Here is a 142,507-nt window from a genome sequence, read left to right as displayed (position 1 = left end):
GATGGTGATGGAGATGAAAAATTGCTCATGAATTTGAGATTTATTTTAGAGTTACTAACGCTGTTGTTTATTAGTAAGCTGTTTCAGTGGATAATACACAGTAGGCGAAAAGTCGTGACAATGTTTTCATTTTTACAGGATGGGTTCTTTTTTTCAAAAAAAATATTGTTTTATTTTTATTTGAAAGGCAGGATTGCCTAGATAAGAGAGATCTTCTAACTACTGGTTCACTCTCCAGATGCCCACACTGGCTGCAGCTGGGCTGAGCTAGCCAGGAGTAAGGAGTCTCTTTTGGGTCTCTCACATGCATACAGGGTCCCAAGGACGTAGGCCATGCAATGCTGCTTTCCCAGGGCAGGTCGTTGGGAGCTGATTTGGAAACGGAGCAGCTGGGATATGAACTGGGGCCCGTATGAAATGCCAGCACCACAGGCCGAGGACTAGCCTACCATGCCTTGGTGCCTGCTCATAGGATGAGCTCTTTCAACTGGCTGTCAATTATTTCAGGAGTAGGCTTTTCTTTCCTTAAAAATTTTTGTTTTAAATTTTTCTTTTAATATTGTTTTTAGAGTTGAGAGGGCTGATGCCCATGCGGGCCTCTGATTAGGGTGGGGAGGGTCAGATATAGAGAAAGGCGGCTGGAACAAACGTTACAATTCTTGTTTTTCTCCTGTGTCGGCACAGGGAGGGCTGGGGGCTGCTCTTGCTGTCAGACTACGTCAGCACCCGGGATGGGGGTGGTCCTTTGATGACGCCTTAGAGACCCTGACATGGGGAAGAGTGTTCTGAGGATGTTACTGGAGTGGTTTTGATAATTGTGAGAAGTTGTCAATTTCATTGCTCCAGGGTTGACAACGTCCACCTTAGTGCATCCACAGACCCAGGAACATACTGCAAAGCTTGTTCAGGAGAACCGTTCAACCTGCTCTGCTTCCCAGGGTCTGATGAGGCCTTCAGCCTCCTCTGCTGGCCTAGATGAGCTGGCTGGCTTGTCCCCCGTGTGCATCCGGGCCTGCAGTCCACTGCAAGTGGGAGGCCCCGTCCTGACACATGCACTCCAAGGTCGGACAGCACATGCTGTGATCCTCCCTGTGTTCAGGGTCTGAGTCCAACTGTCCAGTTGAGGAGGCCCTCAAGAGACTTTGGTCCTTAATTTACAGGAATTTAGCAAAGTCAATAATCAGTCAAATGTACATAAACATATGCAAGATACCCACAAAGATATTTACATTATTTTAAAACATTATTATAATATTAAAATTGGAAAACCTACAGTCCAATGATAAAATGTTGATAAATTGTAGCGGGGTGGGCATTGTGGCGCACTGGTTAAACTGCTACTCGAGGTCCTGTACTTTATATCAAAGTGCCTGGTTCAAGTCACAGCTGCTCCACCTCCGATCCAGCTCCGTGCTAACGTGCCTGGGAAAGCAGAGGATGATGGCTGAAGACCACGGGCCCCACCCCCAGTGTGAAAGGCCCGGATTTGCTCTTGTGGACATTCCAATGGCGTGGCAGCAGATGGAAGAGCTCTCTCTACCACTTTGTCTCTGTCATTCTGGGTTACAAATAAGTAAATAAATAAATCTCCTCTTCTTTAAATGATTTTTTAATTTGAAAGTCAGAGAGAGATTCCATCTCCTGATTCACTGCCCAAATCTATATTTCCTCCTGACTCTAGGATCCTGGCCCCTGACCCCTGGCCCTGACCCCTGGCTCCTGACCCTGACCCCTGGCTCCTGGTTCCCAGCCCCTGGCCCTGACCCCCTGGCCCATGGCCCCTGGCTCCTGGTTTCCAGACCCTGGCCCATGGCCCATGGCTTCTGGCTCCCAGGCCCTGGCCCTGACCCTGGTCCCTGGCTCCTGGCTCCTGGTCCATGGCTCCTGGCTCCCGGCCCCTGGCCCCTGGATTTGGCCAGGTCCAGCCCCAGCTGTTGCAGCTATTTGAGGAGCAAACAAGCAGATGGGAAATCTCTTTTTTTCTCTCGCTCACCGTGCTTCTCCCTCTTTCTCTGCAACTCTGCCTTTCCAATGATTAAATAGATCTTCTTTAAAAAATAAAAATATTTTTCCAGAAAAACAGAAGAATCAATAGAGATATGTCTCAAGGAATAATCATAAAATTTTTGTAATCACTGTGTAGTCTGACATTCACTCAACAGATATTTGCCCTTAGGGCAAAATACTATGCTGGGAAATTCCATTTTATAGACATAATGGCAGCATTCAAAAAGCTTGTCCCTAGTAAAACGATAAGTAAGCAATTATGTATAATTCAAGACAGGTATGATCAGTGTATTTTGAGTAGTATGAACCATATTGTAAATAATTACAAAGGTGGGAAGGGTTGTTTCTAGGCAGGTCGGTTGAACCCAGCTATAGATAATGGCAAAAATTCCACAAAGAAAAGAAAGAGTACATTATGCACTCTGCCAAGAGTAGAAGAATAAAACCACAGCATGATCTGCTGATGTCACAACACAGGGATTTTGAATTCCAGGTAGACTGCCAAGAACACACACCCTCACTTCTTCTCCCCTGTTCAGCTCCAAGGCTAACGGCAGCCAGACAGGGGAGCTGAGTGGCTTTGGGATGCCTTTCAGGACTTGCTCATAACGGGGAAAAACCCAACTGCTTCCTCCTCTTCTCCAAAAGCAAAGACCCAAAGACACCACAGTTTGTGCTTCTGTAACAGCATTCAAAGCAGCTCCCATCCCAGGGAACCTCACAGTTGACAAGCCTTGCTCACGCACTCAGAGCTCCCACTCAGCTTTTTAGTGATTTAGCAGAGAGATCACAGTAATCTGAGAAAAACTTCTACAAATATGTAAAACTTAGTTGGAGGAAATCAAATCTAAAGAGCAAAGAATATTCCAAAAAAAAAATCCTCACTAATGTCTCAAAGAAATAAGAAAAAAACATTACATCCACAAAACAAGAACGTGACTCAACATAAAAGGAACACTCAGACTACAAATAGAGCAAAACAAGGAAACTCATCTCTTGTAAATCAGCACATTAAAAAAAATTCACAACCCAAACAGCCACAATAGGCGGAGTTGGACCATACTGAAACCAGGAACCAAGAGTTTCTCTGGATTTCCCACACGGGGACAGGAACCCAAGTACTGGGGCCATCCTCTGCTGTCCTCCCAGGCCACTAGCAGGGAGTTGGGTTGGAATTGAAGCAACCAGAGCTCAAACCAGCACCCTGAGGCATACGGGTGCCAAGGTTTAACTTGCTGTACCAAAGCATGACCCCATAACTTAACACGTTTAGAACCCAAATGAAAAACTGTATCTGGAAAATGATGTTGAAAACTAACATGTGGAACCAAAAGCAGGGTTGGAAAAAGGTAGGGAGAAATTAGAGAACTAATTCAGTAAACAAATATTTAAATAACTGCAGTCAGGAAGTAAAACTAAATAAATAACAAGAAGGGAATAATACGAATCCTCAAATCGAATTAAAGGATGTGAATCTGCCTATTGAAATGGCTTACATAGTATGCCACACAATCAATAACAACAGATTCGTACAAAATCATATTAATATGTTTCAGGAACCTGGGGACAATGGAAAATTTTACAAATTTCCATAGGTAAAAATATTGGTCACAAGTTAAAATCACTTAAGACACTATGGTGGGCAGAATTCAAAGACTACCTGCAAGAATTCCCAATCCCCTGCCTCCATTCCCTGGATCACCTCTGGCACCATGAATGGGATGTAATTCACTACCATAATTAGGCGTGTTCAAGCACAGTTGAATTTAAGATGAAAGCTTTGGGAAGAGCCCTTGGAAGTGAGGGTGCTCTTCCTGGCAAAGGAAAATCTCCAAGATTGGCTCTGAAGATGAGAGGCGCGTGGGGTCGGGAATACAGGATCCTGGAGAAATTGGACTGCTCCCTGGCTCACAGCAGCAAGGAGAGGGTGGATCTTAGTACAGCAACCACAGAGAACTGCATTCTACCAACATCCTAAATGAACCTGGAAATTAATTTTTCCCCAGGGTGTCTAGACAAGAACTGAGTGCAGAGAACATCTTGCTTTCAGAATGACATCCTGAACGAAGAACTGATTCGCACCACTCAGATTTCTACAAGCTAATAAATGGGGATTGTTTGAAGCAGGTAAGTCAATGGTGATTCAAGAAAGCAAGAATAAACTAACACAGCATCTCAGCATCGACAAAGAATGAAAGGTAGACAGGAAGGAAACCGCCAAAACGCCACACAGGAGTTATTTCTTCTCTAGAATTACATTCCTAACCAAACTGCCAGAGAGTTGTGAGAATAAATAAGCACATTTTCAGACACAGTAAAATTCAAAACATTGCCTCCCACGTACAGTTTCTTAGGAAAGGACTGGCATCTACTGTACCGAAAGTAAGGAGGACAATAGAGGGAATTGAGATGGCAGAATAGGGTGAAGACATGCTTAAACCGATGGAGAAACATCAGCCAGTGTGAAGCAAAAGGGCACATTCCAGGAAATAGGAGAGGACGGAATGACAGCAGAGGGACACCTGGAGACTGATGGACACAGGAAAGCAGTGGACACGGTGGTGTGGTGTTGCTGTGACTGATACCCCAGCAGCATTCAGTGAGAGGTGAGCCGATTCACACTACAGCCAGAACTACATCAGCAAGCAGGTGGGAAGGAGAATTTTTTTTTTCATAAGAAAGGACATAGGATCTGGGACACAGGGTAATGCCATACGAAAGAAGTAGGACTAGAAAGCAATGAACACAGACTCCAACGGGATAGCAACTTGCACAAATGCACACATCTCCAGGACTGATGCATGAGTTCCGGAACACTCGCAGCAGGTGTATTGCCGTTTTAGTGATGTGCTATGGTCCACACGTGTTTCCTAAAACTCAGGCTGCAACTTCACCTCCAAGCTATAGTGTTCAATGTGTTCCTAGAGCAGGAGGCTTCCTCCCTTGTGAGTTGGAGTAAGACCTTTGTAAAGGAGCCTGAACCCCATTGCCCTTCCACCTGCAGTATGAAGACATTGCAAGAAATCCCTTATCGGGTGCCGAATTCCACTGCCCTGTTCTTAAATGACCCAGTCTGATATTTTGTCACCGTAGTATTATGGGCTAGGATCTAACTTTTAAATGTATTTTTCTGGGGCCAGTGTTATGGTATAGAGAGCAAGGTGTACCAATGATGCCAGCATCCCACAAGGATACCAGTTCCTGTCCTGGCTACTCTACTTCCTATCCTGCTCCCAGCTAATTCTTGGGAAGCGCAGCGAAGAGCAAGGTGCAAGCACTTGGGAGACCTGAATCTTCCACAAGGGAGATCTGGATGAAGTTCCTAGTTTCATGAACCAACTAATAAATCTCTCTCTGTGGAATTATGACTTTCAAGATAAATGTATCTTTAAAAAAGAGCAAGATACAGTAATTTTGTTAAATGTATCCAGGAGTTGTAGGAAGAAGACATGATCATAACACAGCCTAGAGCACTCGGTGGACAATGTTTATATAGACATAGCATAAACACTGATGTTCTTCCCACTTGAAATCATGATACAGCCATGCATCACTGACCAACAGGAAGTCCTCCTGACAAATGCATCCCTTGGTGTTTCTGTCATCCTGTGGACATCAGCAACGTACTCACATAAACCTGGGTCGCACAGCCTAGAATACACCTGGGCTAGATGCTATGCAAGGTGTAGCTCACTGCTCCTAGGGTGCATAAGAGTAAATCAAGCACAAGAGAAAATGATGCATTCAAGAGCGACAGCAGACACGAGCTGTCTGGGGCTGCGGGTGACGTAACACGCTTGCTGTGTTACAGCAACTTTTTTTTTTAAGAATAGTGTGGGGTTTTTTTAATTTATTTTGTTACAAAGTCAGATATACAGAGAGGAGGAGAGACAGAGAGGAAGATCTTCCATCTGATGATTCACTCCCCAAGTGAGCCGTAAAGGCCGGTGCGCCGATCCGATGCCGGGAACCAGGAACCTCTTCCTATGCCTATCGGTAACACCACATCGTGCTGACTTTAAGGCAACAGGGGCAACTTCAGCAAGCAATTGGAAATGTTCAGCTCCTTTATCAACTGACAGGATCACTCTTTTTTTTTTTTTTAAAGATTTTATTATTATTGGAAAGCCGGATATACAGAGAGGAGGAGAGACAGAGAGGAAGATCTAACTCCAATAGTCCATTGAGCGTCTGTTGGCTGTTTTGGCTGTGTCTCAGATGTTTTGATGTTTTTATGTCGGTTTGTTTGCTTCCAAATAATTTCTTTTCTCTAGTGGAGTTCATCAAGTGCCCATGGAGTATGCGATGGCAACATAGTTCCTAAGAGACGTCTGTGTTTCCTTTTAGTTAAGCATGTGCTGCCTACTCAGTGGCACATTACTTAATCAAGGTGCTACAATTTGTTGTTGACGTTGTTGCTGTTGTTATTCATGCTGTGATTGATGTGGCTGTTATGAAAGGATGTCAATCCGAAAAATAGTTAAAAAAAAATGTTCTAGATATGAGAAAAAAAATGTCTTTGGTATTTTGAGATTGCAATAAGCTTGTAAATTGCTTTAAGTACGATGGGTATTTTGATATTAATACTTTCAATATATAGGAATTTGATTTTAACAGATAATTTTGTACTATGAATGTTTACTGTTAGTACCAGGTGTGAAATATGGCTTTTTGTTATTGTTATACTTTTGCTTTCAAAAGATTAATTTTTCTGGCCGCAAGTCTTAATTATTTTAGCGGTAATCTGTGACTACTTTGCCATGTGTGTGTTTTTCCTTTCTTCCTGCGTGTTCCATGAGGAAGATATTCTGACTTTGTAGATGAAACATGCTTATGCTTTATTATACAAGAAGTCTTATGTTTTTAAAGCAAATAAAGGTGTTTTTTTTTAAAAAAAAAAAAAGATCTTCCATCCGATGTTTCACTCCCCAAGTGAGCCACAACGGGCCGGTGCACGCCAATCCGATGCCGGGAACCAGGAACTTCCTCCGGGTCTCCCACACGGGTGCAGGGTCCCAATGCATTGGGCCGTCCTCGACTGCTTTCCCAGGCCACAAGCAGGGACCTGGATGGGAAGTGGAGTTGCCGGGGTTAGAACCGGCGCCCATATGGGATCCTGGGGCTTTCAAGGGGAGGACTTTAGCCGCTAGGCCACGCCGCCGGGCCCAGACAGGATCACTCTTACACATACAGCCCATCATTGCCTGAAGTGTTGTTACGTGCTGCATTTCTATACACTCACACTGGTCATGCAAGGGAGGGTTTAACCCACTTCATTGTGAGCTCGAAAGAAACCAAAAACCAAGCAAAGGATAGACGTTGGAATCAATAATGCTAGCCGCAAATTCTGTTTCTTGTCAGCTTTAGTAGTGACACCTAGTTACTTCTCCAAGCATCAATCTCCTCGTGTTTAAAGCAGGAATATGAGTGCAAGGAATTCAGTCTAGCAATAAAGACACCAGTTAGGTCACCCAGGTCCCCTATTCTGGCGTGTCTGCAGTCAGCTTCTGGCTCCGGCTCAGGTTCCTCGTTCCAGCTTCCCACCAACACAGACTCTGGGAGGCAGTAGAGATAACTCAGCAGTTGGATTTTGCCACCAATACGAAGCATCAGGAGTGAGTTTTAATTCCCATCTTCAGCTCCCCGTAGCAGGCAGTTGGGGAATGAATCAATGGATGGGCACTCTCTCTTTGGGTCTCCTTTCTTTCCAACTCTCTCAAATAAGCATATAATTTATTCTTTTTTTTTTTCTTTTTAAAAAATTCTTTTCTTGGGCCAGGCGGCGTGGCCTAGCGGCTAAAGTCCTCGCCTTGAGAGCCCCGGGATCCCATATGGGCACCGGTTCTAGTCCCGGCAGCTCCACTTCCCATCCAGCTCCCTGCTTGTGGCCTGGGAAAGCAGTCGAGGACGGCCCAAAGCTTTGGGACCCTGCACCCGCGTGGGAGACCCCGAGGAGGTTCCTGGTTCCCGGCATCGGATTGGCGCGCATCGCCCCGTTGCGGCTCACTTGGGGAGTGAATCATCGGACGGAAGATCTTCCTCTCTGTCTCTCCTCCTCTGTGTATATCTGGCTGTAATAAAATGAATAAATCTTTAAAAAAAAAAAAAAAAAGAAAGATGAGCTCCCAAAGCAGAAGGTGCTAAGTCAGTTTCACTGAGCAAAGCATTTGTGAGTATATATATCTATCCTTGATTATTTGGTGAGTCAATTTGAAACAGCATATTCTTTTTTTTTTATAATCTTGACATAATTAGGGTTAAAAAAGTTCAAGCACTACAGGAAGATGGGCAAGACAATTAGTTCCGTATTGTTTCCTTAATATATCTGAGGTAAAAGGGGATTTTAAGGGAGAAGCCCCACCCAGTCTCCCACCCACCCCAGGTCCCTGATGTGGGGCATGCTCTGAGGGTCTTGCTCAAGTGGTTTTGATAGTTTAGCAGTTCTGAATTGCTGCCACTCTCACCACTCCAAGCACGATGAGGTCGTTGGAGAATCCACTGAATGAGATAGTCCATCATAGAGTCTCCATTTGCCCAGTATTTTTTATTGCTAACATATAGTTGAGGTGGTTGATTGACTTGTTCTGTCCTCTGTCTTTTGATGGTTAGGGTTCTGAGTCCGGAAGCTCGATTGGGGGGAATCCCCAAAGAAACTTTGCGTGAGGTATTCCCAGACCAGATTCTTGTATGTATTAGCAAGCACAGGGCCCTGCACAGTCCATTGCCCCAATCAGCTGGAGGTTGTGATCGCTGGGTTGGTTCTGTTTCCATCCCCGTCTTTCTCTGGAACCAATGGGGGTTTGCAGTCCAGCCTGGTTCTGCCCAGCAAATACTCGGCCCTCACATAAATCAGTGGGAGCTGCAGCCTAGTCAGAGCGACCCACAATAACCCCCACCAGGCCCACCCCCTACCCTGGTTTGCCAGTATGTGTGGCAAACTAGTCCAGTCTGTCCCACATCCCCTTCTGCTCTCGTACATGTCAGTGGGTGTTAAAACCTTGTTCCATCCAAGCAGCTCAACTATCCAGTCCCCACGGATGTTGTTCGGTGCCTCTCTGTCTAGCCACCCCAGCCCCTGCCCTAGTTTTCGTGCCCTCCCGTGGGGGGTGGTAACCCAAGAGGGAGGAGCCCACTATTTCCCTCCCAGGTCACTCCTACTCCCGGATTATGCACTCTCCAGGTGGTTCTGTGGTTTAACTTAACAGAACTACCCCTCAGTGCCAGCTTCTGCCAGCTGATGCTGAACCAGCATATTCTTATATTTTCTTTCATGAATTCTGACTTTGCTTTTATTAAGGAGAGCAGCCTAAAACACAATAATAAAGATTCACTGTTCTCTTGGAATTCAAAAGGCCTTGACCTGCCACACAGGGGAAGTCTGAGTGGTGAGCAGTGTTGAGATGTCAGCTTGTGGCACACGCTCCCTGCATGGATACTGAATCAAACCTTCTGCTAATAACTAGGTTTGCTTTGTTGCTGAAGCTGTCATCTTGGGAGTGACAATAAGATTGAAGGTGTAGCTATTAACAGACTTCAACACTCCTTTTTCTGGTGGTGCTTGTTGCTAAAACCCAAATGTTGCTTGTAGAAACCTAAATAAACCATTATTTGGATACTTATCTTCTTACTGAAACTCTGCAGCTGGTGTTAGCCAAATTGCTTATTTTCTGCCATAAACTTATTTGACTCCGTTGTTGATGCTTTGAATTGTTTCAAGACTCGTCTTCCTACAAAGGCTGTGTTTTGCTGATCATCCAGGCGACTCATGCACTGTATACACATAAAAATTATAGCTCACGCGGTTGTTGCAAGAATTAATGAATGCTTGCTGGGCACTGGATGATGCTCAGATGAAAGGCACGGGAGGTACAGCAGCAGCAGTGCGCACCGCAGAGGGTGTGGGGACCTTTGGGCATGAAAGGTGGATGTCAACTGCAAGTTATCGCTCCCATCGTCAAACAGCATTCGGAGGAAACACAAGAGATTTTCAGGTGAGTGTGTAACTGACAAAAGAAGTAATTGTGGATCCAAATAAACAGAGCCTTTTTTTCTTTGGGATACCTAAACATCAAAAAGGAAAAGGAAGCGAAAGGGGGACAGAGCGTATGTTCAGTGTTCAGAGGAAGCAGTCCTCTTGGGCTTGAGATTCCCGTCCCCTAGGAGAGAAACACACTGCACTGAGCCAGAAAGAGCTGATTAGAAACACCTGAACTAATTCCACTTTGTTTTACATGTGGGTGGAGCATGATGGCTCAGCAGAAGCGAGGGAGAGGAGGAGGAGAGACGTTTGCATAAACACTAGCGTGGTGAGCACAGGAGACAAGCTGGAGAGGTCTCTTGCTCGCTTCCAAGTATTGCCTGCCACATATAGGTGCCTGTACACTCCCTGTGCCCAGTCGGGTCCCTCACACGTGAACTGCCACAGGAGGGCCCCCGGCTGCCCTCCCTGACCTGACCGTGGCTCTGTATACTGCACATGTCTGAGTCTCACCACCCTGACTCTGAAAGTTTGCAGTTACCAGGCACCACTCGAACTTTCTGCAGCTGCTCTCTTGTTGTTCGGGTGTGTCCCTCTCTGTGGAAGCATGCCCTCTTTCGTCAGTTTTTAAGGCTTATTTCACGGGACTGTAGCAGTGGCTCAAAAGGCTAACCCCCCCTGTCTATAGCACCGAATCCCATATAGACGCCAGTTCTAGTCCCAGCTGCTCTGCTTCCCATCCAGTTTCCTGCTTGTGGCCTGAGAAAGCAGCAGATGATGGCCCAAAGCCTTAGACCCCTGCAGTCACATGGGAGATCCAGAGGAAGCTCCTGGATCCTGGCTTCAGATCACCCCAGCTCCAGCTGTTGCAGCCATTTGGGGAAGAAACCAGTGAACAAAAGATCTCTGTCTCTACTTCTCTCTGTAAATCTTTCAAATAAATTATTTTCTTAAATGTATTTTCATTTGAGAGTGACAGAGAAAGCTTCCATCTGGTGGTTCATTCCCCAAATAGCTGCAAGGGCTGCAGCTGGTCCATGCCAAAGCCAGGAGACAAGAATTCCATCCAGTGTCGCCGCCGCCCAGCAGCAGCAACACTAAAAACGCCTAGTCATACTCTTGGAGGTCTGGGAAAAGCTGGCAACTGGACCCTTCACTGCCAAAAGTGGCTGCATTTATAAGCTTCCCTCCGCTGCTCCTGTCCCCATTGGTCTAAGCTTTCTTACCCACTTCTTCTACCACCCTTCCTCCCGTTTCTGTATTCTCCCCGTACGGCCACCAGAATGTCACCGCCACCCAGCAGCAGCAACACTAAAAACGCCGACTCATACTCTTGGAGGTCTGGGAAAAGCTGGCAACTGCACCCTTCACTGCCAAAAGCGGCTGCGTTTAAAATCCTCTCTCCGCTGCTCCTGTCCCCATCTGTCTAAGCTTTCCTACCCGCTTCTTCTACCTCCCTTTCTCCCGTTTTTCTTCCCATTTCTGCATTCTCCCAGTACGGGCCACCAGAATGTCCAGAAAATTCCCCGTACGGGCCACCAGAATGTCGCTGCCGCCCAGCAGTGGCAACACTAAAAACGCTGAGTCATACTCTTGGGGGTCCAGAAAAAGCTGGCAACCGGACCCTTCACTGCCAAAAGCGGCTGTGTTTAAAACCCTCTCTCCGCTGCTCCTGTCCCCATTTGTCTAAGCTTTCCTACCCGCTTCTCCCGCCACCCTTCTTCCCGTTTCTGTATTCTCCCAGTACGGGCCACCAGAATGTCGCCGCCCTGCAGTGACACTAAAATGATGAGGAATTTCTAGGGCCTGGTGAAAACAGGAACCGCCACTGCAAACGGCACACACACACCGAACGAACGAGAAAAGGGAAGGCAAACCAAAAGGACTTTACTGCTGAAAGCGGGCTGTTTATATACTGTTCTCCAGCAATCACTTCTGCACGTGGTCCACGAGGCGCTATCTGATAGGCCAGCAATCGCAGCGAGGGAGAATTAGCCTATCCTTGTGACTTCCTGCCTGCCTACTGGCGGGACAAATCCCGCCTCCTGGCACTCGGCCAGCCGCCATCTTGCGGCCCCTCATCCGTGTGGGGTCTGGGGTCGGCCGCTCACCACAATCCAGGCCTCCCACACGGGCCTTAGCGAATCAAATGCTTTTCCAGCCACATTTGCAGGGAGTCAGAGCGGGAATAGTTGGAACTGGAACTGGCTGCTGTGCCGGGATGCCCTATCCATTCCCTCTATCACAGTGAATCGAACCCGCTAGGGGAGGGCATTGTGACGAAGCTGCATCACAGATCGAACTGCTTGTCTGAGCCTCAGCCACTCTGCTTCTGATCCAATCTCCTGCTGGCGCGTCCTGGGAGGCGCCGATGATGCTGTAGTGTTTGCATGAGGACCTAGAGGGAGTTAAAGGCCCCTGGCTTCAGTAGGACACATTTTTGCAGTCATATAGAGGGTAAGGCAGCAGATGGGGGATACAAGTAAATATCTTTGGAGTAAATCAGCCTGAAAGTCTCTGATGAATTTTAAAATCTTCTGTGATAATGCCAGCTCTCTGTAATCTTTCTTTCTCCAGAGCTACTTGACTTTTGTCCTCTTGGAATCTGTACTAATGACTTTTATGTTCGTTGTTTTTCCTACACAATGAGGCTGTTAGCAGCCGAGAGCAAGGACTATTGTTTATACACATTTGCTGTCCTGGAGTGGTTACTTCCAAGTTGCACGTGCGTGGGTCAGGTTTTGTATTGTTTTGACATGCAGAGAGTTACAAAGCCAAATAGTGAACATTTTCACTTAGTCACTTACCTGTGAGGAAAGACGTTCATCTGGATACAAGTCCGCCACGTTGTGACCTCTGATACAAAAGAAATATTTCATTAGCCGTGCCCAAAGCCTAAAGAACGTATAACTCTCTCAATAATCTCCTTCCTTTGCTAAAATGACACCTCTACTAATAAACTCCCTTGCTTTCCAGGTTCTCTGACAACAGGAGGAGAGAAGCAGAAAGAAGGCAACAATTTGCAGGCAATGGAAAAAAACACGCCCCGAACATGGTTGCCGTTCCGTGAGTGTTCCTCGAACCTGATTGAAGACACACACGGTCTGTGTGTAATTGAGAAAAGGAATTGCTAAAGCTGAAGAGAATTGAGAATTTTGTTAAGTTTGTGCCAATGACGGTCTGCCAGGGCAGAAAGCTCGTAAGCCATGCCTCCACTGAGTCCTGCCAACCTGGGGCGTGCCTAGGGCACACAGAGGCACTTGTGCTCCAGTAGGTAGAGTGGACGACCTCATGAGTCATGACTGTTTATCAAGTCACCCTGGGCAAGTTGCCAGCCCTGCTGTGCCTTTTCCTCATACGAAACGGCATGTTAACTGTGCTGATCTCACACGGATGTCATGAGGGGCTGAAAATGTGAAGTGATTCAAGCAGGACTCAGTCTCTAAGTGCTCCATAAGTAACTAATGATGCTAAAGCAAATTCCAGGTAGGACTCTGACAAAAATGAGTTTAGCCTCAATCTCCTGACTCATATTGGTAAAATATGAGGAATTACTGGTAGAACTTGTTGAAATTCAGTATTTGTTACTTCCCCATTTTTTTGTCAGTTCCTTTCGACTCTAGATTTACTTACCCACAGCCATCAACAGTAATTCTTTAAAAAGAGAAAGAGCCTCTGAGCTTTTCTCTCTCTCTCTCTCCCTCTCTCTCTCATTTTTTTTAAAGTCAGCAAGGATGTTTAGACAAGGCTGAAGAGTTTCTCAGACAACCTTGTAAGGAGGAAAATAAACAATATGGTAGCAGTTGTGAACACAATGGAATACGACACAAATTCAATTAATCCAAGGGAAGGAAGAAGCTTGCGGCCTTGCCCCTGGGCCCCAGGAGTGCTGGAAGACGACCCTCCAGCCTGTAGCAGGTGCAATCCTTTACAAGGAAGCCCTTAGATAGTCCACGCTGTGACGCCAGCATCACATACAACACCGGTTCAAGCCTCGGTTGCTCCACTTCTAATCCGGCTCCCTGCTCGTGAGCTTGGGGAAGCAGCGGAGGGTGGCCCAGGCTAGATTCATAGCCAAGAATGTGTGTTTTGTGAACATTTCTCCAGGGTCTTAAAACACATCATGTACAATACATTCTTTGATTGAGAAGAATATCGATGAATTTTTTTTAAATTCATTTCAACTAATGTTTGAATCTTCACTGTCTTTTAAAAGTTCAAAAGCAAATTATCTTTTGATTCTGAAAATCTGCACTAAATACACTTGAAAATACACTTTTATAGATGCAAACATGAGCGATGACTTTGCCTTGTACTTTTTGGAAGTGCTGCCGTTAAGTCCAGATCCTGGAGCCAGCCTGCAGGCTGCATCCCCCAGCTCCGACACTCCTTTCCTTGATCTCTGAACCTTCCTCTTCCCTCCATTTCCTACTTCGTAAATGGTGAAGATGATGACAATATCAATTTATAAGAATGTTGCAAGAATTTAAATGAGTTAGTACATTTACAATAAGGCCCAACACATACTAGACACCCAATATTAGTTGCAATTTCTGATTTTATTATTGCTGCCTATCAAATTTTCTTAAAGTGAATTTTAAAGATTTATGCATTTTCATTGGAAAGAAAGATTTATAGAGAAAAGGACAGAAAGATCTTCCACCTGCTTGTTCACTCCCCGAATAGCCACAACAGCCAGAGCTGAGCTGATCTGAAGCCAGGAACCAGGAGGAAGCAGGAGCTTCTTCCAAGTCTCCCACATGGGTGCAGTGTCCCATGCTTTGGGCTGTTCTCTTCTTTCCCAGGTCACAAGCAGGGAGCTGGGTGGGAAGTAGAGTGGCCAGGATACAATTTAGTATCCATATGATATCCCAGCACTTGCAAGATGAGAATTTAGACAACTGAGACATCACATTGGACCCTAAAAGTGAATTTCAATATATCTTTCTTATACGGCAACATGTGGTGACCATATGATATTGAAGAAACTATAGCATAAGAAAGTTAAGAGCCCCCTCCTTCCGATTCCTCGGGGTTTTGGTGAGCCACAGGGATGGGCACACAGCACAGGCTGGCCAATCCCCCCCGACCATGTGAATGGAAATGCGTATCCTCTCTTGCATTATGTGTGTTAGAAACATAAGCCTGGAGCTGCCAGCCATATGCTGTTAGAATGTAAGCTGGGGTTTGCCGGCCGTATCCTTCTTCTCCACCATGCTACAGATATTAAGAATACCAGCAAAGAATACAAGGTTGGAGCCATCATTGGGGCACACAGGGTTAGCCACTGCCTGAAACGCTGGCCACCTCCACCCAGCAGCTGAGCACCAACATTGGTTCCCAGCTGATCACTCCCAACCTGCCTCCTGTACCTGGGGATGCTCACACTCCTGACACCCTGTGGGAGACCAGGGGGAAGCTTCTGGATCTTGCTTCAGCCTCAGCCACATGGGGAGTAAATTGAAGGATGAAAAATGTCTTCCTCATGTCTCTCCATCTCTCTCTCTCTGTCACTCTACCTTTCAAATAAAATAAATCTTCAAAACAAACAAACAAAAAGAGTGGAAAATCATCTTAAGAGATTCAGGGTGAATAAATCTCTCCTTGCCTAAACAAACTTACATATTTAGAACAACTAATACATTCACTCTTTTACTAAAAACCAGTCTGAGTCGAGCTTCTATTTTTCAGTGTCTTCAAAAATCCTCGGCTTTCCAGTATAATTCCAATTTCAAATAGTTTATTTTATTGTCCCAAAAATAATACTCCTAAGGATAAGGAGTTATCACATAGACCCATTTGTATGTGACAAGCACTATTCTGCTGTTTTACATAGGGCAACAACACCCCTATAAAGGAGGTGTTATTATCCTTGCTTTAGAGGTGAGAAAAGAGAATGAGTGAAGATAGGATTCAGTGAGAAGTACTCTGGACCTGGAATGCACGCTTCCTGTGCCAGACTGACAAGTGGCCACTGAGTGTAGACATTGGTAGGAATGATAGCCTCCGTGATGTTCACCAAGCAGAGATGGGTAGTGGTCCACATAACGCACATGTGGCATTTGAGGATGGGAAAGAGGTAAGGACAAACAGACCAACTTCAGTCTTGTGTCTATCAAGCAGAAATCAAACTAAAAGTTGCAACAGTCAGTTTCTTCAATTACAGTTGGTTTGCTAGATATCCTTGTCCCAAATTCTGTTCACTCTCCGTGTTATTTTTATTTTTTGTATTTCTGCTCAGCACTTCCAAGCTTTTTTTTTTTTTTAAGATTTTATTATTTTTAGCCGGATATACAGAAAGGAGGAGAGACAGAGAGGAAGATCTTCCATCCGATGTTTCACTCCCCAAGTGAGCCGCAACGGGCTGATGCGCGCCAATCCGATGCCGGGAACCAGGAACCTCCTCCGGGTCTCCCACGCGGGTGCAGTGTCCCAAAGCTTTGGGCCGTCCTCGACTGCTTTCCCAGGCCACAAGCAGGGAGCTAGATGGGAAGTGGAGCTGCTGGGATTAGAACCGGCGCCCATATGGGATCCCGGGGCGTTCAAGGCGAGGACTTTAGCCGCTAGGCCACGCCGCCTGGCCCACTTCCAAGCTTTTTAAAAAGCATGTCTTGATTTACTTATTTGGAAGGCAGAGCCAGAGAAAAAGGATCGTGCATCCGTTGATTCACTCTCAGTATGCTTGAAGCCAGGAGCCAGGAACTTCACCTAGGTCTCCCATGTGGGTGACAGGAACCCACGTATGTGGGCATCTATCCACTGTCTCCCAGGAAGTTGGATAAGAACCAGTGTAGGGCCTGGCGGCGTGGCCTAGCGGCTAAAGTCCTCACCTTGAAAGCCCTGGGATCCCATATGAGCGCCTGTTCTAATCCCGGCAGCTCCACTTCCCATCCAGCTCTCTGCTTGTGGCCTGGGAAAGCAGTCGAGGACGGCCCAAAGCTTTGGGACCCTGCACCCGCGTGGGAGACCTGGAAGAGGTTCCTGGTTCCCGGCATCGGATCGGCGCGTACCGGCCCGTTGCGGCTCACTTGGGGAGTGAAACATCGGATGGAAGATCTTCCTCTCTGTCTCTCCTCCTCTCTGTATATCCGGCTTTCCGATGACAATAAAATCTTAAAAAAAAAAAAAAAAGAAAGAAAGAAAAAGAACCAGTGTAGATGGACTCACACCGATCACTTCGATATGGGCAGCAGTGTAACATGCTGTGTGACCACACCGCCCTGTTTTCCAACTTGAGGAAAGAATGCTGGTCTTAGTTTTATTCATCTCTGGGACTCTTGAAACATAGTCCACATTTAAGACCTCTTGTTCATCTTCCTTTATTCTGGATCCCATTACATTCCTGCTTAATTGCCACACCTTCCTCCTTTGAAATTGACCTGAAAAAGTTACCAGAAATCCCCTGCTTGTCAGATCCACTGAACAGGACTTGTAAGCATGTTGCTGTACTGGCCGTTCTGTTCTTTGATACTGTTCACCTAGCCTTCCCTGAAACCACGACCCATCATCCTGCTTGTTGTTTTCCACTATAATTTTCTTTCCAAAATCTCTATTGCAGTGTCCTTTCCCCTTTTCCACGTTAAGTTTTGACCTTCCTATTCAATTCTCTAATCTCATTAAGTGCTATTTTTTTTTCCAGAAAGTCATCCCTTTCACTCTCCGTTTGGAGGTCGTCCATACTTGCATTTCTCCATTTTTGAGCTGGAAATTCCTGAGGGGAAGGGATGATGGTTTGCCCAACTCTGTGTTCCCAATTTTTAGTAAATATTCACCACAAAGTTAGGTTCCAATAAATGTTTCTGGATGAACAAATGGACTTTTCTGGTTTGTAGCTGTGGAATATCCAATTTTTTATGATTCAGTTTCACCTTTCCTCCGCAAAACAGAAAAATAATGATCATAAAAAAGTTCCATAGTGTTAATTTTCCATATTAGGATATCCAGTAGTGAACATGTGATATCTGAATATTGGATCATCTATTTTCCTATTGAGTGACTCGCTGCTGGGCTACACGTTGTGGGGCAGCACGTTCAGCTGTCCCTTGGGACATCCAGCTGCCCTGTAGGAATCATGAGCTGCAATCCCAGTGGCCAGAGTTGGCTCCTGATGTGCCTCGGGCCCCAGATGACAACGTGTTGGGGTTCTTGCCACTCCCAGCTGAGATCCAGACGGAATCTCTCGCTCATGGCCTTGGCCTGGTCCAGCCCTGCTTTTGGGAGTGTTTGAGGATTGAGCCAGCAGGTGAAAGAGCTCTTTTCTCCTTTTCACTTTGTCTTTCAAAAACCTTGGTTTTTTCTAATCATTGGTAATACATGTGTGGTCATCTGTTGATTATGAATTAGAAATAAACTTGTGGATGTCTGACACAAAAATAACAAGACAGTAGCCCTAGCTCTGTTACTTAGCTCAGTGATATTGACAAATGTTTAGCTAATTTGAAGTTTGAATGTCTTTTCTTTTAAGATGATAATAATAACTTTTGTCCCACTTACTTCAGAGTTGCAGAATAGACAACAGAAAAAATACTTTTAAAACTGTTTTAGGTTCTATGTTGAGTATAACAAACACCACACCCTCAAAATATCAGCTAGTAAATGGCTTCTTAAAAGGTAATGAAGACAGAAATCTTAACCACAAATCTCAGACAACTAGAAAAACAGGAAATGGTAGGATCCCTGCCCTGCAGAGGGCTAAGGGGAAGCGGAGCACACCTGGCTGGGATGGACTGTAACCTAACTTTGGAGTCAGAAGTTCCTCAGGGGGTACAAATAATGTAGCCCCTTTCCTGCAAAACTGTGCAATCCTTTCCCAACTGCTCTGTTCCTGCCATCACATCTTCTCTGTCTGTATTTCTCTCAAGGTGGATTTCTGCTTTTGCTCCTGCTACCAACAATTGTCCCCCTAAATATATAGATCAATTAGTGGATGAAGTCTTGCCAGGAATCCGATTGCCAAGCTCTTGTTCCAGATTCCCTCACCATAGGAAGCCAGCCAGGCAGTGATTGACTCTTCTTGGGTCAGAGACGCTCCCCGGGCCCAGTCAGTGAGCCCAGGAGTCAAGTGGGACAGGCATCCGGTTGTTTCTATACACAAGCATATTGCTTTAACAAGGAGCATTTACAGTCTTAGAAAGAGCCTGTGAGTGTAACTGATCCTCCACTGAAATAGCCCATTCTGCTAAAGCGAGAGAAAAGGTTTGGTGGTGTTATTATCAATGACAAGTCAGGACTTGAACTGAGAGAGAGAACTTTAGGCTCTCACCAACAGGATAAGGGACAGTCATAACAGAAGCACAGATCCTTTCAGGCCTAACTTGGAATATCCTATCTATGACATTGGTCAAGGTGCTGTCTATGTCATGCACAGTCAAAATGACAGAATTTGATGTAAGGAATTGGTTACATAGGTGTTAAGAGGCAATCCAGAAGATCCAGCACGGTAGCCTCGTGGCTAAGGTTCTCGCCTTGCACGTGCTGGGATCCTATATAGGTGCTGGTTCTAATCCCAGCGGCCCCCGCTTCCCATCCAGCTCCTTCCCTGTAGCCTGGAAAAGCAGTAGAGGATGACCCAAAGCCTTGGGACCCTGCACCCACACGGGAGACCCGGAAGAGGCTCCTGGCTCCTGGCTTTGGATCAGTGCAGCTCCGGCTATTGCGGCCACTTGGGGAGTGAACCATCGGATGGAAGGTCTTCCTCTCTGTCTCTCCTCCTCTCTATATATCTGCTTTTCCAATAAAAATAAATAAATCTAAAAAAAAAAAAAAAGTCAATCCAGAGAGAAGCCACCAGCCACCAGGTCTAAGGGACAAAGGCGAGGAGTGGGTTAAAGAGCGCAGGGATTAAGGTTCCCAGAAGCCGGAGCCATAAAGGAGATGGCAGGTACACATGCTGTGCCCTGAAGCAGGAAGAAAGGAGTTTGACGGGAAATAATCTGGCTTGCTTTGTTGCTGCTCCTGCTCTCCAAATGCTCCCCTTAGCCAGACACGTTCGGAAACCAGCTGATACAGAGCGTCAGTCATCTTTGTGACACACGAAAGAGTCAGGGAAAGAAAGAACATGGATGTGAGAGTCTTATCATTGGCTGAGCCAAGTCTTCAGCAGGACAGCCAGCAATGTTATCACAGACAGGCCGAGTCCACTGGACTCTAGGAAGGCTTTGTGTCTTAGCTCTGTTATTCACTGTTTTATGTAGGGTGTGTTTTATCACCCTTCCAATCTCAGTTTCTATTTTATTTTTAATTTTTTTTATATTGTTTACATATCTGAGAGGGGTGAATACCTATGCGGGCCTTTGACTGGGGTGGAGAGGGTCAGGAATGGAGAAAAGTGGATGGCTGCCTTGTTGGGGTCAAACCACATCAGCACCCCAAGACCCCAACCTGGGAAGAGTGCTCTAAGGGTGTTGTTAACTTGAGTGGTTTTCATAGCCCTGAGATGATGTTGGTTTCATTGCTTCAGGGTTGAGAAAATCTTTCCAAGGTTTATTGGTTGACAAAGTCCACCTTAGTGCGTCCACTGACCCAGACACTGGCTGCAAACCTTGGCCAGGAGAGACCTGTCCAACCTGTTCTGCTCCCATCCTCTGGCGAGGCAGTCGACGTCCCCTGCTGGCCTCCGTGGGCAGACCATTATGTGCCCCGTGTGTATCTGGGCTTGCTGTCCACCCCACAGGCATCAGCAACCAAGGAAACCCTGTCCTGACACATGCGCTCCAAGGCTGGACAACACAACCTGTGATTTTCTCTGTGGCCAACGTTTGAGTCCAGTGGTCTAGTGGGGAAGTCCCCCAAGAACTGCCCCAACCAATGCACATACTGGTGAATGCATTTGCCTGGCCAGCTTTGCGCCAGCCCGTGTTTCACACAAACTAGTGGGTGCTGCAGCCCAGCTCAGTGCAGCCCACCCGTGGCCTGGTCATCATGCATACCAGCAGGTGCCACAGTCTAGTCAGAGTAACCCCCAAGAAGCCTCTCCAGACCTGTCCTCAGCCCTGCTCTTTGTGTGTGCCATCCTCTGCTGCAGCCTAACCAGGCCCAGCCCACATCTCATCAGGCTATCACAGCACCCATGGGTGCTCTGGCTTAGTTTAGCCTGCCACACCCCAGGCCTGGCCCTAATATATGCCAACAGGTGCCACTACCTTGTCCATACAGCCAACAGGGGAATGTCCACAGTTCTCCTGCCAGGCATGCTGCCAGTTTGCTCTGTCCCCAGGCCCAGCCCTGGCTCTTGCACTCACCAGTGACAGCTGCAGCTCAGCAGAGGCGTCCCTAGAGTTTCCCTACCAGATTCACTCCCAAACCCATGTCTTGCAAATGCTGGCAGGTACTTCATCCCAGCCTTGCATGGCCCACCCACAGTCTCAGCTCTCATTGGTGGGTGTTGTACCCTGACCCTGTCCTGGCTCTAGTGTATGCCAGTGGGTGCTGAGGCCTGGCCCAGCCTGGTCCCCAGACCCTGCCCACACAAATGCTGGAGAGTGTTGCAGCCCTGCCTAGCTAAGCCCACCTCTACCTGGCTTTTGTGCTCCCCAGAGGAAGCTGAGGTCGAGCAGGGAAGCTCCCCAAGCTCCTCTGCTAGGCCTGCTCCCAGGTCCAGATCCACACCTGCCAGCGGGTACAACAACCCTGCTTGGCATGGTCCACCCTCAGTTCCAGCCTTTGCATGTGCCGTGGATGCTGCGGCTTGGCCCAGCCTCCTCCCAGCCCCAGCTCCCACGAGTATCACATGGGCTTTTATTAGATGAATTTTGTGGTCCAGCCTAGGTCAGCCCATCATGATCCCCAGCTCTCTGCACAAACCAGGAGGTACTGCAGCGCCACAGAGGCGAGCTCCACACGTTTCCTGTAAGTCCATATCCTGGTAGGTGCTGCAGCCCAGTCTGACGTGGCACACAACACTGCTCTGACACTCATGGTGTGGGGGGTACTGTGGCTTACCCTAGCCAGGCATACTCCACTGCCCTAGCTTATGCATATGCCAGTAGGCAACAGGTAGTGCCATTTGGCCTAGTCCGGGTCTCCCATGTGGGTGGCTACCTTGGCTTGACCCAGACATGCCCTCTGGTTTCCCTCTAAATCCACCACATCTCAGCTCCCTCGTCTACCTGCAAGAGCAATGACCTGGCCCATGGAAGGCCCCAGAAGTCATCCTTCCCCTGTTAAACATGCCCTCAGCCACTCCCACCCCCTATGTCCCCAGACCACTTCTTGAACAATCTGCAATACCTGCTTGCCGGGGGAGGGTGGTCAAAGTGGCATGTCCCCACCTGGCATTCTCTGCCTTACCTACATATCCTTAAAAAAAAAAGCTGAAGAATAAGAAATTATGCTAAAATATAAATAATATAATAAAAAATGAAAAAAAGAAGAAATTATGCTGGCACACTGTTATAGTTTACACAAATTTGGCATTATCTAGGCCTAGGTTGCCTGCCGGTTACTGGCTGCTTTTTTCCCGCAGTGTAACCCTTGTCTAGGTACAAGGCAAGCCAGGCTGTTGTTCACAGCTGGGGTCTCACCTTGCCTTTTAATTAAGCTTGCTTTGCTGCTCACCTCTTAAAGAAACAAGCATGGCTCGATGCGGTGGCCTAGTGGCTAAGGTACTCATCTTACACGCACCAGGATCCCATATGGGTGTCAGTTCTGGTCCCGGCTGCTCCACTTCCCAGCAAGCTCCCTGCTTGTGGCCTGGGAAGGCAGTTGAGGATGGCCCAAAGCTTTGGGACCCTGCACCTGCATGGGAGACCCAGAAGAAGTTCCTGGTTCCTGGCTTTGGATTGGTACAGCTCCAGTCGTTGTGGCCACTTGGGGAGTGAACCATTGGATGGAAGGTCTTCCTCTCTGTCTCTCCTCCTCTGTGTATCTGACTTTGCAATTAAAATAAATAAATCTTAAAAACAAAAAAGAAACCAGTAAAAACACTACTGGCTTTGGGGTCATTCTGATTTGAAATCCCAATCTCAGATTATCATTCTGTGAAACAGTGATAATAGTAATACTTCAAAATGATAAAGATTCCACATAAAGAACATGAAAGTCTTAACACAGTATCTGGATATGGGCTTCCTGCATTGTTAAGATAAAGGTGGTGATTGCTTCCCAAATAGTGTGCTTCAGTTTTGCATCTCCAAGAGCTTACTGCAGCAGCTTCTCACAGCTAATTCAATATCCAGACTTCGCCTTGCTCATCGGCAACTGTTGCAAGCTGCAGCCGTGGCTTTGTACTGCCTTCTAGCCATGGGTCTCAACAAAAGTCACATGGTGGCTAACGTTGGACAAGCTGAGGCACAGCTGTCGCTGCTTCAGACACCTCAGCAGGCACACCAAGTCCCTGAAGGGCGTGAGCTGGGAGTCAGGCGGTCTTGCACCCTGTGCCTCCATGAAGCTGCTCAAGGGCTCCAAGGACAAGGCAGTCCTCAGGCTCTTCAAGGAAAGTGTGGGGCACACATCAGCACCATGAGGAGACAGAGGAGCTGAGCAAGGCCCTGGCTGCGGTCACAGGAAGGTAGCAGCTGAGAAGGACCGGGCCCCTCCCCTGGCTTAATAAACACTTCCCTCTCTCACAAGGATGAGGCCAAAGTACAGGCTGGATTGGGCCTTGGTGGAACTTCCTCAATATCAAGATTACCTGAGGTTCAAAAGTCTGAATTGTGCAACATCACGGGGAATGCATTACTGCTGCCTCCCTGGGTCTGCCGTAAGAGGAAGCCAGGACTGCAGCCACTGCTCTGCTCATAGACACAGTGTCTTCGCTGCTAGACTAAAAGAACATGCATGCTTTGACTTCTTAAACTTCTTATTTTATTTTTAATATTGCTTACAAAGTTGAGAGGAATGTACATCCAAGTGAGTCTCTGATTAGAATGGAGAAAGTGGAGGTATGGAGGAAGGTGGGTGTTTCAATTTTTTGCTCTCCTGTGTCCACAAAGAACAAAAGGGAGGGGCCACTCCTTGTTATCAAACTACATCAGCAAGAAGAGATAGGAGGTCGGTCATTTGCTGATGTACTAGAGACCCTAACTTGGGAAATTGTGTTCCGAGGGTGTTAACTGAGTGGTGTTAATAGTTCTGAGACGTCATTGGCTTCATTACACCAGAGTTGAGGAAATCTTTCCAAGGTCTATTGCCTGAGCAGATCCATCTCAGTGCAGCCACAGATCCAGTAACATGCTCAAATCTTCGCCAGGGGAATGATCCTACTGTTCCACTTTCCATCCTCTGGCTATGCAGTCGGTGTCCTCTGATGCCCAAAATGAGCCAGCTGCCATGTCTGCCGTGTGCATCAGCAACTGGAGAGGCACAGTCCCAGTAAGCACACTCCAATGGCAAACCACACACCCTGTGATTTTCCCTGTGGTAGAGGTCTGACTCCAGTGATCCAGTTGGGTAGTTTCCCTAGAAAACTCATGTGGGCTGACCTCAGACCTGACTCTTGTGTGCACCAGCTCGTGTAGGGTCAGGTTCAATACATCACCTGCACCTGCACCAGTGGTTGCAACGGCCTGGTCAGTTCTGCACCCAGTTCTGCACCTCATCTCTCATGCAAACTGATGGGTGCTACAGCCCAGCCCACCACAGGCTCAGTCTTCACATGCATCAGTGGGTACCACAGCCTAGTCAGAGCAACCTCCAATAACCCCACCAGGTCCACCCCAGCCCTGGTGTTTTCATGTGCTGGTCTGTGCTGAAGCCCAACCAGGTCTGCCCCACATGCCAACTTGTTCTCATGCACATCCGGGGGTGCTTCAGCTAGGCTCAGGCTGACCCACCCTGAGACCCAGTCCACACTCATGCTGATAGGTGTGGCTGTCTTACCTTGCCTAGCCCAGTCCTCTTTCAGCCCTGGCTCATGTGTCCACCAGTGGGTCCTGCAGCCTAGCCAAGGAGTGCCCACAGTTTCCCTGCCAGGCCCGTTCCCAGCCTTGGCTCTTTACGCACCCAATCCCAGCACTTCCCAATGGGTGCTGGGCCTAACCTGAGCCCATTGTGGCTCTCATATTTGACTAAGATGTCAAAGAGATGCCCGGATTTATGGCTTGGACATAAAAAGGTAGTGGCACAATTTACTGAAATGAGAAACACTAGAGCTACAGGTTTGGAGCAGGAAAAAGATAAATCTTTCTTCATTTCCCTGGAGTAAATATCTAGAAATAGAACTTCTCATAAAGATGTAAGGCTGCTCTTGTTTTCCTGTCGTAGTCTTTATTTGTGTACATAGTAACAACACGGCATGTACTATGCATCACCCTGATCCCCACGCTCACCTGTTACATTTACGTAAGTGCAACTTAACATTTTTATTTGTTTGTGGGACAGAGCTCCCATCTGCTGGTTTAATCCCCAGATGCCTGCAATAGCCAAGGCTGGGTCAGGCCAAAGCCAGGAGGTGGGACCTTCTTCCTTGTCTTCCATGTGGATGGCAAGGTCCCACCTACAGGAATCTGCTGCCTTAAGAGCACATTAGCAAGAAGCTGGGAACAGTGGCAGGGATGGGATTCAAACCAGGCACTCTAGGTAGGATACAGGAGTGCAAAGCAGCCCTTAAGTGTCAGGCCAAATGTCCATCTCTATATAGAACTCTTCAGTGATTATCAATGTCAGTACAGGCCCGTGTTGTAGTGCAGTGGGTTGTTTTTACCTGTAATGCCAGCATCCCACATGGCTACCAGTTTGAGCCCCTCGCTGCTCGACTTCCCATGCAACTCCCTGCTTGTAGCCTGGGAAAGCAGCGGATGACAGCCCAAAGCCTTGGGAACCTGCACCGGTGTGGGAGACCAGAAGAAGCTCCTGGCTCCCGGTTTCAATCAGCTCAGCTCTGGCAGTCACAGCCATTTGGGGAGTGAATCATTAGATGGAAGAACTCTGTGTCTCTCTTCTTCTGTAATTCTGTCTTTCAAATAAATTAAAAATAAATCTCTCCCCATCTCTGTATGTCTAACTTCCCAACAAAACTTAAAATAAATCTTTTTTAAAAGATCTTCCTCTCTGTTTCTTCTTCTCTCTGTATATGACTTTCCAATAAAAATAAAATAAATTGTAAAAAAAGATCTTTTTCTCTGTCTCTCCTCTCTGTATATCTGACTTTCCAAATCTTTTTAAAAATTTTTTATTTTATTTTATTTTTGGGGGGGAAGGCGGATATCCAGAGAGGAGGAGAGACAGAGAGGAAGATCTTCCGTCCAATGATTCACTCCCCCAAGTGAGAGCAACTGCCAGTGCTAAGCCAATCCAAAGCCAGGAGCTCTTCCGGAACCCCACATGGGTGCAGGGTCCCAAGGCTTTGGGCCATCCTCGACTGCTTTCCCAGGTCACAGGCAGGGAGCTGGATGGGAAGCAGGGCAGCCGGGATTAGAACCGGCACCCACATGGGATCCTGGCTTGTTCAAGGCAAGGACTTTAACCACTACACTACCGCACCGGGCCCCCACTAAATAAATCTTTAAAAAAACAGTTACCATCTTGACAGTGTTTTAGTATATAACAGTGTAAACTACATTTATATTTTTAAGTAGCAACTCTAAAATTTTTTCATGTTAGAAATCTCAATTTTTATTTATGTTAAAGTCAATGTTACAAAGAGAGAGAAGGGAAATCTTGCACCAATCGGGTTCATTGCCCAAGTGGCGACAACAGCCAGTGCTGGGAACTCCATGCAGATCTCCCACACACTTTTTCAGGTCATTAGCAGGAAGCTGGATGAGAAGTGGAGCCACTGGGATATGAACCAGCGCCCTATGGGATGCCAGCATTGCAGGGATCAGCTTCACTCATTGGGCAGAGTTAGCCTCTCAGATTTTCTTAGGATTTGCATATTTATGTGGCCGGTTAGCTCAGTTGGTTAGGATTTGCATATTTACCTGAGAGACAGAGTTGCAGAGCCTCCCTACTCCACCCCACCCACACACACACATAGAACTTTCATCTGCTGGCTCACTCCCCAAGCAACCACTATACCTAGGGGCTGGGCCAGGCCAGAGTTAAGAACCTTGAACTCAGCTGGTGTTATCAAACACTTGGGAACCAGGGAGGGAGTGGGCAAAGCCAGCAGGGAGAATGTGAGCTCCCCTGCTGGACAACCACTCCCACTGGAGAGCATGAGTTGAGATGGGGGCAGACCAGACCAGGCAGGGCTACAACACCTGTGGGCCTCATGTGAGCTAGATCAGGGAAAAGCCAGGCTAGGCTGACTGTTCTGACTGGTGCAAGCAAAAATTAGAGTGGGTGAGGGTTGGTTGGCCTTTGCTAGTTTGACATGACCTGTGCTCCATCCTGATTTCTGTTCTTCCTTGTGAGTTGAGGTTTGCTCAGTCCTGCCTGGTCCACCCCTTTCCAGTTGCAGCTCAGCCCATACCACACCCTATTTTAGGATGCACATTCAGGTGCTGCTGCCTTGACCTGCCCAGACTGTTGTCGGTTCCTTTACCTATCATAAGTGATGGCCGGTTCCATGGTCACAGCTAGCTCAGCCCATCGCCACCCCAGCTCGTGAGCTAACCTGTGGGACTTGTATTTTCACAAGGTTGGACCCACACTTCCCCCACAGAATCCACCCCCAGACCTGGTTCTCTCACATGTTGGTTAGTGTCTTGACCCTGCCAGGTGTGACCCGTCCACTGTTCCACCACGCAGTCAAGTACTGGTACCTAGCCCTGCCACATAGGCTCCCAGCCATGGCTGTCATGTGGACTGGTGTGGGGCAGTCAGTAATGCTCTCTATAAGAGCCCATCTCAGGATTCCCATGTGGGCTGGTGAATTAGCCTGACCCAAATAGATCTTATGGACCCTCTGCTCCAAACCACCAGGTCTGAGACCTCACACTTGCCAGAAAGTTCCAGGAAGCCGTTGCTGGAAGTCACCCATAATTCATTCCTCACCTACACTCACACTGGCCTTATCCATGGGTGTCCCTATGCAGCAAATAATATCCTAAAAACCACAGGGATGGCCTCCGGGCGGCCAGCAGGCAAAGCCTCGTGCCCAATAGCCTAGGAGTCGGTCACCACGTGGCAGCAGTGACCATGGCCTGAGTCTCCAGCCGTGAGTCTGGCCTGGCAGGAGTACCCCCCACAGCCACCAACCACACTGCAGGGAGCTGCTTTTGCCCCAACCCCAGTTAATCTCTCATTTAACCTTCATAAAGTAGATTATATCTATTTCAAATAAATAAATCATTACTAGGAATAATATACATATTATGTAAAAACTATGTGTTGATTGCAATTTTTTCTATAAAATAAATATTGTTAAATTCTATTTTATGCCAACTTTTTGAAATTCTCTCCTGCACAAAAAAACAAAGATTCACCCTCTTTCACTTTGTCTACAAGTGTCTTTTCAATTAATATTTTATTTACTTACTAAGGATTTATTCATTTATTTGAAAATCAGAATTAGGAACACACACGCCGTGCACACACACACACACGCACATTTTCCACCTGCTGGTTCAGTCCAGGAGCTTCATCCAGATCTCCTACGTGGGCCCAAGGCCCCAAACACTGAGACCACATTCTGCTGCCTTCCCAGACACGTTATTGGAGAGCTAGGCTGGACTTAATTAACACCCAGCTGTGAGTGGAAAGTGGTATACTGAGCCCATCTGCGCCACAACACCAGCTCTGGGTTGGGATGAAGTGAGAATTTCATCCACTTGCTTTCTAAGGAATTATTAATAGGTGAGCACTTACAAGTTGCCATTTTTGAACTTTTTACTGGTTGTTTTTGTAGCTCCTTTGTTCCTTTCTTTCCTTGTTTGTGGTCCGATGGTTTTCTGAAATAGGGCTTGAAGCTTTTCAGCTAACAGGGGACTGGACAATGAAGGTTAGGATTAGGTCAGACACTTAACTTCCTTATACTTTAATTGTTTGTTGTTTGAGACATTCTATGCCTTTGCTTCTTTATTTTCTATAGTTTTTATTTTTTTAAGATTTATTTGTTTATTTTTCAGATTTTTTTTTTTAAATTGGAAAGTCAGATATACAGAGAGGAGGAGAGACAGAGAGGAAGATCTTCCATCTGCTGATTCACTCCCCAGGAGGCCGCAACTGCCAGTGCTGAGCTGATCTGAAGCCAGGAGCCAGGAGCTTCTTCCGGTCTCCCATGCAGGTACAGGGTCCCAAGGCCATCCTCAAATGCTTTCCCAGGTTATAAGTAAGGAACTGGATGTGAAGTGGAGCAGTCGGGATTAGAGCCAGCACCCATGTGGATCCCAGAGATTGCAAGAGGAAGACTTTAGCCACTAGGCCACTGCACCAGGCCCAAGTTTGTGTGTGTGTGTTTAATTGGAAAGACAGATTCACAGAGAAGAGGAGAGACAGAGAGAAAGAACTTTCATCCTCTGGTTCACTCCCCAAATGGCTGCAACAGATAGAGCTGATCGGATCTGATCTGGAGCCAGGAGCCAGAGCGTCTTCTGGGTCTCCCACATGTGCGCAGGGTCTCAAGGCTTTGGGCCGTCCTTGACTCCTTTCTAAGGCCGTATGGATGCTGGTGCTTGGAGGCAGAGGGTTAAGCAGCTGAGCCATCGCAGTGGTCCCCATTTTCTTTACTTCTCATGAGCATTGCTAACAGGAGGGTGAAGTGTAGATGAAGGCAGGGAGTTGGAGGTCATGGAGAAGCTAGATATACAAGAAGGGTAGGGTGGGAGGAGGGGACTTACTTGGTTTCTCATGCTTCATCTAAAGCAGCTTGGACAGTCTCACTGTCTCAGCTCCACTACTCCTTTTTTGATCTATGTATTTATTTGAAGACGTCATTCCCTATTATCACATAATTTGCAATGGGAAAGTCTCACTTACCAGCTCTACTTTAATCACTTTTTTCTCGGTAATCCAAACTTAACTGTCACATCCCTCAATTTCTCACTCCTTACCCTCCTTTATCGTGTTGGTGCCTCAGACTGACTGCAGATGATCTTAGATAATCTATATCACCCTTATTTGATGGAGTGAGAGATTTAAAGATTACAATGACATATATAACATGTATTTTAAAAAAATCCATTAAGGACTTATTATGTGCCATGAACTAAGTGCTTTACATAAAATAACTCATGTAATTTTCATAGTATATGTAACAGTAGAGGCCACAGCCAAGTCCAGATTTCTACACATTCCATATCAGAATTAGATAACAAAAATGTTGATTATGCATCTAAATTGCTAAATTATCTTGGAGCTACAAAATAATAGTACGTAATGAAATCACTATAAACACTTAAGCTGTTGTCATAAGCAAAACATTCTTGCATTATCTTAGTTCAAACTAAATTTTTTCTAAGATTCATTTTTATTGAAAGGCAGATTTTACAGAGAGAAGGGGAGACAAAAAAAAAAAATCTTGTGTTTCCTGGTTCACTCCCAAGTGGCCATAAGAGCTGGAACTGAGCCAATCTGAAGCCAGGAGCCTGGAGCTTCTTCCGGGTCTCCCATGCAGGTGCAGGGACCCAAGGCTTTGGGCCATCCTCTGAGGAGGCTCTGCTCTGGCACTTGCACTCCAGTTGGTTCTGTAGTTTAACTTGACAGAATAGCCACCGGTGCCAGCATCTACTATCTGATGCTGCAACAAAGGCCAACCAACCCTCACCCACTCTAATTTTTGCTTGCACCGGTAGGGACAGTCAACCAAGCCTGGCTTTTCCCTGATATGGCTCACATGAGGCCCACAGGTGTTGTAGCCCTGCCTGGTCTGGTCTGCCCCCATCTCAATTCATGTTCTCCAGTGGGCAAGGTGTTTCAGCAAGGACCCACCCCCCACATTCCCCCTACCAACTTACCCCTTCCCTCCCTGGTTCCTACTAGCGCTGTGGCCCAGTCTGGCATGACCCACCTCACCTTGGCATTTGCTAGTGGGTGCTGTAGCTTGGCCCGGCCCACCCCCCAATTCCAGCTGGTGAGAGTTACAGTCTAGCCCAGCCCAGTGTGTACCCTATCCCAGCTGTAATGTGTACTGATACGTGTTGCAACCACACCTGGCTTGACCCAACCTGTTCTGGTGTTCGGATTTGCCAGCGGGTGATGTGAACTGGTTCAGCCTGGTCCGCCCCGACCCATGCCAAATCTATGCCAGTGGGTACCTTTCCCCTGGCCTGGTCTGGGCTGCTCCCTATCGTGCTTCTTGTACTCTCCTGCAGGACTGTGTCCTGCCAGAGGAGTTGCCCAGGCTCCTCCATCAGAACCTTTCTCAGTGCCAGATTTCGCTCATACCGGTGGGTCCATGAGCCAGCCCTACTCAGTTCACATCCTGTCCTAACAGGAACAGTGGCCTTTCCTGACTGGCCTTCAACCCATTCCAGTTCTTTTTTCTTTTTTTTTTTTTTTTTTAAGATTTATTTATTTTTATTACAAAGTCAGATATACAGAGAGGAGGAGAGACAGAGAGGAAGATCTTCTGTCCGATGATTCACTCCCCAAGTGACCGCAACGGCCGGTGCTGCACCGAACCAAAGCCGGGAACCAGGAACCTCTTCCAGATCTCCCACGCGGGTGCAGGGTCCCAAAACTTTGGGCCGTTCTCAACTGCTTTTCCAGGCCACAAGCACGGAGCTAGATGGGAAGTGGAGCTGCTGGGATTAGAACCGGCGCCCATCTGGGATCCTGGCGCGTTCAAGGTGAGGACTTTAGCCATTAGGCCATGCCACCGGGCCCCCATTCCAGTTCTTACTGTTTGATATTTCAGCCCAGCCAAGGCTCGTCCATACCCACATACAGCTCACACATGGCTCAGTAGGGGCAGAGTTAGCCTAGTCCATCCTACATCTACCCTGGTCCTCCAGAGCACTAGATAGTGCTGGAGTCTAGCCCAGCTAGGTGCACCCAGCCCCAGTCCACACTTGTGCCAAGGCAGACTGCAGCCATATCCAGATCAGAATGCAGCTGCCACTCCAGCCCCTGTGCTCCTCAGTGGGAACCTCAACCTAGGTAAGGTGTCTCCTTAGCTCCCCAACCGGGTCTGTTTCTAGCCATAGATTGCGCACGTGCCAGTGGTTGCTCTGACTCAGCTTGACACAGCCCCTCACCTGTCTTGACCATTGCCTTAGGCACTGTGGCTTAGCGTCTCTGGCTCATGCAGACCTGCAGGTGCAAGAACCTAGCTCGGCCTGACTTGTGCTCCGTCCTGATTTCTAACTTTGCTTGTGAGTTAAGGTTTGCTCAGTCCTGTCCCCTCCACTCCATTCCATTACCGACCCACACATTAGTCAGCCATTTGAGCTACTTTGCCCAGCCTGTCCGTCCCCCAGGCCTGGATCATCAGTGAGAGCTGTGACCCGCCAGGGGAATTTCCCAAGTTCCTCCACTTGACCCACTCCCAGACCCAGTTCTCACACATGCCACAGTGGGTGTTAGGCCAGCATCCAGCATAGTCTGGCCTTCCATTTTGCCTTGTATGAGTTGGTGAACATTGCAACGTGGCCCACCCACACCCTATTTAGGATGCACATTTGGGTGCTGCTGCCTTGACCAGTCCAGACTATTATTGATTGCTTTACCCGTGAGTGATGGCAGGCTCCTTGGTAACAACTAGCTTAACCCATCACCACCCCAACTCTTGAGCTAACTAGTGGGACTAGTATTTCCATAGGGTTTGGCCCACACATTCCCCACAGAATCTATGCCTGGAAATGGTTCTCTCATGTGCTGGTTAACGTCATAACCCTGCCTAATGTGACCCGTCCCCTGATCCATCATTCTGTCAGGTACTAGGATCTGGTCCTGCAAACAAGCCTCCAGCCTTAGCTTTTGTATGGACTTGCGTACGGTGGTCAGCATTGTTCGGTGATAACAAATTCTACACAGGACTCAAAGGAGGCCAGTATATCAGTCTGACCCATAAAGATCATCTGGTCCCTCTCCTCCAAACTACCAGGTCTCAGTATCCTCGCTTAGCTTCAAAGGAAAAGTTACTCTGTTGTTGGGAGTCTTCAGGATTGATTTGCAACCCAGAAGCACAGTGGACTCACCATGGAGGTACCTAGGCAGCAATACCGCACCCCCAAGACCCCAGAGCTCGCCACTGGGCAGCCAATTAGGGCTCCGAGCATGAAGACGGACCCGGCCTGGAACCTGCCAGCAGGCAACAGGCTGCTGGAAGTTTTAAGCCCTGACCCCAAGGTCGCCCCCTCCCCAATCCCATCCACTGAGCAATGTTGGCGGTGGGTGGGGCCTGGACCCCCCCCTCGTTCTCCAGACCTTCCCTCTCAGTGTAGTCACCAGGAAGGAAGCCAAGCTAGTTCTTAAACACTTCGTTTTATAGCGCACTAAAACAAATTTGACTTGACTAAATCACTTCTATAATTTCAAGAGGTTTGAGGTGTAACTATGTATGGCTTAAATATCGACATAGTGTCTTCATTTTATCTTATTTGTATTAACCCACACCAGATCTCAATACTCTGGTAATAGTAAAAAAAAAAAAAAGCTTACACAGCAAAATCAGGAGAAGAGTTTAATAGCTAAAAATTTTAAATCATTGCTAATTTGGGAATGAAACCCAGAATAGCTTCTTTTCCATTTGCTGAATAACCATATTCTCTTTGTTCTAAACAGACTCAGCGTCAGGAGACAACTGTCTTCTGTGTCTTCTACTGATACTGTGACTGGAGAATTCAAAAAACGAAAAAATGACTTGGTTTATTTCTGTAAACACTTAACTTTTTTTTCAAACCTCCCCTTTTCCCCTCTCCTGTCAAAGGTTTCTGTTTATATCATTAAAAGGAAGTTTGGAAAGTTCTTTTTCAAACTTATGGCTTATTTGAGATCTTGCTAAATTTAACTTAAAAATAATATTTTATAAGGGATCTTCGGAGGGGTTTTAGCAACCAAGGAAAAGAGATTACGTTATCTTAGTTGCTTCTGATGGGAACTGCATTGCTTGCTTTACCTAAACAGGGAAGTTGGCATGTCTGCCTAGCAACAGCCGCTGAAGCCTTCTGTTGTGGAAGGTTCCCTAGGAGGGAGAAGGGTTAGGGTAAGAGGAGGAGACGGCCAGGAGGGGCAGATTAATCTCTTCTTCTAGAGGGAGACAGGCCTGGTTGCTTGAGCAGCAAAGAGGCTGTCAAGCCTTGGGTCAGCACCTCCCGGTGAAAGCTGGAGGTTTGCTCTTTGCAGGGCTCGGGTGGTTCCTTCTTCTCTGCAGGGTGCATGCTTCAAGGTGTTAAAGACTTGCAAGGATGCCTGAACCCTTACAAACACACCACGCTTTTCCCTAAGCACACAAGCCTTTGATAAAGTTTAACTTGCAACCTTAGGCACTGTGAGACATTCACAACAGCGAGCAATTATAACATATTGTGCTAAAGTCTAACTTGTTAACGCTCTCTGGAATTTGCCATTTAATATTTGGGCTCCCCCTCCCCCCTCCCTGTTGGCTGGGTTACTGGGCTCACTGAAAGAGAAATCCCAAAGCAGGCCTATTCTCAAGATTGAACAGAAGGCTATAGATTGAGCTTATTTCAAGAGCAGGAGACGCCAAGCGATAGAAAGGTCTTCCAGGAGAAACTGGCATCAGCTGCGGGGGTTGGGGGAGGAGGGCGTTACCAACCCCCAGGGGGTTGCCCAGAGCTGAAGGTGTGCCATTTCTGTTCTACATGTACTATGAAAGCACTGTGAGATTCACTGGACTAAGTTCAAGGCGGGAGCTGTTCTCAACCTTGTACGTTTTTGGTAGTTGGTGTATGCCCAGGACCGATGCCAGGCAGAATTAAACTGGCTCTCTCCTTTGTTTGGGGTGACTTTGAAATTTACACTGCACGGCATTTAAGGAATTTCTGACCCTTCTCAAAAGCAGGAGTAATACCGCACACTGCATCGCCTTGAAGGGGTCTCCTAGTCTCCGGAGCCACAACAGCGTCCTCTCCTAGAAACGACAAAGTCACCCAGAGTCACAGGGGCAGCTTCTAGATCCAGGAACTGCTCAGGACTGCTCGCCCCCCTCCCCCGCCCTCAAACCCCCATAGTTGTGATTCTTCACTCGGGCCTTGAGGAGACCTTCGGGCAGTGAGTACTCAGCCACGTTTGGGGGGCTGGGAGAGGGGCGTCTTCCCCGCCGCCGCGGAGCTCAACTCTTTCGGGGCGACAGGGACAAGGCTGCTGAGCTCGAGCAGCTGGATTCAAGGAAAAGAAGAAAAACTAGGTCGGGGCGGGGGAGTAGAGCGGGACACAGAAAAACAGTGAGGCAGCCTGAAGGGCAGAGTCAAGTGCGAGCCTGGAAGGCGGCGAGCCTCCCTGCCCACGTCCCCCGGCGCCCGGCGCCCGCGCTCAGGGCCGCCCGCCGGGGCGTTGGTGGCCCGCGGTGACTCAGAGCTTTCCGGCCCGCCCCGCGGGAGGAGGGGCGTCGGCCTCCTCATCTCCGCCCCAGGCTCCGGGGCGGGCCGGCGTCTGAGGAAGAGGAAGGGGGACGAGGGCGACGAGGGACGGGGCGGCGGAGGACGCGGAGGAGGAGGAGGAGGAGGAGGAAGAGGAGGCCGAGCAACAAGATGGCCCCTGCTGCAGGAGCGGCCTCGGCAGCAGCAGGTGGGAGGCCGGAGGCGGCGCTGGCGCTGGCGGCGGCGGCCGCGGCCCGCAGGCCCGGGACGGAGTCCGAGGCGACGGTGGCGGCGCTGGCGGCGGTGGCGGTGGCTGCCGCGGCGGTGGCGACGGCCGCGGGGACTCGGAGCTGAGAGGAGCTGCTGCTCGGACCGGCGCGGTGAGCGGGCGGCGGCGCGGGGGAACAATAGGCCGGCCCGGCCTCGGCGGCGGCCGGCGTCCCTTAGGCCTCGGGCCTCGGCGTGCGGCCTGGCCGGGGGAAGGGAGGCCGGGGCCGGGGAGGCGCCTCTCGCTCCTGCCGGGGCGCGCAGGAAATGCTGTGGGGACCCCAGGTCTGCGCGGGTGGGGGCGGTTGAAGACGAAACAGCCTGCCGGCGGCTCTCTTCCCTCGGGCTGCGGCGTCCCTCCCTCCCTCTCTCTCTCTCCCTCTCTCCCTCTCCCTCTCTCCCTCTCTCCCTCCCCCCCCGGAACTCTAGTTAGGGGAAAGGTGTGCAGGTGTCTGCCGGTCGCGGAGGTCGGGTGGGTTCCTCTCTCGGCCTCCCCAACACAATAGTTGGCTCGGAACCGGAGCCCGGAAGGGAGTGAACCGACACAGGGGTTCTCTCGGAGCGGTGATACTCTAACTCTTGACGTCCCGGAATAATCCATGAAACTGGAAACAAAGCCACTGACTGGCCGCACGGAGACAGATTGTACTGTTTGAATAGAACTTTGCCCAGCCGCGCTGTTTTGCATGGTTAATGTGCAGCCTTAAACACCCGCAGCATCAGCTAGCGCAAAATGGACCCGTCGAGGCGCTCCCCGATGCCCCGAGCGCTGCTGGGTCCCTCCTGGCGCAGGACAGCGCCTTCTCTGTAATTTGTCCTCAAATCACTCAGCGACCCATCTTCTCTTGAAGCTTGGTTTCTAAGGCACATTTTCAGATTTCAAAAAACCTTAGCGCTTTTGGAAAAACTGGGAGCAACTGTAGCTGTGTTGTGGATGTTTGGACTTGCAGGCAGCGCTTCAGACTGAACGCCTGGCACTTCAGGGAGCTGATGTCGGTGCGCGCCCTCAATTTTTCAGGGCACCTACTGCGTTCAGTTTCGGTATACCCTTGTATGGAAAAAATTATATTCCAATTGCTTGGATGCATCCACACTGGCTTTCCCCTGTGGGCTTTCAGTTGCGTGGTCTATCCAAGCCTTTATTTTGAGTTTTTAAAAGGAAGATTGTGCAGAGAAGATGCCAATTAAACGTCACTTTTAGGGGAAATTTCTACTTAGAATTGGTCCATGTCTGTGGGAACTAAACGCATTTTTAGATTATATGAAGAGTAGCGAGCACCATTAGTTCCCAGTTTTCCCACGGAAGTTGGTAGTAAGAGACTAGCAGTAGGGTAAACATGGTCTCTTAGTTGGTTGTGAAGTATAGTGAGTGCTTTTTGATAGATATTCATTTTATGCCTTCGGTAAAGATGGAGATATTTTGAATTTTTGAACACTGCAGAAAGAATAACTTTATATGACTCCTGCAGATGTGACATCTTTGTAAAGAACTTTTTTTCAGGTGCTCAAATCTGTGTTGTTTTTATTTTAAATGCTGTGTTTTGTTAGGTCTGTGCAGAACACAAATCAAGCCTGTGTTGTAGTGATGTTTAAATTTACATGTAGTCCTCAGGCTGTTAGAACAGTTGTTGTCAGGAATCTGTGAATTTTAACTGGTTAATATACTTTGTTACAATGTTTTTGAAAGTCTGACCTTCCTAATACTTGTTATCATTCTGTTGGAAGCAAAGATTCTTAAATGGTAATTTTTTATCTTGAAATTCGATAGTGATCCAGCTGGGTTTTTTTTTGTTTTTTTTTTTGTTTTTTTTTTTTGGCTGAGTTTGGGTTTCCATTTCTGTTTAATATTGAAAAATCCCCTAGGGAATTGCTTTTGTATCAAAACCGTTAAGACGCGATTGCTCAGTTATATCCCCAATATGCATGTTTACCTGATGATTTCAGTTTGGATTTTCTCAAACAATATTTAAAACAGTTACATCTAAGAAGTTTGGGGACCATACCTTAAGAGTCAGATATGTGTTTTAGTGACAATTTTGAAAATCAAAGTACATGCTTAATTTTAAGAGGTAGAAAAGGGAATTTTGTATGTAAAAGATTACAGTTTTCAGATCACTTGAGTGAATAAAAAATCTTCTTCAATCTCAGTTGGAAATTTGTGAATTTACTTAGGAGGAATTTGAGGCCATGACGAGCTAGGTAATCCACCAGAAATTCACATCTGTTCAAGCCCAGGTTTGTCACACAGATTAGATGCTGTAGTACTGAGTATGTGTGCCACAGTTAAACTTGGAATTCCGGCAGCATCTTTGCTGATGAACCTGTTGTTGCCTGTGAATATGTTTTGCTATATTGTGTTTGCTTTAAGCCCTAATAATTTTTCTATTATTTGCACCCTAGCAAGTATGTTTTTATGGGGCCAAGAAAATATTTTTGTGAATCAAAAAGAAAACAGTTTGTTTTTAGTGAGTCTGAATGTCACCAAATACGAACACCCACAGCACTTAATTTAGATTCGCAATATTGCTTTAATTGTCCTTTGACTATTTGTATAAGAAATCAATAAGTTACATCTTTGATGTGATTTGTGAAAATTGTAAAACAATTTTAATATTCGGTGAAGCCAAAGTTGAGTTAGCTAATATTTGAAATTCTTAAGTTGCGGTTTTTCTCCTTTAATCCATGGACATTTAGAATTCGTCAGTTCATCTCTGGGTCTTAATGGTTGGAATGGAGTTTGCCGGGGTTCGAATCAATCAGCTCTTGAATTTCTCTTGAAAACGGTGGGCATGGAGCAGACTGACAGATGATCCCTGTGTGGCGGCGTCCAGGTCAGGATGTCCCTTGGCAATGTACTTCGGCCTGGCACAGCTTGGGCCCGTCTGTACTTAGGGGTCCGGACACTCTTTGGAGTTGCATTCAGAAGGACTCAGTGATTTCAAAATCAGACTGTTTCTTTGGATCTTCTTTTTATTTGTTTATTTCTCTGTTGAGGAGGCCAAGAGACAGGGAGAGAGTGTTCCCCAGAAAGGCCACGATGCTTGGGGCCAGCCTGGAGCTGAAGTGAGGAGCACTGGCTTAGGTCTGCCAGGCAGGAGCGCAGTGAGCTGGAGCCAGCAGCACCGCCTCCCAAGGCTTTGCTCCAGGAGGAAGTCGCAGGAGGGCATAACAGCCACACACTCAGGTATCAGGCCTGGCATCTTAATTGGCGTCAAGACTCAATGCCTGCCCCCAGATCCTCTTAAGGTCTCTCAGTTTTGTTTAATTCTGGAGTCTAGGTTGGATTTGGACTAATCTTGAAAGTTACGATACAAGTTTAATTTTGTCAGATGTTTATACAAAGAACATTTTCTTATTCCATAATTTCTTTACTATTTCTGTATTTGTGTTTTGAAGTGTGACTCTTACCATGCTGAAGTAACGTTGCTCTGTGTCTACAACAGTCGTAGTGGTTTTTTACTTGAATCCATTATTGTTGAGACTTGTGCCTTTTTATTTGCATGGTGTTCTTTTTGTATATTGCATTAATCACTTCCTAGTTCACCATGCTCTGTCTAGTTTCCATTGTGAGCGCCTGAAATCGTGTCAGTCCTAGAGGAAGAAGTGTTGCGCGGTTCTGTCTACTCTGGTGCTGTGACACTGTCACCCCCGCCAGGACAGAGGCCTGCCCTCGGTAAGGTACACCCCCGGCCTGCTCCCCCAGCCCGTGGCAGCCACTGGCTCTTTTCTCTGTGCGGATTTAAACGATGCTGTTTTGAGCCAAGATTAAGGAAGAGTGCTATTATAATTGAAATTGCAGGGGGAAAAAATAAAAAACTAGGGTCTCCTAGCAAGGAGTCAAACACGCTTCAGTCCTGGAACTTCTCTAAACGCTGTGGGCGTCCTGTCGGGCTGGGGCGCAGCTGGAAGGCACAGAAGCTTAGGAGTTTGAAGATTAGTCAGTCCCAAGAGTTGAACCAAAACCCTCAAGGAAGGCTCATTTTACTGCTTCGTGGGATTGTGAGAATTAACTAAATTTTAATGTTCTGTATGATTTTGAGGAGTTAACACTTTATTTCAAGCCTCACCTATAACTTTCGTCTTCTGGTTTTTCTTAATGTATAGAAGAAACTTGGGATAGTAACAGGATTTGAGGTTACATTGAAAAATGATTTTTTAAAAGATGTATTTATTTTAATTGGAAAGGCAGTCTTACAGAGAGGAGAGACAAGAGAAAGATCTTGAGTCACTGGTTTGCTCCCCAAGTGGTCGCAACAGTCAGAGCTGAGTTGATCCGAAGCCAGGAGTCCGGAGCCTCTTCCAGGACCCAAAGGTTTTCCTTTTGCTTCTTGTTGTTCTCTGCCCTCCCAGCCCTGAGCTTCAGGCAGCCTTTGATCTTTTCACTGTCTCAGGCTCTGCCTGTTCCGGAACAGCAGGTGGTTGGGCTCCTGCACCATCTAGCTGCGGTGTGTTGGCTGCTGTGTTGGCTGCGTCACTCAGCGACATGCATGCAAGACTCCTCCAGGTTGTCACGGTGTGATAGTTGATTTCTGCTTCGAAAGCTCCTCCATTGTATGTATACGTTTAAATTTTAACTAAATGCAATTTTTTAAAAGGCAGAATGACAGAGATATATTTATGTGCTGTTTCACTCTCTAAATGACTTCCAATGTTGGAACCCGGTCAGGTTAGATCTGGAACCTGGAATTCCCTCTGGGTCTTCCACATGGGTGGCAAGGCCCCAGTACTTGGGCCATCGTCCACTGCACCTTAGCTGGGAGCTGGAGCAGAGGTAGAGCAGTTGAGACTTGAACAGGCTCTGTGATACAGGCTGCAGCTTGTCCTGCTGCGTCAAAGTGCTGTCCCCTAAATACAACTGACAGTTTCATCCTGCTGCACTCTGGAAGGGCCGAATAGCTACCTGAGGCCAATGGATTGCTACATTGGAAAGAACTCTGTAAGCTGTTTTCCTGAGGTTCAGTTCTCCGTTTGTGTTTATTTCCCAGAGAACTTATTTATGTCAGTATGTCTTTAAACCTATATTTTCAGTGCTTCATTTTTTCTGTTGCCTCGTGCTATCAGGCATCCTAAACTGCATAATTTTAAAGTCTTTACTCTTGAACCCAGTGCAGTAGCCTAGCAGCTAAAGGCCTCATCTCCGTGCACCGGGATCCCATATGGGCGCTGGTTCTAATCCCAGCAGCTCCACTTCCCATCCAGCTCCCTGCTTGTGGCCTGGGAAAGCAGTCAAGGATGGCCCAGAGCCTTGGGACCCTGCACGTGGGAGATCCAAAAGAGGCTCCTGGCTTCGGATTGGCTCAGCTGTAGCTGTTGCAGCTGCTTGGGGAGTGAACCAGCAGACAGATCTTCCTCTCTGTCTCTCCTCCTCTTTATGTATTTGACTTTCCAACAAAAAGTGTATTAATCTTTTTTTTTTTTAAGTCTTTACTTGTACAGAGGCCCACCTTTCCCAGCCGTAATAGTGTGGTTCCTGCTGTGATGTCAGTTCTGTCTCCAGCCCTGCAGCCAAGATAGAGCGACTCCCAATAACTCCCACCAGGCCTGCCCCCTGCCCTGGTTCCTGTGCTTGCCAGTATGCACAGCAGACTGGTCCAGTCTACCCCACATCCCATTCAGCTCTCACATATGTCAATGAGCATTAAAGCCTAGTTCAACCCAACCAGTCCCACTATCCAGTCGACACTGGTGCCAGTGGATGCGATTCTCTGTCTAGCCATGCCTGCCCCTAGTCCTGGTTCTCATGCTCTCCAGTGGGAGTGGCAACCCAAGAGGCAGGTGCCCAGTTTCCCTGATGAGCCTATTCCCACTCCTAGATCTTGCACTGTCCTGGTGGTTCTGTAGTTTAGCTTGACAGTTTCCCCCATGCTCCCTCCCCCCCAGCTAGCATCTGCCAGCTGATGCTGCAGCAAAGCTCAACCAGCTCTACGCACTCTGGCTTATAAGTATACCAGTAGGTGCAGTGCAGGCCAGTAGTTGTGAACCCAATCCGTGCTCTCACGCTCACCAGTGGGAGTAGTGGCCCAGCAGGGGAGCCCCCCCAAAACCCCCCTACCAAGTTTGCCACTTCCCCACTGGGTCTCATGAGTGCTGGTGGGAGTTGCAGCCCAGTCTTGCAAAAGCCCGCCTCACCTCAGCCTTTGCCAGTGGGTATTATAGCCTGGCCCACCCCGAATTCCAGCTCATGCTGGTGGGAGTTACAGCCTAACCCAGCCTAACCCAGCCCCCAATCCTGGCCCTAATGTAAACAGGCTCTTGTTATGGCCCGAACCAGCATGACCCGCACTCTATTCTGGTTCTTGAATTTGCCAGCAGATGATCAGAAGGGGCGTAGCCTGGTCTACCCCCACCTGCACCAAATGTATCCTGGTGGCTACCATTACCTGGCCTGGTCTGGGTTACTGCCTGTCTTCGTTCTTGTGCTCAGCTGCAGGGAGTGTATCTCGGCAGAGGAGCCCCAGGTCCTGGCTCACCAGTCTCTACCTCCTGTGATGCCATGCTGAGGCTGCACTGTTGTCTGTACAGTCTTTCTCCCACTTCCAGTTCAAGCAGGTCCCAGGATTAGGGAGACCCCAGGTGTCCTATATAGCTAGATTGTTGCTAGTGCTGATCTTGCCAGACCCTGTTGGCTGTTAGGTCAGAGGGCCACACAGACCTGTTTTGACCTGTACAATGTCAAAGTTGGTACTGTTTCCCTGTGGAACCAGTGCAAAGCACTGAGCTCAGTGAGTTCACTTCTAGCTCAGCACATACACAGCTCACTGTTGTCCCTGCAGTCTTAAAAGTTTTTCCACATTATACAAAATGGTGACTGATGTGCCACTACTAGAGTTCTTGATCTGCTGGCCTTCAGGTGTGAGGGCTACCAGGACCTATCCTTGGTGGAACCTATAGGATGCTACATTGTTGCATTCACTTAGCCAGAAATGAGTTCACTCCCAGCCCATGTGCACTACTGTCCATAGCCCTTGCCTCCTTTAACAAGATGGCGCCTGATTCAGCTCTAGAGGGCAGACTGGGCTGTGAAATCCACCCTGTTCCCACACTGCCCGTCTGGGACCTGCTGTTCTGTCTCTGCTCCTGGTTAAATCAAATGGACCAGCAGGACGGGCAGTTCTTTCTCTGGGTTTACCTCCTGAGCTCCCGGTGAAAGTCCCTTCCCACCATGTTGCTGGTGGAGTTCCTGCTGCTGGTGCAGTTCAGATTGCCACTCACCGAAGGCCACTGGGGTATTGGTTACTGCAACACCACACTGTTGTATCTGCTGCTTTCCTGTGTCTGTCAGTCTCCATGTGGCCCTCTATTGTCATTCTGTCTTCTCCTATTTCCTGGAATATGCCCTCTCTGCTTCACCCTGGGTATTGTTTCTCTGTTTAAATGTGTCCTTACCCTCTTCCGCCATCTTGATTCTCAGGAGATTTATCTTACTTAGTTGATTTCTTCTATGATAATATTATGTGGAAAAAGTTTTCTCCATGTGTGAACCATTTTAGTTAACAAAAAATAATTTTCAGTGCTAATACTAACTGAATTTATTGACATCAGAACTCTTATTTGGTATCACGTGAACTTGTTTCTTTCCCCCAGGCTCATGCTGAGGGTGAAAGTGGAGGACCTGATCTCTCTCCTTTTGAGAGGCAGAGAAAGAGACAGACAAGGATGGCTCCCAGCCTCTGATTTCCTCCCCAGGTGCCTGCAGTGCTGAGTGCTGGGCTCAGCTGGGCTGAGCCTTGTGCTCCTGGCTTGGGTCTGATGTCGTTCTGTGTGTGTGCTGCTTCTGCTCAGCAATGAACTGTAAGGCAGTCTCCCTGGAACACGGAAATAGCAGCCAGTAACAGGAGCAAGAAGAAGTAATAGATGGAATGTCATACCTACACTGCTTTGTTTTCTTCCTTAAAGAGTGGGCTCTTGGGCTGGTGCCATGGTATGGCAGGCTGAGCCTCCAATTGGGGTGCCAGCACCTGGCTCATGTCCTAGTTCATGGTCATTTAGTTGAAATTGAAGATGTTTAATAAAGAAACATCAAGGAGGATTCCCCATTCTGTGAACAGCTAGTTGGTGTGTTGCTTAGTCATGATGACACAGAAGGCATGAGGCTTGAGGAGGGGGAGATGGCTTTGGACAGGCCAGGGTTGAGACCCTAGTTGGTTGGGGAAGATGAATGCTCAGGTTATGTGTCCCTGACACTGAGAAGATGTGTCTGAACTCAGTGTACAGTCTTGAAAAGTCAGCAAGATCTTGGTAGTGAAAGCATCAAAATATTTGAAGTCACTCAGGTAAATGTAGAGAAGGGAATTGAAAAATTCTGCAAAACAATTAACGTTCCAAGGATAGGGAGAAAGAAAAAGGTGCTTAGCATGGACAGGCAAGGAGTGGCCTGCCATTTAATGCAATGCCTTAACAACATGTTGTTGCTGAAGTGAGAAAATATGAAATTTGCAGAAGTAACTTACAGAATAACATTAAATGATATACAGAAATGTTAAAATTGAGACTTGATCATTGAATTTTGTAAGATTCCTTTCTGGATTTGGTTGATTTTTATTTGAAAAGCAGAGTTACAGAAAGGAATTGGCGGAAGAGATTCATTCCTAACTAGGTGTAATGGCTGGAGCGGGCTCGTCTGCAGGCAGCAGTAAGGAATTTTCTTCTGTTTTCCCCCGTGTGGTTGCAGCTACCCAAACACTTGGGCCATCCCCCGCTGCCTCCCAGGCCATTGCCAGGGAACTGCATTGGAGGTGGTGCCTATGTGGGACAGTGATGTTGCATGTGGTAGCTTTACCCACTACACCACAGCTTCATCCCTGGCCTCCTTTTCTTTAAAAAAAAAAAAAAAAAGGAGGGAAAATCTTTCGTTCTTCTGAACAAAGACTTAGGCATGCTGCTGGGGAAGAGAGTTGAAGAAAATGAATACTTACCCTTCAGTGTCTGGGGATGTTTGGTTAGGGACTGGTTCCAGGGATTTCCCTCATGTTTGCTCCAGTCTCTCTTATAAAGTAGTGTTTGTGTATAAGCAGTCTGTGACATTTCAGTTAAAATCTGTAGTTGACTAACAGTGCCTGTTGCAACTTCAGTGCGATGTTGGCCACAAGAGAAGTCCCGTGGTCAGTGTAAACACAGAGATACCAATATAACCTGGCATACTGTTCTATAGTTAGCTTTTTTAAAGCTTCATTTATTTTTATTGGAAAGTTAAAAAAAAAAAAAAGAAGAAGAAACAGAAAGGTATTCCATCCACTGGTTTGTTCCCCAAGTGACTTCAGTGGCCGGAGCTGAGCTGAGCTGATCCAAAGCCAGAAGCTTCTTCCAAGTCTTCCACACGGGTGCAGGGTTCCAAGGCTTTGGGCCGTCCTCGACTGCTTTCCCAGGCCACAAGCAGGGAGCTGGATGGGAGGTAGAGCTGCCAGGAAACAAACTGGTTCCCAAATGGGATCCCGGTGCTTGCAAGGTGAGGATTTAGCCATTGAGCCATCATACTGTGCCCTACAATTTGTTTTTCTATACCCTGCAGAATATGCTCTAAAATATTTATGAAATTATATAGCGGATACATAAACTGGTAATATAATTTACTGTTATCAGGATTGTATACTGTGCATAATTATATGTGTTGTATGTTGATACAACTGGCCGCAGGATAGATTGGTTCACAGCATCATCACGAGAAACAGGTAGTGATGCGTTGTGTTGTGGTGTTACAGGCACTGCAGTAGCACTAATCAGTGACATGAGAGCCCAGGTGCTTAGGTTCCTGTCACTCACTTGGGAGGTGAGGATGCAGTTCCTGGCTCCTGGTTTCAGCTTTGCCTTATCCTGGCTGTTTGCTGCCATTTAGGGAGTGAGCCAGTGGAGTGAATGAACAGTACATAAATAAATCCTTTTTAAAAAATAGTGTTTTGGGGCCTGGTGTGGTAGCCTATTGGCTAAAGTCCTCACCTTGCACGTGCCAGGATCCCATATGAGCTCCAGTTCTAATCCTGGCAGCTCCACTTCCCATCCAGCTCCCTGCTTGTGGCCTGGGAAGGCAGTCGAGGACAGTCCAAAGCCTTGGGACCCTGCACCGCGTGGGAGACCTGGAAGAAGTGCCTGGCTTGAGATCGGCTCAACTGCTGCTGATGTGAGCGCTTGGGGAGTGAATCAGTGGATGGGAGATCTTAGTCTCTCCTTCACTTTGTAAATGTGCTTTCCAGTAAAAATTCATGAATTTTTAAAAATAATAGTGGGGCACAGGGTTGTATCCTAGAGCTGAAGTCCTCACCTTGCGTGTGCCTGGGTCCTGTATGGGCTCCTGGCTTCAGATGGCTCAGCTCTGGCTGTGGAGCCTGTCTGGGGAGTGAACAAGAGTGGAAGAGCTTTCTCCCTCTGTCTGTAAACCCGCCTTAAATGAATCTTTAATAATAGTAATGTTTTTAAGTTTTGCTGTTTTATTCTGCTACCTCTTTAATCATAGCTAAGGTCCGTTTGAGAGTGGCATATTCACCCTGTATGGCTGGAAGCTGGAGGCGCACGCTGTATACGCACTGTAGAGGCTGTTAGTAGTTTCTGGGGGTGCCCTTTCAACCTCAAATCAGGCAGCTTCCCTTCTACTTAGCCGCTAGGTTGGAGAGAGAAATATTGCCTTTTGCCTTTGAATACAGCGAAAGGAAGCCACCTGAATTAACCCTTTCCGCTTTCCTTACACTTTATGTAATCAGTTTCTCTCTGATCTATTGATGTGCATCCAAAATGCCTGGATTAGCCCTCGTTGGGCCAAGTGGAAGTCAAGGTCTTATTACAGTCAAAAGTTTGGGTCTTTGCAAGGCATTTTTTTTTTAAGTTTTATTTTTTTTTCTTGCAAAGACAGATATACAGAGAGGAGGAGAGACAGAGAGGAAGATCTTCCGTCTGATGATTCACTCCCCAAGTGACCACAGAGGCTGGTGCTGCATTGATCCGAAGCCAGGAGCCAGGAACCTCTTCCACGTCTCGCACGCAGGTGCAGAGTCCCAAGGCTTTGGGCCGTTCTCAACTGCCCTCCCAGGCCACAAGCAGGGAACCGGATGGGAAGCGTGGCTGCCAGGATTAGAACTGGCACCCATCTGGGATCCCGGGGCTTTCAAGGCGAGGACTTTAGCCGCTAGGCCACAGTGCTGGGCCCTTTACAGGGTATTTTTTTTTTTTTAAAAGAACCGCAGCTGTCCTCAATTTAGCCTGTTATTTCCCTTGTAGATTAATTAATGATCTGAGCTGCATTTTTCCAATATAGCAAAATTTTTTCTTTGATGTAACCTTACATATTTGTTGCTATGGAAATGTTCCAGAGCTACTGAAGCTTCAGTTAAGGTCAAGGATAATAAGTTTTAACAACTCCTCTCCTGGACTGGAGTGGGAGGAATCCAGGATTGCCCTTACATGAAGGTTCTGTTTAGTAGAGTGTGTTTGCAGTGTAACTTGTGCCTTCTTCAGAGCTAGGTTTTAATCGTGTTTAACCATTTATTACCTTTGGGCTAATAATACTGCCAGAACTAAACAGTTAACATCTGTAAAGTGGACGTAGTCATGCCTCCATACTTAATGGATTTTAATTTCCATTTTTGCCTCTCTTAAGTCAAGGACCGGTAAAATCAACTTGTAAGGAGGGTGGCAATGCATTTGTATTAATTCAGGTGCAATCTTCAAAGCGTTGTAATGTAGGCATTTAGTACAGTCATTAATTTGCTGGTAGAACAAATATGAGCAGTGAGGCAGAGTGGCAGAGAGACAGATGTTGGGAGAATTCATTACTGATTCCCTCCCCACATTGGTGCATCATCTGCATTCGGCCCACGCAAAAGGCAACAATTCCATCCTGGTCTCCCACCTGGGTGGGAGGAACTCAAGCACTTGAGCCGTCTCCGTTGGCAGGGATCTGGATAGGAAGCAGAACAACTTTTTTTTTTTTTATGATTTAACTACTATTAGAAAGGCAGATATACAGAGAAGGAGACACAAAGTAAAAGCTCTCTCATCTGCTGGTTCACTCCCCAAGTGGCCGAAACAGCCAGAGCTGTGCTGACCTGAAGCCAGGAGCCAGGAGTCTCTTCCAGATCTCCCATGCTGATGCAGGGTGCCAAGACTTTGGGTCGTCCTTGACTGTGTTCCCAGGCCCCAAGCAGGGAGCTGGACGGGAAGTGGCGCTGTCGGGATTAGAACCGGTGCCCCAGTGTGATCCCGACGCGTGCAAGGTGAGGACTTTAGCCGCTAGGCCAGCGCCGTGCCCTCCGTTATTTAAGTGTACATTTACAGTATTGCTGATTACAGTGTAGTAGTTTGTGTTTGTTTTTCTAGCAAACTTACAGATCTGTGCAGCCACTACTGCAAGCTAATTTTACAACATTCCCACCGCTCCTAACTCTCCCTCCTGTGAATGACATTTAGCACTTATCCTAAAAGAGGCACAGATCATATGGTTTGGAAGTACCAGGGCCTGGCTCGGTAGCTCAGTGGCTAAAGTACTTGCGTTGCATGTTCCGGGATCCCGTATGGGAAGGCACTGGAAGATGGCGCAAAGCTTTGGGACCCTGCACCCATGTGGGAGGCCTGGAAGAGCCTCCAGCTCCTGGCTTCGGACTGGCACAGCTATGGCCATTGTGGCCACTTGGCAAGTGATGGAAGATCTTCCTCTCTGTCTCTCCTCTCTGTATATCTGACTTTCCAATAAAAATAAATAATAATTTTTCAAGATTTTTTTGTTTTTGTTTTTTACTTTAAGGTCAGAGTTAGAAAAATGGAGAGACGGAGAGAGGTTTCATCCATTGGTGCACTCACAAATGGCCATAATGGCCAGAGCTGAGCTGGTTTTGAAGTTGGGAGCCTGGAGCTTCTTCCAGGTTTCCTATGTAGGAGTAAGGGACCAAGACCTTGGGTCGTCCTGCACTCCTCTCCCAGGCTGAGAGCAGGGAGTTGCTTTGGAAATAGAGCAGCTGGGGCTAGAACTGGTGCCCGGATCCCTTTTGTTAATAAAAGAAAAGCAGACTGTGAGTAAGTCAAATGATAATATTAGTGATGAAAGTATAGAGACTGAAAGGAATACTTGTTATTAACCAGAATCTAAAGGTGCAGCTTGGACCAGGTGCTCCCGGTAGGATGTGAGCGTTGTGAGCTCAGTGCCTGTTCCCGTCTTGTGGGTGGGTGTTTGTCGACAAAGTATTGCTCTGAGGGATTCAAAATACCATACATGTTTGCATTTTAATAATTTTATTTATTGAATTTACTCTTTTTTTAAGGTTTATTTATTTTTATTGGAAAGTCAGATATACAGAGAGGAAGATCTTGCGTCTACTGGTTCATTCCCCAAGTGGCCACAATGGCCGGAACTGAGCTGATCTGAAGCTAGGAGCCAGGAGCTCCTTCAGGTCTCCCACACAGGTGCAGGATCCCGAGGCTTTGGGCTTGGCTCTTCTGCTTTCCCAGGCCACAGGCAGGGAGCTGGATTGGAACTGGGGCCACCGGGATTAGAACCCAATGCCATATGGGATCCCGACGCATACATGGTGAGAATTTTAGCCACTAGACTACGGCACCTGCGCCCTATTGAGTTTACTCTTACATTTACCAGACCATGTTTTTTGTATAGCTTAAATGTGTTTTGGGCTTGAAAATGATATAAATAACTTGAAGAAGCTTAGAACACATTTGGGAGAATGAGTTTGGAGAAAGGTATTTAAAGAGTGAGGAGTTGGAGATGCTTAGGTCTAGTGTCTGTGTCTGGCCTTGTCTCTGAAATCCTTCTTTGTGATTTTGTAATTCTTGAAATATAATAGTCTACATAACTTATTGTGCTTAATCATCACATTTCTTTTTAACAATATTCATATATATTGGAAAGACAAAGTTACAGAGGAAAGAGAAAGGTCTTCCAGCGGCTGTTCACTCCCCAGATGGTCAAAACGGCTGGAGCTGAGCCAGTCTGGAACCAGAAGCCAGGAGCTTTGTCTGAGACTCCCATGTGAGTGGCCGGAGCCCAAAGACTTGGGCCATGCTTTCCCAGCCATAAACAGAGAGCTGGATGGAAAGTGGAGCAGCTGGGGCATGAAGTGGCCCCCAATGGGGTACTCGCACTTCCAGGAGGATTGGGCAGTTGGGCCATTGTGCTGGCTCCAGCCGTCCAGTTTCATGGGCAGAGTCAGGCTGTAAAAATCCCACTTCCATTTGGTCTCTTCAGCTTGTCTTTATGATCAGAAGAATGCTTGTATTGGTAATGTGGAACTGAGTGCTGGTCATTGTGTATGTTTCTATGAATTTCTTGAAGACCCCTTCCTTGACATGAATTTCAGAACTTCGTTCTCCCAGAGTTAATCTCTTTCTATGTTTTATGTTGTCTTGCCCTCTGCGATACATACTAGCAGGAAGCTGGTTCCGTAGCTGACTGTCCAGGACCATGAACCAGGAGCTCCTATACGGGTTGCTGGTGTCTTTTTAATGATGTTTACATAGTTGCTCAGGGTGGGAAGAATTGAGGGTTCAGGAAAAGTGAGTGCGATAATTGTTTCCAAATTCTCTATTTCTTCCTGTTTCTGGGGGAAGGGGAATGATAAAGGAAGAAGCCATACCCAGGGATGGGGTTTGGCCACCTGACACCAACCCAGGGTCCCTGATGGGGTGCATACTCTGAGGGTCCTGCCCAAGTGGTTTGGATAGCTCTGAAATGCTGTCAGTCTCCCTGATCCAAGGATGAGGAAACCCATGTCCACTGGCTGACATAGTCAACTTTAGAGTTTCCATTTGCCCAGATGTTTGCTGTTACGCTTTGGCCGGGGTAGTTGTCCAGTTTGTTCTGTCCTCCTTCCTCTGGCATGGTACCAGATGTCCTGTGCAGGACCCGGTGGGCTGCCGTTTCCTCCATGTGCATCAGGGCTTGCCATGCACTGCTCCGTCTTTTCCCCTGAGGAGGACCTGTTCTTGCATGTGGGCCCAAGGACCCAGGCCAGGCAACCCAGCCCACACCGGACGCACACACCCTGCCCCTGGGGTCCACGGACCAAGCACCCACCACATAGCTGGGCTTAGGGACCGCTGGTATTTTAAATGATGGCTTACTGTGCCTTCCTTGGAGCTGACTTTGTGGTGTTGTACCTCTGGAGTGCTGGTATCTGTATAAGCACAGGTCAAGTCAGGCTTGTTGCTAATGAGTCTGGGAAGGCGGGGAGGATGCCCCAGTGCTTGGGTCCCTGCTACCCACATGGGAGACCCAGAGATAGAGTTCCAGGCTTCTGGCTTTTGGTTTGTTTGTATTGGGCTATGTGAAAAGAAAATCAGGGCCCGGCGGCGTGGCCTAGCTGCTAAAGTCCTCGCCTTGAACACACCGGGATCCCAGATGGGTGCCGGTTCTAATCCCAACAGCTCCACTTCCCATCCAGCTCCATGCCTGTGGCCTGGGAAAGCAGTCGAGGACGGCCCAATGCATTGGGACCCTGCACCCGTGTGGGAGACCCGGAAGAGGTTCCTGGTTCCCGGCTTCGGATCGGCATGCACTGGCTGTTGCGGCTCACTTGGGGAGTGAATCATCGGATGGAAGATCTTCCTCTCTGTCTCTCCTCCTCTCTGTATATCTGACTTTGTAATAAAATAAATAAATCTTAAAAAAAAGAAAACCAACATTGAAAGATCTCTCTCCCCACCTCTCCCCCCATAAAATCTGCCTTTCAAATAAATCAGTTCTACCCCTTAAAAAAACACAGGTTATAATTAAATTAGGGGACGGCATTGTGCATAACAGGTTAAGCCACTTATTATCATGCTAGTGTCCCCTGTGAGCACCAGTTTAAGTCTTGGCTGCTCCACTTCCAGTTCAGCTCCCGGTCAGTGTGTTGGGAAAGCAGCAGAAGATAGCCCTGGCTATCTCCCACCCACTGGGACACCCAGATGAAACTCCTGGCTCCTGATTTCAACTTAGTTTGACTGCCATTGCAGTCATGTGGGGAGTGAACCAGCGGATTTGTCGCTCCGTTTCTGTCTCTCCCTTTTTTAGCCTTTTAGGTAAATAAATGCTAAAAAATGTGATGGTGATGATGAAATTGGAGAAATTACACATGTTATCCTGTAGGGCTTTGTAAACCAGGGTAAAAAAATATTAATTTTATTCTAAATATAACAAAACCATTTCAGGAGTATTATTATTACTTCGCAAAGCAGATTTGCACAGTGGAGAGACAGTAACATCTGCATCCACTGGTTCCATTCTCCAAGTGGTCACAGCGGCCAGAGCTGGGCTGACCTGAAGCCAGGCGCCAGGAACCTCTTCTGGATCTCCCAGGGTCCCGAGGCTTTGGACCATCCTCTGTTGCTTTCCCAGGCCACAACAGTTGGATGGGAAGTGGAACAGCCGGGACACAAGCTGATGTGCACATGGTATCCTGATGCTTGGTGGGAGGTGGGAGGAGTGTTAGCCAATTGAACCCTCCAGCCCCGTGCCAGATGTTAAGCTGAAAAATTTTGAGAAAAGGTAACTGGAGACAAAACTTTGATGATTCTGCATTTCCACAATTGTTTAGAAGAATGGGCAGTGTGCTAAGGTAGAAGGGAATGGTGGTGTATTTCAAGGAGGGTATAAACATTGCAATTATATTACATTTTGTTGTGAAGACAAGTAAGGTTAGAATAGTGACTTGACCATTAGATTGGGAAGAAGTTTGCCACAGAACAGGATGATGGACATTGTCAGCAGATACGAAAGAATGTAGGCTTGTGACACTATATGCCAGCTTTACTTGTTTACTTCCCAAATGGCTACCACAACCGGGACTGCAGCGGCCGGAGCCACGAAGCCATGAACGCCAGGTGCTGGAGCTGCCTGCCCCCTTCCCGGATGTGGTAGGAGTGGGGCCGGGCAGGGCTCGAGCCGCTGCTCTGATACGGGGTGCTGGCATCGCCGACTCAACTTTTCTCTCCCCTTTTCTTTATATTTAGCCTTCAGTGTAGGAGAATTTTATGCTTGAGGCTGGGTGTTGATCCAGGATATCTATCTGGATAAATATCTTAATACTATCCCTTTTTAGTTCCTACTGTTCCAAACGTTCATTTTTCTTACCTGTAAATTGGGATGACAATGCTACTTTTATAGGTTTCTAGTTTTTTGGCATATAGCACTATATGTGGCATCTAGCTGTATAAGGTTTTCATAGTGTTTTCAAAGCATATAGTTCTCTAACAAGCCTATCCAATTCTCCTTCTGAATATTATGTATTCGCAATAACCTACAGATGGAGTAGACGTGGGACTGAAGTCCACGCCCGCCACGTGGCCTGCTGAGGCTCAGTCAGGGCAAATCCCCGTTCCACACCAGTCTTTGTTTCCAAATTTGGTCCTGTCACAGTTGTAGCATTTGATTTTACAGTTGAAAAACATGATTCGATACTGTGTTGTTTAATATATCTGGTAGACAGTTTCACTTTGAGGTAGTAATAATATTAACTGACTTGTTGGTACTTGTTTTGTAAATGTTTATTAGAAGTATTGATGATACATTATTTCAGAAATCAAAATGTGGGCAGTCTTAATTTGCTTCTATTTTTGTTACTGCAATAAGTGTTTAAAATTTAGACCTTGAACATGATGTTAATTCAGGAAAGGTACTGATGTGTTAAAATCTGTTTCTGTTTCACAGTCCATGCACTGTATGGTAGAATACTGGTTTGGCCGACTTCACTACTTCCCTGGATGTGGGCGCTCAGGCCGCCCTTCTGCCACGACCCCACATGTCCGTGTGTGGCCCAAGCAGTGCTGTGAACTGCTGCCCAGTGAGTGCGTGGCAGTTAGCTTGCTTACTGGCTCCGGTGTTCTAGCGGTGATGGACTTAAGGTTGAATTGAACTGAATGCCTAAAGAGTAAGATGCATAGATACGTATTTTGCTTCTCTGATTGTATTTTAAATAAGAATTTGTTCATTTGAGTGACAGTGCACACCAGCCATGGAGCTGGGCTGGTGCTGAAGTACAGGCCTGGGGAGGCAACGCTGTCCTCCTTGTGGCTGGGTTTACCCTCGGTGTCACCAGCTGCCTCGGGGCTGAGACCTGGAGGGAAGCCAGCACTCCGACGTAGGCTTCCTGACTTGGTCTGTAGGTTATTTGGGGGAGTGAACCAGCAGGTCTCTTCCGAGATTTTTTTTTTTTTCTTTTTAATTTCTCTCTTGGAGGGAGAGAGAGAGTGCAGGTTGCATCGTCCTTCTGCTTGTTCAGTCTCTAGATGCCGCCAAGAGCTGGAATGAGGCCAGGCTGGGGTCAGCATGTGGAGCTCCATTTACGTCTCCCACGGGGTGATAGGCTCATGTGACTGGGCTGTCCTAGGCTCACGTGACTGGGCTGTCCTAAGCTCATGTGACTGGGCTGTCCTAGGCTCACGTGACTGGGCTGTCCTGCACGGCCTCTGGAATGTGCGTTACTAAGAAGCCGCACTGGAGGCCGAGAAGCAATTGCATCCCAGGCACTCCAGCAGAGGCCTCCATGGCTACTGGACCGCAGTGCCCAACCAGTCCAAGAGTCTCTGTCAACTTTTGATTTATGTATTTAAAGATTGATTTTGTTGTTGTTTGAAAGAGTTACAGAGAGGAAGAGACAGGGGCGGGAAGGGAATAAGAGGAGAGGTTTCCTTTTGTTCCCTGGTTTACCTCCTCACCAGCCAATCGGAGCCAGGTCAAAGCTGGGAATGTAGAACTCCTCCTGGTGTCGCATGTGTGTCCAAGGAGCTGGGGGAGCACAGCAGGCAGAGCAAACACCAGACCTGTGTGGGATGTTGTGTAGGCAAGTGGCTGCTTAACCCACTGCCTATGGTGCCAGCCTGCTTCCGTGTTGGTGAGGAGCCTACTGAGCGTCCTGGAACTTAAGCATCGGTGACCTAAAGAAAGCTTGTAATAGACATTTGTTTTGTCTTTTGCCAAAAACAGGGTAGACAGTGACATTTAATTATGGGTTCTGGTCATTGTGGTAGTTTCGGAAATGGGGAGATTTGAAGTAAATATTTTAACTGTATTGATACACATAAAAAAAGCATAGTCCATAAAAAGAGGCAGAAAGAGTTGGCTGTCAGGTGAAAGGCACGGAAGGGGAAGGCGTTGGTGCCCTGGTGACCGCTGCTGGAAGGCTGCGCCCACTCTGAGGTGCCAGGCCCTGGTGACCGCTGCTGGAAGGCTGCGCCCACTCTGAGGTGCCAGGCCCTGGTGACCGCCACTGGAGAGGCTGCGCCCACACTGCGGTGCCCGGCCCTGGTGACCGCCGCTGGAGAGGCTGCGCCCACGCTGCAGTGCCAGGCCCTGGTGACCGCCGCTGGAGAGGCTGCGCCCACGCTGCAGTGCCAGGCCCTGGTGACCGCCGCTGGAGAGGCTGCGCCCACGCTGCAGTGCCAGGCCCTGGTGACCGCCGCTGGAGAGGCTGCGCCCACGCTGCAGTGCCAGGCCCTGGTGACCGCCGCTGGAGAGGCTGCGCCCACTCTGCAGTGCCAGGCCCTGGTGACCGCCGCTGGAGAGGCTGCGCCCACTCTGCAGTGCCAGGCCCTGGTGACCGCCGCTGGAGAGGCTGCGCCCACACTGCAGTGCCAAGCCCTGGTGACCGCTGCTGGAGAGGCTGCGCCCACGCTGCAGTGCCAGGCGTCTGCGGATGCCTACTTTGGGAGGCTGCACTGATGGCCTGGGTGGCGGGGCTCGCGGAGTTGACCCACTGTACAGGAGGCTCGGTCGAGCTCACAGATCGCAGTGTTGTCCTGCTCTGCCTCTGGCTGGGGGACCTTTAGGTGGCGAGCCACAAGGGGTTCTCTGTCTTACTCTTTCTCTGCCTGCCCTCTCTGCAATGAGAATGTTGAAATAAAAGACTTAGGATTCCTTTTCAACAGTTGATGGTTTAATAAAAAATGGTGGTACTCATTTTTTTCCCGTTTTCTTTGTTTTCCAGGTTATATTTCACACTATGTGCTGACTGTATCTACAGAAGATATTTTAAAAAAAAAAAGATAAACTTTTTTCAGAGATTTTGATTCCAGTGGAATCTGCTTTAGATTTGTGTGTGTGTGTGTGTTAGTCAGTTGTAACTCCAGAAGCAATGCCTGTACAAGCCCCACAATGGACGGATTTCCTCTCCTGCCCAATTTGCACTCAGACTTTCGACGAAACAATTCGAAAGCCCATCAGTTTGGGCTGTGGCCACACTGTGTGCAAGATGTGCCTGAATAAACTCCACCGCAAGGCTTGTCCATTTGACCAGACCACTATCAACACAGACATTGAGCTGCTCCCTGTGAACTCGGCGCTGCTGCAGCTTGTGGGTGCTCAGGTAAGAGGCTGGCTCAGACCTCTGGCTTTCGCTGCGTCTCTTCCCCAGAGAAAGCTGTTGCATTAAAATGGGATCATGTCGTCTTCTGTTGAATTAGATAATTCTGTTCTCTGCACGAAAGTTGTTATGGTACTCCTGTGTTTCTCATGTGAATGCAGTATTAGAACATCCATTTAATTTCATAATTAGATGTTTAGCAGTCCTATTTGTTCTGATTATGCAAGAAATTTAAATACAGAGATCTTGTAATGTTGAGGACCATGTTTATGAAACCAATGCACTTTTCTTAATAGGAAAGGTAAAGCTACTTCAGGAAGTTTTACTTTGTAGCCACAGCTTGGGATATTTGATATTTAGAATATTAAATATTCTAGGTCTTTCCTCCCTTGGAGCCCCTTCCTGTCACATAACAGGAGACCTCTCTCTTTCTCACTGTTAAATAAACCTCACTTTGCACACTAAAATTGTTAGCATAAAAATCCTTTTTTTAAAAAAAATATTTGGGGGGGTAGAAAAATATTGATATCATTGATGCTTTGTTAAAAGTTTTCAGGAAAAATATTATCAAATACTCCTAAGTATCTAAGTGTGGGAGTTCATGTGATATTGTGGAAGATAATATTTGAAAAGTTTTTATTTTCAGTTTGGAGATGCATTTCCAGAGATTTTATAAAGCCAAGAAAGGTAGATTTTTAAAAATCATTAGATACAATTAATTTAAATCATCTCTTACTATTAACTTGTATAGTGTCAATCTAAATTTCCATGAATTTACCATAAATTATTTTCTGAGTACATATAAAGGAACTTTTATTCATGAATATGAAGAATTGAGACGGTCATATATACCCTTAGTATATATGTAAAATTTTGCAGCGTTTTAGAAGTTGGAGTGGCAATACCTTAAAAATTTGCAAGTGTAACCGTCATAATCAAGCATGCTTGCCCTGGGTTGGTAATTTTTTAAAACAATTGAAGACAAAATCGCAGAAAGATATTTGTACACTTAAATTCATAACAGCATTAGTCACAGTAACCCGAGAATGGAAGCGACTCAGATGTCTCCTAACAGATGAATGAATAAACGTGACATGGCAAGCAGGGGAGTGTTGTTCTCCCATAAAGGGGAATGGAATTGTCTTACGTCCTGCAGCATGGGTGAACCTTAAAAATATGCTAAGTGAAATAGGCCAAAACCAGAGGGACCCATATTGTAAGTTTCCACTTACCCAGGGTAGGCAAATTCTCAGAGATTGAAAGGAGGACAGAGATCAGCAGGGAAGAGGACAGTGGTGGCTAATGGCTGGGAAGGCAGTGCCCGGTGGCCCGAGTGTGTGTTCCTACGTGGGAGACCTGGGTGGTAGCTGATGGCTGGGAAGGCAGTGCCCGGTGGCCCGAGTGTGTGTTCCTACGTGGGAGACCTGGGTGGTGGCTGATGGCTGGGAAGGCAGTGCCCGGTGGCCCGAGTGTGTGTTCCTACGTGGGAGACCTGGGTGGTGGCTGATGGCTGGGAAGGCAGTGCCCGGTGGCCTGAGTGTGTGTTCCTACACGGGAGACCTGGGTGGTGGCTGATGGCTGGGAAGGCAGTGCCCTTTGGCCCGAGTGTGTGTTCCTACACGGGAGACCTGCGTGGTGGCTGATGGCTGGGAAGGCAGTGCCCTTTGGCCCGAGTGTGTGTTCCTACACGGGAGACCTGGGTGGTGGCTGATGGCTGGGAAGGCAGTGCCCGGTGGCCCGAGTGTGTGTTCCTACGTGGGAGACCTGGGTGGTGGCTGATGGCTGGGAAGGCAGTGCCCGGTGGCCCGAGTGTGTGTTCCTATGCGGGAGACCTGGGTGGTGGCTCCTGCTTTTGGCCATGTGAGCAGTAGATCAGTGGATGGAAAACCCCTCTAACCCTAACTCAGATTCTTTCAAATAAATAAATATGTCTTTTTTTTTTTTTTTTTAAAGATTTATTCATTTTATTACTGCCAGATATACAAAGAGGAGGAGAGACAGAGAGGAAGATCTTCCGTCCGATGATTCACTCCCCAAGTGAGCTGCAACGGGCCGGTGCGCGCCGATCCGAAGCCAGGAACCTGGAACCTCTTCCGGGTCTCCCGCGCGGGTGCAGGGTCCCAAAGCATTGGGCCGTCCTCAACTGCTTTCCCAGGCCACAAGCAGGGAGCTGGATGGGAAGTGGAGCTGCCGGGATTAGAACCGGCGCCCATATGGGATCCCGGGGCTTTCAAGGCGAGGACTTTAGCCGCTAGGCCACGCCGCCGGGCCCATAAATATGTCTTTAAAAAAAAAAGAAAGAATACAAAGGAAGAAATTCGGGGGTCCGTGGGGAGAGGGAAATGCAAAGTTACTACTCAGAATGGAGCGAGAGAGTGGTGAAGGGTATGTGATGTTTTGAACTTTAATGTATTATGTGTGATGTAATGGTGAATTGTATGTTATGTGTATTGTACCAAAATAACGATCATGCCATCAAGTGAGATTCCTGAATGCAAGATTGTCTTAATATCAGAAAATTAGGTACTGAAGTTTACCGCATTACTAGAATTTTTTTAAATGCCATATTGCATAATCTTATCAGTAGACATAGAGAAGGTTTTTGGCAACGTTCAGTACCAGTTTGTTGTAAAAACTCTCAAGAAATAAGGAAAAGCTGGAAGTTACTTCATTATGATAAAGCATTGGTATGAAAGCATGCAGATAACATGTTACTTAATTGTGAGACAAGGTGTTTTTCCCCTCTAACGTCAGGAGCAAGGTGATGATTTCACTGTTCGTTTCTGTTCAACATTGTACAGAACATTCTAGGCAGAGTACTTAAGAAAATGAAATTAAAGACATCTGGATAAGAAGGAAAGGGAAAAGTGATTCTGTTTACTTACAGATGACTTGATATTATATATGGAAAATTATAAGGACTTTATTAAGTATAAAAGCTTTTATAACCAATGCATTCATTAGCCAGGGTTACAAATTACAACAGCATGTAACTAATAGTTGTATTTTCTTTATTTGCTAGGTAGATAGTACCCAAGAGTTCAGGGAAATCTCCCATTTGCAGCTCACTCCCCAGGTATTCACACAGTTGGAGCGAGGACCCGAGTTGAGTCGAGCTCACTCACATGGGCTGCTGGGACCTTGGCACATGCCCCATTGTCCCTCACCTCTGGCTTCATGTTAGCTGGAGGCTGGGATCAGAACCCAAGCTGAGGCTCCCAGCCGTCAGGCATTCCAAGCAGCATTCTAACTGCTGGGCCAAACTCCTGCCTTTGTAAGTTGTATCTCTGTGTCCTGGCAGTGAAAAAGCTTGGGACCAAGAATCAGTTCTACCTTTGGTATAAATTGAAAAATGAAATGTTGTGAATTTATTTGCGAAGTAAAACTATTTGAGGACTACAAATCAGTATTGATAGAAACTATTTAGATAGAAAATATTTAGATAGAAATATTTAGATAGAAAGTATTTACTCAGATTAACTTGATGGATCAAAACCTAATGTAAGAACTAGAACACAGATCTCTTAAAAGAAGAAAATAAAGATGTAAGTCTTCATGGTCTCAGGTTAAGCAGTGTTGTGCCTTCTTTTTTTTTTAATATGCTTGAAGCACAAAGAATAAAATGGAAAAAATTTTTTATTTCATCAAAATATGAAGGCTATTTCCAAAGATACCCTCAGGGAACTAAAGGAACAACCTACAGAATGAATTAAAAATTATAAAGCCATCAAAATAAAAAGAAACAATAGAAAATTATAAGTCCATACATTGGAGAAGGGATTTGTTTCTAGAATAAAAGAATTGTTACAACTCAGTAGTAAAAAGATGAGTAATCGACTTAGAAATAGGCAAAGATGTAAGTAGCTCAACATGGAAGATACACAGATAGCAGATGATCAAGTGAGTAGTTGCTCAATAGCTTTTCTTTAAGGAATTGCAAATTAAAGCAAGAGTAAAATACCACTATGTGTCAGAACAGCTAAAATCCAAAACAACACAGAATGCTGATGTAACCGCCTTTCTTTGCTGGTTGGAAGGAGAAATAGGAAGTTTCTTACTAAACTTCATGTATAGTCTTAATCCAACTTTGAAAACTTAGCTATATATAAAATGTCTCATGTGACTAATACTTCTCCCTCATAATGACCAGAAAATACATGCAATGTAGATGCTTTTTCTTTTTCTTCAATTTCGGATGAAGTTTACATCATTGAAAAGGATGCATAGCCATGCTGACTACTAGTTAGGGTGGAAAGGGGAAGATGGATGAGACCACTGTTTCCATTGGAGAGAAGGCGAGAAGCCACACCTAGCATCTTAATTGCATCAGTATCTGGGAATGGGGGATGGCCACCTGATGTCACTCCAGGGTCCCCAGGGTAGCGCATGCTCCGAGGTTTCTGCTCGAGTTGTTTGGATAGTTTGAGAATGCTGCTGATGTTGTTCTAAGGTGGTGGAATGCTTCCAAGGTCCGTTGGCTGACATAGTCCACCTTGGAGTCTCCATTTACCTAGATACTTGCTATAAATGCCTGGCTGGGAGAATTGTCCGATCTGTTCTGCCATCCGTGGTACTAGATGTGCTCTGCAGGCTTCAATGAACTGGTTGCAGTGTCCTCCGTGTGCATCTGAACGTGCCGTGTGCTGCACCATCTCCAGCAGCGGAGAAGATCTAGCTCTGACTCACGCACTCCACAGTCAGAACACAGATTCTGCAATTCTCGCCATAATTGGGGCTCTGAGTCCAGCAGTTCAGTTGGAGGGTCCCCGAAGAAACCTCACTCGTGTGTGCCAGCCAGTGCGGGGTCCAGCTCAGTCTGTCACCCACATCAGCCTACACACGCATTGGTGGATGCTGCAGCCCAGTCCAGCCCTACCCACCATGCACTTGACCCTGACACACACCAGCGAGAACTGCAGCCCAGTCGGAGCCATCCCAGAAACCCTGCCAGGCACACCCCCAGCCCTGGTTCCTGTGCGTGCCGGTGTGCACTGCAGACTAGTCTGGTCTGTCCCACTTCCTGTTTGGCTTTTGTATACACCAGTGAGAGTTGCAGCCTAATGATGCTTTTTAATGTTGGATAAACAGTAGGCATCCTTACAGTGCAACTGTGCTATATAAAATGAAGTTCTAAGAAATCACTGTCAAAGTACAAAAGGACGTGGGTATGCCTCAGATGTACATTGCAAAGGGAAAAGGCTCATACAGCAGGTTTAGCCACTGTTTGGAACATTAACACCTTTGATAGAATTGCCTGAAATTCAGTTTTGCCTCCACTTTGGATCCAGTTTTCTGCTAACGTGCCCGGGGATCAGAAGTGCTGGCTCAAATGTTGGAGTGCTTCTACCCTGTGTGAGATCTGGGCTGAGTTCCTGGTTCCTGTCTTCAGCTTTGCCCAGCTCTGGCTGCTGTAGGCACTCAGTGAGTAAGCGAGTGTTTATACAAGATCAGTTTCTCACCCGTGTCGCCATCTCTGTCTTTTAGAATCTGAAATATGTTACTCTATTCTCTTCTTGCCTGTAGAGTTTCCTGTGAGAGATCTCCTGTGAGCTTAATTGGCATTCCTTTATATGTCAACTGTTTTTTTTCACGTGCACATTTAAGGATCTTTTCCTTCTGTTCGATTGAAGAGAGCTTGATGATCATGTTTCTTGGTGAAGATTGCTTTTGATCAAGCCTGTTGGGAGTTCTGTGCCCGTCCTGGATCTTGTTTCCCAATTAGGGAAATTTTCCTTTATATCTGATTAAATACGTTTGCAAACTCAGCTTCTCTTTCTGTAGCTTCTGGGACTCCCATAACTCTCATATTTGGCCTCTTAATAGTGTCTTTCAATTCTTGAATACTTTTTTGGCCTGATCCAGCTCTGCTTCCAGCTTTTTGTTTGCTTCCCCCTGGTGACAGGAAGTATCTTCAGATTCTGAGATTCTTTCTTCTTGCTTCATTCTATTTTGGAGAGTCTCCATTGTACTTTTAATTTGCTCTACTGTGTTCTTAATTTCTGATATATCAGCGTTGATTTGCTTTATTGCTTCCTTAAATTCTTTGAACTCTTGTATGTGCTTCTCATTTTTGATCAGAATCTTTAAAATGAATCTTATGGATTCTGTGTGCCCCATTTTCTCGATGTCTTCCTCAGTTAACTCTTGAGGTTGGCATAGGGTTTTGCTCCTTTGCAGGGGAGTTTTCGGTAATATTTATTGTGCCTTTGTCTCTTTTTTTGCTCTTTATCATTGTACTTCTGGTTAGCAGAGTCTTCTCCTTGGGGCAGGTTTCTAAGCTGTGTCACCCACAGGTCTACAATGTGATTTTACTTGTTGCAGTTGGTACACAACTTTTTTCTTGCAGCCACTTGTGCCACAACCTCCAGCGAGTTCCAGGTCTGGGTTCTTATGTTAGATTTCCACAGTAGTCTCCATAGCCCCAGCTCCTGGCTCACCACTCTCCACCTCCTGTGATACCGTGCTGAGGCTGCACTGTTGTCTCTGCAACCTTTCTCTCACTTCCGGTTGGAGCAGGTCCCAGGATTAGAGAGATACCAGGTGTCCTATATAGTTAGGTTGTTGGTGGCGCTGATCTTGTCGGAACCTGTTGGACATTAGGTCTGGGTGCCACACGGACCTATTTTGACTTGTACGATGCCACAGTCAGTATGATTTTCCTGCAGGACCAGTGCAATCCACTGAACTCGGTGAGTTCTCACGAGCTCAGCACATGCATAGTTCACTGTTGTCCCTATAGTCCTAAAGCGTTTGCCACAGTGTACAAAATGGTGCCTGAAGTGCCTCTGCTAGAGTTCTTGATCTGCTGGTCATGTCTGAGGGCTCCTCAGACCTGTCGTGGGTGGAACCCATAGAATGCCACATTGCTGCAGTTCACTGAGTCAGAAATGAGCTCACTCCCAGCTCAGCGTATGCTCAGTCCTTTGCCTTGCCTTTGCCTCCTTACACAAAATGGCGTCTAATTCGGCTCTAGGGGGCTGACTGGGCTGTGAAATCCACTCTGTTCTCACACTGCCCGTCCGTGATCTGCTGCCTCTGCTCCTGGGCAAATCCAACGGACCAGAAGGATGGACTGTTCTTTATTGGGTTTACCTCCCAGGCTCCCAGTTAAAGTCCCTTCCCACCTGGTTGCTGGTGGAGTTCAGGTGGCCGTTAGCTGAATGCCGCTGGAGTATCAGTCACTGCAACACCACACCGTTCTGTCCTCTGCTTTCCTGTGTCTGTCAGTCTCCAGGTACACCTCTGCTGTTGTTCTGTCCTCTCCTGTTTCCTGGATTGTGTCCTCTCTGCTTCACCCTGATTAAATGTTTCTTCGTCCATCTAAACGTGTCCTTACCCTATTCCACCATCTTGATTCTCTCGCCAGTAACTATTTCAAAGGATGGTCAGAATCCTTAGCTGTAAAGGAATACTTACAGTTCAGCGGAGAGAGACAGAGAAATAAACTTTAGGGATTCGGTAGGATAGCAGCTATAATTAATAATACAGTCTACTTTGAAATTACTACAGGAGTGTATTTTAAGTATTTTCATTGATAATTGCATAAGGTGAGTGACCTGTTAACTGGCCTCATGGTTAATCATTCAAAAACATCAGAAGCATTGGAACATTCCATTACATCCCAGAAATGTGTATAATGAATTTGTCAGTTGAAAACAAAATTTTAGGAATCGGTGAATGAAAGCGCATTGTGGCTTAGTGGCATAAGCCACCATTAATGATGCCTGCCTTCTATAAATCTTCTACCAACTAGCTGCCTGCTAATGTACCAACGAGCAGCAAATGATGGTTTAAATCCTTGGTCCTTGCCCTCCGTGGGAGAAAGCCTGGCTCGGCCCAAGCTGTTGTCGGCATTTAGGGAGTAATCAGATAGATGGGAGACCTTGACTCTTTTAAAAAAAAAAAAAAAAAAAAAAAAGATTTATTATTATTGGAAAGGCGGATATACAGAGAGGAAGATCTTCCATCCGATGTTTCACTCCCCAAGTGAGCCGCAATGGGCCGGTGCTCGCCAATCTGATGCCGGGAACCAGGAACCTCTTCCGGGTCTCCCACGTGGGTGCAGTGTCCCAAAGCTTTGGGCCGTCCTCGACTGCTTTCCCAGGCCACAAGCAGGGAGCTGGATGGGAAGTGGAGCTGTTGGGATTAGAACCGGCGCCCATATGGGATCCCGGGGCTTTCAAGGCGAGGACTTTAGCCACTAGGCCACGCCGCCGGGCCCCGAGACCTTGACTCTTGATTTCTCGTTCTGTCTCTCTCCTCCCTCTGTGTGTATGTGTGCCACTCTGTCTTTCAAATAAGTAAAAGTGAACTTTTAAGAATCTTAACTTCATGATACCACTTTTCGCCTCCTAGGTAGGGGCTAGAGCCAAACTCTGAAAGTTCAGTTGCAGTGCTCAGGTACACATCAGAGCGTTCTGTGTCGCATGCCAGTTCTGCCTGCAGACTGCAGCAGGCTGCTGTCAGACCCTTGGAGGTGGCCATGGTGGCTCTGCTTGGGTTCCTGTCACCTCTCGGAGAGACCTGGATTGAGTTTCCAGACTGGGCTTTGCGCTAGCCCCTGACAGTCGTGGGCGTTTGGGAAGTCAGCTGGCAGGAAGGGGAGCTCGGGCTGTCGGGCTAGTGTCCCTTTTCTCCCTGTTCGCATTCTTTCCTGTGTGTCTTTCAAATTAAATAAAAATACTTTTGAAGATGTGTTTATTTTTTTTTATTTGCTGAGTCACTCCTGAAATGGCCACAATGACCAGAGCTGAGCTGATCTGCAGCTGGGAGCCAGGAGCTTCTTCCAGATTGCCCGTGTGGAAAGCACAGCTGCTTTCCCAGACCGTAATCAGAGAGCTGGATCAGAAAAGGAGCATCTGGGACATGAACAGGTGCCCATGTAAAACACAGGCAGAAAGGACAGAATTAGCCTGCTCTGCTACTGCATTGAAACTCTAAGTCTAAAGGATAGCGTGTGAAGGAATTTGAACCATTATTCACTCCTGCTAGGTGTGTAAAGTGAGCTCTACTCTTAGAAAATATTCTAATATTTTTTAAGAAGTTTAAACCACTACCACTCCTTGGTATGTTTGTAAAGGCAAGAGAAAATAATTACCACAAAAATACTTGTTCCCAAATGTTCATAATAGTATTATTCAAAAAAATTTTAAAAACCAATATGATTGGGCCCAGTGCGATAGCGTAGTGGTTAAGGTCCTCGCCTTGAACATGCTGGGATCCCATATGGACGCCGGTTCTAATCCCGGCAGCTCCACGTCCCATCCAACTCCCTGCTTGTGGCCTGGGAAAGCAGTCGAGGACAGCCCAAAGCCTTGAGACCCTGCACCCGCATGTGGGAAACCTGGAAGAAGTTCCTGGCTCCTGGCTTCGGATCTGCACAGCACCGGCCGTTGCGGCTACTTGGGGATTGAATCATCAGATGGAAGATCTTCCCCTCTCTCCTCCTCTGTATGTATCTGCCTTTCCAATAAAAAAAAAATAAATCTTTAAAAAAAAAAAACCAATATGTTTTCCCAAAAATCAAAATAGCCCCTGAATGTTGGTCAAATGATGATTATACTAAAAATGTGATATATCCTTTCAGTGGAATGTTACTCAGCCATAAAAAAGAGGTGCTGGTCCATTCTTCAACTTGGTGTTCCTTGAAGGCATGATAAATGAATGAAGTCAGAAAAGACCAGATAGTGTATAGCTTTGCTTTTGTTTATATGAATTGTCCAGAATGGAGAAATCCGTAGACTATTGATTCGTGTTTCCTAAGGCTAGTAAAAGGATGGGAGGAGGGCCCGGCGGCATGGCCTAGCGGCTAAAGTCCTCGCCTTGAAAGCCCTGGGATCCCATATGGGCGCCGGTTCTAATCCCGGCAGCTCCTTCCCATCCAGCTCCCTGCTTGTGGCCTGGGAAAGCAGTCGAGGACGGCCCAATACATTGGGACACTGCACCCACGTGGGAGATCCGGAAGAGGTTCCTGGTTCCCGGCATCGGATTGGCGAGCACCGGCCCATTGCGGCTCACTTGGGGAGTGTAACATCGGATGGAAGATCTTCCTCTCTGTCCTCCTCTCTGTGTATATCTGGCTGTAATCAAAAATGAATAAATCTAAAAAAAAAAAAGGATGGGAGGAAACGGATGACTGTGAAGATGGCTGGCTTTTTTTTTTTTTAATTCGGGGGAGTATTACTAATGTTCTAATTTCATTGTGGTGCAGGTTATACAACTGTGAACATATATTTTTTTTAAAAACTCATGTACGTTAAGTTAATCAATTAATTGCATTTCCATAAAGCAGAAGCAAAATAATACAATAGATTTATGTGTATATCAAAAAACTCTTTGAAAAGATTCAGTAAATTTAGTGATTGTTTTGATGTTGCTGGTATTATAGCTAATCAGTACCTAAAATATACTTAATATTTTTATAATGAATGAATACTCAGGCCTTTTTATTTTGGTTGTCAGGTCCCTGAACAACAGCCCGTTACTTTGTGTAGTGGGGTTGAAGATACAAAGCATTATGAAGAAGCCAAGAAATGTGTGGAAGAGTTAGCATTGTACCTGAAACCACTCAGCAGTGCTAGAGGTAAATTTTATACAATTATCCATTCTAAGCAAGTGTGTGTTAATGTTGCATCTGTTAGCATTAAAATTGTGAGGACTGACACTGTGGCATAGTGGGTAAAGCCACCAGCTGCAGCACCAGCCTTCCCGTATGAGTACTGGTTCAAGTCATGGCTGCTCCACTTTCAGTCCAGTCCCTGCTCATGTGCCTGGAAGAGAAGCAGCAGGTGTTCCAGGCACTAGGGCAGGGTCCTTTATCTGTGAGAGACCTGGGTGAAGTTCCTGGTTCCTGACTTGAGCTTGACCCAGCCCTGGTGTTGCAGCCATTAGGAGTGAACCAGCAGAAAGCGGGGTGTCTGTCTCTTGTGTGCTCTCTCCCTCTCTCTCTAAGTGCCTGCTAAATAAGTAAGTGTGAAGAAGAAGAATCAGAAAAATTCAGATAATTGTCAGGATAAAAAAAATATTAAGCCATTAAGGTAAACTCTCAGTAAATATTAATCAAATTTATGTATTTATAGTAAATCAAGCCTTCTTTATGCTAAATAATATTAGAGGGGCCAGCATTTTGGCATAGCAGATTAAATAACCTCCTGCAGTGCTAGCATTGCCCAGGCATTGGTTCAAATCCCAGCTATTCCATTTCCTATCTAGCGCCCTGCTGATAGGCTTGGGAAAATAGCAAAAGATATCCCGAGTGCTTGGGCCCCTGCCCCATGTTAAGGACACCCGTGAAACCCCTGGCTTTGGCTGGCCTGGCCCCACCTGTTGTGACCGTCTAGAGAGTGAGCATTGCATGGGAGCTCTCTTGCTGTCTTGCTCTTGACTCTGCCTTTCAACTACATAAGTCCTTAAGAAAAAATCCCATAAGTACAACAGTGAGCTAAGAGCTTAAATGATCCTAAGTGTGGCTGAATGTTGCAGGAGTTCCAATACGTTAGTGATTATAAGAGGGCCTCTTTTAAAGTGTGTTATTATTATTATTGATTACTATTATTTGAAAGGCAGAGCTAGAGAGAGGAGGACGGACAGAGAGGTCTTTCATCCTCCAGTTCACTCCCACATTTGGGCTGCTGTGGCTGTGCTACCAAGAGCTTCCTCCTCCTCCCATGGGGTGCAGCCCCAGCTCGGCCCATCCTGCACTGCTGTCCCCGGTGACGAGCAGGGAGCTGCACGGGACGCCAGCGCCTCAGACACAGGCTTAGCTCACTATAGCACTGTTATACCACGAGTGATAGATTGGATAGATGGGAGAACTCGTGCTTCTAAGCTGCGGTGGATATTGTCTCGTTGTTAACGCTTGTTCTCTTTCACAGGAGTAGGTTTGAACAGCACTACTCAGAGTGTCCTGAGCCGCCCGATGCAGAGGAAGCTGGTGACACTGGTGCACTGCCAGCTCGTGGAAGAGGAGGGCCGGATCCGGGCCATGAGGGCAGCGCGCTCTCTGGGGGAGCGCACGGTCACGGAGCTCATCCTGCAGCACCAGAACCCTCAGCAGCTCTCTTCCAATCTCTGGGCAGCAGTGAGGGCCAGAGGTTGCCAGTTCCTCGGGCCAGGTAGAGGAACTGCAAATAGCACATACATGATCATTTTTTGCAACAGTCTGTTATTAAGTAATGGATTGCTTGACTAGTCATGGCTAGGTAACTCCTTATGAGTTAGTCTTTCAGAGAACTTAACATTTTTCACTTGATACCCAAAGTTTATTCATTTTGATGGAGGTTCTCCTAAATGTGCCGATCAAGTGTTTGCTTTCATAAGATGTGCCTGAAAAAATGGTTTGAAAGTAGGCATGTATACTTTATTGTATTGCCCACTAACTGAGTGCTACCCATAGAAATTACTGATTATTTCCCTTGTAATAAATGGATTTATCTTCTCTACACACATGTAAACTGGCTTCTCCCAATTTTACCAGCAATGCAGGAAGAAGCTCTAAAACTGGTTCTGCTGGCCTTGGAAGATGGTTCTGCCTTGTCAAGGAAAGTGTTGGTTCTCTTTGTGGTGCAGAGGTTGGAGCCCCGGTTTCCTCAAGCATCGAAAACTAGCATCGGACATGTCGTTCAGCTCCTTTACAGGGCCTCCTGCTTCAAGGTATGAGCCTGCATTGAAGCCCTCAAATTATATTGAAACCTTAGTAAAGTTCCCGATATCTTTTTAGAAAATTCCAGCCATGTTTTTCTTTGTCCTTTTAAGAATGTAGAAAGGGCTGTTGAGCGTCAGTCCACGCATATTCTTTATCAGGCTCTGTGCACCAAACCGGTCGCTGCCAAACACTGAACAAGTCGCGCCCTTGAACAGGGACTTGAAAGCAGATAGAAAGTGCGGTGGAGACCCCCAGAAAGAGACTTCAACAGAGAGAAGCCTCCAACCTCCAAGCAGTACTTCAGACACCTGAAGACTTCTGCTTTCTGCCAGGGACCTCTAGACCGGCCCCCTGGAGAATGCCTGGCGCTGTTGCCCCCTCTCCACCCGCTTTCAGCCAGAGCGCTTTTCGGCGCCTGTTCCTGACGGCAGCTAGGGTCATTCTCCTGCGGAACGTGAGGAGCCAGATGGGATATTAGGCAGTTAGGATCTCTAGTCCCTGGTGAAGCTATATTTGTATGATAATAAAAAAAAATTGCTTCTCTCCATTTCCTGCCCTTCCAAGAGCTTGCTCTCCCTAGCTATGTTCCTCAGGCCTAACTTACAAACTAAAGAAGAGAGATTTGTAGGAAGACAGTTGATTGGGTATCATTTGTATGAGAACAATTGAATGGATATCATTTGAATGGAAACAATTACATGAGAACTATGTAAGCTCCTTTACAGGGCCTCCTTGCTTATCCTTTGGGACCCTCAGTCTATAAAAGCCTGAGGCCACTAATAAACTTAGGCTATTGATCACCAAGAAAAAAAAAAAAGAATGTAGATGGCATACTGTTACAATTAAACACTGTTTGGTAGAAAGAACAAATGACTCAAAAACACCAGAATATACATAAGGTGTGGCTCTCAGTCATGTCAAAACATTGATATTAATTTTTAAAAATCAGAAATTTGGGCCCAGTTCTGTAGCCAAGTGGCTAAAGTCCTTTGCTTGCACATGCTGCAATCCCGTATGAGCGCCAGTTTGTATCCCAGTTGCTCCACTTCCCATCCAGCTCTGTGCTTGTGGCCTGGGAAAGCACTGGAGGACGGCCCAAGGCCTTGGGACCCTCACCTACGTGGGAGATCGGTAAGAATCTTCTGGCTGCAGGCTTCAAATTGGCTCAGCTCTGGCCATTGTGGCCACTTGAGGATTGGACTGGAGGACAGAAGATCTTTCTCTTTGTTTGTCCTTCTCTCTGTAACTCTGACTTTACAATAAAAAAATAAATCTTTTTGAAAAATGAGAAATGAACAACATGTCCAACTTTGTTCATTTAGGTCACTGTTAGCAGGCATGTGGCAGGATGGCTGTTTGGGAGTTTGTGGTACCAGTGTTACCACATACATGAGCACTTGCACATACATGAGTCCCCTTTGAATAATAACAAAATATAGTTCTTGATTTTTATGTATTTAGTCTATGAACAAGCTACATAACAATAGTATAAATTAAATTTTCCTTGCAATAAGGATAACACATTTTAAAATGCATGTCATTGTGGTACAAAAGTATGAACTATACTATGGGGCTGAATAATGATAGGATATTATATTCTATAGTTTGCTGGGAGGAAAAAATGAAAATTTTCTGGTAGGAGAATATGACTCCTTGGAAAAAAGCTTTACATGGCAAAATTTGTTGTGAAGTATGTAAGAAATGGATATGGATGGTTTTAGGCTACAGTTACTTTTTTTGATTTAATAAGCCTAAGCCTAAATCCAGCTTGACTTAGAAAGTGAGTCATTGGAACGCTAGCAATAGTATTCACCACAGCAAGTGAAGAGAATAGATTTAATCAGTAATAGGGTGGTTATTAAGGTACTGACTGGCACAGATTTACTGATAGCTCTTTTTATCTTCATTCTGGTTTTTCTAGCCCAGCATCTCAGACTCTGTGGTCCATTCCACAGTGCTCTTTCATGTTTAAATCACATAGAAATTAGTCATCTTTAGAATCACATCAGCATCTAAAACTCTAGTTTATCAGATAGGTATTTTTAATTTATTTTGAAAGAGTCGCAGAGAGAGAGAATCTTCCATCCATTGGTGCATCGCCCACATGGCTGCGACGGCCAGTGTTGAGCCCAGTGCTGAGTGCCAGGAGCCAGGAGATTGAGCTGGGTCTCCCACAGTGGGGCAGGGTTCCAAAGACTTGGACCATCTTCCACTAATTTTCCTAGGCGCTTGGCAGGAAACTAATTCTGGATCAGAAGTGGAGTTGCTGGAACTCAAAGTGGCACCAGTATGGGGCACTGCTGTGACAGGTTGCACCCTTATACCCTGCGCTTTAAGCACAACCCCTACAGTTTTCTTTCGTAAAGAATGTATACATATGCACACTTGCAGCGGCATGTATGTCAAGATCTATCCAGTCCTTATTAAATGTTTATTTTTCCTCTGCTTGAAAGAGAAGAGAAATGTTCCGTCTGGTAATTCACTCCCCAAATGCCCATAGTCATGTATGGCTCTGCCAGGCTGAAGTCAGGAATCTCAGACTCCATCTGTCCCTCCCTCGTTGGTGGCAGGGCACCCCAAGCATTTGAGTCATTGTCTCTTTTCTCCTGGTATGCATTAGCAAGCAGCTGGCGTAGATGTGTAGGAGCCTCTGTGACAGCTTAACCGGCTGCCCCACAGCACTGGCCCTATCCAGTCTTTCAGTTTCATCCCAGCACATATTCATTCTTTCTGTTAGATCTATCCAGGAGATGAAAAGGTTTCATTTATTTGAAAGGCAGAGTTACTGAGTGAGAAGGAGAGGTAGAGATCTTCCATCTGCTGAATGACTCCCTGAATTGCAGCACGGCTTAGACAGGGCCAGGCCAGATCCAGGAGCCAGAAGTTTCTTCCTGGTCTCCTGAGTGGATGCAGGACCCCACGCGTTTGTGCTGCCATCTGCGGCTTTGCAAGGCAGGGAAGTGGACTGGGAGTGGAGCAGCCAGGGTCACATCAGTACTTGTACAAGATAGTGGCACTAGTGGCTGTGTGCCACAGCATGTCCCTCCCTACCCCTCCCCCCCTTCTAAGTTGGTTTGATTTGGAAGAGTTACACACAGAGAGAGACAGGGAGCTTAATCAGTAGTGGAGGTGTCAGGGCTCAAAACAGCACACACAAGAACTTGACCCACTGAACCGCAACAAGTGGCAGGAATCTGTTACAGTAAAATTATGTTATCTCGAGTGTTAATTTAAGTATGAACTCTTTTTTAGCACATTATAAGATTATTTGTGTCTTCCTAGGTCACAAAACGTGATGAAGATTCTTCCTTGATGCAACTGAAAGAAGAATTTAGAACTTACGAAGCTCTTCGTCGAGAACACGACTCCCAGATAGTACAGATTGCTATGGAAGCAGGTTTACGAATTGCACCAGACCAGTGGTCCTCTTTGCTGTATGGAGACCAGTCCCACAAATCTCACATGCAGTCCATTATTGACAAGGTAGAACTTTTTGTTCTTTCTTCTTTTATTTTTTTAAGTGTTGTGGAGGCTTTTTGTTTGTTTTTTGATTTATTGGGAAGGCAGAATGACAGAGAGAAAGATACATTGCATCTGCTGGTTCACTCCCCTAAACGCCTGTGGTGGGCAGAGCTGGGCCAAGCTGAATGCTGCAGCTAGAAATTTCATCAAGTTTACCATGTCGATGGCAGGAAGCCAAGGACTTGGGCCATTAGTAGGAAGTGAGTCTAGCTGGAACCCGAGTCGGGCACTGGAAGGAGATGCAGGCCTCCCAGCAACAGCTTCACTGCCTGGGCTACAGCGCCTACCCCTGTTCCTTACTCCTTAATCTAATATTGGAGTTTTGGTATTTTGTCTTTTGAAAATTCATTTGCTTAAGAAATGTGTGTCAAGGGCCCAGCGCATTGGCTCAGCAGCTAAATCCTCGCCTTACTCGCTTTGTGATCCCATAAGGATGCCAGTTTGTGTCCCAGCTGTTCCACTTGCCTTCCAGCTCCCTGCTTGTGACCTGGAAAAGCAGTCGAGGGCAGCCCAAAGCCTTGGGACCCTGCACCCGTGTGGGAGCCCCGGGGGAAGAAGCTCTGGCTCCTGGCTTCAGGTCAACTCAGCTCTGACCATTGCAGCAACTTGGAGAGTGAACCAGTGGATGGAAGATCTTTCTCTCTGTCTCTCCTTCACTCTGTAGATCTGCCTTTCCAATAAAAATAAATACATCTTTGAAAAGTAGATGTGTGTCAACGTGAATGTTAGTCTGCTTTTTGTAAATTGTATCTGTTATCAAGTATCATGTCATCACCAGCCACATCACAATACCATTATGCTCAGTAAGGTTTCATTGGTGTTAGAATACTTTGTCCAGCTTTCTCTCATGTTCTTTAAGAGTTCCCTGTTTTTCGTCATTGTCTGTCTTCCTTATTATATATTGTTGTGAGTAATGATCATTAGTCAGTTAAAAGTATTTATTTTAAAAAATTTGGGCCTGGTGCGATAACATAGCGATTAAAGTCCTAACCTTGAGCGTGCCGGGATCCCATATGGGTGCCGATTCATGTCCTGGTGGCCCCACTTCCCATCCAACTCCCTTGCTGTGGCCTGGAAAAGCAGTCGAGGACGGCCCAAAGCTGCGGTACTCTGCACCCGCGTGGGAGACCTGGAAGAAGCTCCTGGCTCCTGGCTTCGGATCGACACAGCTCCAGCCATTCTGGCCGCTTGGGAAGGAACCATCGGACGGAAGATCTTCCTCTCTGTCTCTCTTATTCTCCGTATATCTGCCTTTCCAATAAAAATAAATAAATCTTTAAGAAAAAGATTTACTTATTTTTAGTTGAAAGAAAGTGTTACAGAGAGAGGAGGGGCCAAGAGAGGAATTTTCCATCTACTTGTTCGCTCCCCAAGTGGCCATAGTTGCTTGACCGGTTGGGATGAAACGAGGAGCTGAAGGCCTCTTCCAGGTCAAGCATCCGTCCGGAGGAGTGCCAGCTCCGCAGGTGGAGGCCTAGCCTACTGAGGATTGTGCCCTAGAATTAGCCTTTTTCCAAATATAGGTCATTTTGTTTTATGGTAACAAATGAACTTTTAATTGGTCTTGGATGAAAACTCCTCGGGGAAGGCCAGGAATCTGTTGGGCCCTCACTCTGTAAGAGCCCCACGCTGCAGAGCCCTGGGGTGCGGTCTGGACAGGCTGGCTCCTTGGTGGTTTTGCTGACCGTCCACCGTGTTAGGGAAGCGAGGCCTATGAGTTACACTGTGACCGGCAGCTACCGCGGGGCCTCTCTGCTGGAGCTCCTCCGCCTTGTCCACGGAGGCTTTCTTGGTGCTCTCCTGGGAAGTCCCTGCCAACTCATTCCAGGGGTCCCAGTTGGCCTTAGGTTTCACGTAATGCCAGCTGTAAAGAATTACTTTCAGAGTGTGAATCATTAAGCACTAGGGAACTATGCAAGCTAATAGCTTCCGATAGTTCCTGGCTGGTGAAATCTTGAGCTGGAAAAGATTTTGGAACTTGTTTAATACGCATGGTAGCCGGGCCTCACACTGAGTCTGTGAAGGTTTGTGTCCAGGGAGTTCAGTGTGGTTTTCCTTTTGTATAGCAGTATCTGTAGACTGTATTTGCAGATTTCACTTCATCTAAACATGGTGCAATAGAATGTAGAGTAGAAAGAGTACTTTGAAATTGAGGAACTGAAAACATTCTCACATTTGAAAAATATGACGGCTGAGGGAACAGACCTTATACAGTAACCAATCTGTAGATACAGCTTTGGGTGGCAGATAATCCAGCTTCACCAAATGTACAGAGAAGAAAAACTTAATAAATTGAAAAAGCATGATGTTGTAAATAATTTTCATTCTTAGAAGATTGTTTTGCTTTTGGATAGCTAACATTTATCTACTTTTAAGTTGCAGACCCCAGCCTCTTTTGCACAGAGTGTTCAGGAACTGACAATTGCTCTGCAGCGGACTGGAGACCCAGCAAACCTGAACCGGCTGAGACCCCATTTGGAGCTGCTGGCCAACATTGACCCTAGTCCAGGTGAGCACGGGGAAGTTCGACTGTCTGGACGCCCCGAGGGCTGCTCAGGGACTTGTCGGCTGTCCGGTGTTGTGTTCCTCTAGAACTCCCAGACTGTTACTCAGACTGCTTCTACACTGTTTTAGGTTCTGTCCGTGATCTTGTGCAGTGGCACCGTTGTGCCAACCTTTGTCCTTAGTGGTGATACTTCATCTTATTACAAAATTGTGTTGGATCTTCCCATTCTCATCTTTTTGCCCAAACTATGTCCATCACTATTTTTATATTTTTAAAATTACTTTTATTTGAAAGAGGAATTGAATTACAGAGAAAAGGAGAGAAAAAGAAAGTGATCTTCCCCCTGCTGGGTCACTCCCCAGATGACCACAGGCCGTAGCTGAACTCCCAAGATGGGCAGGTGGCTGGAGCTGGGCCAGTCCAAAGCCAGGAGCCATCCTCCACTGCCTTCCCCTGTATCCGCAGGGAACTGCCTCCAGGAGGAGCAGCTGGAACACGCAGAAGCACCCGTCGTGGGATACCAGCTGAAGCTTCCTTAATACGCACTAGTTGTTTATCAGTTTCTAATTCCATTTCCTTTGTCTTTTGCATTTCATAATTTTTCTTACATTTATTCTCTGATGGCTGGCACCACAGCCAAGCAGGCTAAGCCTCAGCATGTGGTGCCAGAATCCCGTAGGGGTACCTGTTCAGAGCCGGGAACTTGTTCTAAGTCTCACATGGATACAGAGGCCCAAGGACCTATGCTGTCATCTGCTGCTTTCCCAGGCATTTTCAAGGAGCTGGTTAGGAAGTGGAGCAGCTGGGACTCAAACCAGCACACAGTACCGAGAGCTAAGTAAAGTCCTTGAGCTGTCGTCGGCTGCCTCAGGGTACACGTTATCAGGAAGGGAAGTTAGAAGTGGCACCACGTTCTCAACGCAGACACCTAAATGTGGAGTATAGGCACCCTGCTGATGTTAACTGCTGGGGCAAGCATGTGCTCCAGTCCGCAGCTTTTTGTCTTATTTTATTTTTATAAGATTTATTTATTTGAGAGGCGGGGTTACAGAGAGAGAGGGAAAGACAGAATTTGTCCATCTGCTGGTGCTCTTCCCAGAGGGCCATAGCAGAATAGTTCAGAAGTGAACTTGTGCTCCGGTGGAGTGTGAGATGTCAGATGTCAGCGTGCTGTGCCGCAACACTGACCCCACAGTCTTCTTAGTGAGTTTTTAAATTTTGTTTATGTGTTTGTTTATTTATTTGTTTTAGATTTTTTTTTTTTTTTTTGCTAGAAAGGCAGATTTACAGAGAGAAAGATCTTCCATCCGCTGGTTCTCTGCCTGAGTGGCTGCAGGAGCCAGGAGCTTCCCGTAGGTCTCCCATATGGGTGCAATATCTCAAGACTTTGGGCCATCCTCTACTGTTTTCCCAGGCCGTAAGTAAGGAGCTAGATGGGAAGTGGCCAGGACACGAACCAGCACCTGTGTGGGATCCTGGCACCTGAAGGGGAAGCATTCTGCAGTTGAGCCATTGCGCAAGGCCCAACCCTCTACTCTTGTGACAGTAAATATTTTATGGGCAAAAAAATGTATTATTTATATGACTCCCAGTTTCATCAGTCCTGAGTTCACCTTCCCTCATCATTTTTTATTTTAAAGATGTATTTATTCATTTGAAAGCTAGAGTTACCCAGAGATCTTCCATCTGCTGGTTTACTGTCTAAGTGACCGTGACAGTCAGGGCTCAGCCAGGCTGAAAGCAGGAAGTTTGTCCAGGTCTCCCATGAGAGTGGCAAAGGGCTCAAGTAGCTACCATCTTTCACTGCATTCACAAGCCGTTAGCAAGGGTCGAGTCAGAAAGAGAACAACTGGGACTTGAGCCAGCACCTACTGGGGATGCCACCTGCTCTGCAGCATGGAGCCAGCCAACCACAGCTCCACCCAGAGCTAAAGTCGAGCATCTTTGTATCACAACATGCCATGATTAAGTCTTACTATCTTTAGGTAGTACATAAATTAAGGTCATAGTTCATGATCTTGTACCACTGAAGTGTGTACCCAGCACAGGCCTTATTGTTTGATTGCTTTCTCAGTATCCAGCAACTCTGGATATCTAGAAGCATTTAAACCTTATTTGTCCAAAAATACGCATCACCCCCCTAATGTTACAGCAGTGGTTCCATTTATATATTTTTTAATTGTCTGAAAAGCAGAGATATCAAGAGCAAGAAGCAGAGAAAAGATCTTCCATCCTTTGGAATCCATCTGCTTCTTAATCCCTTCACTGCTGCCACCCTCATCTCACCGTCAGTTATGGGAGAGTCTCTCCTATTGTCTATTAAATTCTCCAGTGTCACTTAGAGTAAAGGCTGAAATCTTTCTTCTAATCTGTAATGCCTTGCTTGGGCTAGTCTTCATTACCATTCTCCAGCCTTATTTCATATTCTCTCTACTCAGTTAACTCCTTTTTTGGCTCTACCTCCATGGAACGTGACAGACAACATTTACAAGGTCTCTTATATGTCCACTAGCCACATTCAGATCCTTTTTCCTTAGATTTTTATTCAACTGTAACCTCAAAGAGGCTTTTTCTGACCCCTGTCTAAATTTTCAATATGGTAAGTCAAAATCTCTGGGGAGGCAATAAAATGGTTTAGGTAGGTGGGCAGTTTGGGTCCTGAGCTGGGAACCATACTTCCCCTGCTCTTTGTAAATCCCACCCACCTGTCGGTGACTTTCCCAGGACAAACTTGCCCTCATAGGAAATCTGGGGCAGTATCATGGAACAGCCCCCCTTCCCAAGCTCACGGGAAGACTGGCAACGCCCAAGGTCGGAGAGGACCTCTCTGTTTCCACAAACTCAAGAAAAAGATAGAAGTCTATCCATACTTGCCACACTTTGTTCTGTGTTTTCAACTTATCAGCTGCTAGGATGGCTCAGATTATTGGCTTCCTGGCTTTATGCTAGCCATCGTAGGCGTTGGAAGAGTGACCTGCGTGTGAAACGACTATCTCTGCTTCTCAAGTAAATAAAACTAAGTTGAAAATTTGGGGGAAGCCACTTTTTGAAGTGGCCATTTACTTGAGTTTTGTTTACGAAGGTAGGTGTGTGGCATATCCATTGAAACACTTGTGTCTCATTTCTGGTTCCTGGTTTGAATCCTGGCTGTGCTTCTGATTTAGCTTGCTGCCAATGCCTAAGTGCTTCGGTTCCAGCCACCTATGGTGAAGGCTTCTGGGGGGTGAACCAGTCGGTGGGAGTAGCTTTCTGCACCTGTCCATCTTTCTGTGTCACTGTGCCTTTTATATGGAGAAGGAAAAAAAGACACAAATAGGGGTCAGCGTTGTGGAGTGGTAGATTAAGCTGCTGCTTGTGATGGTGGCATCCCATAGTGTTAGGATGCAGATTCAAATCCTGCTGTGCCTGGAGAAAGTCATTGGAAGGTGGATCCATGCCTTGGTCCCTAATACCCATGTGTGAGACCCAGAGAGGGCTCTGGGTGCCTGGCTGCGGCCTGGATCAGCCCTGGCTTTCATAGCCAGTTCGGTAGTGAAACGGGAAACTAAAGATCTCTCACTACCTCTCTCTCTTGCTCTGCCTTGCAATTAATAAATCTTTACAAATGAACTTTGTTTACTTTATAATAAGCATGCATATTTGTTGACCACAGGCCATCCACAGTTAAATTTTGTTTGTTTCAAACAATTCATCTGCACAATGATCTGCATTTGTTAGGTGCTAGCACTTCAACAACTAGCATAAAATCTACTAGTTTAAAAATCTCCACTTTGGGGTCTATCTGGGAAATAACGATGGATTTTGCAGTCCTAATCTTGGACCTTTGCGTGACAGTAACCCCTCAGAGCTGAGTACTGACCCTGCCCATTAGATGAGAGATGTGATGGCCACGTCAGCACGTCTCCTGCCACTGCCCGTGCTCTTTCAGGGTCTGGGGCCGGGGGGCCGGCTTTGGCTGGCCTGCCTCATTCTTTTATGTCAGCTTTCTTTTGCTTGGGGTTGCTTTAGTTTGCCACTTCAGCTTTAAAAGGATGTATCCATTTCTTTAAAATAATGATTAGGCAAATAAACTATTATCTGAAAACAGTATGAAGTGTAACTTGATGTTGCTGAAGTGCTGACAATCGTTTATTAATTTTTTTTTTTAAGATTTATTTTATTTTTATTACACAGTCAGATATACTGAGAGGAGGAGAGACAGAGATGAAGTGGAGCTGCCGGGACCAGAACCAGCGGCCCATGGGATCAAGGCGAGGACCTTAGCCACCAGACCACGCCGCCGAGCCCAATCCTTTATTAATTTAATATTGGTAAAATAGTAAATAACTTTATACTTAAGTTTTTTCTCTTTTAATTTGTTGTATAGATGCTCCTCCTCCAACTTGGGAACAACTAGAAAATGGGCTGGTCGCTGTACGTACAGTGGTACACGGGCTGGTGGATTATATTCAGAACCACAGCAAGAAAGGGGCAGATCAGCAGCAGGTAAGGGGGCATTGTGGAACTCGGATGCCAGCCCAAGTGGCCATCCTCGGAGCTGGAGGGGCAAGCAGGGCTCCACGGAGCCTCAGAGGGGCTGACAGCTGCCTGCTGTGTCTCGGCCTGTGCTCACTGCTTCTGACGGGCCAGCTCTGAGCGTGCCCTCAGGCACAGGCGCACCGGTTGTGCTGTGAACCGCAGTGCTGTGCCTGGAAGTGTTGTTAAGAGGCCTGGGTCCTGGGCTCAGCCTGCCGATGAGGACTGTTCTCGTCCTCTCAGGCTGTGGTGCCTGCTTGACCACAGCTCAGAGAAGTCTCCCACCTCTGCTCGTGGTAATGGATCAACCTGCAAGGCACACAAAAAATAACAGGCATGTGTTGAGACTAATGCCATCAACTGCAAAATGCTTCCACGTGCTTAGAAGCCAGATTTTACTATATTAGACTGGTAATTTTATCTCACAATATTAAATTAAATAATCTGTATTTGATTCAGTGTTGTGCCGGGAGCACTTTTCCCATTGATTGGGACACAATAGATTTGTGTTCAAGTTTATCACACTTAAATAACATTATTTTGTTTCTTTGACAATAGGTCACGCCTTAATGCTAATGCTCTGTCTCCCCAACACTGTTCACATTTTTGTTGATATTAGTATTTTTCTACTTTTTTTTGTCTCTTAAGCCAGTAGACCAAATTTTCTCCAGTTTTTTTCAAAATGAAATGAATGACAGTAAAATGCAGTACCTCAGGTTATGACAAGAGTTTTAAGTGTTATTACCAATAATTTTATTTTTTCCTTTGAATTTATGTTAATTAGATGTTTTATTTTATATTAGTGAGGCTGTGAGCATAAAGCCTTATTTTAATTTACCTGACTGAAGTGAATGTTAACAATAGATTGTTCAGTACTTTTTATTTGTGAGGCAAAAAGTAAAGTATCTTGCTAATATTCTGGATGTAATATTCCTAACTGATTTAAACACAAATCAGAGATTTACTGGGAAAAAATATGCTTGAGTTCAGTGTTGACATGTTAGGACTTGGGCTCCTGACTTGAGCTCCCATCTCAGGCAGCCCTGGGGGCGGCAGTGCTGGCTGAAGTGGTCACTGCCACGTTTGTGGGGGACAGCCTTGAGTTCTCTCCAGCTCTTGGCTGTGGGCCTGGTCCAGACCCCATCTTGGGAATAAGCAAATAAGAGCTCTGCCTATCTCAAAATAAACAAATTTTAATGATAAAGAAAAAGCCTATAATTTTTAATTCTTTACTCCATTGGACATCATGAAGAATATAATAAAAACAATTAGATTGTCCTTTATGGCTTGCCACCGTGTTGACATGCACAAACTGTGGTTCCATTTAGTGTTGTTTGATGTCTCATTGACTTTCAGATCTGCTTTATCCTTGTATTATACATAGCTTCATTTGTACCTTTTAAAAGATTTTACTTGGTATAATCTGCATATCATTACAGTATGTGATAGAATATTTTTCATTTTTGTGGCCTTTTGTTTGTGTTGTGCAGTAAGAAAACACATTTGTTACACTGAACACTGCAAGAAGCAAATATTAGAAGTTTATACATTTTAAACTTCTCTAGTCTCTTGTTTTTACATTATGAACCTTGAAAAATGAATGACCCATTTTCAAAATTACTCATTTTATTTTTGCACTACCTGAGATTTCAGATAGAAAATATTTCCAGCACTTTGCTTCTTGATACTTCAGCCCACCATGGTTTGGTGTGACTTACTCATCTAGCTCAACTGGCAGTACAAGATGAACACTTTTCTCTCTGATGTTTTGATTGTGGTCTTAGGCTCCACAGCATAGCAAATATAAAACCTACATGTGTCGCGACATGAAGCAGAGAGGAGGATGCCCTCGTGGCGCCAGCTGCACCTTCGCGCACTCCCAGGAGGAGCTGGAAAAGTAAGTGTGGGCGGAGCCAGGGGGACACCCAGGGCTGTCCAAGCACAGGTCGGCCTCCTCCGTAAGTGTGGCCTTTGTATCTATGGAATACATCGTTTCCAAAAGAAAAGGGTGATTTTTTTTCTGTTTTCATTACATAGGAAGCTACTGTGGCTTACTAACTGCAAAATGAATAATTTTTACTGCAAAAAAAAATCAAAATCTGTCATGTTTATGTGATTTTAACAAATTATTATATTATTTTTCTTGTGGAGAAATTTGCCCTTGGCAAAAATCAGTTTTACATGTACTGAACCAACTTCAGTGACCGGATAATTCTAATAACGTTAAATTTCCCAGCACAGTGAACAGTGGAAAACCTTGGTTTTGTTTGTTTGTTTATTTGTTTGTTTTAGGATTTATTTATTTATTTTAATTGGAAAGGTAGAAATATAGAGACGAAAATCTTCCATCTGCTGATTCACTCTCCAAGTGGCCGCAATGGCTGGAGCTGAGCCGATCCGAAGCCAGGAGCCAGGTGCTTCTTCCAGGTCTCCCACGCGGGTGCAGGGTACTAAAGCCTTGGGCCATCCTCGACTGCTTTCCCAGGCCACAAGCAGGGAGCTGGATGGGAAGTGGAGCAGCCGGGACATGAACCAGTGCTCATATGGAATTTAGCGCTTGGAGGTGGGAGATTAGCCAATTTAGTCATTGTACCAGACCCCAAACCTGAATTTTCTATAAGGCCAGTGTAACACCAAAAATTTGAGAAAGACAACAATTAAAATTGTAAATTTATCTCTCATATTAATTCTTGCAATCCCCCAATTAAAACAATTCAATGATACTCTATTTAAATAATCACTGCAAAGATTTTACAATATAATTTTCTTGAATTGGAAGAAAAATGTAGTGTGTTCACATCCAAAGATAACAAAAAACCGACTGAATAAATCCAGTGTCAGTTGGAAGATTTTCTTAATAAAATAGAAATATCATAAATAATTTTTCAAATGGTAATAAATTTTGTAAAGTATTTGATCCATTTATACTAATATCAAGAAAAAGCAGTTTTCTGCTAGTAAGACTACAAAAGCATAGCTATGTATGTAAAAAAAAAAAGCCATAAAATTGTTAATGCGGAACAGCTCAACAAGCTAGCCCTAGAAATAAAAGAAATGAGAATTTAGTAAGGGTGAGAATCCTAAAAATCATACAAGTGAATTGATTTGGGAACTGACTTTGTGATGCCATGGATCAAGCTGCCGCCTGCAGTGCCAGCTTCCCAGATCAGCATGCTGGTACAAATCCCCTGCTCCTCCACTTCCAGTCCAGCTCCCTGCAGTGACCTAGCAAAGGAGCAGGAAGGGGCCCAGCTTATGTGGGAGACACACAAGAGGCTCCTGGCTCCCGGCTTCGGATAAGCTCGTCTTTGACTGTTGCGGCCACTTGGGGAGTGAACCAGTGAATTGAAGATCTTTCTCTCCTTTCTGTAAATCTGCCTTTCCAATAAAAATAAATAGGTCTCACTCATATAAAGTATAAAGGAACATGTAACTACTTTTTTAGAAAGCTGAAACTTAAAATCCTGTTTACATTAGCTTCAAAAAGGATCAAATAAGCTTTGTAACAATTAGTCATACTCAGGACCTGGGATTAAGCGGTGAGTTGAACGGATGAAGACGTGCTGCCTTTAGGTGAAGCTTGGTGTTATGGAAGCTCTGTTTTCTCTTAAATACCAAACTCTGGAATCCCAGCTACAGTGTCTGCTTCACAAAATAATTTGTTTGAGAACAATGAATACTTGTATATGGCTAGGAAAATTCTGAAAAATAAGCTTTTGAGAGATTAGACTCATGCTGATTAACCTGTTTCATCAGCTAGAGTAAGTGTGAAGACTAACATTCCACGGGCACTGGCAGATGCGTGAAGTGGAAGGCGGCTAAGGGTGCACGCAGGAATGTGGCTACGTGCTAGCGGTGGTGAGCCACAATCTCTGGAAAACTTGAGAACCTTGGATTCTCCCTTCAGTCTTTCCAACTCAGTGTGCTGCACGCTGCAGTGAAGTGTAAGGCTGTCAGGTAGAGAGAGGGGGAGACACAGCTTGGCACTATGGCTCAATGGCTGCATCCTCCCCTTGCAAGCTCCAGGGTCCCCGATGGGCATCAGTTTGTGTCTTGGCAGCTCCTCTTCCCACCCAGCTCCCTGCCTGTGGCCTGGGAGGGCAGTCAAGGACGGCCCAAAGCCTTGGGACCCTGCACTGATGTGGGAGACCCGGAAGAGCTCCTGGCTTCTGACTTTGAATAAGCCCAATTCTGGCCGCTGTGGCCATTTGGGGAGTGAACCAGCAAATGGAAGATCTCTTCTCTGTCCTCTCCATAAATCTCATCTGCCTCTTCAGTAAAAATAAAGAAATCTTAGAGAGGGGAAGAGACTTACCTTGGATCACTCCTCAGGGGGCCACAGTGGCTAGCACTGGGCCAGGCAGAAACCGAGAGCTTCTTTTGGGTTGCCCACGTAGGTCATAGGTCGCAGGGGACCATTTGCTTCCACAATCTATCATTACTTTCCCAGGCCAGTAGCAGGGAGCTGGATCAAGAGTGAGCTGGCTGAGGTTTGCACTGGCGCTAACATCTAAGGCAGCTGGACGTGCTATATCATACACTGAGCCCAGAATATTCTAACACTTAAGAAGGAAACCCTAAAGTACTGAGTTTTTATTGTTAAATAGTCTTAAAAACAATAACACAAGTTTATTATCTTAAAGTTCCTAAAGTTAGAACTTCAAAATGGGTTTCACTGAGTCAAAGTTCTACAATTTTTTAAATTTCACTCCATATATTTCCATTATTTTATATCCTGTCTGACTTTGGCACTCTCACCTCTTTCGTAAGAACTCATGATGATATTGGCTCAGTTGGACAACTAACACAGGACAGTCCTGTCTCAATATTTTCAGTTTTAATCACACCACAAAGTAAAATATTCACAGCTTCTTCGAATTATCATGTGAGGAGTATAAATAACACAGGTTTCTTTTTTCAGAAGACAATTATTTTATTTGAAAAAATTGCAGAGGTAAAGTAAATACCACAATTAAAAAGGAAAAGAAAGGAAAGGTTGTAGAGACATGGCCTGGAAGGCTGGTAGTCTGCAGGTCTGTAACAGAGAGAGCAGGGACTCCGTGTTACAACATGGCCCGTCCACAGCGCAGCTGTGCTCAGCCTCCCTGATTGTTACAGAATGCCCCGTGAAACAGTGTTTTTGGACTTTTATCTAGTTAGGAAAGACTGGAGTGTTAAACATTTCAAAAACTATCGTATATAGACTTTCCTATCCACTTTAATAAACTAAAAGTAGAAATCTGAACATAGGTTAGAGTAAAATGTGTTCCTAAGAACATTTTACTTCTTGGCTGCTTTGATAGTTGAAGGTTTTATTTGATTGTTTGATGTGCGCCTTTGCTTTTTCCATAGATTTCGGAAGATGAACAAGCGTCTGGCTCCGCGGAGGCCACTGAGTGCCTCCTTGGGTCAGCTGAATGAGGTGGGCCTGCCTTCAGCAGCTATCCTTCCGGATGAAACTGCAGTGGAGCTGCCCGACAGGAAACCACCTGCTCTGCCAAATGGAATCGTCTCGGCAGGCGGTTCTGCAACACAGCTGATTCCTCGCGGGACAGACCCCAGCTACGACGCCGGCCTCAAGCCGGGCAAGCTGGATCATCTGAGCAGCAGCGCTCCCGGGTCCCCTCCCGACCTGTACGTTGTTCTCAGCTGTTTTCAAAACTTCCTTGACATTTTGCTTTTACAAAAAAAAGATTTTTGATTTTTTTTGTTTCCTATATTAATGATTTTCAAGTAACCACATAGATAAATACACAGGATGAGATGACTGCTGGGTAAACCGGAGTCCCTGATCATTTTGCATATAGCAGTTTCTGTACGTTGCAGTTATTAGAGCTCTGAAGCTTGCTTTGCGTATTCTCCTTTAGGTTAGAGTCTGTCCCTAAGAGTATTTCTGCCTTGCCTGTGAATCCACATCCCGTACCACCAAGGGGACCAGCAGACCTGCCTCCTATGCCTGTCACCAAACCGCTGCAGATGGTCCCGCGCGGCTCTCAGCTGTACCCAGCCCAGCAGGCAGATGTATACTATCAGGACCCTCGAGGGGCTGCGCCGACGTTTGAACCAGCGCCTTACCAGCAGGGTAATGCCCTTCCACTTACATTCTTCCTTTTCTTAGAGTTAGCAGTTCCTCAAAGCAACAAATATATTTTTAATACTTTAGAAGGACAAATGAAGACATTTATTTATTTGAAAGAGTGACAGAGAGAGGGAGAGACAGAGATCTTTTCATCTGTTGGTGCACTCCCCACGTGTCCCTAACAGCTGCTGAGGCTGGGCCAAGTTACAACCAGAAGCCAAGAGCTCTGCTCTGGCCTCCCACGGAAGTGGCGTGGGCCCAGTTGCTTAAGCCTTCAGGTCCTTTCCTATGCATGTTACCAGAGTAGCTCAGCAGCAGAGTAGTGAGCACTCAAGCCATTGCTCCAGTGTGAACACTAACTTGGCAAGTGGCAGCTCAACCCCTGCACCACAAGGAAACAGCATGAAGTCAATGAAGCAGAGCAGGAAAAGTCAAGCTGCTTCACTAACAGCAGTTGTATAAAATGCGGTTTATGTACAGATACAGGACAGAGGCTTCTACCATCTGGAACATGGAATCAAACCCAGAATATGTTGCCTGACAGGCTGGTTATACCAGTTCTTCAGTAGGTCAGATCCCATCCCACCAGCTCTCGTCAAAGACTAACCCAATGTACTGCAGCGGCTCAACTCTGTGAGACATGTTACTGCTGCCCTGCACAGGGCCTGGAAAAACATGGCCCAGCACCCATGGGCCCCACCACCCCATGGGAGATCCAGTTGCAACTCCTGGCTCCTAACCACGCCAGCTGTCAGCAGGGAGGGATACTCCTTCTGGTAGTCCACTATGCTGGTAGTCTCAGTGGTCAGGGCTGGTCTGATAGGTGTGTATACAACGTTCATACATTACCTTAAAAGATTCATTCATTTTTATTTGAAAGGCAGAATTGTAGAGAGAAGGAGAAGATCTTCCATTCTCAGATTCACTCCCCAAATGGCCACAATGGTGAGAGCTGGGCTGGTCTGAAGCCAGGAGCCTCTTCCAGGGTTAGGAGTTAGTCCATCCTTCTCCTTTCCCAGGCCGTTAGGCAGAAGCTGGGTGGGGGTGAAGCAGCAAGGACTTGACCAGCACCACGTGGGATACTGGTGTCACAGGCAGAAGATGAACTGGCTATACCACAGCCTGGGCCCTAGTTTGCATTACTCTACGAGCATTTACAATATAGAATTATAGTGTAGAAAGTGAAGGATAAACGTATACTTGTGAATAATATATGCTTGTGTGTTAAAAAGTAATTAAGAAATTAGAAAAATTAAAGAATTAAATTAAAAAAAAATAAGAAATTGGTAACATGTTTGGCACAATATTTAATATACTGGTTTGTGTTGTGTATGTTTATTTTATGTTTTTAAGGCAGATTTACAGCGAGGAGAAAGATCTTTCATCTGCTGGTACGCTCCGCAAATGGCTGCAGTGGTGGAGCTGAGTCCACCTTAAGTCGGGAGCTTCTGGATCTCCTACATGGGTGCCCCCGGGCTGCTCTCCCAAGCCCCAAGGGGAAGTAGAACACGTGAGGTGCTCTCAGGTGGAGGTGGAGCCAGAGTGCCAGCCGCCTGGTTTGCATATGTGCCTCCTACATCAGAGTGCGGGTTAGGCATAAGCTCTGGCGCTCCCTCCAGCTTGCACAGCATGCTCACCCTGGAGGTAGGGGTGGGTGACTCAGGCGCTTGGGCCCCTCCCACCTGTGTGGGAGAGCGGCTTTGACTTTGGGACTCAGCTTTGTCTTGAGCAAGTCCCAGCTGTTGGGTATTCGGAGAGTGAATATCTCACTCTGTCTATCTCTGCCTGTCATGTAAATAAATCAGGAATGGATAACTTTACCAGAGGGCATTTGCATATTGATTACATTCATGGGCCATACATAATTAGCAAATTGAAAAGTTAGCCTGTGAAAGATTTAGTGAATTCTGCAACTAGTCCACCTGGAAGTAGTTGGCTTTAGCAGGGCCAGACTAAATGATTTTACAAACTTTTTATGGTCCATAAACCAGGCATTCACCACCTCTAAAAAATAAGTGAAATAAGTAGGTCAGTCATACTGGTTAATAATAGTAGCTTGGTAGAAATTGACTAAAGAGAGGTAATTGAGAACCTCAACATTACAAGCATTTCATGGAAGAAATGCCTTTTAAAGAAAGGTATTGGGCCCGGCGCAATAGCGTAGCTGTTAAAGTCCTCTCCTGAACGCACCAGGATCCCATAAGGGTGCCACTTCTGATCCCGGCAGCCCCACTTCCCATCTGCTCCCTGCCTGTGGCCTGGGGAGGTAGTTGGGAATGGCCCAAAGCCTTGGGACCCTCCTCTTGCGTGTGAGACCTGGAGGAGGTTCCTGGCTCCTGGCTCCTGGCTTCGGATTCGCTCAGCTCTAGCCGTTGCAGCCGCTTTGGGAGTGAACCATCAGATGGAGGATCTTCTTCTCTGTATATCTGCCTTTCCAACCAAAAAAAAAAAAAAAAAGGTATTGGGAATAGAAAGGAAAATTTATGAATGATTAGAAGATAATAGTTTAGAACTGAGGAGTTATGAAGTTACTAATCAGGTATGTTGAGAAATGAATTGGTGTGATGAAAAGGAAGGGGCTTAGAAAATAGATAAATTTTGAACGTTTTGGGTTAATTGATAATCCCAGCCGTGCAAAAAAATAAATGATTGAGGTAGATTGTACACTGAATGATTGTAAAACTGTAGAGCAAGAGCCCAGCATGATAGCCTAGTGGCTAAAGTCTTTGCCTTGCACACACCTGGATCCCATGTGGGCACCGGTTCATATCCAGGCTACTCCACTTCCCTTCCATCTCCCTGCCTGTGGCCTGGGAAAGCAGTCAAGGACGGCCCAAAGCCTTGGGACCCTGCACCTGCATGGGAGACCCGGAAGAGGCTCCTGGCTCCGGGCTTTAGATCAGCTCAACTCTGGCCATTGTGGCCACCTGTGGGGTAAACCAGTGGGTAGAAGATCTTTGTCTCTTGTCTCCATCTCTGTACAAATCTGGCTTTCCAGGAAAAACAGACGAATCTTAAAAACAAAAGAGCGAGCACTGTAGAGCGAGCATTTGCTTGCCATGGTTAAGACACTGCTCAGGAAATTCGTGATCTCCCAGTGGAGCCCTCAGTTTGGGTCTCAGCCACTCTGCTTCCAGGCCAGCTTTGCGCGAGCATATACCCTCGGAGTCAGCAGGTACTGGCTCACGTATTTGGGTCTGTGCCACCCACCAGAGAAAGTGTATGGTCGGGTTTCAACTGCATTGAACAGACATAGACTAGAAGGAGGTTCAGTGTAGGCTTTACATGCCTACAATGAAAGTATGAGAAACTTGGCCTCCAGGAGAGAGTCCAAATTACCACTGCAGCAGAACTAGAACCAGGAGCACTTGCTCCAAGGGCAAGCTGAGGCCTGCTGCTTCTGGGGTCACATCACTCAAGCAGCAGTTTGGACAAGGAGAGCCTACTTCCTTGCTTTAGGCCTAAATCCTTGCCAGCAGAATAGACCTCTGGTCTGCCACACCTCTCCTCCAGTTGCCGTCATACTGAAAACGGGTGCAGTCAGAGCAGCTCTAAGGAGTTCTGGGGAGTGTCGTTTTCTGGAATTTTCTGATGTCTGAATTCCATTAAATACATCACAACTGATCTGTTATCTTAGTTGTGCTTAGATTAGTTTTTTCAAAGACTTTTAAGGGCGAGTTTGGCTTTTTTCCTTTCGTTTTTTAAAGATGTATTTATTTTATTGGAAAAATTTACAGAGAGATCTTCCATCCTCTAGTTCACTCCCCAAGTGACCGCCAGCAGCCAGAGCTGAGCTGAGCTGACCGATCAGGCGCAGGAGCCAGGAGCTTCTGCTGGATCTCCCTCATGGGTGCAGGGGCCCAAGGACTTGGGCCGTCCTCAGCTGCTTCCCCAGGCCAATAGCAGGGAGCTGGATGGGAACTGGAGCAACTGGAACATGAGCTGGTACCCAGATAGGATGCAAATTGAGCCAGGCATCAGCCCCTGGGTTCTATTTTTCCTCAGCAACTTTGTAAGAAAGAGGAAAACATTTAAAAGAAATAAGTGGATTGTTAATGTTTGTGTGTCTCCATTTTTAAACTTCTTGCATGTAAAGCTTGGTTGACTCATTGTTGCCTTTGGTTGGTCTCTTGTGTAGGAGTGTACTACACTGCACCACCACCGTGTGTGTCCCGCTTTGTCCGCCCTGCACCGTCCGCTCCGGAGCCCGGCCCTCCCTGCTTGGACCACTATCCAGCCTACCTTCAGGACCGCGTCGTGAGCTCTCAGTATGGCACACAGCCACAGCAGTACCCGCCCGTGTACCCACCTCACTATGATGGCCGTCGCGTATACCCTGCTCAGTCTTATACAAGAGAAGAAATTTTCCGGGAAAGCCCTATTCCCATTGAGGTTCCTCCTGCACCAGTGCCATCCTATGTGCCAGAATCCAGAGAGAGATACCAGCAGATGGAGGGTTACTATCCAGTGGCTCCTCATCCCTCTCAGATCAGAGCTCCGTACCCCAGAGTATGCTGGGTTTGTTTTGTTTTTGTTATGTTTTGTTTTGTTTTTATTCTTAGACTTAATAATTTGTTTCTTGTTATAGTGATTTTTTTCCCACTAGCTCTTTGATAATTTTAAAAGAAAGCTTTTCCCTTTTATCTTTTTATAATTCGAATAGGTTTTACAAAACATATTGTTGGGAAAAACTCACCGTTCCTCCAGCCCCTGCCAAATAACGATTCTAATCTTCTGATCTTTGGATTTTTGTAATAATTGTAGATCTATTAGATATATAAAAAAAGAGACCTAACTTTAGCTCTTTCGGAGCTGCTAAGAGCTGGGGGCGATACTTGTTTTACTTTTCTCTGTTAAGCTTTGTTTCCAAATGATAGGATGATGTCTGTCAATATATATAAGTGAATTTATGTATTTTGAGCTTTTTTTCCCAATGCTAACTAACTTTTCCGTTTTCAGGAGCCTCCTTATAGCCGACTTCCTCCCCCTCCCCAGCCCCATCCCAGTCTAGATGAGCTGCATCGCCGCCGGAAGGAAATCATGGCCCAGCTCGAAGAAAGAAAGGTCATCTCCCCACCTCCTTTTGCTCCTTCACCAACATTGCCTCCTGCCTTTCATCAAGAGGAAGTAAGCACATTTGTTTAAATTCTTTATTTTATTTTATTATTTTTAAGATTTACTTTCATTGTAAAGTCAGATATACAGAGAAGAGGAGATACAGAAAGAAAATCTTTTGTCCGGTGATTCACTCCCCAAGTGGCTGCATAGGCTGGAGCTGAGCCAAACTGAAGCCAGGAGCCTGGAGCTTCTTCTGGGTCTCCCACACGGGTGCAGGGTCCCAAGACTATGGGCCGTCCTCGACTGCTTTCCCAAGCCACAAGCAGGGAGATGGATGGGAAGCAGGGCCTCCGGGATTAGAACCAGCGCCCACATGGGATTCTGGCACATGCAAGGCGAGGACTTTAACCACTAGGCCACCACGCCAAGCCCTATTTTAAATATTGTTTACATACTGGAGAGGAATGCGTGTCCACGTGGGTCTCTGATTAGAGTGGAGAGGATCAAGGCATGGATGGAGGATGCTGGGTGGGACAAAAGTTTCAGTTCTTTTATTTTCCTGATCTGTAAGGGCAGGGGCCATTCCTTGCTGTCACACTACATCACCTGGGGATGGTGAGATGGTCTTTGATGACGCCTTAGAGACCCCGATGTGGGGAAGAGTGTTCCCAGGGTGTGACTTGAGTGCTTTTGATAGTTCTGAGATACTGTCAGCATTGTTGCATGGGGGAAAGAATTTTTTCAAGGTCGGTTGCCTCGCTAGGTCCCCCTAGTGCACCCATAGACCCAGACACTGGCTGTACAGCTTGGCAGAGAGAGTTGCCCAACCTGTTCTGCTTTCCATCCTCTCATGAGGCACTCAACATCCTCCACTAGCCTGGATGATCGGGCTGTCTTGTTCCTGTGTGCCTCTGTGTGTGTCCACTGTGCAGGCATCAGCAATGGGGAGGCCCAGTATGTGTAGCCAAGGGCTGAACCACTATCTTGGGGTCCCTGCCAAGGCTGGGGTTTGAGCCGTCTGGCTGGGGAACCCCCCCAAGAATCCTTGCCCGATCTTAGTGCAGACTTGATTCTTATGTGTGGAGGACTAGGAATGCCACTTTTTGCTCATTTTGTATTATGTGTGTTTTTTAGAAAATTTTGTTGTGCTATTAAAAAATGAAGTAAGTCCTATTACATTACTTGCTGCTTCCTTCCTTGTGTTGTTACTCATAGACCTGTTTTCTGCATTATCCTCCCCCCGCCCCACCCATTTGTAGTTTCTGGATGAAGACTTGAAGGCGGCTGGGAAATATAAAGGAAATGACTACAGCCAGTATTCTCCCTGGTCATGTGATACCATCGGCTCCTACATCGGAACCAAAGACGCAAAACCCAAAGATGCTGTGGCAGCAGGAAGCATGGAAATGATGGTATGTACAGGAGCCTAGCCACAACTTACTGCAAAGGAAAATAAGGCAAATCCCACTGTATTTCAGGCACAAATAACTGAAAGCTTGCTTAAAAGCTTCAGACCAAATCCTGTACCCTACATTTGAATTATGTTGGAATTCTGTGGATTTTTTAGTGTCGTTCAGGTATAAATAAAAATCTTTTGTGGCCTGAGCAGTAGCTTAGTGGCTAAAGTCCTCACTTTGTACACACTGGGATCCCATGTGGGCACTGGTTCTAATCCCGGCAGCCCCGCCTCCTATCCAGCTCCCTGCTTTACAGTTGGGGAATAAATAGACAGACAGAAGATCTTTCTCTCTGTATTTCTGCCTTTCCAATATAAAAAAGAAGTGGTACAGCCAGAATTTGAGCTGGTGCTCATCTGGGATGCAGGCATCTCAGGTAGTGGGTTTACCTGTGATGGCACAGTGCCAGACCCTGTTTGCATGCTTTTAAACTTATATAAATTGTACTTTTTCTTTTAAGTTTTAATTTATTTTTATTGGAAAGGCAGATTTACACAGAGAAGGAAAGACAGAGAGGGAAAAATCTGCCATCCCCAAATGGCCACAGTAGCTTTAGCTTGAACTGGTCTGAAGCCAGGAGCTTCTCTGGGTCTCCCACGCGGGTGCAGGGTCCCAAGGCTTTGGGCCGTCCTCAGCTGCTTTCCCAGGCCACAGGCAAGGGAGCTGGACGGGAAGTGGAGCAGCCGGGACATGAATTAGCATCTGTGGTGACGAAGGTGGTGGATTAGCCATGGTACCGGCCCCAGCTTAACATATTTTCACTCAATAGTATTTTCAAAATTTGTTGTGTTTAAATTTTACTTAAGATTTACGTAACTCAGATTCGTTCATTTTAACTGCTTTTTGCAGATATTTCAGGATACCTGACATGATGCTGTGTGCTGTATCTAGTGTGTACGAGGTGGGGACCAGTGCTGTGTCATAGTCAGTTTCTGCTTGCAGATACCAGTTAGAGTCCTGGCTGTTTTGTGTCCAATCTGACTCCCTGCTAATGGCCTGCTCGGGGTGAGCCCAGTGCTTGGGCTCCTGTACCTAGGAGGGAGACAGAAGAAAGCCCCTGACTCCTGTCTTGGGGCTGACGTATCCCTGCCATGCAGCCATTTGGGGTGTGAAACAGTGGGAGGAATGGAAGCTCACTAGAGATCCATCTCCCCCATCCGTCCCTCTGCCCTCTCTACATATAACTCTTTCAAATAAAGGATATTATTGTTATTAATGGATAGTGACTTATTGCTCATTGATGATTAATAATCAGCATTAGTGATTTCACTCTCATATACCATGCTACAGGGAACATTCTTCCCTTGGGTGCAGAGATTTTTGTTGGTTGAATGTGTCTTCACTATTGTTATTCATCTGGTTGCCCTTAGTAACTCTTACAAAGATTCCTAGGTTATATAAATTCTCATAGATTAAATGATTATCCTTAATAATAAGGAATTGACTGCCAGTGCAAAGAGCTAAGATCTGTATGGCAAGAAATATGATTAGATGTCTGCCTAAGAAAAAGGACTGGAGAGGAGGACAGGGAAGCAGCCCTGTGACTGTGGGAGGACCGGGGTCATGGAGCTTCCCACCGGAAGGAGAAGAAGCAGCCCTGTGACTGTGGGAGGACCGGGGTCATAGAGCTTCCCATCGGAAGGAGAAGAATCAGCCCTGTGACTGTGGGAGGACCGGGGTCATGGAGCTTCCCACCGGAAGGAGAAGAATCAGCCCTGTGACTGTGGGAGGACCGGGGTCATGGAGCTTCCCACCGGAAGGAGAAGAAGCAGCCCTGTGACTGTGGGAGGACCGGGATCATGGAGCTTCCCACCGGAAGGAGAAGAAGCAGCCCTGTGACTGTGGGAGGACCGGGTCATGGAGCTTCCCACCAGAAGGAGAAGCAGCAGCCCTGTGACTGTGGGAGGACCGGGTCATGGAGCTTCCCACCGGAAGGAGAAGCAGCAGCCCTGTGACTGTGGGAGGACCGGGTCATGGAGCTTCCCACCGGAAGGAGAAGAAGCAGCCCTGTGACTGTGGGAAGACCGGGGTCAAGGGAGCTTCCCACCGGAAGGAGAAGAAGCCGTTTGATTGACATCCTCTCTTCCTTCCTAGTTGGCTTTCTGAAAATGTTATTATGTGATAGCCTTAATAATAATAATTGAACACCTTCTAAATAGGTTAAAGAGATCTAATACAGTGCTTCTTAGATGTTGTTACTGTGTGGACGGATTACCTAGTGATAATGTATATATTTTCATGTACGTATGCTGTTATTTATAAAATAATATGAATATGATATAGGTATAAATATCTATTATATGTGTATATGTACTGGGTTATGTTACTGTAAAATACATTTGCTGCTGTAAGGAATAACCCAGCTGTTAATAAAGATGTTTCAGTGGGCTGGTGCAGTGGCTCGGCAGGCTAATACCCATTGTGCCGTGCTGGCATGCCATAAGGGCGCTGGTTCTGGTCTGTACTGTCCGCTTCTGATCCAGCTCCAACTGTTGCAGCCATTAGAAAGGGGAACCACCGGAGGAAACGCTCTGTCTCTCCTCTCTGTAAATGTTCCTTTCAAACAAAAAAATTAATGAATCTTTTAAAAAAATGTTTTAGGTAGTGGCCAAAAATAACTAATGGTTTAGTCTTTGTAGGGACAGCATTGCCTTCTGTTTAGCCTTGTGTTCGCGATCTGAGTGTGGGGTGTGTTCTGATCTTACCAGAACATGGAGGGCAAAGGCGTGCGAGACCCACGGTTAGACCCGCAGCGGAGGGCAGCCGAGGCCAGTGACGACGACCTGATTCCGTTTGGAGACCGGCCAACAGTCTCTCGGTTTGGTGCCATCTCTCGGACTTCTAAAACAATTTATCAGGGTGCTGGCCCGATGCAGGCTATGGTGCCTGCAGGAGCTCCCACCAAATCTCTTGGCATTTCAGGTAAGCCCTTCTAGAGCATTTGGAGTTGATTCTCAGTATCACATTTCCTCCCCATTTGTTTTCTGTAACCTTCCAAGGCTATGAAAAATTTCAAACCTTGCCATGAAAGTGTCTTTATAAGAAAGTTATAGCTCGAGATGGTTTATCATATACATTAAAATGCCCATAAATATTACCTGTTTTTTAATTACTTTACGCTTATGTTAATACAGTCTCATTATCAAATGATTTAAGCAGTAGGAAAAAAAATACAGAAGGTTCGATGGGAAAGAAACATATCAACATCTTGTTACTTTGGTGATTATATTGCCACAGAGCTGTGTATAGCTATGCTCATGCCTGATAGATTATGGGCACCTTAAAAGAACTAACTGCTGGATTCCTTCACACGACCGTCTCGCTCTCACAGATTACAGTCCGTACGGAAGTCACGCTGCCTGGGGAGGTTCTCCGTATTCACCTCATCAAAACATGCCTTCTCAGGGACACTTCGGTGAGAGGTATGGCTCAGCCTTCTCCCTTGGTCAAACCTTTACAATGGCTTCACTTTTCCTATTTTGTTTTTCAAGTTTTTTGTAATAATATTTCAGCAAAATGAAGCTTTGGAATTTGCCATTACCGAATGGTAACTGAGTGGTATTTGTCTTACGGATCTTACCACAGGGAAAGAATACCCATGTCAGAAGTGGGCGGCCACGGAAAGCCTCTGCCGTGTGCAGACAGAGAGCAGCTGCGCCTGGAGCTGCAGCAGCTGAACCACCAGATCAGCCAGCAGAGCCAGCTGCGGGGACTAGAGGTACCAGCCCGAGACAGCTCTTCGTTGCTGTTCTTGATGGGCTCTCGGGGATGTGCAATGCAGGTGCTTTTGAAGATCTGTGAACATTAAAACTCCAAAGTCTGTTTCTTAAGAGTTAGTATGAAAATTTATCCTTCCAAGAATTCAGTACTAGCTTCAGTTCTGGGATAATGGAAAGCTCAGAATCTTACCTTCAAGTGGATTAGCTAAAATTTCTTAGCTTGATGATATATTAAGTTCAAGATAAATAGCTATTTTATCAACAAATGCTTTTAGCTTTGATTTTTTTTTTAGTTTACACTTTATTTTCTTTCATCTTCAGCAGTTAGAAACCCTTAAACGTAGAAATGTTATTTTAAAAACTTTTTATTTATATGCTTCTTTACAGCTAATAAATTATTATTATTATCTTTGTTTTGGTTTTTTGAGAAACCAGGAGATTTTTTTTAAGTTATTTATTTTTATGGGAAAGTCAGATTTACAGACAGAAGGAATGACAAAGAGAAAGCTCTCCGTTCCCCAAGTGGCTGCAGTAGCTAGGAGCTTCCCCCGGGTCTCCCACGTGGGAACAGGTTCCTAAGGCTTTGGCCGTCCTCTACTGCTTTTTCCAGGCCACAAGTAGGAAGCTGGATGGGAAGTGGAGCAGCTGAAATATGAACTGGCGCCCATCTAGCATCCTGGCACGTGCAAGGAAAGGGTTCAGCCACTAAGTCATCACACTGGGCCCTAGAAACATTTTATATCAAACAAACAGCAGCATTTGGGGGAAACTTTGCCATAGACTATAGTTACTATGGTTGAAAGTTCTTTCTATTACTGAAATCTCATTGAAATAATAAAGAATTTGGTTCAGAGAAAATTATTTTAAAAAGTAGGGAGGAGAGAGACACATTTATACTTCTCTTTCAAATAAGGTAACTAAAACAGCAATTTGGGCCCAGCGGCGTGGCCTAGCAGCTAAAGTCCTCGCCCTGAACGCACTGGGATCCCATATGGGCGCCGGTTCTAATCCCGGCGGCTCCACTTCCCATCCAGCCCAATCCTTTGGGATCCTGCACCCATGTGGGAGACCTGGAGGAAGTTCCTGGCTCCTGGCTCCGGATCGGCACAGCACCAGCCATTGCACTCACTTGGGGAGTGAATCATCGGTCGGAAGATCTTCCTCTGTCTCTCTTCCTCTCTGTATATCTGACTTTGTAATAAAAATAAATCTTAAAAAAAAAAAACAACTTATATCCAAGGTGGAATTATTCATGGGCCTGGCACAGTAGCCTAGCAGCTAATGTGCTCACTGTGCACATCCTGGGATCCCTTATGGGTGCCGGTTCTAATCTTGGTGGCCTTGCTTCCCATCCTGCTTCTTGCCTGTGGCCTGGGAAAGTAGTCGAGGACGGCCCAAAGCCTTGGGACCCTATACCCATATGAATGACCCGGAAGAGGCTCCAGGCTCCTGGCTTTGGATTGGCTCAGCCCCAGCCATTGCGGCTGCTTGGGGAGTGTGTCAGTGGGTAAAAGATCTTCCTCTTTGTGTCTCCTCCTCTCTGTATATATGACTTTCCAATAAAAATAAATTTTGTTTTAATTATTCACTAAACTTTTAAAATATTTATTTATTTTATGATATGTGTTTGAAAGGCAAATTTTACAGGGAGAAAGGGTCTTCCATCCATTTGTTCACTCGCCAAAAGGCTGTAGCGGTCAGAGCTAAGCTGATCTGGACCAGGGGCCAGGAGCTTCCTAAAGGTCTCCCACATGGGCACAGGGTCCCAAAGACTTGGGCTGTCCTCTTCTGCTTTCTCAGGCCATAAACAGAGTAGATCAGAAGTGGAGCAGCCAAAATGCAAACTAGCTCCTGTGGGATGCCAGCACCATGGGAGGCTTAGTGGACTGGCACCACACTGGCCTCTGACTCAGTGTAAATCTCCTGTTTTCCCCTCTTTTTATATTCAGTGTTGCTAACAGTAGTGCCTCATGGGTGTATCATTTCTTAGTGCAGACATGTGTTCTCAGGGATGTAAGAGCGGGCTGGAATTGGGCATGCCGTGACTGTGTGTTGAGCTGTGTGTGCTTGGCTGTATGCACTAGGCTGTTAGTAACAGGCTACTGTTGCAGAGGGAGGCCAGTACCCTGGCAGGCCAGCCACAGCCCCCGCCACCGCCTCCCAAATGGCCTGGAATGATCTCCAGTGAGCAGCTGAGCTTGGAGCTCCACCATGTGGAAAGGGAGATCGGGAAGAGAACCCGCGAGCTGAGCATGGTAGGTGTTTCTGTGAGAAGGGAGCGTTGGAGGGAGCCTTAGGATTATACCACAGAGCTCCTAGCTTTCCAGGGAGCGTTGGAGGGAGCCTTAAGATTATACCACAGAGCTCCTAGCTTTCCAGGGAGCGTTGGAGGGAGCCTTAGGATTATACCACAGAGCTCCTAGCTTTCTAGGGCTGTTTAGAACTGTAAAAATGATGTTCCAAGCTATTCTGACGGGTGATTGAGAGAAACTTGGACAAGATGGACTCTCTGCCTGTCTGTCACACCCGTGTCCGACTGTGATGTCTCCGGCTTTCCAGGTGCACTCTGGGAGGCAGCAGGGGACAGCTGCAGCGCGTTGGCTCCTGTGATCCAGCAGATGGAAGATCTCCCTACCTGTTATCTTTGTTTTGGTTTTTAGTATTTACTTATTTTACTTGGAAAGTCGGAGTTATGGAGAGGGAAGGAGACACCAAGAGGGATCTTCCATTCGCTGGAAACGCTGCGATAACCATGGCTGAGCTTATGCAGCCTGCGAGCCAGGAGCTTCCTTGGGAACTCCCACCTGGTTCAGCGACACCAGCTCACGGGCCATCCTACCTAGTTTTCCCAGGACATAAGAAGGAGCTTGATCAGGAAGCGGAGCAGCCAGGACATGAACTGGCACGCATATGGGATGCCACTGCCAACAGGCTGAGGGTTAACCTTTGATACTACTGTACCAGCCCCACTCTACCTTTCAAATAAATGAAATTTTAAAAATTTATTCACCAAGTAACATTCTATGTTTAATAGCCTTTAAATTGTTAGTGACATTTTTGTTATGAGATGCAGTCCTATGCAACTACATCAATGGATGCCACTTGCTATTGGATATTGGATAGTGTACTAACATTGATTGCAGGATAATTTGCATATTAGCAGAGTCAAACATTCCCTTAACTTACATAAAATTTGATCTTTTTCTGCTACGTAACTTTCACATTTTTCTTACACAGATAATTGGTGATGTAGTTGTCTTGCTTTCAACAAGCACATAAAGATGTTTACCATATTTTGGCTTCTTTTTTCAATGTTTGTTTTTAAGTACTTTCTTCCCTTTTTTTTTTTTTTTAAAGATTTTATTATTATTGGAAAGCCGGATATACAGAGAGGAGGAGAGACAGAGAGGAAGATCTTCCATCTGATATTACACTCCCCAAGTGAGCTGCAACGGCCGGTGCGCGCCGATCCGAAGCCAGGAACCAGGAACCTCTTCCGGGTCTCCCACGCGGGTGCAGGGTCCCAAAGCTTTGGGCCATCCTCGACTGCCTTCCCAGGCCACAAGCAGGGAGCTGGATGGGAAGTGGAGCTGCCGGGATTAGAACCGGCGCCCATATGGGATCCTGGGGCTTTCAAGGCGAGGACTTTAGCTGCTAGGCCACGCCGCCGGGCCCCACTTTCTTCCCTTTTTAAAATTTACTTATTTTTATTGGAAGGGCAGGTTTAGTGATAAGAGAGGCAGAAAAATCTTCCATCTGCTGGGTTCACTCCCTGTCTGGCCACAAAGGCTGCAGCTGAGCTGAGGGGAGCCAGCTTCTGCTGGGTGCCAAGGCTTTGGGCTGTCTTCAGCTACCAGGTTGCATAATTGACAAGTGGGTGGTGCTTGGATCTTTGTCTCTTTGTATGGGAATATTCTTTGATTTCTGGATCATCATTGTGTTCATGCTGTTTTGATTTGGTCTACCCCAGTAGGACTGCTGAATAGAGGATAGCTGATTTTATTTCTGTTTTCAAAGGAGAACCAGTGTTCTCTGGACATGAAAAGCAAATTGAATGCCAGCAAGCAAACAGAAAATGGACAAGCAGAGCCGCAAGCCAAGGGTCCGGCGGAGGACCTTACGTTGACATTCAGGTGAAGGAAGGGTTATTTTCACGGTCTTCCTGAACTAAACACACAAGAGAAACATTGTAGTATCTAGTTGTACTGCAGTGCATTGTAATATTTAACATATCAAAATATTTAATACTTCCTACATTTTCATGTTTAATATACCTCGACATATTTAAGGTGTTTTAAAATATTCTGTGACGTGAGGTAAGAATATTTTTGCGTTTATTTAGGAATTATAAAGCTTAGATCTAACATTGAATTATGTTAATACTGTTAAGTTGCATTTTCTGGTTTTATATATATATATGTTATTTTTTTTTTTTAAGATTTTATTTTTATTGGCGAGGCAGGCAGATTTCACAGATTGAAGGAGAGACAGATCCTTTTGTCCACTGATTCACTCCCCAAATGGCTACAACAGCCAGAGCTGGGCCGAGATGAAACCAGGAGCTTCTTTTGGGTCTCCCACATGGGTGCAGGGTGCCAAGTCTTTGGGCTGTCCTCCACTACTTTCCCAGACCACAAGCAGGGAGCTGGATGGGAAGTGGAACAGCTGGGACCTGAACTGGCACCTATATGAATGAGAAGTTGTGACATTTAACTGTCTGTTTTTATAACCCTCCCTAGCCATTCCCACACTCCTGTGGTTTGCTTCAGCTAGGCAGTGTTCTACATGGACAGAAGAATATATACAGTCTCTGCCAGACAGCTGTGCAGTTGTAACTAATTCCTGGCACATCTTTAGTTGTTTTCTCAGAGTGTTTTGAGGCTTTGGCTGCATGGTTCTGAGTTGTCCTCTTATGAACAGAAGAATTTCGAATGCCTGGTTACTTTTACAATGGGTCTAAGTCCGCATATGATCCTACATTCAGAGTAATTTCTTAGACTAGCGAACTGTTCAATCCAGCCCCATGCTTCTCTGACGCCAGGCTCTCAGTGTCTTCAGATGCAGGCTCTGCGGCCTGAGGTACAGTTCCACGCTCTCTGGCGTGAAAGCAGCAGTAGATAATGTTCAGTGGACAGGCTGTGCTCCAACAAAGGTTTTTTTGGTTTCTTTCTGTTTTTTAGCAAAAAGGCAGTTGACTGGTTTTAGTTTGCCAACCCTGTGCTAACATGATTAGAAGCTGTAAATTAAAATTTAAAATGTAGAAGTCGATCACATTTTTTTTCCAAAGTGCTAAGTGATAGGCTGTTTATTTTGTTCCTCTTAGTAACCATTTTTCTCTTTCCTTTTTAAAAATTCCATCTGTATATGTATTTTAATGTCAACAGTGATGTCCCAAATGGATCAGCCTTGACGCAAGAGAATGCCAGCCTCCTGTCAAGCAAGACCAGCTCTCTGAAGCTGTCAGAGGACCCCGAGGCAGGAGGGGACAACAGTGGCTGCCAGAGGCCGGGCATGCCGCCCAGCGCTGCTCCCTAGGGCGGCAGGCTGTTGTTATCTTCTGCCCTTCCGTGGGGCGGGGCCTGTGGAGCAGAAGAACTTCTGACCTTTTTCTCCACAAGTGGGCGGAGACCATGTGCACCAACACCACTACTAAGACAGAACCCTGCACATAGTTCACATTAATGCATTTTTTAATTTAAAGAAAAAGAAAATTAGCAGTATCTGCAAGCAATTCAGATTAAATTTGTTTTTGTTCTGTGAATGAACTTTATTTTAATAACTTTGGACGCCTTGGATCCAGGGCTTTAAAAAAAGAAGATATTATATATACACTCTGTTCGATTAATTGTATGATCTTAATGAAGTAGGTTCCTCTTGTATTTTGGTATTATTACATACCCAGTGTATAATTCCTTGCCCCGGATCCTTTCCAACTCATCCTCCCGTAACCAGGCAGGTGAGCAGCACTGGCCTTCCTGAGAATTCTGTGGTGCTTGCAAGCAGAGACAGTCATAGACCGGAGGGGTTAGAACATGTGCAGCAAACCAAGTTTTCTCAAAGCTCTTATTTCAGATTCCCCTTTCTGGATCAGTAGCTTCATAAGTATTTTTCTTATGATATTGAAAATTTTTTGTTTAGGAACATTTTATTTCTTGTTTTCAGCTTTTTGGAGACACAATTACCAGGTGCTTAAATTTTGAGGTCCTTGATTTGCATAATGAGGATTCTTTGCACTCATGTGATAGACAGCGGAGTGGATCGGTCAGCCTGAAGCGGAGGTTGCCTCAGCGGTAGCCTAACTGGCTAGCAGCGAACATACACGCTGGCTGTGTTCTTGTCGTTGACCTCGCCGTTGGAAACTTGGAGCCATGCTTTCCAAATCAAACTTGGGTTGAAATGATTGAATGCTCAAAAAACTAGGACAGACATCCATATTTTAAAACTGTAGCACTTGATTTGAACTTAAAATAAGCAAAACCATTTCTATTTCACTCTCAGAGGTTAAAAGTGTAAATAACATGTTTATACAGTGGAGCCTCTGGCCAGCGTGAATTGCCCGAGTCCGACAGTGATGGATCATGAGTTGGTCATCTGTTCAAAATCATTAGCATAAATAAGTAGTAAATACCCTGAGGTCTGTTTTCATAAACTTGGCTTTTCAGTATTAAGACACCTTCATGAAATTTTTAGAGAAAAGCAAGGCAGGCTGTTTGACTCTGTTGTTCTGCTGCACATGTTCTGATGCCAGGAGTCTATACTTACCTGTGCCCTATAAAACATGTTTACTGGGAATTGTTTCATGTAGTCATCCCGTCCATCCTGTGTTTGCCCAGTTGTTTCATTTTCCCTTTCTGGATTATACTACTAAATCAGCAAGCACTGGTTATGTAATAAGTTACTGCATTGCTTTGGTTGGGTAAAACTAGAAGTTTATATTTTTCGTGTTTCTTATTTTCCTAGCCCTGAACTCCTGCTGAGGTCCTAAGAGAGCCTCAGCCTAAGCTCTGTGTCCGTCACGCCGTTAACGGAAACAAACGGGGGTGGGTGGGGAGGGGGGTACAGTCCTGCCATTGCCTACCAGTAGCAGAGTCCAAACAGAACACTCTTTTGAGTAGCGATTATTTAATTTGCCCAGTCAAGGCACCGTGTTTATATACTATTTCACATTGAATTTGATTATGCCCTACAGACCTGGCTGGTCAAGGATTTGATATACACATATTGGCTTGGGATTCGAGCTTTCTTTTTTATTTAAGTAAAATTTTATATATATTATATATATATACATATATACATAGCTATATCTGTATATATATTAGGTATGTTTTAAGGATTTCTTCGCATGAGCGCAGCTGTTGCGATAAAATGACTGATTGGGAGGTTGAAGCGCTGAATGAAGGTGAGGCATTTTTTTCAGTTGAAATGTCCATTTTCCTTTTTGATATACATTTACACTTTTTTTCTTTGATTTTTGCTTAGAATCCTGTATTTACAGTCTAAATGCTTATTATTTATTGGGAGAAGGAAAGAAACTTGTGTGTGTCACAGAGTCCCAGGATTGTTCATTTCTCAGAATAAAAAACAACATTGTTGGCTTCTGACCTTCGGTAGTCATATTTTTAGGTGGATGTTATTTCTCCCATGGACTCAGAGATAATTCCTAAAATTTAGAAGAAATTGGTTCCGTTTGATATTCACAATGACTCTGGTATTGGGAGAGAATTTATAGCTGTTAATGTTGGTGAAGTTTAAAATAAAAGTAAATTCTTGTTTTGGATATCTGTTAATTCCCACTAACTCAGTTTGTTTTTCTCATCCTTGACTTTCTTCAAATGTTCTTGTTGCCTTTGCTGTTTTGATTTTGTGAGCCTAAGAGAAGATTGCTTTATACATTACCCCTAACTCTGAACAAAACCAGAGAAGCTAATGTTTGTATTTATCTTAAAATAGTCTCTCTCTAATGTATTTTAATTTGGTTTATTTAAAAAATTGAATTCTAGTTGTTACCCCATTGAGATCCCTAGATAGTCTACAGGAAGTTGGTCTAACGTCCATGGGGCCTGTAATTTATCTACTTGAAATTGGTCATCCTGCCTAGCCTAACAGAAATTCTTACACCTGTCCTAGTGACCGCCCACAGATTCAGTGATGCATGCAAGCCCCGGAGGTTGGGTTTCCCTTTTCCTTTGCTCTGTGATGTGGTGAGCCTATACAAGTAAATGACCTGCTTTCACTGCTTTGTTGTTGTTGTTGGTCTGTTTTGTTTTTATCAAATCTGAAAGGCAGAGGTATTCTTTTTTGTTTGTTTATTTGATGTTTGGGTTTTACTTGTTCTTTCTAGAGATGGCAGCGATCATAGCAAATCTAGTTTTTGTGTCTTCTGTTTATGAAAATAATTAGTTGCTTCTGAAGATGACTTTGCTTTTTACTGAATTTGGAAGCAAGATTTGGACACTTGCAATGAGCAGTTGTAAGAAGGTTAAGGCGGGGTTGACAGCATGGTGTTGACTCCTTCAGATAACAGAATCCAGGTAGTGTGGTGAGCAAGAACTTGGGCCTGCTCTTCTCAGGAAGACTCTAGGAAGGGAGAAAAAGCTGAAGGCAAGACTCGTTGATATTCTGGTTTGGATAACTTGCAGAAGCGAGGGTGACCAAAGAGACATTCTTTACTATTTTTCTGATTGTAGGTTTCCAGTTACAGTATTCAAATTATAAGCCACTATTCCTATGGCCAACCACAAATATTCAGCCCTTTAGACACATCAGACAGTTTTTTGGCACAGCATTAATGTGGGTGATTCCCTTCTCCCATCTTATCACTCATTTTTTCCTCCTGTTTCCATGTATGTATTCCTGTGGAAGGTGTAGTTGGTGTGACCCTCACTCACTGCTTTGCGTCTGTAACTCCAGTAGACTGTATTGGTCTTGGGGCTGGAGCTCAGATTGTCTGTGATGCTCTTCTGTTCTGTCCATTTCTCATTCTGCAGTTTCCCCTTGGCTTACCCACTGTCCTCCCCAATCTGCAACAGTGACAGTTTGCTGCCTCACAACAGAGCATTCAGATGAATTCGCTTAGCCAATAACTTCTATGAAGTTGCCTTTTCTAATGGTGTTATTACTCAGTGATGCACAAATGTGGTATCTGCCCTACTGGTAGGCAAACAAAGGTCTGCGTGAGATTGGGAACTGCTGTTGTCCTGAAGGAGAGCCAAAGGCTTGCGCTTCACTCTGGGTTTTGGGAAAGCCTTTCAGTATTTATGAGTTGATTGTATCGTTAAGTAGATTTATGGAAAGTTAACTGTTACGGTTAACTGACCTCATTAAATGTGTAAAAGTAGTGAAAATTCTTAAGTTTCTCATAAAAAGTGAACTGTCATCTTTGTATAGTGTTGTACCTCCCCACTGCATTTTTTTGAGGTTCTCTTGTTATAAATACCATCTTCAGTCTTTCTGTGTTTGTTCATTTGTGCGTGAAGTACAGTGTACTGTCACGAGGTTCGGGCTCTGAGTCCGGTGAGAAGACAGGACAGGAGTGCACCTTGACCTGTGATCCAGTTCACAAGCGCACTCAGTCACTGACAAGCCTTATTCAGTTGCTCTTACATGCAAATGGTACTGAATGAAGGGTTTTTTATACTTTTTTTTTCATTTATAAAATCTGTAAAAATGACTTATGTTTCATTAAAAGGAACGTCCCATTCACTTTTTAGGAGAAGTTCGTGTAATATGTTTGGAAGTCAACTGTGATTTACAGCCTTTACCCTAACAAGTTCTCCTCCCCTGGTAAAGGGGGTCTGTGCTTTCAAGTGCGAATCCGAGCTGCTGCAGTAGGAGCCAGCTCCTGGCAGCTTGGGCCGGGCAGGCCAAGGGGCCCTTGTGCCGGTGCACACCCACACCTTCCTGCCTTCAACGGCTCTGACTTTGGCATTTGTTGCTCAGCTCAGCTTTATGAAACTTTGATGATGAAATGACTGACTAGGAGTTGGAAGTGGGTTGCAGTTAACCTAAAATTTTTCCCATAAAGTTATTTTTGCAAAAGATAACTATTGATTTTAGTTAACAATTGAAGATTTGGGTCTTTAAGGTTTTATTTCTGTGATTGTTAGATTCTTCTCATAGTATATTCCAAGTAATAAATAGTACTAGCAGAAATATTAATACCAGGAGTGATACCTTTAGATAGCATTCCCAGTAGAGGGCTTGTTAATGCTGCACTGAGTAAGTGGGTGAAGAGCCCACTGAGATCCTGTTGCTAAAGGGATTTACCTCACCACCGGGATCTCTGGACTTTGGCCAAACACTGAGTTTCCCCTAAACTTTATCCCTGAAGTAATGAATAAGGCACAGTGACTGAAGAGGAAGACCTTGAACCTCAAGACTGTATTGTTTTCAGAACGTGCACTTGTCAAGCTGCAGCCCTGTGGAATGTGTCTGCTGGGTGTATATCCTGGTGTATACTGGGGAAGATAACTTATTTCCTTATGTCGCGGTCTTACTGCTTCCGGTCAGGTCTTGTTTGGTTTGGGCTTAGGGTTTTGTTGTTCTGACTCGAAGCAGAGCTCACAAGTCTTTGGCATCCATTTTAGGTTATATGCTCAGAGTCGCCTTATAACTGGAAACTGTCAGGTGGTCCCCACCCCCAGCTCAGTGCACGAAAACTTCAAGAAAAGGTTGGAAGCAGACTATTGCCTGCTTTGTTTGTTTGCCTGGCTTTTCAAAAGGTACCGTTTTCTAGTGTAATCTCAATCCATGGACTGATTGTGGTTATCACAATAATAGTTGAACCACCTTGTAAAAAAAATCCCATGATTTAAGCTTTTAAAACTGTTGGCTAACACAGTATATTGAAAGCTGCTTTTTCTGGATATGTTATTGGCCAAATTTTCATACTTAGTCCTCCTCCTCATTTTCTGGGAACAAAAAGAAACAAAAAATTTTTTTCCCATTTAATTCATCGGTCCATGGTTATCTTACTGATGGGTCTGTGCCGTGGGGAACGCGGCAGTGGCGTGTCTGCCTTCACGTGCTCACACGTTTTCCAGTTGTGAGATTCCTCTTTGGGCGTGGTCTCTCCTCTTCATTGTCTGTGGCCAGCTTGGTGTTTGGGTTCACAGCAGTCTCCCCGAGACTTCTGCAGTCATTATCACCTTTTTGGGTGGCTTTTGTTTTGTTTTATTTTGTGGAGTTTTTTAGAGTAACTTTTTAATATTGATGCATATTTGCTTGAAATAGAGCTTGTGTAATTTGCCAATCGTATTGATTGTGTATGATTGTGCCCTAAAGAGGTATATTTAACAAGACAAGCATAATCTAGATTAAAAGAGGAGCCCATGAGATTTGAGTCAGTGTATAAGTGATTTTATGAAAACACAGAATCAGTTTCTCATCTTATAAAATCAGTGTCAGAAAAAGTAGCATTTTTGAAAGCTTTTCTGCATTTTCAGTTTTTTCTCATTGCCTCAGCTCCCTTATTTTATGCGTAACTCCACCCGCTCAGATATTGAAAAAATATTGAGCTTTAAAGTGACAGATGATTTTTAAATTTCTGACTTCTGTGACAGCTTCCAGCTGTTTTCAAAGGCAGCTTGGAATTTCACAAGCTGTGAATAACTCCTTATTTCTGACAAACTGTGAAACCTTATTTGATTTTTTTTTCTCTTAAAAGCTCTTTTGGAATAGAGAAAGAATGTTATTAAAGTGGACCATTTTCCTCTTTTTAAATCTGTTTAATATTTCCAATTCAAGCACTCCTCAAAGGGGGAAGAGGGAAGAAGTAGGTGTTGGAAGATGTTTAGGGCAATAAAAATCTGGTGGCTGTAATAGATGTTGCTGATTTTAAAAGGAGTAGGACCATCTTCAATTTTGTATCATTTGTTTGCATGTTATTAGCAAGGATGCCATGTTTGTTTAAAATACTGTCTCCTCTGTGACGTTGGAAATGGACTCAGCCTCGTACTGCTCCTGGCGCGTGTTCAAGGCTCCCACGAGGTGCAGATAAAAAGAGTTAGCAGGTGGAAGGAGGTGCCTCACCTTCGGATTGTATGTATATATGAAAGGGCCTAAAGGCCTTTATCTGCTTTCTGTCAGCATTTATATTAAATGATAAATTAACAAGGAGAACCGTGTAGTCTGTTTTTGTACTGACTCTGTGCCATCATGCTCTAATGTAGGGATTGTGGAGTTTTGCTTTTCCATGTTAGCGTGGCCAGTTTGCATCCGCTAACTGAACATCCCGGGGGTGAGCAGGATGCCGAGTGCCCCGCAGCACACTGGGAGTGCAGACTGCACTCTGAGAAACTAGGGGAGAGTCTGGGACCTCCTGTGTGATGTCCAAAAACCAGAACCATCTTTATTCTTTAAAAGATTTATTTTTATTGCAAAGTCAGATTTAGAGAGACAGATCTTCCGTATGCTGTGACCACAGTGGCCAGAACTGGCCTGACATTAAAAAAACCTAATTAAGAGTATATAAAGGCCCAAACCAGGACAATGGGATGAGTAGAATTTCTGAGAGAGGTTAATTTAGGGTTAAGGACAAATGCTACAAGCATGATGATCAAATCCAGTATCTAAATGAGTGTCACCAAACTCTGCTCCCTGATCCTTTTGACCAACATCACCAGTTTAAAAAGATAAGACATTTTGCCCTTGAAAATAATTACAAGAGGGCCCAGTGTGATAGTGTGATGGTTAAAGTCCTCACCTTGAAAGCACCAGGATCTCATGGGTTCTAATCCTAGCAGCCCCGCTTCCCATCCAGCTCCCTGCTTGTGGCCTGGGAAGGCAGTCGAGGACGGCCCAAAGCCTTGATCCTGCACCCACGCAGACCTGGAAGAGCTCCTGGCTCCTGGCTCCTGGCTTCGGATTGGCTCAGCTCAGTTCCAGTCGTTGCGGCCGCTTGGTGAGTGAACCATCAGATGGAAGACCATCCTCTCAGTCAAAAAAAGCAAGCAAGCAAGCAAGCAAAGGAAGGAAGGAAGAAAAAGAAAGGAAAAGAAAAGAAAAAAGAAAGAATGTCAGGTGAGTTCCACAATTCAGCCTGGCTTAGCCCATCACCACCCTCACCCCCCCAGTTCTCCAGGCAAGCTAGCAGGTGCTGCAGTCCCACAGAGGTAAGCCCACAAATCCCTACAAAATCTGATCCTAGGCTCAGTTCTCTTGCGTTCTAGTGGGTACTGTGGTCCAGCTTGACGTGGCCCACCGCCTGCTCTGACACTCCCAGATGGGTACTACAGCCTGGCCCAGCCAGGCATGTTCCCAAGCTCCAGTTTTTGCATGTGCAAGCTGGCAATGGGTGATGTTATGTGAGTGCCTTGGCCTGATTTCAGACATTTCTTCCTACTTCCCCCTCTAAACAATCCCATCTCAGCTCCCTTGCCTACCTGTGAGTGAAGTGGCCTGATTTGTGGAAGACCACCTGTAGTACCCATCTGGGAGTGTCAGAGCAGGCGGTGGGCCACGTCAAGCTGGACCAAAGTACCCACTAGAACGCAAGAGAACTGAGCCTAGGATCAGATTTTGTAGGGATTTGTGGGCTTACCTCTGTGGGACTGCAGCACCTGCTAGCTTGCCTGGAGAACTGGGGGGTGAGGGTGGTGATGGGCTGAGCCAGGCTGAATTGTGGAACTCACCTGACATTCACAGGAGCCAGGGCTGGGAGGGGGATGGGTGGGACCAGGCTGTGGCACCTGCTGGCACATGCAAAGGCCAGGACTGAGCAGGCATGCCAAGCAGGGCTGCAGCACCACTGGTTCACATGAGAGCCAGGTCTGAGGATGGGCCAGGCTGGCTGTTAGGCGTACCACCCTCTGGCAAGAGCCAGAATGGGTGCAGACAATTCAGGCTGAGTCACAGTACCCACCAGTGAATGCCAGAAGTGAAGACTGGCCAAGTCACAGATCTGGGGCTGGGAGCTGGCTTGGTTTGGGAACTTGGAAACTCCCCTGCAAGGCTGTAGGTCCTGCTGGTGAACATGAGACCCAGGACTAGGGACAAGACAGGCCAAGCAGGGCTGCAGCACTCATCAACATCTGTGTGGGCCAGGCTGGGCCAGTCCATAGCACACACACAGGCACAAACGAGAGTCGTGCTGGGTTGGACCACAAACCCACCAGTTCACACAAGGTTTGGGGTGGATCAGGCCGGCATAGGCTATTACACCCCCCAGAGAGAGTTGGGATTGGATCTGGCTGAGCCAGGCTATAGCACCTGTGGGAAATGCCAAGACGAGGGGAGGGCCACCTCAGACTGAGCAGCAGTATCCGCTGGGTTGCACAACCCAGCTTGGGACTCAGCCTGGTAGGGGGACTTCAGGGACTCCTTTGCTAGGCCACTGCCTTTACTGGTAAATGTGAGAACTGGGGTGGGTGAGCCGGTGTCGAGGTGGACCAAGCTGAGCTAGGCTGCTGCACCCACTGGCATGCCAGATTAGGTGTGAACCAACTAGGCTAGGATGCAGCACCAACTGGGAAGTGCCAGCACTGGGTGAGTTATATGAGTTATGTCAGGCAGTACCACAGTATGATCTGGCAGGTGCAAGCTCCATGGCTGGGAGTGGGCCTGATGGGGAAACTGGTAGCATTCCCCTGTGGAGCTGCAGCTCCTGCTAGTGAACACGAGAGCCAAGGCTAGGGGAAGGCCAGGCTGGTCAAGGCAGCAGCACTCCTCTGCACACTTGTGGGCTGAGTCTGCAAGTGGAGTGGGCTGAGCTAAGCCACAGCACCCATGAGTATTCATGAGAGACAGATGGGATGCAGGATGGACTGGGCTAGGCCCCAGCACATGCTGCCATATATAAAAACCAGGGCTGGGGACAGGCCCGGTGGGAGTTACTGGGCATCACCCTGACTAGACTATGGTATCTACTAGTGTGCACGAGGGAGAGCCAGGCCTGTGGCAGTCTGGGCTGGGGTGGGCCACAGCACCCATCAATTCGAGTGAGACATGGGGCGCTGGGGGGTGGGCGTGGACCAGGATTGACCAGACAGCTGCATCCACTGGTATGTGCATTGGCTGGTGCAGGTGATCAAACATGAACCCTACGCTGGCTACCACACACAAGAGTCCAAGTTTGAGGTCATCACATGAAAGTTTCTCGGGCAACTTCCCAACTAGACCACTGGACTGAAATCCTGGCCACAGGGAAAATCAGAAACATGTGGCCCAAACTTGGAGTACATGTATTGGGACTGGACCTCCCATTTGCTGATGCCTGTGCAGTGAACACACACACAGATGCACATAGGGACATGACAGCCAGCTCATTCAGAGCATCAGAAGATGTCGAGTGCCTTGTCAGAGGATGGAAGGCAAAACAGGTTGGACAACTCTCCTGACAAAGCTTTGCAGCATGTTCCTGAGTCTGTGGGTGCACCAAGGCAGACTTGCTCAGCCAACAGAGTTGGAAAGATTTTTCTCAACCCTGGTACAATGCAGCCAACGAGCTCTCAGAACTATCAAAACCACTCAAGTCACACTCTGGGAACACTCATACCACATTGGGGTCTCTAAGACCTCATCAAACGACTGGTCCCCCTACCCCAGGTGCTGATGTGGCCTGACAGCAGGGAGTGGCCCAATCTTGTTCCCCCCTCTGCAGACACAGAACTGAAACATGTGTCCCACTCACCTTCCTTCATGCCTCTACCCTCCCCACCCTAATCTGAGAGCCGCAGGGGCATGCATCCCTCTCAACTGCGTAAACAATGTCAACATCATCAAAAAACATTCTTCCCCACATTGAGGCCTCAAAGGACTGTCTCCATTCCCAGGTCGTGGATACAGTTTGACAGCAAGGAACGGGGCACTTCTCCCCGCACCCTCACCCCACCCCCATGGACAGAGGGGGACAGGAGGAGGATTCCAGCAATGATTTCATCCACCAACCTCCCCCACCCCCAGACTTCTCCATCCTAGTCAGAGGCTCACATGGGTCTATAACCCCCTCATCACTGTAATAGATACTAAAATTTTTTTAATAATTAAAATATTTGCAAGGAAAACCTCCAGTTATCAGCTTACCATTGCTCTTATCTTCTTAAGTCCTAACGTGCTAATTACTACCATCTTAAAGGTGCCCTCTAATGTAGCGGCTACAATGGCCTTGCCTCATTAATAGCTGTGGTGATGGCGATTCTGACAACAGGCAGGGAACTAGACCTCTGGCATGGTCCACTTCCTGGGAGCGGCTCGCTTGTTTCTCCTCACACAAGGCAGCTCAAAGGTACTGCCACCAGCACCCTTTCCTGGTTAGCCCTTTGATCCCAACAGCTAGTTTCAGAAGTGAAAATCACTCCCAAGTATCCTCTGCAGATTTTCAGCCCTGGCCGCAGTGTGACTGTATCGCCAGCAGAACCCCGCTCTGCCGGGTTCCTCAGACCCTCATCCCCACCTCACCCTCAAAGGAGCTTGCCCAGATGTTGCCTTGCAGACATGAATACAGAGGCACCGGGCAAACAGCTGCTCTACATGTGTCCAAACTCACATACTTGGCTGTGCTTTGCCTTGAGGTTCTCACAGTGGTTTCTGGAGAGCCCTACCGTGCCTTTCTTCCACTACTTCTGCCTCTGGGCTCTGTCTTCGATACTTCTTTCACTCCCTACAACTTCCTGTACACCGTGAGAGCAATCAGCTCCAACCCATGCAATCCTGGCTTGCTCATTCTCCCAAAAATCTCCTTGTCCAGTCTGTGCATTTGAGGTGTTGATTCTTCTTGTAAGAAAGCATTACCTGCTTGATATTCTTAACGTTCCATTTGGGATGGATTTTAAGTATTTCCTGTTAATAAGTCAGTGAGACCACTCGGGATCTGGCTTTCCTCAAACACGAGTGTTTACGGAGTAACAAGTACATCAAGGCCAGTGCTGTGTGCACTGGACATGTTCAATAAATATTTGCTGTTTTGGTTTCCCTGAAACCAAGACCGAACTGCCCAGCAGTTTCGAGGATTTAATTTAATTGTAGTGAGAAGCTTTGTGGGTCTCAGCTAACAGCTGCCAAATAGTAATATAGGACTTCTTGATTTAAACTGTGTTTCACTTTAATTTAAATATCACAGCCACTGGAAGCAGACGAATTGGAAGATTGTTTTTGTGCTAGATGTTTTGCCAAATTTCCATAGAAGGGTCAAGCTTTGAGTTACTGAGTAACCACAGTGGGGGCTGGGCACCACTGTTCCTTGCCAAAGTCTTAGTCTCGGGTCCAGAGGGAAGGACAGAGGGGCCCAGGCCATGGAGTGGCAGGAAGAGCTGGCCATATAATCTGCTCATAGCAGTTACTGCTGAGGCTGGAGGGAAGGACAGGGAAGGACCAGGCCTGTTAGTGACCTTGAGGGAAGCGCTGGAAAAGGAGGGGCTCGAATAGCATGGTATTTCCAGGCTGACTCAAGCCCGTCTCATGAAGCACAGGGAGCCCTGTGGACACCTTGCAATGTTGTTCTCACTTATAAGGGAAGAACCAAAGCTTACCTCCCCGGGGCGCACACTTGATAAGAAGTATGTATCCATGCCAGAGATGAGTCAGAGTTTCCACAAGACCATAGATTTACTATATTTAGTTCCATACAATTGCTAAGACACTTTCCAGAAGGACTTGTTTAGAACCATTGTTATGGCTCAGTGGATGTCTGACCTATATAGCTACCAGCTTAGTCTTAGCACACACAGTAAGTCCCTTGTTCCTGTGTCTGCCACCCATCGCTGCAGGGCGCAGTGGGGCCTGGTGAGCCCCAGACACAAGCGCTGTGTGTGCTGGTCTCGGTCAGGGACACCTGGCTCTAGGCAGCCTCAAGGCGGCAGCTCGTTCCTCTTCCCTCTTTGGTTAGATCTCCCGGGTCTCAGGCCTCTTTCTCTTTGTGTCAGTACAGACCCCAGGAGGCAGGGTCAGAGGTCAAGGGGCTGGGTTAGCCTCCTGTGTGGGACACCCTGACTGCATTCCCAGCTCTCTTTTGGCCCCGGATGTTGTGGGCATTAGAGGAATAAAACAGTGGGTAGACTCTGCCTCCCAAATAAATATAGGAAAGTTGGTGTTTTGTTTTGTTTTGTTTTGTTTTAAGAAGACAAAGAACTGAAAGTATGAGAGAGAAGGTATTATAGTTAACTTGTGGAGGAGCAGAAGGTTCTGGTGACATTCAACTTCCGTATTTCTACTTCCTGATCTGTAACCAGAAAAGAAGACATCCTGCAGTCCCAGACGCGCCTCGGCCACGTGTAGCCTGACCACGACTAGCTCAGGAAGACAGTCCCTGTCGGTAAGGCCTCGGGAGAGTGAGCGTGTGTGTTTGGGATGGGGGCGCTGGGGGACAAAGAAAATGGGCCACACTTTCCCCAGGCCTCCTGACCTTCGGCTGCCCTGCTAGGTACACAGCAGCAAGCCGCACACTTTGCGTAACCCCGGGCCCTGGTCATCAGCCTTTGGTCTCCGTCCCTCCTGTCAGCTCCCTCCCCCGGCCTGGCCCTCGGGCCTCAGTCACATTTACAGGAAGGAAGCAGTTTTCCCAGATTGCCTCAGACCAGCAAGGCTTGCTCAGCCCCAGGGACCATTAGCGACCATGTATTCCAAGGGGATGGGAGCTGTGGCTGCCGGAAGAAGGTAAGAGGGATGAGTGCTCCCTTCTGGAGCTCCCATCACCCTGGTCACCTGCGAGGGCCTCCTGCCCCCTCCCCCGCCCTCCTGATGCCATACCAAGGAAGTAGGGGCATGGCTTCTGTATGAAGTCTGTCCAGCCCTCGCAGGCAAAGTCACCTGCTCCTAGGAGCGTCCCCAGGGCCTGCCATGCGTCCAGCAGGAGGGCAAGTGGAACTGCCTGCTCCTCTTTCTGCCTGGCTGGCCCCTGCCCGCTCCCTGCCCAACATCTCGGTGACCTTCAACAGAGGGCTGAAGTTCGGTACCACACACAGTGCCGTCACGCAGTGCCGTCTGGATCAGAGTTCCACAGGTCGGAAGGGACTCGGTAGTTCAGCCATCTTGATTTTTCCTTGCCTTTAACAGGACCTGCAGCACCCCCTCATCCCGCCCCCGCCCAGCCTCTTGTATTTCTAAGTGCAGCTCAGACAAAATGGGAACAGCATGCCGGGGAGGAAGGGAAGGCTCGCTCAGTGGCCCTGCTCCTTGCCCCTGCCTTGCTCCCTGGGCGCCCTGCTTCTCTCCCACTCTGCACCTCTGGTTTTCTTCTTCTTTTTAAAGATATATATATATGTATATATATATCCGAAAGATTTACAGAACGAGAGAGGGGGAGAATCTTCCATCTGCTGGTTCTCTCTTCAGATGGCTGCAAAGGCCAGGGCAGGGCCAGGCTGGAGCTAGGCGCCTCGGTCTGCCTGTCCCACGTGGGTGGCATCCAGCAGACAGCTGGCCTGGAGTTAAAGCAGCCGGGACTTGACCCAGTGCTCATGTGGGGTGAGCCACTTGCAGCACAGGGCCAGCCCCAGCCCCTGCCATCTTGGTTTCTGAAAGCTTGGAGTGAGCCTCAGACCATGCAAGAAGGCAAGTCCACTCGACTGCTCCCAGCTTCCAGCTGGCCCCACTCTCACCCAGTGAAAGGCACATCAATGACACCTCAGTGAAAGGTAGAGTGAGTGAGAGAGAGAGAGAGAGAGGTGCAGATTCAGGCCTCAGATGCCCCCAGGACCCCAAGCCAGCTGGAGGAAACCCAGGCCCACCCTGTTTATCCGCAAAAATGCCAGCAGACACTTGGGCTCTCGGCCGGCTCTCTTGGGTCTTGGGTCCTAAATCTCCTTCACTGACAGTCCCACAATCTCATTTTTGAAAAGTGAGATGAGCTTATATGTCTTTAGGAAATCCACGCTGGAAGCTGGAGAGAATTTTTTTTTTGGGGGGGGGGGAACAAAAAAGGATGCAATCCTGAACTAAGGCAGTGGCAGCATCTGGGGAGAGAGCAGGACAGAGTTAGCAAAAGTTGAGGTCAAATCCTACCAGAGGGCTTGGCAGCGTGGCCTAGTGGCTAAGGTGCTCGCCTTGATCCCATATGGCCGCTGGTTCTAATCCCGGCAGCTCCACTTCCTCTCTATCTCTCCTCCTCTCAGTATATCTGACTTTGTAATAAAAATAAAATAAATCTTAAAAAAAAAAAAAAAAAAAATCCTACCAGAAGGCCAGGAAACAAGCAGGCCGTGGAAGGGAAAGCAGGTGTGTGGGAGAGAAGGGCGAGCCCCCGGTTCCCGAGGAGCCCGGAGGTGACTGGCCTGCAGCCTGCGGAAGGGCTAGGCGGGAGCTGCAGAGCTGCCAGGGCGCAGGTGCTGCTGGGAAGGGCTGGAATGGCTCTGCTGCTCCAGTACAATCCTTCCAACCTTTATGATTCAACTCCATCCCCAGCTTCTGTGAATGGCTCCCCTACTGCTCTCTCCCTGTGGGCATGCTGATTCAGAGGTCCTTTCTACTCCCAACAGGGCTCTCTCCAGGCAAGTGGAACTGCCCACTGGCAATGAAGTTGTCCTTGTTTCAGAGGCTCTGCCCTTCCCCTGACCATGCCCCATGGATGGGCTGGGGCCCTGCACTTCACTGAGGGAAGCCTGGAGCTGGCAGTTGGGGGAAGGGAGTCTCCAAGCCCAGCCTAACTTGGTGTGCTGTCCCCTCACAGGAAGGGGTGTCTCCTGTCCCTGCTGCTCCTCGGCGTCTGGGGCAGTGTGGCCTGTTACGAGAGCCCTGTGGAGGACATCTGCCTCGCCAAGCCCCGTGACTTGCCTGTGAACCCCATGTGTATCTACCGCTCCCCCGAGAAGAAGACAGCTGAAGAGGAGGGGTCAGAGCCCAAGCTCCCCGAGGCCACCAACCGGCGGGTCTGGGAGCTGTCCAGGGCCAATTCCCGCTTCGCCACCGCCTTCTACCAGCACCTGGCGGACTCCAAGTCCAACAATGACAACATCTTCCTGTCGCCCCTCAGCATCTCCACGGCTTTTGCTATGACCAAGCTCGGCGCCTGTAATGACACTCTCAAGCAGCTGATGGAGGTACTCGCCAGAAGCCTCAGCCACCTACGTGCCCAGAGCACCTCTGGCTCCCTCAGCCAATGCTGAGGGTCCCTCTATGGGAGTCACCTCATGTGATTCCCTTTGAAAACGTTAAAAAATTAGACAATGAGTGACTACCTGCAGGTCTCTACAAAGACAGATTTACAAAAGTCTGTTTCCTCTTTTAGGCTGATTTTTAAATGGGGGAAGACCTGCATTTCTTAAACTTAGCCATTCTTACATTTCTATGTTTATTTATTCGATCACTTATATGCTCATTCACTCTGACATTTCTTTTGTGCCAGGCACAGAGCTTCTAATTGTTAGTTTACTCCTCAAAGGCCCATTAAACACCCAGGCTGGGGGAGGCCAAAGCTAGAAACCAGCAACTCAGGTCCCCCCCATGGGTGGCATCGCTGCTGCTTCCCCAGCTGTGTCAGGAGAGTCCACGCCCATCCTCAGAGCCTTTCAAAGCCATGACTGCTCTTGCTGGGAGGGCTTGGGGGAACTGGCTGCTGTGGCGGAGCTGAGTCCTCCCACACTCCTGTGAGCTGCAGACTTCACTGTCTTGAATGCCAGTAAGCACACTGCAGGGTCTCGATTCTCCTACCCTGGGGGCGGGCATCTGGGGCAGTGGCTAAGACCCTGCTTGGGGTGCTGGCATTTTGTACCGCGGTGCTTGGCTCACAGTCCTGGCTCTGCTTCCATCGGGCTTCCTGTTGATGTGCACCCTGGGAGAGCTGAGAGGGACCTTGAATTAGCTGGTTCCCTGCCACTCTGCGTGCCCAGCTGCTACTCCTGCCTGGCCCAGGCCAAGCTGTTGTGGGCATCTGGGGGCTGAACCAGCACAGAGCTCTCTCTGCCTCTGTCTTTGCCTTTTAAAGGCTTCTAGGGGCACTTCTGTGCAATGTACGAATACACTCATGTGATTCGCTAAGCATTTTCCTTTGTCCCTGAGGCTCCGTCATTTCTAGAAGGAAAACAGGGACCCAGCACATCCCCTCGGTCTTCCTCCTTGATTCTCTAACGCGAGATGCCGTGTCTTGGAAAAGTGCAACAGCAATGGGTCTCTCTGATCAAAGAGAAACCCAGCTCCAAGCTTTTGGCCAAAAACATGAATCAAAAAGAAAAGAAGCGCATGCTACCACAGCCTCAGGAAACCACAGGCCTGGTGTCAGGGCAGGGCAGGGCAGCCGGGGTGGGGGGAACGGCCCCTCTGCCGACCCAGGGTGACAGGTGGCAGCAGCAGGTGCTACAGCTGCTCCGGCGGGGACTGTGAGGTGACCTGGACGTTCCCTTCACCTTGGCACCTGTTCCACCCCTTGCTGCTGGAATCACTCTTTACCTGTTTCTCTGCGATCACCACCAGGACTCCAGATCCCCCACGGGCGGCTGCTCCCTGTCATTCTGTTGCAAGTGGAACATGTTGGCTCTTTGTCCAGTAGCAACAGGACTTTTCCCATTCCAATAAGAAAAGATGTGTGTTCCAGAGCCTTTCAGGTGGCATCCTAATCTCTTTACCCTATGTCTTTCCCATCTTCTTTTTTTTTTTTTTAAAAGATTTATTCATTTTATTACAGCCAGATATACAGAGAGGAGAGACAGAGAGGAAGATCTTCCGTCCGATGATTCACTCCCCAAGTGAACCGCAACGGGCCGGTGCGCGCCGATCCAAAGCCGGGAACCTGGAACTTCTTCCGGGTCTCCCACGCGGGTGCAGTGTCCCAATGCATTGGGCCGTCCTCGACTGCTTTCCCAGGCCACAAGCAGGGAGCTGGAGGGGAAGTGGAGCTGCCGGGATTAGAACCGGCGCCCATATGGGATCCCGGGGCTTTCAAGGCGAGGACTTTAGCCGCTAGGCCACGCTGCCGGGCCCTAGCCCCACTTCTCTTAATCTTTTAGTCACTTAGAAGACATGAAAGGGTTGACACTCAGCAGTTGGGGCAAGTCTCGGCTTCACTCTTGATGTCAGCCTTCTGCTAAGGTGCGCCCTGGAATGCAGCTGGATTGGGTCCCTGCTGCCGTCCAGGTGTAGTTCTGGGTTTCTGCCTTTGATCGGATCCACCCCTAACTGGTGTAATGGGTGTGGGCATTTGGGGGAACAGATTAGCAGATAAAAAACCCCTCTTTCTCTCTGAATCTCTTGCTCTGCTTTTCTAATAAATAAAAATAAATCCATCAATAATACAATAGACCATGAGAGCGGAGCATCGATGCTGTGCGTCCTGAGCCCGATGGTGCTCACGGGGGCTGCGGAGGTCCTGACCGCCCATGCAGCTGCCCTAACAAACCCATCACCATTCTGCTTTGTCTCACACAGGTGTTTAAGTTTGACACCATCTCTGAGAAAACATCTGATCAGGTCCACTTCTTCTTTGCCAAACTGAACTGCCGACTGTACCGCAAAGCCAACAAGTCCTCCAAATTGGTGTCTGCCAATCGCCTTTTCGGAGACAAATCCCTCACCTTCAACGGGACCTACCAGGACATCAGTGAGGCCGTGTACGGGGCCAAGCTGCAGCCCCTGGACTTCAAGGTCAGCGGCTGGGCCCCTCTGCGGAGTTCTTCCTCTCCAGTCAGAGATGGAAGATGCAGAAACTCAGGGTCTACACTGGCACTGCTCAGACACCTGCCATTAGAGGGAGGGTGGCCTCTGGTTCTCCCATGTGGACCCCAGAAGCTTACTTACTCTTACTGGAAACTTGAGAAATCATTAGTGTCCATGGCTTCAATTGTAGTGGCCGCTCTGAGAAAGTTTTGAAAATAATCAATCTGTTGTTTCATCCATCATGTTCAAATATCCATCAAAGGCTATTGTGGAGATGCCTGTTACCAAGGCATCCCACTTAACTGCAGCACTGAGTACAGGCAAGTAGAACACACACCCGGTGCAGGCTCTCGTCTCCTCTTGGAGATTCAGGAAGAAGGGAAGACAGCTATGCGGCCAAGGAAAGAAGATCCGTGTTCAGTCAGCATTTCCGAAATTCACTGACGTGGGGGGTCCCTCTCCCCCTTGTCCCCACTGGACATATTCTGGAAACTACATTTGAGGTTCCAGTGTCCTAAAGTTAGAGAAGATGATATTTGTCTCCTGTTTCTCGGATGGTTTTCTCCTTCCTTCTTGTCTATCCTTTGGTTTTTCCTATTTTTTTTGTTGTTCAGTTTCTTTTGGCAAGATTTATTATTAGTTATATAAAAGTTTCGCAGCACTGGATTGGGTCTGTGTCCAGCCTTGGGCGGAGCGGTGGCACAGTGGGAGGGAGACGCCCGCTGGGCAGCACGGAGCCAGCTGTGTCCTCTGTCCTCCTCAGGGCAGCGCCAAGCAGGCCAGGACCGTCATCAATGACTGGGTCTCCAACAAGACCGAAGGCCGCATCAAGGAAGTGCTCCCCGAGGGCGCCATTGATGAGCTCACCGTCCTGGTGCTGGTGAACACCATCTACTTCAAGGTCAGGGAGTGGCCTGGGGACACCCCGGGAATGTCCGCTTGCTCTCCGGTCACCCTCCTGTCCTTTCCTTCTTTTTAAAGGTTTATTTTGTTTATTTGAGAGGCAGGGTTACAGAGAGGGAGGGAGAAAGGACCTTCCATCTGCAGCTTCGCTCCCCAGATGGCTGCAATGGCCAAGGCAGAGCCAGGAGGCAGGATGCTTCCAGGTCTCCCACATGCGTGAGCAGCCCAAGCACTGGGACCATCTGCTGCTGCTGTCCCAGGTGTATTAGCAGGGGACTGGATCAGAAGTGGAGCAACTAGGAGTGAAAGGACTGAGCATCAAATGGTTGTAAATGGTAAGGAAGGGTACAGGAGTCAGGTCATAAAGCCCTGGCTTTATTAGCCCTGTCTGGCCTTTACCCATCTGGGACAGAGTCCAGAACTTGGCCCTTGAAATAGTTTGTGGGAGCCAGCACATGGCGCAGTGGGTAAGCTGCTACGTGTGATGCTGGCATCACGTAGGGGCACAGGTTCCAATCCCAAGTGCTCTACTTACTTTTTTTTTTTTTTAATTGGAAAGTCAGATACACAGAGAGGAAGATCTTCTGTCCGATGATTCACTCCCCAAGCAGCTGCGACCACCAGAGCTGAACCGATCCTAAGCCAGGAGCCCAGAGCCTCTTCCAAGTCTCCCATGTGGGTGCAGGGTCTCAAGGCTTTGGGCCGTCCTTCACTGCTTTCCCAGGCCACAGGCAGAGAGCTGGATGGGAAGCAGGGCCGCCGGGATTAGAACCATTGCCCATATGGGATCCCAGCGTGTGCTAGGCAGACATTAGCCGCTAGGCCAACTCCTGCTAAGGGCTTGGGAAAGCAGTACAAGACAGCACAGAAGTTAGGGCCTCTGCCACCCACTGGTGTGATCGGGATGAAACTCCTGGCTTCTGGCTTTCCACCTGCTCAGCCTTGGGCTTAGTGGCCATTTGGGGAGTGAATCAGCAGGTGGAAGGCCTCTCTCTCTCGCTCTCTCTTTTAAAAAAAGGATTTATTAATTTTATTTGAAAAGCAGAGTTAGAAAGAGAGGGAGTGATAGCCCTTTCCTCTGGTGGTTCACTCCCCAAATGGCTGCGATGGCTGAAGCTGCTCTGCTACGAAGCCAGAAAATAGGAGCTTCTTCCTGGTCTCCATGCAGATGCAGGAGCCTAGAGCACTTTGGCCAGCCCCTGCTGCTATGCCAATCCCTTAGCAGGGAGCTAGACTGCAAGTGAAGCTTCGCAACTTGAACCAGCAGCCATATGGGAAGCTGGCACTGTAGCCACTGGCTTTAGCTGATACGCCACAGTACTGGCCCCAAACGAGGAGGCTGGTGAGACAGCAAAAGGCTGTTAGATTTAAAGTAAAAAAGAGACTTGCAAAGATGTTTAGATGCTGTCCTTATAAAACTTTCTAGATTTCTGATTACAAATCACTACTGAAAGATCTGGGAAATATAGAAGATACAGGAAAAAACAAAAAGCTCACCATGACACCATTCTGGTTATCTTCCGGTCTTCTAACGGTTACACTGATGTCAATGTAATGATGTGACTGTCCTGTGTTTGTTCTTGCTCCTCCCACCTGCTGTCTTCCATCAAGGGCTTGTGGAAGTCCAAGTTCAGCCTTGAGAACACAAGAGATGAGCTGTTCTATAAGGCCGACGAGGCCTCCTGCTCAGTGCCTATGATGTACCAGGAAGGCAAGTTCCGCTATCGGCGTGTGGCAGAGGGCACCCAGGTGCTGGAGCTGCCCTTCAGAGGGGACGACATCACCATGGTGCTCATCCTGCCCCAGCCTGGGAAGAGCCTGGCCAAGCTGGAGCAGGAGCTCAGCCCAGAGACGCTGCAGGAGTGGCTGGACGAGCTGGGGGAGACCCTGCTGGCCGTCCACATGCCGCGCTTCCGCATCGAGGACGGCTTCAGTCTCAAAGAGAAGCTGCAAGACATGGGCCTTGTGGATCTGTTCAACCCTGCAAAGTCCCAACTGCCAGGTCAGTGGAGGAAGCAGCTTCCCCGTCCCCAGGGAGGGCCTGCCCAGAGCGCAAGGGGGCACCACGCACACTGACGGCAGGTGAAGTGCATGCCAACCCGTTCTCTGCTCACTGGTGGCAATCTCTTTCTCGAAGCCTCACTTTCCTCTTCTGCAAAAGAAGGGAGTTTGCGCTCGTATTTCCATGGTCCCTGCTGGCACCGACATGGTTCTGTATGTAAGGGAGGAGAGGGCCCGGGGCAGGCCAGGGAAGGCGTCACGCGTCGGAGTAGCACACCAGATCCTAAGGTTGGGGGACCTCTCTCAAGCTGGCCCTCCCGGATCTTGAAGTCTTCTGACTGACATGCCGGATATACTCCATCACAGTGCTCGCCTCCACGGGGGATCTGTCCAACCTTCCCGCCTCCGCGATTCAGTAACGAGGCCCTCCAACACAGCATCTTTTACAGTCAGGCATATCTTTCTAAAACAGCAGCTCACAATGTCTGGTAACTGTATTTATCTTTAAAATTTTTTTAACTTATGGGCCCAGCACAGTAGCCTAGCGGCTGAGGTCCTCACTTGCGCACACCAGCAACCGATATGGGCACCAGTTCGTATCCCAGCTGCTCACTTCCAGCTCCCTGCTTGTGGCCTGGGAAAAAAGTCGAGGACAGTCCAAAGCCTAGGGACCCTGCACCCGTGTGGGAGACCCGGAAGAGGCTCTGGGCTCCTGGCTTCAGATCGGCTCAGCTCTGGCCATGGCGGCCACTTTGGGAGTGAACCAGTAGATGGAAGATCTTTCTCTCTGTTTCTCCTTCTCTCTGAAAATTTGACTTTCTGATAAAATAAGTAAATCTTAAGCATTCTGTTTTAATTTATTATTTGAAAGGCAGTGTTACAGAGAGGCTAGACAGAGATGGAGATGTTTCATCACTGAGTCACTCCTTAAACGGCCACACCTGGCCAGGAGCCAGGAGCCAGGAGCTCCTGTTCTCCCACATGGGTGCAAGGGCCCAAACACTTGGGCCACTGTCTGCTGCTACCCCAGTACATTAACAGGTAGCTGGATCAAAGTGCAGCAGCTGGGACTCCAAACGGGGCTCCTATGGGATGCTGGCCCCGCAGGTGAAGGTTCAACCTGCCATTCCAGGGCACTAGCCACACGAACTCATTTTTTTAAAAGCTCCAAATGACTTGATTCAGCCTCAGTTCCTGCGTGTGGGCGGCAGGGACCTCCCCCTTTTCACAGGCCTTCCCTGGTCTTCTCCGCAGGCATTGTTGCGGGCAGCAGGGAGGAGCTGTACGTGTCCGATGCATTCCACAAGGCCTTTCTGGAGGTGAGTGCCCCTGCCCCGCTCCTCCAGCGCTGCTTCTCAATAGTCAGTATCTCACCTGTTTCTAACTTTAGACTTCTCGTTGCAGTGGATCTCATGGGACACACAGCAGGGGTGGGCACATCACGATCCAGCTGCCCTTGCAATTTGGGCTGCGGCCTGAGAACCTATGGTCAAAGCCCCTCGGGCAGTTTCGATGAACCATGGGAACAGAGAACTGCTGGTGTAACGGGCCAGTGTCGCTCACGCTCAAGGGTTTAAGGACATCTCTAGAAAAGAAGGTTGTCAAAAAGAACAGCCTGAGAGCACAGAACTAATAAAGGCAGTGACACCCCCGTGCGGAGAACCGCTTGGCTCTGAGCAGAGTGCAGGATGACATGATGACAGGCAACGAGTAAGACTGAGGTCTTGCCAGAACTCCAATCTGGTCCTAAATTCAGCCTATTTTTTTTTTTTTTTTAAGATTTATTTATTTTTTGGGCCTGGCGTGATAGCGAAGCGGCTAAAGTCCTCACCTTGAATGTGCTGGGATCCCATATGGGTGCCGGTTCTAATCCTGGCAGCTCCACTTCCCATCCAGCTCCCTGCTTGTGGCCTGGGAAAGCAGTTGAGGACGGCCCAAAGCTTTGGGACCCTGCACCCGCATGTGGGAGACCCGCAAGACGCTCCTGGCTTTGGATCGGCTCAGCTCCGGCCGTTGTGGCCACTTGGGGAGTGAACCATTGGACAGAAGATCTTCCTCCCTGACTCTCCTCCTTTCCATATTTCTGACTTTCCAATAAAAATAAATAAAAATCTTTTTTAAAAAAGCCATTTATTTATTTTTATTGGAAAGGCGGATTTACAGAGAGGAGGAGAGACAGAGAAAAGATCTGTCTGCTGCTCACTCCCCCATGGGGCCAGATGGCTAGAGCTGAGCAGATCCGATCTGAAGCCAGGAGTCTGGAGCCTCTTCTGGGATACCCATGTGGGGGCAGGGTCCCAAGGACCTGGGCCGTCCTCGACTGCTTTCCAAGGCCACAAGCAGGGAGCTGGGTGGGAAGTGGAGCAGTTGGGACATAAACCAGTGTCCGTATGGGATCTTGAGGCTTGTAGGGTGAGAATTTAGCCACTAAGCCATCACAAGAGGCCCATAAATGTAGTCTTTTTTTAAATTTATTTATTTATTTATTTTGGCTATCTTGACATAATTAGGGTAAAAAGGTTCAAGCACTACAGGAAGATGGGCAAGACAATTAGTTCCGTATTGTTTCCTTAATATATCTGAGGTAAAAGGGGATTTTAAGGGAGAAGCCCCACCCAGTCTCCCACCCACCCCAGGTCCCTGATGTGGGGCATGCTCTGAGGGTCTTGCTCAAGTGGTTTTCATAGAACTGTTGAAGTTCTGAATTGCTGCCACTCTCACCACTCCAAGCACGATGAGGTCGTTGGAGAATCCACTGATTGACACAGTCCATCATAGAGTCTCTGTTTGCCCAGTATTTTTCATTGCTAACATATAGTTGAGGTGGTTGATTGACCTGTTCTGTCCTCTGTCTTTTGATGGTTAGGGTTCTGAGTCCGGAAGCTCGATTTGTCTGAGGTGTTCCCAGACCAGATTCTTGTGTGCACTAGCAAGCACAGGGCCTGGCACAGTCCATCGCCCCGATCAGCTGGTGGTTGCAATTGCTGGGTTGGTTCTGTTTCCATCCCTGTCTTCCACTGGAACCAATGGGTGTTTGCAGCCTGGTTCTGCCCAGCACATACTTGGCCCTCACATAAACCAGTGGGAGCTGCAGCCAGTCGGAGCGGCCCACAATAACCCCCCTGGCTCGCCCCCTACCCTGGTTTGCCAGTATGTGTGGCAGACTAGTCCAGTCTGTCCCACATCCCATTCAGCTCTCATACATGTCAATGGGTGTTAAAACCTCGTTCCATCCAAGCAGCTCAACTATCCAGTCCCCACGGATATTGTTGGGTACCTCTCTGTCTAGCCACCCCAGCCCCTGCCCTAGTTTTCATGCCCTCCAGCAGGAGTGGTAACCCAAGAGGGAGGAGCCCACTATTTCCCTCCCAGGCCACTCCCACTCCCAGATCATGCACTCTCCAGGTGGTTCTGTGGTTTAACTTGACAGAACTAGCCCCCAGTGCCAACTTCCTCCAGCTGATGCTGTGGCTAAGCTCAAACAACCCTCACCCACTCTAATTGTAGATTGCACCAGTAGGAATAATCAGCCCAGCCTGGTTTTTCGCTGAGCTGGTCCACATGAGGCGCACAGGTGCTGTAGCCATAAATGCAGTCTTACAACGAGCAGTAAATGGGTAATATGGGAGGATAGAAAAGAGCAAGAGAGTGAGAATTAACTAGCTCCAGCGAGCTCAGCGCCCCGCGGCCTGCCTTAGAAGATGGCAGACGTCTGACTGATGCTCTGGATTCTCAGGCAGAATGTTTTGGAGAGAGCTCTTCCTCCCAACCGGTGGCCCTTCTGCCTGTCTGCCCAGGAAGAGGCCCTTCCCGCCCACTAGGGTACCCCGCTCTTTGCACAAGTTCAGGCTATCGCCCCAGGAAAAGGTCCTTTCTCCCTGTTGGAGGACCCCAAGCTTTGCATGAGCCCTCGGTCCTGTGTGGCTGTTTGGGGTATATACGTCTGGGGTTTTGATCCTCTGAGAGGTGACCCATCTCAACTCTACAATTCTGATCTTCAGCCAAAATATCTTGTCAGCAGTTGGTATAGAATGATCCTCTAAAAAAATTTATTTTTTAATTTTTTTGGAAAGAGAATGCTCCTAAATGCCTGCACCAGGTTGGGCTGGGCCAGGAGCTGGGAGTGCGTGCAGGCACTCTTGTGGTCTCCCTCTAGGGGCCAGGAGCTGGGAGTGCGTGCAGGCGCCTGCATGGTCTCCCTGTAGGTGCCAAGGACCCAGTTCCATGAGTCCACCTGCCGCTCTCTAAGGTGCACAGTAGCAGAGAGCTAGACTCAGGTGTGGAGCTGGGACTCTGGACTCCCCTGTGGGATGCAGGTGCCTTAAGGAGCAAAGCAGCAGCTTCACCACAAATAGTGACTGCCTGCCCCCACAGTAATTCTCTGTAACATCCCACACAGTACTGTCAGCCAGAAATACGGCAAGCTCTTGAACTTTGTATCCTAGTTCAAGATCCCTTGCTCCCAGTACCTAGCAGCAGGCTTGCGGGAACCATGCACCTTACACTTACCGGCCTAAAGCATGAGTCGCAGCAGGGCTGTGGAGATGACACGACTTCCTTCTAGAAGATCCATAGCAACCTGAGCAACTGCTGTGCTTGTGCGTGCTTGCCCTGCCTGTAACAACCAGTGACCGTGTGCCCGTGTGCCCTCCAGGTGAATGAGGAGGGCAGTGAAGCAGCCGCAAGCACCGCCATCGTGATCGCTGGCCGTTCGCTGAACGTGAACAGGGTGACCTTCAAGGCCAACAGGCCCTTCCTGGTTCTCATCCGGGAAGCCGCTCTGAACACCATCATCTTCATGGGCAGAGTAGCCAACCCCTGTGTCAGATAGAGTATCTTACTCTTTGTACTTCTTCCTATTTTGGTTTGTGAACATGACTAAAATAAAGACAGCTGCTCCCATCTCACTGTTGGGAATGGACTCTGCTACCTGAAGTGAAGACGAGGCAAGGAGGAACCAAGAGATGCTCCTGGGGCCTTTGGGAGAATGATGCTTTCAGCTGTTCACCCAGCGGCCATGTCTGGGTCAAGAAAACCACAGGAGACAACCCACTGTTCCCTCTAAGGCTGGGCAGCCGGAGAGCTCGGGTTCCCCTTTACATGGGATAACTCCAAAACACTTAAACAATTCATCTGTGCAGACAGGAAAGACACGAGATTCAAAATTGAGTATTAAATCATTTAATTCTCAAACCACTCACATGCATAATGTTCTTTTACACAGTGTTAAAATAAAGAGGAAAATGCATTTTTATACAAACAGGATTTCAAGTATACATTAATAGACTTTTCAGATTACTCACCAGGTTGCTAAGATTTCATTCACATTGTTCTTAAAGCTGTTCAATGAGAAAGCTTTTGCTAAACTGCTTTAAATATGTTTATATAAACCCCTATCTTCACTCTTTCACTCTCCCGCCCCCAGCCCCAGTCTGCCCACCCACCTGCCCTCTCCTCCCCCACAAAACAGGGCTCGTGGGGCCCTGGGAGGCATGCTACCCCAACCTTGTCAAGGGGAGGGACAAAATCCACAGGAGGAGAGAGAGAGAATGCCTTTCAGGTTAAGGGAGAACAAATTCGCTACTCAGAAACGACACAAATCAGGATCCTATCTTAAAGCCTTTGTGTTTTTCACCCAATTAAAAAAAAATAAGCTCAGCATCCCACAAAACAAAGAAGTCTCTCAGAATTTGGTAGCTAAGGAAATCACACCAGTTTTTTCATTTTTTTTTTTCTTAGTGAAACTTTTGAAACCTGGGTAGGCATTCTGAACTCGGTCGATTTGTTTCCCCATCTGACCTCCTCCTGAAGTAGTCTGGCTTTGGGGCCAGGAACTGCCTCTCTCCTTAGGAATTAAAGTGCATTTTTTTTTTTTCAGGAAAGGGGGCGGGGGAGAGGTGGTGGTTTACACTTAAATGATTAAAGGAGGGTGGGATGAACAAAAACCCTACTCCTATATAGGAATTTATAATTAAGAGCATATTAAAAAACAGTGATTTTGAGGAAATAAGATGCCCAGAGCCAGTCCAGCACCCTCAGCGGTCCAGGGGGCCTTCCTGAGACATCTTCATTACACAAATGGAGTTAACTGCTTCAGAAGAAAGACACAGATCTCAAATGGATTGCTTCCAAAGGGAAAACACAGATTAGCAGATCCTTAAAAATACTCTATCCCATTTCTTCTCAGGGATAACATTTTAGAAACTGATTGTCTGTTTTAACAGGAACACTTGATTAGCAAGTTGTAAAAAAAAAGTTGTTAGGATTGTTACTTATAAATATTATGGTAATCTTAAGAACTCAGGGAGAGACAGGCAGAGTGGATTTTTGCTATCAGTACCAGCTAAGAGCAGGTGGGGATTTCCTATGATCTGTTTGATAGCTGCCACCGTAATCTCTCTGTTTTAAATGTGGTACTACTTCTTGGGGAGAGAGAATGTCCCAAGAGTTTCCCAAAGAGAAGTAGATGCTACATTAGCAGCTGTATAAAGAAGTGACAGGGCTCAAGAAGAGAAGTGGGGACTTGTCCTGGATTCTGGCCTCTGAGTCCAGTGTGATCAGGGGGGAAGGCACAGTGCCAAGGACAGGGAGACGGGCGACAGCGCCACCCATCAGGTAAGCACCATGGAGAACAGTGTGATTCCCTTCAGACGAGGTCTGTCTGCAGGAAACCAGGAATTGCTACATTGCCTTTTCCACCTTTGAACCCTCAGCCTTCTCTCAGGGCAGAACTGGGCAGCGGTCCCACCACAGTAACTTAGCAGCCAGCAGCCTACGTGCTCTGCCAACAGGATGGCTGACATGGCAAACGCCGAGTGTTCTGATCTTAAGACTTTTTTAAGAGGGGAAGGCAGCCAGTGACTGCGGATTTCAACTGGCAGATCCATCTGTGTTCTGCCACCAGACCACAGGCTGCCGCAGCGGGCTCGCTGCACAGGGCACAGCCCAGCTAACGCGTGTAATGACCCAGAGCCTCTGGGTTTGTGTTTTGGACGGCAGGAGGGGGTGGCAGACTGTGAGACCACAGTCGGAGGGTGTCTGTTTTGCTGTCAGAAGCGACTGCCTAGGGCTTTAAGAGGAAGCGACCAACCAGCTAGGGCAGAACTGAAGAACTTGGCCAAGTTTCTCAGTCCTGACAGGGAATTTGTTTCATTCCTTGCTTTTTAAAGCATGGTACGAATTTATATTTATCTTTTACCATTACTTCCCCAGTTCCTCCGTCAAAAGTCTTAAAATCCAGTGTGGTGAAATTTGCATAATGTTTGACAATGTTTCCAGAATTCACAATATTCTTCAGTAAGGAGCGCAAGGGTTACTGCTGAGGGTCCCACAGGCTGCTGCCTTCCGACCCCACCAGAGGCGGCCTTGGGCAGCACTTCCCAGGTGCAGGAGGCTCTGACACGTGTATTTACAGTCAGGCCTCAGTGCTGCGGGAGTGAAGTGCCAGAGAACGCTGTGAATGAGCCCCTTACATCAACCAGCTTTGTCCTAACTTTCTTCTTTCCTGAATACAACCAACTTGAACTACTTCAAGTTCAAATTGCTGATTATTTTTAGACAATATATGAATAAAATTTTCTATGATATCCAAAAAACTACTACTTCTTTAAAACAAGTGTCTTCTGTGAATCATCAGACGTTTGCTGGCCTATCTGAACAGCGACCCTCATCTTCATGAGCAGTGAAATGGCCCTTCCCTCCCCAACTGCCATGTATGAGGTTGCCACGGGCAGGTGACAACCTGTGACAATTCTCAAACGTTCTTCTCCCTGGAGTGAGAAGAATGGAAGCTCTGGACCTCTTCTGGAAATCACTGGATTTGGTTGGACAACCTGGAACAAAGATGCTAACATGACTCATTTCACATTGAATATTCAGGAATATTTAAGCCTGGCTAATTCAATTCATTCAGATAGAATCAAAGGCAAATGAAAGTGACTTGGTACAGAGATCCCCCACTTAGAAGACTAAGAGACACATAATAAAAAATGTCACCAGCATTCCAAATAGGATTCTTTTTTCTCTCCAATAACTGAATGTCACTTGTTTATTTTACAAACAGAAACACCCTAGGCAGCTTGCATTTGACTCTTGAAGTAAACGTCACGTATGCAAAGCACAGAGGACACTACGGGCCGCACTGGACTTAGGGTTGCGTGTTTTAGATGAGGATGGACAGCAAGCTCTTCCCTGAGGACTGCTCTGAGGAGACGCTCCACTGGGCCAAGTGAGAGCCGTCCACGGGGCAACGGGGATAGCTGGTATCGTGCCAGTGCCGATTGGGACCACCTAGGCAGTGATTACTAACCTTGGCTGGCCATTAAGAATCATCCAGGGAGCTTTCAAAGCCCAGGTTGTGCAGCAGATCCATTAAATGTTAATATTTAGAGAGCACCTCGGTAATTCTGTGAGGTCCAAGCGGTAACGACTGGCCGAACCTCCCTGGTCCTGTCTCAGAAGCTTCGGTCCAGTCGTGATCAGAGTCACAGAGTTAAGAATACATGGTTTACTTCCAGATTCACTGATTTAACAAGACTCGAGGAAATCACCTGGGCATTTCTGTTCATGTGTTTTTAAACAAATCATTTTTGTTGTAATGGGCAGCAGTATCAACACGAAGCCCCAACTCAGGGAAGACTGTACCAATCAGTGTATGTTACAGCAAAACGGGACAGGCTGAGGACAAGGCTCTGGGCACAAACCAGAAGCCACGGGAAATTATTTTTTAAGCAGGAATTAATTCCTGAGTCTAGGATATTAGCAAGGCTTACAGGCTGAGAACTATTGTAACTTTAATGTTCTACACCGAAACAAAGCTGTGAGTGGACTCATACGGTCTGATGAGTTCACATCCTGCCAGACTGCTCTCACATCTGGCCACAGGTTATCACTGTAGCTGTCACTGAGGGGGAGGCTTGTCTCGCTGGGATTTTACATTCTCTTCAACTCCACCGGCCTGCCCAAAGTCATCAGAAAAGAAATACTCAACAGACAGTAGCTAAAACACAGATGCCAAACTCTAAAAATCTGAAAACAGATCACTCCCTTTTTCATTCTAACCAAAGAGTCCAGATTTAGACATTACAGTCAGAACATCAGAATGAAACGATGGGAACACTGTATGGCAACTGTCAAGCGGCCAGCAGGCCCCCCCCCCCAGCTGTGGACAACTGTCTGGCAGGTAAGACTGGCGTGGCTCCACGTCCTAGCGCCCTCTGCCGGCGCAGGCAGCCGGCGGGGGGCCCTACAGCCGCATGCAGCGATATTTAGGTGGTCTGCCTAGTAGCATCTTATAACCAAAGCTTTCAACTAAGGCAATCTTGATTACTAGCAATGATAGTGGCATAAAAGAATTTCTCTCTTTGGAATGACTAAAAGTAAAACAAGTCAAAAATCCACACCATACCAGGCTCCAATAAGATATTGGCAGAAGGCTCATTATCAGCAAACTAACATCCCAGCCCCCCCAAATGGCCTGCGACACCAGCAATTACAAAAGAAATATGGAACTCAAATAAATTTTTCACATTGTCAGAAAGAGTTGAGTACATCTTTAAAAAGGAATAGGGACCGGCGGCGTGGCCTAGCGGCTGAAGTCCTCACCTTGAACACACCGGGATGCCACATGGGTGCCGGTTCTAATCCCGGCAGCCCCACTTCCCATCCAGCTCCCCGCTTGTGGCCTGGGAAAGCAGTCGAGGACGGCCCAAAGCCTTGGGACCATGCACCCATGTGGGAGACCTGGAAGAAGTTCCTGGCTCCTGGCTCTGGATCGGCATAGCACGGGCCACTGCACTCGAGGAATGAATCATCGGACGGAAAATCTTTCTGTCTCTCTTACACTCTGTATATCTGACTTTCCAATAAAAATAAATAAAATCTAAAAAAGAAAAAGAAAAAGGAATAGAAATACTCTACCTTCCCTGGTCACTCTTGCCAAACAGAAGTCAGTGGACAAAAGCTTTAAGGTCAAGTATTCTTGGCCTGGCGTGGTAGCCTAGCAGCGGTTAAAGTCCTCGCCTTGCATGCGCCAGGATCCCATATAGCATCGGTTCTAATCCTGGAGGTCCCACTTCCCATCCAGCTCCCTGCTTGTGGCCTGGGAAAGCAGTTGAGGACGGCCCAAAGCCTTGGGATCTTGCACTCATGTGGGAGACCCGGAAGAGGCTCCTGGCTCCTGACTTCAGATCGGCTCAGCTCTGGCTGTTACGGCTGCTTGGGGGGTGAATCGATGGAAGATCTTCTCTCTCCTCCTCTCTGTGTATCTGACTTTCCAATAAAATAAAATCTTTTTTTTTAAAAGCCAAGTATTCTGATACTGTTTGATTTGGACAATAAAATCAAATATTAATATCTAATCATGACAAGAATTTCCTGGTGTAGCCTGTTTTGGGCCTGGCTTTCCTTTGCTAGCTACAGTGAGCTACACTCTGGCTTCAGCCAAGTGTTCAGAGGTAGAGCTGAAGTGAATGTAAGAAGAATGGGGCGGACAGATGCCCAAGGGCTCAAGGGCAATCTTGCATGCTTGGTCAGTAGAGGGAGGTAGAATATTCTATAATGACTTCTCTGCCTTCATTAAACACCTTTTCTCTCTCTCTCTCTCTCTCTCTCACTCTCTCTCACACACACACACACCTGGCAAGTCACAGCAACACTGCAACTCAGAACAATACACCTGCCACACCAGCCGCTTTGAACTCCGTCTGGATTCAATCCCAACCCTTTGCAGGCAGATGTAAATGACGTTTCTTTGTTGAGGTCCCTTCTTTTGCCAGGGTTTTAAACACTTTAACACCTACCATCTTTTATCTTTACAGAAAGCTATAATAAGTGGGTGCACTGTTATAATATTTTTATAAATAGAAAGTGCAAGAAATAAATTTTTTAGTCAAAATACAAAGCAACAAAAAGCTCTCATGGCCTACTATGTCGAGAACTTGGATGTACCTAATAAAATGGTCTACGTTACCAAGGTCAAGGTGGATGAGTAAATGCAGTTCTAAACATATATTTATGAAAAAAGATATTAAGAAAATAGCTAAACTTCCCATAAAATTATTTGCATGAACTATTTTAAGTATACCTTCTGTGTTCAATGCACGTGCATATATACAATTGAATTATATTAGTGTTATTTTTACTGGACCCATTTTTCAAAAAAGAAAACAGGGTCCCCCTAAAAATATTCAAATTATGTGATCTAAAATTATTTTTGTAAAAATATTAGATGTATCACATGAATTCGAGTTCTACTGCCAGCCATCCGGCAGGTGGCTCTTTGCCATGCTTTCCTGGCCTGTTTTACCACTGCGGCTTCTGGATGCATCTAAGCTTCATTTCCTGCACAGCAATTTTGTTTTCTCCCTGCTTCTTAACCACTACAGTTGAGTCTATTACTTTAGATCATATTCAAGTATGTCATAACCATCTGCTTCCATGTGGCTAAGAGAAAACCAAACCTGAAGGAATTTCGACTCGTTCAGGTAGTTATGACTGGTTTGGAACAGTTCATATGTATATTTTTGATGTAAAAGTCATTCTACAAGGTTCCCCTTTTTTCTGACTTCATTATTTTTGTTGCAACTCAAGACCACAGAAGCTTATCTTGTGTGCTATCACCAAATCATCACAACCTGGAGACGCACAGAGAATCCGAAGAATGGCCTAGAGCGTTACAATGCAAAACACAGGCCAGCTCCGCAGACGGGCACAGCAGCTCTGACCAGCAACCAGCGTGTCAAGGGCAGACTTCAGGGCAGACGGCTTTTCCAGAGAGAGCGATAAGACTCTTATTTTTGTCATAACAATTTGCTCCGAATTTCACGTTCCTAGATAACTTCTTGCTAAAAAGCCCCAAACATTTTATCTCTGGCCATCCAATTACAAAAGCCAGTCTTTTTCAGCCCATATTAGCACTTTATCATGCTCTACAATAAGTCTTGAGCCCTGAGTACCCCTTTTACTTCTTGTACTGCAATTCCTGAGGTCTGGTCCAAGAGCGGATCTCTGCTGTCTAACTGGGACCCCCAGCTGCACCCCTCACAGGATTCTGCAGGACTCTCTCGGAGCTGATGGCCACCTGCACAGCACCCAGCCTCTGCCACACCTCACCTCAAGCAGGCCTAGTCCAACTGTTGTTAACTTTGCAGGAAATTTAAATGAAGTCTCCAAACTGACAAATGTAGTCAGAAGTAAAAAGAAGTTCAGTGACCTGTTTTTAAAGCAGGAAGCTGAAATCACTAATTTTAAAAGATAAACATGGAAACCGGACAATCGACTTCCCTGTCTGCAAGACAGTGAGGAAAAAGGAAGCACTTGACCTTCCAGCTCCACATTCCTCAGGAGGTAGTGATGGGAACAAGCAGGTGAAACTCTGCTCTTCAGGAACATGCGCCCTTAGCCATCAGATACACACTCCTGCTGAGAGCTGTCTATACCACGGGAATTCTTACCTACTTGTAAACTTCAACACAGTTTACATCTTCAAAATATCTAATTCTAAAATAATATTTTTCCTCTCTTTAGAGCATTTATGGCTCACGGTGTACATTATTGTGGCTTCACAGTAAATACAGGCAGATGTTCACAAAGCAGAACATAGGACAAGAAGAAAAAATGCAAGTTTTGCTAAATATAAATGAGTAGGAGAGAGAGCTAGTGAACTGCACACTTAGTGTCTTTCTCCTCCTAGCTTCTTGATCACAACAAATGGCTTCTAGGACAAAAACCACTGCTCTGAAGGAACACAGCAGAGTTAGCATCAATAAAAAATACCTACTTCTATTTTTAACTGTATGGCTCCAAATTCTTGACAAGTCTGATTTAGCATGGTAATACTTCTTTTTAAAAAACAAGTTGCCCACCCACTTCCTTGAGCAGCAGTACAGTGTGGTGGTGACCAGCTCTGTGTCAGGTCTGGCCTAACCTTTCAGCGGCTGGGCAGCCTCTCGGGGGCGAGGACACACGGAGGGTCCAGTTGCCAAGACTCCATGGAAAGCAGAGCCGTCCCCTTCCAAGGTGTCAGGCAGGGGAGAAAACCAGGGGACCCTTCAAACCAGCTCACCCCAGGCAGTCCTCAGGAGCGAGACTGCCTGATGAGCCGTTCTTGGAGAAAATGACTTGTTTAAAGTCACCAAGGTTTAGAGTAGTTTGCTACACAGCGATAGCAACTGGGACACTGTCAGTTTGTTCTTCATCGCCTCATTCAGAACACCTCCCCAGTGGGCAACACCCACAGAAACAGTCCCGCCCAAGCCCACGTGGAGGTCAGCTGCACAGTCTTCCAACCATTCACTCCTAAAACACACAAGGCTCATTTCAAAGCAGTGTCGTTACCAGCTACTGTTATGTTTCACTTCACTCCAACTCTTCAAAAGGAAACGGAGCCAATGCGATACAGCCAACAGTCTGGGTCCTGAGACCGGATTTGTAAATACTGATTCTGCTCTTTACTAGCTGTGTGGCTCAGCAGTTTGCTCATTTTAAATCTTTGGTGTAATTACACTTACATGGCGGGAGCACGGGCTCTCTGTCAACTCTACTGCTGGACTGCCTAGTCAAGCTGTGTCTGGCTCCTAAGCGCTAACATGTGGGTAAACAGCTAGCTTCAAGGATTGTCCTAAGATGCAACAGTTAACCCACCGGCCTCGCGCACAAGCACCCAGCAGAGCTGGCTCTTGTTAGTGCTGCTAGTCTAGCCCCACAGGGTCATCCTGAGGCTAACGTGGGCGATACAGGAAAAGCACTTCTATGAAGAATTCTTTTCTCTTTTCTTTGATTTTTATCCCTATAGTAAAAAGTGCAGGATTTAAAAAAGTATACATCTCAGACTCAAGTCCAGTTAGGACTCTGAGGTCTAGAAAGCCACATCTAAACTGTGTCTCATGCCAGCTTTGTCATAAACTTCCAAGCCTGTTGTTCGGCACCAGAAAATATTCAAACATTTACTTAACAGATTAGTTTATCTGATACATCATCTCTCACTGAAGATAGGTAAATAGTAGAAAACCAAGTAAGTTCTCATGAATGGTTCCCACTTCTGGCACGACGGATTCGCTCAGAGCCCAGGGTTCACAGCCATGAAACTGTGCTGCAGTCTCTCTCCAGCCGGTGAACTCCAGCTTCACCAAAGGACTTACTGAGCAAACGGGGAGCAGCAAGCACAAGCGATGTCTTACAAAGTTACATGACCTGTCTTTTCTAATTCTGCTGTTTAAAGCTTCCACTATTTGGGCTAGCAAGCTTGCTTTAGCTGTGTTAAAACAGGAGGTAATTTTATTACATAGATAATGCAAAAGATGTGAGATATGAAATCTACTTATATACATGTACCCTATAAAGAAAAGGCGGATTTCAAGTAATACCTGTCTTCTAAACACTGCTGTGTGTCACAGTTGAGGAAAGAGAGAGTACGTTCACACAGGCCAACGGGCCCACCCTCACAGACCCCATGCACGCTGTGGCAGGCCTGTTCCTCTCTATCAGCAATTCTAGCCTTTGGAATGTAACGGATTCAGATGTCTTCAAGGTGCTTATGACATCTAATGCTGGTTGGTCCTGAGCAAGAAGTGCCTACTTATTTTGTAAGTAAAAGCACTGGCCATGAGAAGAGCACCACTGACTAAGATTCAAGAGAAAGACTGGAAAGCAAAACGGGAATAGGGCAGAAGATGACCAAAGCAGCCCTAAGGCGTGACTCCCCACTGCTTCCGACAGAGTCCCACGGACACGGCATGTCACCAGGACCTCAAAGAGAATGGAATGCAGCAGGTGACTCACTGGGCTCCTGACATCCGGATTCCTTAAGCCCTGCACCCAGATGAATCAAAAAACACTGCAAACTACTAAGAACTCACTGTGACCTGTGGGCACACAGGCTCTGGAACTTCCCAGGCAAAGATGATTTGTTGCTCCTCCCATCAGCAGAAGGCAGCTTTATGAATGAAGAGGCCCCACCGAGGAGGCCGCTCATTCACCCGCGCCGTGCCTCAAGCTGCCGAGCTCAGAAGGAACACACCAAACTCCTTGCGCCTCTGAGCCCCGCTTCAGACAGCTGTCCAGGGAGACGCACCGGGCTCACAAGTCCACGGGAGACACTCAGGGAAACACGTGGACTCAGAAGTCCACTTAGCGTTGGCCAAGCAGGGAGCAGTTACATTCTCCTTCTGCAAGGATTTCCATGGATTTTTTTCAAAGATTCACTCAAGGGCTTTCTATTTCAACACCCTGACACTTCATTGTTTCCCACATGTGGTAGAAATGAGCCATATGAATACTAAGAGTGAGCATTCACAAATACAGAATGTTTCTATATATACTTAGAAAAATTACAATTTAAAAAGATGGGAAGATAGGCCAAGGAAGAATTTGGAATCCTCATGTTTCATATTATTTTAAAACAATTGGGGGGGAGGAGAATCTGGTTTTTTATTCTTCTACATGGGAACACAGTAAATTCATTTGAAGAAATTAAAACGAAGACGTACAGTAAAGGGAAGGGGCGGATGAATTGAAACATTTTCTCATAAGAGATTATTTTTAATTCTTAATATTAATCTTACAGGGAATAAATTTTTGCAAACTGGTTCAGGTTAACCTAAGATGAATGGCAAATCTTATTTAAAAATTAATTTTTAACAATATTTGGACAAGGTACCCGTTTAGTGCTAATTTATGCCTGAATTATTTTTAAGAAGACCATGTTATAATTACTGTCTGGAACTTCCTGTGCCATTGAGGCAAGGCCAGGAGAGGGCCTTTTCGGAAATGCAGTGGGAGTTGGGAGGAAGCACAGAGGTTCTAAGACAGTCTGAAAAGGATGGCAAGTTTTTTAAAGAGAAACTGATACATATGCGACAGTATGAATTTAAAACCTCAACACAACACTTATGAATGACAAAATTTGGGGGTTAGTGTTACCAAATCTAACTGAGGAATTTGTCAAGTTCTATACGATGAAGATTTTCAAGCACTGGGAGGCCGCGTACTCATCTCTGTCACTCTACAGCACCTGATGAACTGGTGTGGCTCTACAACACCTGATGAACTGGTGTCACTCTACAACACCTGATGAACTGGTGTGGCTCTCTTACAGCTGGTTTTAAACACAACCAGGTGCCTGACTCAGCAGTGACCCACACCTCAGTTCTGGGGTGTATTTTTGATAAGCGAAACGCTTGCACACTTAGAATTTTACTGGCAACATCTCACAATTCCTTTTCTAAATCTAAGTTCCAAAGCAGTTCAATATTTTAAACTCTCTGCCTTATAACTTAGGCGTCTATCTTCAATGACTGAATTTAATAGCCTTATTTCTTGAACAGTTTAGTAAACAGAAAAAGGAAGGGCTTTTGAGAAAAAAAAAAAAGATTCAGGTCGACTGCATCTGAAAAAAATAAAAGTTTCTAGAATTTCAACTTATTTCTAATGAAACGTAAACCCACTATGATTTAGAAAGGCTTTGCGTTTGTTCAACTTCCCATTATTCATTGCCTTAAAATCTTTAAATCAGATTATCCAGTAAAGCAAAAAAAAAAAAAAGCTTTCTCCAGTGAAAAGAAACACAGCAACTATCAAGTAACAGCTAAAACTTGCCAAAAATCATTCCTTGGAGACAGGTGATTCAGCCGCAAGGCCCCTATTTTATTCTTTTACTAGACCACTGCCATCCAAAGCCAGAGCCAACAACGAAATGAAACAGACTAGTTCTATTTATCATACCATCGATGACGTAGAGGGAGTCGGAAACCCCCAAGAACTGCCCTCAAAACAGACAAATGCTCTTTTACTTCGCTCTACTTTTCCAATCTTTAGCCTTCACAAACTAATTCCTCTTACATATTTAAATTTACATTTAACCATTACAAAATTGCATGGGGCAGTTTGCAGTTTACATAAGATAAAATTCAGCTCAGCTCAGAGGTAAATATGGTTCTGAATAAAAAGAGAACAAATCACTAGGAAGAGCTTTTCTGCCCCACTTCCGTGTCACCGTTCAGGCCATCTGCATTTCATCCTAGCGTCGGATTCGGTCAAACGCACATCTCAGGATGAGAGCAGCTCACTCACTGCCAGCTCACTTGTGCTGTGAACGCTGGACCGCTCCTGTGTTATAACTGGCACTCAGCAAACGAAAATGCTACCAGTGTTGGCGGTTTCACGGCAATGAAGTAATTCAGGATGATTTTAGCTCTCACTACTAATGTAGTTCCCTTATCAAGGTGACATGTGCAAGATTTGGTAATGCGTTTTCAGCATCTCCCAAAATTCCACAGTGCTGCTAAGGACAGGGACAGCTTCACAGTGCGCCTGCACAAGAATCTGGGCAGACCTTGAGAGCCATCTCTTCTTACCAAAATGGGGGAATTGCTTTCATAGTAATTTATTTAAAAAACAGCTCTGAATTCTGCTGAATTTCTGGCTCTGGTCAGGCCAACTGAGAGAATAAGCAAATGTGATTGGCTAGCGAGGTCTGGGCTCCAGGAAGCACCGTGTTCACAGTATCAGTACAGCAGAAACCTACGAGAAGTGAACGGGAAGGGAAAAGCACTTGGCCATTTCTGCACAGACTCAGACAATCTCTGCCTCATTTAGGAGTACTGATGAACGACAGTTTCTGTTTCTAGATGTTACTGCACTTCGCCACAGTTCGGCAGCAGCTTCAAGAGCTCTATTTCCCCGCACGTAATCTAAGAAAGGAGGACAGCGATGCAGTAAGACCTTTCTAGCACACTATTTACCAAGAGTAAGATGGATTTAACATTGGCTTGGTAGGCTGGCAGCAGCACACCCCACACTTCTCCCGAGGCCCTTCCCTGCCGATTATGAATGACAACAATCTGTTCACAGAAACCCTTGATTTTCAAGTGAATCTTTCATGATTTCAATACAATTTTAACTGCACCTTTTCCAGGTCACCGGGCACAGTCAGTCACCAAGACAGATCTGGGAGACAGGTTTTATGCTATGATGCTGCTGCCAAGCTCAGGAGAGAGAGAGACCCCAGTAGATGCATCCTGAAGATGAAGGCAGATCCAACGAACCGTCAGGGCAAGTCCCTGCCAAGTGCCAGCACCTGCGGATTCCTATAGAAGACACATCGATGCTTTCCAGAAGAGGACAGAATCTTTCTCTCTGGACAGGCTGCAGGTGCACACGTACAAGGGTCAGACTGCGGAGCAGCTACCCTTTGCATTCAGACTTTTTATCGTCAAAGAAATTTCGCGCTTTTCTACCACCTTTGCACACGTCGTAAAGCACTCTCAGGAAGGACCACACAACCACGTTCTCAGATCAGCCCTGTCCCCTCTCAAACCCACGATAAAATCATCCACGCCTTTGCAGCCACACAACTTAAGCCATTACAAAGATGCTGAGAGGCTGCAGGCTTTCCTGTTCGCACTATGAGTCATCAGCGTCTACTGGCTGCACCCTTCAACACCCCTCCTCCTCACGATGAATGCAACTAAAGCTCCACGTTAAGTTCTTCGTGTTAAGAATCTCAGAAATATCTTGAATTATTACAAAGGTCCCTTGAAGTTTTAAAAAAACCTTAGGAATGATTAAATAACTAAACGTGATCAAAATTGATCCCTTGATTATTTATTGCAACAAGATTGTGCATGTTTCCTGGTGGTAAGTGCCCTGTCGTGTATTATTAAAAATCAAAGCTCTTGGAGTCATCAGCAATGTGCTGATGGTTGGTTTATGAATTACCAGGTTTGAAACCCAAAACATAGATTTAAGTGAGGTTTTCCTGTTGGACTCAAAATACAAATTATTATGTAAGTAGAAGGAAACTGAATTGTGGCTGCAGCAAGAACCATGATGCTGCTTTTTTTAACCACAATATTCCATGAAAAATATGTTTTAAAGTTCATATAAAAGTTATCAAATAGGGAGACCTGTGGATTTAAAAATACAATCCAGGCTCGCTTCACTGGAAAGTGACCTTTTGTGATGTACAATATTGCTGTTACATGATACAGGAGCCAAGGCGGCTAGATGAGACTTTGGTACTCAGCCTAACCCATTAGTTAATCGTAACTACAGCTAAGTCCCAACACCAGAGGATGCAATGCTACAGCTACACCAGTCAGCAAGCTGCAGCTCGGCTCTGTGCTGTGGGACACTGAAAGCACTCCACATCCCATCCCCGAATGTAGCAGGACCTACTGCCGACACTTTGTGGCTCACTTCACTTCCGGATGCCTAAAGTGCCTTTTGGGTGTTGCTGCCTGCTCAACACTGCTCTAAGACGGTTATCTACATGAAACAGGCAAAGCCCGACATGCCTAGTCAGGGCAAACACAAAGGCAGACCCTGAACAATCACCAGCAATTGTTCTTTCTGTTGAAATACGAAAACGCAGTCTGGCAGGGAAGGAAGAGGAGAAACCGCTCCTCACCCCGGGACTGCCGCCTCCTCTCTGTGGTTGGCTGCTTCTGCCAGCCAAGGCTCCTGCTGCATTTTCAGGTCTGGGCCACTGCAGCCACCAGGATGATATGGACCAAGTACAGTATTCAAACGTGACTGGGAAGTAAATGACTATTTATCACTGTTTCATTAAAAAAAACTCCTGTCTTATAAAGTTAACAAACCAAGGCTGTTGATCCCTGAATTAGAAGTTAAACTTGCTTGATTATTTTCCGAAGTGTGAGGTGGGAGGAGGAGGGGAAGAGCCTTTCGTGTTCCATGCACGTGGCTGGCCACCTAGTCTGGCAACATCTCCGGAGCATCTTCAGGTCGAGTGCTGTGGCATTTTGTGATCCAAGTACCAGCCCAGGCCCTGATGCGGGCTGCTTACGGCCCACGGGGGGAGGGCCTGCCCTCCCCCCTCGCTCGTTCAGTCAGGCCCAGTGGTGGACACAGAGCCCTGGGCAGTTTCCCCAGAAGCCACCGTCTCTTCCTGTGAAGGCGACTCTTCCTCGGCTTGCCCTCGAGATGTGACAGTTGTTTCAGGGGAGATGCTGTGAGGCCCCTCCAAGGGGATACAGCCAGGGTGGTTTTTGCGAAAGTGCTGATTCAAGATGGCCTGGAAGGGAAAGCTTTTGCCGCACACGTGACAGTGGAAGGGCTTGTTGCCCGTGTGTTTGCGGATGTGGTACTCCAGCTGGTCTTTGCGCGTGTACTTCTTGCCACACATGCGGCAGACGAACGGGGTGATGCCCATGTGGAGGCGCATGTGGCGGTCCAGGCTCCCCTTCTGGTTGAAAGATTTGGCACAGTAGATGCAAGTGAGTCGGGGGTTATACCGGAACCATCGCTCGGACACTTCCTGTTCTCGGAGATACTCCACATAACCACTTACCCCCATCACTGCTGACTCTTCTACCTGTGCCAGGGGAGCCGAAGGAGCAACACAGAATACATACGGTTAAGCAAACATCTGTACTAAAAGCAGGGAGATCTATTCCTACCTGTCACAAAGGTAACGTGCTTGTTTTTAATGGAGAACCAAATAGGAAGTTAATTACTACCAAAAACCAGAGATATTAATGTAACTTACAATAATCTGAGGACACTGCAGCATTGTGGCAAAGCGGGTAGGCAACCAGCTATGTCGGCATCCCATATGGGTGCCTGTTTGAATCCTGTCTGTTCCACTTCCGATCCTGCTTGTTGTTAAGGTGCCTGGGAACACAGCAGAGGTGGCCTGAGGGCTTGGGCTCCGGCGACAGCACAGGACACTTGCAAGGAGCTCCTGGCTCCTGACCTGAGCCTGGCCCAGCCCCAGTCACGGTGGTCACTTGAAGTGAACCTG

General features: G+C 46.8%; 3 protein-coding genes across 9 annotated transcripts in view; 2 read left to right on the top strand and 1 right to left on the bottom strand.

Annotated features, from left to right (window-relative positions):
- The first annotated feature begins 35,348 nt into the window (after positions 1-35,348).
- RC3H1 (ring finger and CCCH-type domains 1) lies at positions 35,349-100,860 on the top strand. 3 transcript variants are annotated; one of them, XM_058660684.1, is made up of 20 exons: positions 35,353-35,669; positions 55,452-55,829; positions 66,288-66,408; positions 67,700-67,939; positions 68,302-68,477; positions 71,752-71,952; positions 74,368-74,500; positions 78,864-78,982; positions 80,797-80,909; positions 84,365-84,646; positions 84,880-85,094; positions 89,230-89,600; positions 90,051-90,218; positions 91,409-91,561; positions 94,315-94,528; positions 94,938-95,028; positions 95,192-95,324; positions 97,410-97,580; positions 99,343-99,458; positions 100,710-100,860. In XM_058660684.1, exons 2-20 carry the CDS (start codon positions 55,599-55,601, stop codon positions 100,858-100,860), a joined length of 3,399 nt encoding a protein of 1,132 aa, XP_058516667.1. In that variant the 5' UTR covers positions 35,353-35,669; positions 55,452-55,598. The 3 variants fall into 3 exon arrangements, with proteins under 3 accessions (XP_058516669.1, XP_058516667.1, XP_058516668.1); XM_058660685.1 differs by having other exon boundaries at positions 35,359-35,669; positions 97,437-97,580; XM_058660686.1 differs by lacking the exons at positions 99,343-99,458; positions 100,710-100,860 and adding an exon at positions 97,885-98,578 and having other exon boundaries at positions 35,349-35,669; positions 89,230-89,609.
- A 12,733-nt stretch (positions 100,861-113,593) lies between these two features.
- SERPINC1 (serpin family C member 1) lies at positions 113,594-126,653 on the top strand. The gene is made up of 7 exons (XM_004596281.3): positions 113,594-113,913; positions 115,925-116,294; positions 118,615-118,830; positions 119,606-119,743; positions 121,357-121,747; positions 123,001-123,065; positions 126,401-126,653. Exons 1-7 carry the CDS (start codon positions 113,873-113,875, stop codon positions 126,575-126,577), a joined length of 1,398 nt encoding a protein of 465 aa, XP_004596338.2. The 5' UTR covers positions 113,594-113,872; the 3' UTR covers positions 126,578-126,653.
- A 14,512-nt stretch (positions 126,654-141,165) lies between these two features.
- ZBTB37 (zinc finger and BTB domain containing 37) overlaps positions 141,166-142,507 on the bottom strand; it is a 29,147-nt gene continuing 27,805 nt past the window's right edge. For 4 of the 5 annotated variants that reach the window (XM_058660688.1, XM_058660689.1, XM_004596282.2 and 1 more), the window contains one exon: positions 141,166-142,078. In XM_058660688.1, coding sequence (XP_058516671.1) covers positions 141,590-142,078 — 489 coding nt within the window. In that variant the 3' untranslated portion in view covers positions 141,166-141,589. The remainder of the gene's footprint in view (positions 142,079-142,507) is intronic. The other variant, XR_009244953.1, reaches the window with a different exon arrangement.

This window comes from Ochotona princeps, chromosome 2 (assembly GCF_030435755.1).
Source record: "Ochotona princeps isolate mOchPri1 chromosome 2, mOchPri1.hap1, whole genome shotgun sequence".
Taxonomy (NCBI): domain Eukaryota; kingdom Metazoa; phylum Chordata; class Mammalia; order Lagomorpha; family Ochotonidae; genus Ochotona; species Ochotona princeps.
Note: the sequence above shows the minus strand (reverse complement) of the source record. Positions and strands in the feature narration are given on the sequence as shown.

What these genes read in the sequence shown, in the direction of transcription:
- RC3H1 (XM_058660684.1), top strand. Translation starts at nt 55,599, where the DNA reads ATGCCTGTACAAGCCCCACAATGGACGGATTTCCTCTCCTGCCCAATT. An exon ending in TGCAGCTTGTGGGTGCTCAG is followed by an intron (nt 55,830 to 66,287) that starts GTAAGAGGCTGG and finishes TTTGGTTGTCAG; the next exon opens with GTCCCTGAACAACAGCCCGT. An exon ending in ACCACTCAGCAGTGCTAGAG is followed by an intron (nt 66,409 to 67,699) that starts GTAAATTTTATA and finishes TCTCTTTCACAG; the next exon opens with GAGTAGGTTTGAACAGCACT.
- SERPINC1 (XM_004596281.3), top strand. Translation starts at nt 113,873, where the DNA reads ATGTATTCCAAGGGGATGGGAGCTGTGGCTGCCGGAAGAAG. An exon ending in CTCTCAAGCAGCTGATGGAG is followed by an intron (nt 116,295 to 118,614) that starts GTACTCGCCAGA and finishes TGTCTCACACAG; the next exon opens with GTGTTTAAGTTTGACACCAT. An exon ending in TCCACAAGGCCTTTCTGGAG is followed by an intron (nt 123,066 to 126,400) that starts GTGAGTGCCCCT and finishes TGTGCCCTCCAG; the next exon opens with GTGAATGAGGAGGGCAGTGA.